The sequence below is a fragment of the Melospiza georgiana genome, chromosome 2 (genome assembly GCF_028018845.1).
Source record: "Melospiza georgiana isolate bMelGeo1 chromosome 2, bMelGeo1.pri, whole genome shotgun sequence".
In the NCBI taxonomy this organism is placed as follows: domain Eukaryota; kingdom Metazoa; phylum Chordata; class Aves; order Passeriformes; family Passerellidae; genus Melospiza; species Melospiza georgiana.
Window position 1 is genome coordinate 25,452,882 of NC_080431.1, and position 104,446 is coordinate 25,557,327.

The window sequence follows — 104,446 nt, forward strand, 5'->3', positions numbered from 1 at the left end:
CCCACTGGAAGGGCTGAGACTGTGACCTTCCCTTCCAGCCCCTTCACAGAACCACAGAATGAATTAGGTTGGAAAGACCCCTGGGAGCATCGAGTCCAACCCATGACCAAACACTGCCATGTCAACTACACCATGACACTGAGTGCCACATCCAGTCTTTTCTAAAACATCTCCAGGGACGGTGACTGCACTATCTCCCTGGGCAGCCCATTCCAATATCTAATCGCCCTTTCTGTGCAAAAATTCTTCCTCATGTCCGACCTAAAACTCCCGTCCATAGTTTTAGACTATGACCTCTTGTCCTGTCGCTGGTTGCGTGGGAGAAGATGTTGACCCCCACCTGGCTACAGCCTCCTTTCGTGGTTGTAGAAAGTGATAAGGTCACCCCTGAGCCTCCTCTTCTGCAGGCTGAACACCCCCAGCTCCCTCAGCCGCTCCTCGCAGGACATGCGCTCCACACCTTCACCAGACACGCTGCCCTTCTTCCTTCCCTGCCGTGCGCTTCCCGCTCGCTCTCCGGGCGGGGGGCGGCTCTGCCGGCGCAGCTGGCAGGAAGGCCCGGCGCGGGCAGGGAGGGAAGGGGAAGAGGCGGGGCCTGGAGCCCAGCAGTGTCAATAATACAATAGGGCTCTTGTGCGGCCGCCGCCGCCGGAGGAGGAGCGGGCCGGGCTGCGGGCGCGCCGAGCAGCCGGCACGCAGGGCGGGAGCCGCCGCCGGCCACGGGCCCGGGCGGGCGGGGGCGATGCGCGCCGGCGCGGGACGGCACCAGCAGCACCCGCAGCAGGAGCCGCCGCCGCGGCGGGAGCGCCAGCCCTGACGGCCGCGGCCGCCCTCGGCAGCGAGCAGGGCAGGAGCAGGAGGAGGAGGCGGCGGCGCGCCGGGCCGGGCCGGCGGCGGGAGGTGAGCGCGGCCCGGGCTGCCCGCATGGAGGCGGGGCGGGGGGCGGGCGCCGGGGCCGCCGCGCCGGGCCTGTGCGGGGGAGGCGCCGGGCCTGCGGCGGCGGCGTTTGGCGCCAAGGCCGGGCAGGAGGGAGGAGGAGGAGAAGCGGCGGCGAGCGCGGAGAGGCGGCGGGCGCTGCGGGTACGTGGGGCAGCGGCGGAGAGCGCGCGTTGCCGCGCCGGGGACGGCGGGCGGGCGGCATGGCGCGGCGGGCAGCCCGTCCGGTGTGGGCGCTGCGGCCCCGGCCGCGTCCGGAGGGAAAAGTTACGGCGGCTCCGGAGCGGGCGGGCGCTGCACCCGCGGGGGGCGGCAAGGGCCGGGCGACCTCCGGCCAAGCGCCCTTTTGTTCGCAGCAGCCCGGAGAGGCGGCGACCCGGCGGTGCCCGAGCCGGCGGGGCCCTGCGGAGCGCGGCTGGGCGTGGCTGGCGGGCAGACAGACAGACAGACAGCCGGGCGCTTGTCCGCCGCCGAGCACCGCTCCGCCGGTATGTCGAGGAACTTGCTAGAACTGAGTTTGACAATGAAGCGCTAGCGCAGCCCGCCCGGCCGCGCCGCCAAGGTAAGTTGTTTCCCGAGCGGCGGGGGCGGGTGCCCCCCGGTGCCCCCTGTGCCTGCAAGCAGAGGAGCGGGAAGGTCCCGGCTTCACTTCCCCAGATCAAACCTTCCTCCCTTCAGTGCTGTTCGCTTTAATGCTGTTCATGTTTCTGCAAAGGCATGGCTTCGTTCTACGGATGTACCGCGACCGGTATGGTTAGAGGCTGGGGATGTAGTAAAAGTATTTATACTTGCAAATAATAATGAGATGATTAATGGGAGAATTTGGTACAGGGCATCCTAAAATGTGTGTTACCAGGCAAATAAACACCACTTTTTTCTGTCTTTTAATTAGAGTTATTTTATAAAAAGCACTTGTAGTTACTTGAGGAGTTCAGCTATTGTTTGCAATTGTTATAATGAGCAGCTATGTATTTTTATTAAAATATCACTCATTTTGCACTGTGCTTCAAAGCCCAATGGTTTTTTTTCATGTTCAGGAGAAAAGGGATGCTGAAGACAACATCCATGTATGATTAGAAAGCCTTCAATTACTACACACTAGATACTTGAAAGCTGTTGTGCTTCTCTGTTAATATAAAAGAGCCTCTGCCCTAAAACTGAAAGATTAAGAAAAATGTATTTTGTCCTGATGCTTGCAAGATGCTTGATCAGCAGCTGACTTTTTACATCAGGTTGGTGCTTGTTATGGGCTGTTCTGTAGGGGATCTTGAGCACACCTGCTCATCTCTACACAGTGAGACTGCATCTTAGTGATGGTTAGAGAGCTGGCTTGAAAAGTGTGAGAGCCTTAGGCCGGAAAGGTCGACCTGGATGAAGGCACGTTTGCATAACATTCCAGCTTTCCACAGAGTTCCTTAAGGAGACATCAGAAAAGTCTTTACCTGCACTTACCAATGGGAGAAAATGCAATTAGAAGTCTCTGACCTTTTCAAAGTAAAAGCAAATTAGTCCTTTTAGGATCTAAAGTTTGTGTTGTTTTGTTTTTCTTTTTTAATTGAACGTCTGACCTCTTTTCAGACTAGATATGACCTGCCCTGGTTTTATTGCAGAGAGGAGGAGAACTCGAAAGGTTTATTTGCCAAAGTTGGACTTTAGATGCAGTAAAAGTTATCAAAATAGCAGAACTGTTTCTGTTACCTGTCCCTCCTTTGATGTTTCCTCTTTCTAGGTTCCTCTTACAGAGCAAGCCGCCCTCCCCCAGTGGCAAAAATTCCTCTGAATTGGGTCTGACTGTAGGTCTTTTTTTGTTATATTTGTGTTATGTACACGTAGCAGATACCCACAAAGGTTTGCTAGAGAATTGATGTAGGAACATATGCAGTGGCATTTATTGGCAAGGATGCGTGTTCATTTGGGATCTCATTAAAACCATGAAAATCCACTGTGAATGTAAGAGCCTGGGATAGATAGATCTCAGTGTAGTTTTAGAATAAACCCAGCTGTTTTCTTCTCTGTGGTTCTGTGCACTTCCTCTCAGCAGCAGAAAATCAGGAAGTTTGTGTTTAGGATTTATTGGGATACCTGGGATTGTTGTGGGCTTTAATTTTGACTTTTAAAATATGTACATACTTTTAATAGACCTGCATAATTCACTTATGGAGAAGAATTTATATGACGCCTTCTTAGGTACAATTGAGTCTTATTTTTACCTGTACATTTCTATATGTATATACCCACGGGCAGAGACGTGTGTGTGGTCAGTGTAGTAGCTCCCACATGCTGAATGCTGTAGAGCATTTTCCCCAAGAGCTTGCTGCAGCTGGCCTGGGGGATGGCTTGGCTGGTGACCTCAGCTCCTGGCTAGTGTGTTGGCAAGTGTCCAAGGCCATGGTGAAAATGGCTGGATTTGGTAGACCTGATGGGGAGAAGTGAAACTAAACCCTGCACAAGCTGACTTGAGTTTGAAACACTCCTGCAGTGTTCCTTGTGGTCTATTTAGGTAGCTTATTTTAATCTTTGTAATTAATTTCTGACTATCATGCCCCAGTGGGTGAGAAGCAGGGCATGGTGCCTGCATATTTTTGGTTAGCTTGGCAAGACATGGGATGCATCTGGAGAAGGAATGTGCACCCATTTCTGTTGTGCATCTTTTATCATCCATGGATGGAAATGTCATGTAAACACCTGTTTCTGTGGTTTGTCTTCCTTCTTTAGTCCCTAGAAGTCTCCTTCAAAAGTTAGTATGTGCTTTGGGGGGCTATTACTCAAATGGGTCTGATGGTGTAGTGTTATGACCACTCTTCAGAAAATACCAGGTAATTTGATAGCAAAGAACGTTGTATTCAACCAAAATGTAAAAGTTAATATTTGGTTAAGTATAGGTATAATTCTCTCACACAACACTAAACACAACACTACCATTGATCTAGACAAAACAGTAAATTTTTGGTTATAACACAATGGTAGTGTTGTGTTTTAGTTGGTGACTTCTTTCATTATGGACAGAAATGGGCTGAGCCAAAACTTGCTATTTGCGCATGTTGCTTAATCTCTCCACTCCCACAATTTTTGTGGGCGCTATAGCTAAGGGGGCTCGGGGGCTTTTGAATTCTACAGAGAGGGGAGCCTCTGACATTGTGTGGTGTTTTTCTTTTCTGAAGATTTGAAGTGCCTGTAATGCTCAAGGCTTCATGTAATTGGAGACATAAATACAATTTTTACATACTTTACTTAAAATGGAAACTAACAAGTTAATAATAGCTCTTATCGGGGGTATTTATGTAATGGAAGCCAACAGATGCTATTTGCATCTTGAAGAGCTGATGTACAAAATGTTATGTCAAGGCCCTGGCAGGTTTTATGCTGGTGGAGGCTGGGTCAGGTGGGAGTGGGAGATGCTGGAGATCTGGAGGGCTTGATGGCACCTCTGAAAAGTGAGATAACTGTATGAAATTTTACATTTTAACACATAGCTTATTTTAATCTAATGCTGCTAATAAAAAGGATAGTGTTTCGATTTGGGAATTGATTTCTTTTATATTTATTCATATTAAATGATCAATTACACCTGTCACTTTCAAAGTACTTTTTTAATGCTATTTTTCAGCTACAGCTGCATATCTGATAAACCCCTAAAAATTTTGTCTATAGATACTATTTTTATTGATATTTCAACTTATTTTGACTACAAGAAAGCATCTGGTAAATAAGTTTCAGAAATGTAATGTGACAAACTGGGTGTTGCTTTCTGTGGAAAGATGCTGATGTAATTAACAAGCACCTCCCTGTTTCCCTGGGCTGTTCACTCTTTCTTATTAATTTGCTTCCAAGTTACCCTTTTCTAGATGACATCTGAACTCTTCCAACATTTAATATCTTATTTCAGTGTGTAGGAGACCAAGAATTTAGGGATTAGAGCAGTCTGGGATGCGTGATCTTGGACCTAAGGAATGCTCCTGCATTTGTAGAGCAATAATGCAGGCTTTGCTTGGATTTAAAGGAATGGAAGGGACCCCGAGCTGTGAGCATGACTGCGGAGGCTCCACTGGCACTTGCTTAGTCTCCCTCTTCAGAGAAGCAGGAGAAGGTGGGAGGATAAGCTCGTGACTGCTGATGCTATTTGTTATAACTTTCTCCTGGATTAAATACTGGGATGCTTGCCTTAGCTTGTTAAACTTTGTTTGAAAACTTTGGAGTGCTTTTCTTCTTCAAAGTACACCTGTTACAGCATTAGCTTAAAGAGCTGTGCTTCCTCATCATTGAATTGAATGGTGAACATAACAAATTGTGTCGTTAATGTCTCTTTGTGTTTTAATTAGAGCTCTAGGAGATGTTAAAAAAACAAGTTTATGCCACATGCCTGACTGGTTGCTAAACTGAATATGCTTGTCACGCAGTCTTGGAGGAATTATGTATTATTTTGCTAATCTACTGTTCTGAGCTTCCTCCAGCTCAGAACTTTCCTTCCTTCTTCCTTTTTTCCTACCTCGCTCTAAAAAGTTACTCCTGAATATTTTCTGAGGGTTTGTCTTACCTGCTTAAAGCTCCTGACTGTTGATAGCCTTTGCTGGTGAAAGGCTCAGGCTCTTGCTCATGTCTTAAAGAGCAGTTTCATGCCTGCACAAGTGGTTTGGTGCACAGCAAGTCCAACAGCCTCCGAGAGTTAGCGTAGTGCAGTGGGTGAGTCAAGGCTGGGATGCCTGAGATCCTCCAAAGGGAGGGGTGATACCCCACACACCAGGAGCTGCAAAGTGGAACAACTGACCAGGAATATTTATTGTAACTAGGTAATTTTGTTTGACTGTGTTATGAAGAGTTTTCCAAGCTGATTTTTGTTTTCAGGTAGTTCTTGTTTTGGAGTGTGCTGTTGGGTTGATGACAAAATAATGAGAGGAGAACTGCATAGAAGTTCTGCCTGGGTGTTGTCTTTTAATTATGCTATATAGTTTATTATGTAATATTGAATGACTGAAATTCTTTAAATCTGTAGATAAACGATGGATTTACTACAAGTTCTAGACAAGAGCTACGGTAACGTGGCTGTTCACAAGCCCTTGAAAACCATAACTAAACTATGAGCTTTCGTTCATACTTAAAAATCTAAGTCTTGGTTTAACAGACCAGACAGTTTTTAAATAATGATTCCTCTATAGACTGTGGTGGTATTGAGAAAATTTCTTATAGTGTGCAAATGTTTAAATCCTCCCCTACATATCAAGTATAGCAGAATAAAAAGGTAGTATTTTCTATCTGCTGACAAGTCAGAAAACCTGACATCTTGAGCTGCTGGATACAAAAGTGTATAGGAGAAATGTCTACCCTGTCAAGGGAGGAAACAAATGTCCCTAGTGGGATTCCTTGTGTTTAATTCTCTTTATTTGTTCTGCTTTTAACTGCTTGTACTTATTAAATATTTTTTCAGTGTTAATTTGCAAGCTTTGATATGAAAGTGGCTGTAGAGGACTCATCATAGGAAATAGTGTCCGTGTCCTGTACAGGCTTTGGCTTTAATGAAAAGCAAGCCAACCGAGGACCTTGTGGAGCTGAAATACTCAGTGTGTGAGTGTATTGGGGACACACAGGAAAGTGTAAGGCTCAGCAATTATCTGGCCAGGAGGAGCCTCAGCAGAGAGGTAGGACTAATACCTCTCCCACTTTTATTAATACTTGGATAGAAAGAGCAGTAGTAAAGTGGTGCTCTTCTTCCTGCTTTCATACTAATCGACTCTTTTCCCAGCAGGAAAATAGTGACTGAAATAGTGATAGCGAGTGATTACTCTGCAGTGCAATGTAAACTTGTTAGATGTTGTTTGATAGGAGAGAGGATAAAAATGCTCATTTCAAGCACATAACAGCTTTTTATGGTAGCTTTTTTTTTTTCAAGAACTGCTGACCAGAGCACTGGAAAAGGAAGGGGTGCTACTTGTCAGCGTTGTTGCTATGCTTTGACATCCTTAACCTTGTTTGGGGGAGTTCCAGCATCTCCTCAGCTTGGGCCTAATTCAAGAGCAGTTGTGTTCTTTTACAAAAATCAAATTGCTTGTCATTTAAGTAACTGAAAGAGAGATACTTAAACCTGATAATGAAGTTGCAGTCTTCCTTATGTTAACAATGTAATCATTTCCATTGTAGCATGAAATGAGCAATCCTAAGAAGTAAGTGAAGCATTTTGCTTGACAAATTTGAGCTTGCAGCTCCGCAACAGAATGTGCTGGGAGTGAGGGAGGAACCAAAAAGTTGATCCTCCTAATGTAAGGTACATGTTTATGAACAACAGTATTGTAATGGCTGTTGGCATACCTAGGAAGTAAAATTCACTTCTTATGATACTGATTCTTGTAAGGAAGATATTTTTTCAAAATATTATGTCTGTATAACAGATACCAATTTTCTTCACTTTGTTTGGTTAGTGCTTCTTCACTTTTTTGGGCCAAAGAGGAAAAAGATGAAAAAGCCCATGGGAAGAAATAATTCCATATTTTTATATAAATAGAAATTATGCAAAATGGTTTTGTATGCCCTTAGCAACTGGTATCCATAAATTCAAGTGGTTTCATTTTGATTCTTGTAGTTTTGTACTTTTTAATGATTCATACTATAATTTTGAGTAATATTTTATGAAAATTGTGAAAGCTGTTCTTTATTCAGGTATTTTTCAGATGCCTAAGTTTGCTGCAGTTAGTAGTAAACATATTTTTGATCCAAATACTTACATAGATAGCTAGTGTACAAAGCGTTTACTTAAAATGAATGAGGTTTTGCAACTGAATGAGATTTTGCTGGTGACTGGCCAGGTTACATTCATGTGTGTTTCTGCAGTTTTGATGGAGATCTGACTTGCCTTCTTTGGTTGCATACCTATACAGGGACAGAATAGCTGTGGTATAATACTGTAGAAAATGGGACTCTGCTCTGAGCTCCAAGAAAGAGTACGTTAAACTTTGTTTCAGTACTTAATATTCTTAGTAGTCTTTCTTCTGTTGCTTAAAACTGAATACATATGGATCTGATGCATGATGTTTTCATTTTTCTTCCTCTGTAAATGCCATAAGACTTGAGAAGGTGGGACATAAGTTCTTAGAAAGCTTACACTCCTGCCAATCAGCTCAGTATCAGTCAGAGCCCTGTGACTCCCATTGCGTGGATTAAACTGGCTTAAGTGTTGTCTTAGATCCTTTGTTTGGCATCTTCTTGTACTTGTTCTAGATTTGCAGAAGCCTCTATATGTAACACCAAACAGGGATGTGCATGAATTTACTGAAATCTAGTAGCTTTTGCAGGTGCCATTTCATTCTCTAAGATTATTGAACTAATTTATTTTCTGTGTTCACTTCTGTGTGCTTGACTTCTACATCTGAATCAGTCATTTTTTGAAGTACAAATGGGATAAGAATTGGAAAAAAAAGTCTGAAGAAACTTAAGGGAAAAACTAAAGCCTCAATTGCAGATGAGAACTTGAATGTGATTTGTAGTTCTTATCTCTCTCAGCCATCCATGTCTTTGATGGCTTTGTAGTCTCCCTTTGGCCCTCTCCTCTTCTTTTTGACTTAACTTTCCAACTTTTTCCTTATTATTGGAGAAATCAGTGTTTCCAGTGTATGTCTCACAGTCTTCTTGAGACCCTATAAATCATCTAGGTAAAATTAAATCTGTCTCCTCTACCAGACTACAGACAGTATGGACTTGCAGATTGTTAGCAGTCAACCTGAAAGTATTTTGGCAGACTTGTTGGTTTGGGGATTTTTTTGGTGTAAGTTTGCTCAGTCTGATAAAGGGGGCATTTTCCTTCATCAGTGGTTTTTTGTAAGTTTTTTTGGTTTTTTTTTTTGTGGCTGGTACATTTGTGGGAGTTTACATATGTGTATGTATAAAAGCGTCATGCACTGCAAATTTAAGTTGTATTTTTAAAAATTCATTAATAGAAGGATTTGTGATATTAAACTTTTTTCCTGGTGAATGCTGATATTGGTGTGATGACTATTTAGCTAGTGTTTAACAAGAAACCCTTCTGTGTTATGCCTGTACATAGGTAAATTTTGCTTGGTTAAGGAAGTTAAGTCTGTATGTTGAACTTAGACACACATCAACAATTGTATTTACTTTGGTACAGATAGTGAGAGTGTTTCAAAACAAAGTTGCTTTTATATTGGGAGGAACTGCTAGAAAAAGTGAGACAGTGGCAAAGCATTGGTTTAGTGGAGTAACTTTTAAAACATTTTAATGCATCCTGGTTACTTGTATCAAGCCCTTTTTTAACCATTTGCTACTCTAAGATAATTTTTTTGTCAAAATGCTGTTTTTCTTTTCTCCCTTTAAATAATTTCAGGGAATCTATCCTAAGCTCATTCTGTCAAAGAAGTCAGCTTTCATAACAGCTTGAAGGTGTTACTCTGGTGTAACTCTGTTACAATGATCTGACTGGTCATGTACACCTCATTCTGAAGTGGCATTAGTGTCAGCCTTTGCACAAGGGCTGGACAAGTTGAGCCACCTTCACTCCTGTACCAGATTCCTTTGGCCATAACAAAGCGTCTTTAGATCTATCTTTTAGAGGATTTAATGTCACATTAGGGTGCTCTATGTCACCTCTGCCTGTTTGTGGTGCCTTATAGGTTCACAGGGATTTAATCAGTCAGAATTGTGGATTTAACTGCATGATGGCAATTCTCAAAGGAGACAAAGCTCAGCTCCTTTGTTTACTTCTGCTTTTGAGCTTTCTGGGTCTGGCAGGATTATTGACGTTTTTGTGCTTCAGGTAAGCAGAAGTAATGTCAAACTCCTAAGGGAGCAAATCTATTAAGGCCAGTTTTCTCTCTTTTTATTTTTAATGCCAGTGTATTGTGAAGGGCAGTGTTACCTGCTGTCCTTCTTGGAACTGGTGGAAGCCTATCCATAATGACGTGGCTGGGAAACTATCCAAATCTAGTTTTATCCCTTGCTAAGCAATATCAGAAGTTTTGCCTCTGTAAAGGCAACAGATTTGTGTAGTGGAAGTCCTACATTAATAAACTACAAGAAAACAGAAAGGTCTAAATATTTTAGACAATTCTGGTAAAGGTTTTTCCTTCTGACAGTAAGTTGTTCTAACAGTGGGTGCTTTTAAAAAGAATAGTTTTCGTGCTTTGCAACTTGGTCTTGCAATCCCCCACCCTTCCCCAATATATTTGCATCAGAAGATTTTAAAAAGAAATAAGCTCAGTTTTGTAATTTAGGAATTCGGATCACAAATTCATCAGATAAATGTTTTGCTAATTTCTGGCTTTGTTTTGGCAGTGGCTTTCATTCCCATTGACTCCACCAAGATCTAAGTTTCCCTGCTTGTTTCTCAGAGTTTGTCATGTGTTTTGTATAACTGAGTAGGAATGACTTTGGAAAAGGATTGACACAAGTTTCTCCTTCATAGCAGTAAAAAAAAAACCAACACAACCCTTTCCAACCATTAAATATCATCTTCAATGAAGGAGGCATATTTGGTTGCTGCCATGGGATTTGCAGCCACAGAGGATGAAGGTGATGAAGTCTTGTTTACTGTGTTTTAGTGTCTGCTGCTTCATTAATTGTCATTTGATTGTGCTCCCAGCCTTGTGTTTTTGCGGTCTAAGGGCAAAACTTGGGTGCTTTATTTATTTATGCAGTTTCTTTGCAGGGGAAGGTCACAGTTTAAGTGCTGGTTTGATGTCTGACCATGAAAGAACAGAGAGGCTTTCCTTATGAAAAATCACAAATACCAATGTGCCAGGTTTAATAAAGGATGTCAAAAGTACTTTAAATCATTGTGATAATCAAGTGAAGTTAACACTGTTACCTTTTTCTTGCCTCCTTTTTTTTTTTTTCCTCTGGGAGCTGACATTCAGTTAAATACTGACTAAATGGTTTTATGTGAGGTGAGCTGTTTATGAGGGTTATTTTTCTGTGGCCACTGAGACCCCCTTAAGGGCCAGGAATATTCAGTATCTACACTGCTCTTTACTCAATTTCTACATAGCTGGAGTATTTGAAGAAACTCAAAAGAGTGTGCTCTGTAGCATTTCTGAAGCCCTATGTTGTACACTGGTGAGCATCACAACTTAGTGTATCCAGAAAAGGAGACAGAATCTTTTCTTGCTGTCATCCAGTTGTGAGATAACTTTCCTCCTGTAATCCAGGCATAAATTATTCTCAATCTTTTTGCTTGTAGTTTCCTTTTTTTTTCTATTTGCATTGACTAAAATAGGAACAGAGGCTCAGCAGGCTCATTTGTTGTGTAAAAGTGGGTGATGGTTTGAGCTACGAGTTCCTCCTGACACTCCCCAGCAGCTGGTGGTTGGTCATCCTGCAAGTAAATGGTTGAAGCAAAATATCACAGCATTGATAAGAAATGCTTGTACAGAGAGGTCTTCTGGTGAAGTGATGGGAATGATCATAGATGCTTAAGTGCTGTAGGTAGGCAGCAGCAGAGTTGTGCAATGGAAAAGGCTTTGAGCAAAAGGCAGAAAGTGCTGGGGTAGACTCTTGGTTGACCAGAGAGGAGGATTGGGAAGATGGGGTGAAAACTAAGGACAGCCTTTGAAGATTTGGCAACTGCTGACACTTTGTGTCTTGAGGTGCATCCTGCTGCAGGGAATAGCTGCTCTTCAGAGAGAGATGCATCCTGTGCCAGGCTGAAGTAACATATCTCCTTAACATTTCATCCCACAAAAGAGGAGCAGGGGTTTGAGCTGCTGTGCACTAACTGTCCTTGCATGCCTGAAGAGTACATATGAGGAGAGGAGGAAGAAAAGTCCCAGCGTGTCTGATTCCTGAAGGTATCCTTTACAGAACTGCAAATCAGTAGTTGAATGTGTGAGAAGAGAGAGTTCTGGCATCATTCCCTATTTGGTGTGTGAACTGGCTGTCCTGAACATGCTGGGCACTTTGAATCTCACTGTAAAGACCTTTCCATTTGCTGGGTGGATAGTTAAAACCTTGTAGTGTTTGCTGTTTCTTTTTCCAGAGCTCTAGCTTGAGTACATTGAAGTGCACAGTTTGGTATTACTTTAGTCCAAAGGTTAAATATGTCCCTTCATATTTTATATTATCATTGTGTGGAGGATCCATATACTGCTTTTAGCATTTGTAACTCTCTTTTGTGTGTGGTGGGGTCATGGAACTTGCTGTGGACAGTGTGGAAGTGGCATAGCTGTGGCATTAGAAACATAACATCTGTTATCTTACCATACTTTGTAAGTTCTCGCACATAAATAGTTTTATTTTTTATTTTAAGATTTCCACTAAAGGTCTGTGTCCAAATATAGTTGCATTAAATAATAGAATTAGGCTATGGAAAAAGATGCTTCTAGGTCATCTAGATTTTTATTGCTTCTGAAATGTTTGTTTGAACCACCCTTCAGAAAATAGCATGGAACAGTACTGCCATCACTCGGCTACAGGAAATGCACATGAGCACATCTGTTCAGTACAGGAGGTAGAAGTCAAATGAGGTGGGTTGATACTTGAAATCCAACTGGCCAGCATGTGGCTGTGGCTAGCAGCAGGGCATGTAATGATCTCCTTCCTCAAGAACTGCATCCATTTTGTTTTGCTCCAGATCCTCATAAATAGCTTGTTTTTGTGGCTCACAGACCTGTTTTCAAGTTTCTGGTAGCGGGTAGTGCCAAAATACTTCTGTTGTTTCTGCCTGTACCCCATTCCAGGCTTTGTGGATCAGGAGGCCTCCTGCCAGTTTCCTATGTTTTTATCTCAGTATGGATCTTGTTCTGCAGCCTTCTGCTTCATGCATTTGTATTCTTTCTTCTACATTCCTCTGCCTTGAGGTGCATCCTGCTGCAGGGAATACCTCTTCTTCTGAGAGATGCATCCTGCACCAGGCTGAAGTAGCACATTGCCTTAACATTTCATCACAAAAAGAGGAGCAGGGATCTGAGCTGCTGTGCACTAACTGTCCTTGCATGCAGCTGTACACTGCAGCATCTGTCAGGGAGATAGATAGATAGATAGATAGATAGATAGATAGATAGATAGATAGATAGATAGATAGATAGATAGATAGATCGATCGATCCCTCAGTCTCTGGTGTAGGGAAAAGATGGAATGGTGGAATAGCTGCCTGGGATTGCTTTGCTCTCCCCAGCACGCAGCGTACACATGAGTTCTGTGGCTGCCTGATGCACAGTACTTGCTGCTCTGCATGTCTCATGGTGAGGTGCAGCCCTCAGCACAGACAGTCCCCACAAACCACTTTGTGCAGAGCTCTTTATACCCAAGTCCCATGTATTGTTGCCTTGCCCTCCGGCTGCGTTGGGAAGAGCTGAGCTCCGCGGAGCATGTTGTGTTGGCAGCACAGCAACCGGGACTCTTGTCCAATCTTTGTTTAAACGTCAAGAGCTGCAGCCTCCAATCCTCCCCCTGGGGACATGGGTCAGCAGTTCTCACTCTCAGGATGTTTCCTTAATGCTAAGCTTAAACCTTTTGGGTTTTGTCTTAAGTGTATCCCATTTCATTTCATCTCTTCATAAAATGCAGGCTTTTGTTTGACTAATTATAATTTCCAATCTGTATATGAAGAATGTAAACAACTTTGCATCTTAAAGTAGGTGTTTGTTTATGTTGCTGTTAGTAGCTTTTCCCTGTAAGGGCAGTTTTTTCAGCCTGACTCAGTTTTTTGCATGTGTATGTAACTTATGTTGTGTAACAATGGTTTTCAAGTAATCGATAAGATGTTTTGAGTGTTTTGCAGAGTGATTGGCACTGCACACAGGCTAAATAGCTGCTGTGTTGGATCACCATCTGATTGCCTGGGGCCCAGGACTTCAGAGCATTTCATAAAATGTCTTGATGTTACTTGTTAGTTGCCTTATGAAACCTATCCTTCTAGACATCCTGCTGCATTGTTTGTCTGAAGGTGGGGTAAGCTGCTGTGGGAAATTTTTTTCCCAGCAAGTTTAATTGGTTGCTGGGAATTACCAAATCACTGGCTGTTATTAAGAATAGGCTTGTTGCTGCATAAAGGTGTCACAAAATAGTTTTGTGACAGTGGGAAGAACTGAAGGTGCCAGAAAGTTGCAGGCTTTACTAAATGCTTTCAGCGTCTCTATCTACCTTAAGGTGAGATGGACTGTCTTTAGATTTTTACAATGAAATTGTGAATTTATACTGAATTACTTTGTTGGCTAAGCCAATGTGGAAGAGGGATTAAAATCAAGAGTACTTACTGTAGTCAGTACTGTTTAGAAGCTTGTGAAGAAGAGGAAGAATAAACAACAAATCAGTTTATTACAAGCAGAAATCCAGCACTGTTTGCTTCAAAGACTTTGTAGGGATTTTACAAGACTTTTCTTAAAGCTTACTGTCTTTTTCTTTGCTACCTCTAATCACTGTAGGATAAGTATTGCCTGGAAATAGCTCTTCAGTTAAATATGATGGGAACTGTTTTGGTGTTTGGATACTTGTTCTGTTATGATTTTTTCAGAACTATAAGTGAACTATAAGTACCATTACCTTAAATACTGTATTTATAATCTTAAAGACTACTGGTTTTATTTCTTTTACTGTCTTAGTAGTATTAATTTTTTGACCTGCCTTTTGTAAGAGGTCTGTGTGATATTTACTGATAGTCTGTGGGGAGCTGTCTGTATGTGCTAGATATCTGAAACAATCTGTAAAAAACCAGGAAATTACAAATTTTTCTAATACCTTTCCCACCTAAGTAGTATTATATCCCTGGGATTATTTATGGAGGAGATGTGAAGCATCACAAGACCAGCTTTCTAATTCAGTTTTGAAAGTAATTTGTGAGGTAGGAATTGCACAGTAGATGATGCAAGTTATCAGGCAATCCATATTATCAGAAGCTAGTTAAGGAAGCATGGATTAGCAGAAATGCTCACAGGAATGTTTGTAGCTGCTGAGAGAAACTGAGAGGATAATTGCTAATTAGTTTCAAACAAGACAGGTGAATTAATATTTGCAATTAATGATGTGGGTGGAGGAATAAGGCCTCTGTTCATTCAGTACCTGAATCAAGCTGGGTGGAGCTGCATGTCTACTTGAGAAGATGCTTTGAACTCCAAGTTACTTTGGCTGATTGGAGATGGGGTCTGGAAGGAGGGGTTGGATGGGGCTGAGCAGGGCATGGAGGGGCAGCTCTGTGACATAAAGGTTTGGCTGCATGCCTGCAGGCTGGGGGCAGTGGGCCCCAGCAGCAATAATTGCTCACAGCCAGGACTTGAGACAACAGCCGTGCTGCTGCAAAAGCAAATGCACTGGAGTTTATATGTAGGATTATTATCTGCAGCTCAGGTGACCGTAAAGGATATTTTTCTGTAAAAAGAGAATAGCCTTTTTTTGTGTAGGGAAGGATTTAGATGGGGAACTTTGTTGAGGATATCACAACTTCATACTGGTTTTGTGTGCCAGCCCGGGAAAGGGTGGTGGGCAGCAGCAACTAGAAAAATCAGAAATGTAGAAGACATGTGCTATAAACAGAGGGTGAGAAAACTGGGTTTCATTTAGTCTGGAGAAAAGACAAGGACCTACTGAAAAGAGAGCTAGGTTGGTGTTCAAACTGTGTCAACAAAAAAGAGGTGAGATCATCAGGGTCCACTGCTGGGAGAGACCTGGTAAAGGCTCGAGCAGCATGGGGAAAGGTGTGCCTAAAGTGCTGGGACAAACTTGCTGGCAGTAAGGGTCACACTGCGTGGAAGGAGCTCCCCTGGAGAGGCCCAGGAGCCTCTGTAATGCAGAGTCTGAGTTCTCAGTCCTACCTGGCTGTCCTTTTTCAGGACCCTGGCAGATCTTTATTCTGTGACCATATCTGTTTTTGCAAATGGCAGCACAGTGTGTGGGATGGTTGATGAGAAAAGCACGAAGCTCTATTTTCAATCAGTCCAATTCTTGTTTTGGTGGCTTGGCTGTTGGTAAGCACTGTGGTAAATTACAGAGAGAGCGATAGTATAGCAGTAGTGATAACTACAAAAATAGATCTGTGTTCCAAGTGGCCTTCTGTTGTTATAAGTTGTATTTTAAGAAATAAATCTTGCTGATGCTTTTTTCCCTGGTGATGCTTAGTTTCCAGGCAGTATTTATGAAAAGCTACTGTGCATTTCTAAGTTTGTTTTCTGTGTCTACACTGTCCTTTAGCTCCTATAATTTTTTTTTTTTGTTTCTTCATGCCACAGTTTCTGTTGCTGGCCCATTGCTTTTTCAAATGCATCTGGAGAGTAGGAGTTCAGTCTGTTGGCAGTCTGTGTGGAAGGGAGGGTGAGCATCTTCTGTGTATTCCTTACCTTGCTCCTGAACTTGCTGCTCACAGGGAGGTTGGTATTCTTCCATTTTTTATAATCTGTTGAGGAAGAACCCCCTGATCATTAATTTGAGGTTACTTAATTTAGAGTTTCTCAATCAATATGTTGAGACAGCTTTTAAAGCTTTTAAAACAAGGAAGGGGCAAATAGTATTTTGTGGGGGCAACTGTATTTTTCATCCCATTGTGTATATTTGTTCATGGTTGTGAAATAAGTAAAGCTGGGACTGAAGATTATGACTATACTGTAAGGATTAGAGAAAGAAAACAATTTTTAGTTGAACCTTCCAGTATTTCAGAGTTCGTCTTGGCATTTGACTGAGCAAATAAATGTGTTTTTAATAAAGAGTTCAAAAATATATTAGTTTTGTGGTTCAGCTGAGAGGCAAAAGCTGTGGTTTTGTTCACACTTAAAAGTTGTAGGCTGTGTTGCATTTTAATGATGCCATTTGAGCTGCCACAACCAGGGCTTTGCTTGTGTTTCTATGGAAAACTTAGATTAAATGGGTTCAATCGGGACATTAAAGAATTATCCCATAATGAAATAAGTCCTAAGAAAAATTCATTCAAAGTCATGTTTGGAAACTTAGCCGGCCATTTAATAATTATTTACATATTTTCTTCACTTGCCCTCCCTCCTCCAGTGTGTTTTGTGGGTGAGGCTCTTGGCATTCCTTAGCTGGAGGGTAGAGGCAGAGCACCAGGCAGGGCAGGACCAGCAGAGCAGCTGTTTAAGTGAGCCCCTCTGGTGACCCCCACTCCCTGTGTGCCAGGTGTTCCTGCTGCCCCTGAGCTGGGTTCCTCTGGATGGACCCTGTGGATTGCTTTGGGCCGTGTGTGTGGTGGCAGTGGTGGCCGAGTGTGTCTGCTTATCTCGAGTTAAAAACCCGACCCACATAGTGTGATTCATGTTTCAACAACCTTGGCTCTGGTACTGCTTTGATCTACGGATCTTGTGTTGCTCAAAGTTAATTGCTTAATGTGGGGTATAGCCAGAGAATGTCAGGAAGATGGGAAGAGGAACTTAGGAAGATTTAATAAAAAGAAACAAACCCCCAAACCAACTAAGCACCTCTGCTGCCCACCCCCCTCCCCTCACAAAAGAAAACCCCTAAAAAAACCCCAACAAAACACCAAACACAGAAACACAAAAAAAAAACCGCCCAAAAGTGAAACTTTAAATCAAATAGAATTAGTAGAGCCAAAACTTCAAAATCTTGCATAGCCAGCATACAGGAGCTGTAATATATTGTGTTCCTTCTCTCTTCCCCACCCCCCTACCCCCCTCACATTGTAAAGAAATGTTTTCTTTTGATGCCACAGCCTAAGTTGAGCAACAATAGTTGTAATAAGTAATGGGATCTGTGCCACTCCTTAGTGGATGGGTGGTTGTATCTTTTTCTTGTACTCCAGATGGGTGGAGGAGCGCAGATGTTAAAGCATGGTGCTGACACTTCGGCCAGAAACTGCCTTATTTCAGTTAGAAAAACCATGTCATATCCCCATTTTGAATTCTTTTTCTTCTGACAGGCTATGCAGTTATCGCTTCCTCGGTTTTTACTTGCATTTTTGCTCTGTAATACTTTCTTCCACAGCTCATAGCTGTCCTGTTTTTGTTAACTTTTTGCTCTGAGGCATGGGGCAGACTGCCTGCCAGGACAGCCCTTGGTCGGACTGCTGACATCTCTGAGGAGTGCTGCAACTCATCTGTTGGGTGTGACAGCTGTAATGCCTTTGCCATGTGCATTACAATAGAGCACAAAACATACATGTGCATGATCCTGCTGCAGGGGAATGTGGGCAGTTGGTAGAGGGAAAAATGCCTTCTATTCCCATATTTAATATTGCTCAAGGCTCAGGACTAGATTAAAAAGGGCGAGTAAGCAGAATTCCTGCCAGGGAAGCTAAGCTATTCGGGATTGTCAAGGAGAGGTCTGGAGGAATGTCGTGGGGAATTAAATCAGGAGCCACATGGAGCTTTCCCTCTATGCTTATTTTGTTTGCCCTCCTGTGAATTTCTAAGCGTGCGTGGTTCATGGAAGACCCTCTTGAATGAAGAAAGCATCGGTGTATAAGGAGAAATCAACACCTTAAGCCAGCTGAATAAGTGTGCATCTATTTGAATGTGTTTGTCGAAGTGGTTTTATTGCCAAAACAGGATAGAGAAAATACTAATCAAAATTTCATTTTGTTGGTATTAGTAAAGTTCATTCATATTAAGAGGATGGTAAAATCAACTTTGAAAATATTCTTATAAATTTGTTTTTAGCTGTTGTACTTACTGCATTTCTATCATAGTAGGTGCACATGTAGCTGATATAGATCAGTTTCCCTCATATCAAAAGAGAATTGTGGAATTTAAGGCTTTATATTCTGGGCATATCATTTGCTTGGGAAAGCTGCAATAAAAATTTAATACAACCTTCACTTACTTGCCAAAAATTAAATTGTAGCTCAAACATGAAATGCTTGATGTCATTCCTACTACCTAAAAGCACTCCTTTCGTTTTTTTAGGAGCTTGTGATGTCATCAGCTGAAGCGAAAACATCTACCTCATGACCTGGCATGTAAGTGAGGGAGGAACTGATACTTAAAAATAAATAAATAAATAAATGTGTGTTGGTGTTTACAATGTGTAAATTGAATCTATATACCTTCAACTTTCAGATATCACCTTTTGAATGAAAGCTTTCTGAATTTTAAAGGAATATAAAGTCTTTTAAAGGGGAGGAAGTCATAAAAGAAGCTGTTAACAGTAACATTTCAGCCTGCGGGACTCCGTAATAATCTCAGTTAAAATCTGTCTTATGTATCCCGTAATGTTTGAAATGCTCATAGGCATAGATGGAATAATTTTATCTTACCTCAGTATTTACATGTGCTGCTTCTACTCCTTTTTATTCTGTGATTCTTTTCTGGATGTAAATTCTGATAGTTGTGATGAATGCACACTATACATGGTGATACCCTTCCTAAAATTAAATACTCTGCTTGTGCAGAAGATTTATATTCTTGTTATACTCAAGATACTTCATAGTGAACTTTCTGCAGCTTTGTGACTCTTCTATTTTATTCCCTTAAGTAAGCAAAAATATTCCAATCCTCTGCAGAGGCATTTTTAATTTTTTTTTTTGTCTGCCCACTCTGCTTTTCTTTTATGTGGCTTAGAGGATTAAAGTGCAGTCAGTGCTTTGAGGGGCCAATGTCAGCAGTGAGCTGAGTGTTCCTAATTGGTGCCAACACCTGTCCCTCATTATGAAGCCTTGTTCAAGCTGTCCGGTGAACCGAGGTAACCGGCCTCCCTTGCATGTCTCTAATGTGATTATAAAGCCCTCTCCTCATGCAAGTTTTATTACTTATTCAACTTTTGGACTGATGTGGAAAGTAAAGCTAAGCTGAGCCATTTGGCTGGCTACCAAAGATCATAAGGAGTGGCAAAGAGAAGAGATTCACTCATCTCAATTTCAAGAATTTTAGATCAAAGCTTGCTTCTGTTATGACCATTTATTTTTTTTTTTTTTTAATGGGGGGAGGGCAGGACTGTTTTTGGGAGTTTTTTCATAGTTTTCAACGTCAAATGCTCTGAATTTAGAGACCAGTTCTACAGACTCCAGCTGAGCTGTGAACATCTGAGTGCAGCTGCTATTGTGCATAACCCATTGATTTTCTGCAAATAGAGCTTTGGCCTTGACTACTCTTGCACCATGGCTTTGTCTTCAAGGGGTCAGGGCTTAGCAATTCTTTTCTACACAAAACCAGCATCAACCTCTCCTCCCACCTGATTCTGTACTGTTAGCAGGGCTGTGATGCATTGTGCTTTGCCATTGCAGTTGGAAAAGATGACCTCAGATAGATTTCACCAGTGAAATTGATGGCTCAGATGAGATGGATCACTATCATGTTTAGGCTCTACAGGCAAAGGTTTAAGCAGATTACATTTTTCTAAGTAGTTTAGGTAGGTTTTTAAGTGTTTAGCTTGCAAAATTCAAGTGTGCAGCAATACAGTGCTGGCTGGAGGTTTTGGGTTATTTCCCTATGAGGGAGGAGAGGCAGAATAACTTCAGATGTGTATCTTGGAAAAGTTTGAGATAATAAACCTGTAAGAATCACATGAGAACACTGTTAGTTATCCAGATTTGGAAAAATGTAAGAAAATGAAAGCGTAGTGGATTCTTAAACTTGAGACATGGAATTGGAAGTGTAGCTATTAAGGGGATTGAATCTCTGCAGAACCCAAAAGAAAATCCCAAGTGGATAGGGCCGTAAGGTGGATGTAGGCTGTATTTGTACAACTGTTTATTTGATTTCTCCTTTAAAAAGAAAAACTAAAAATCAACAACTCAAGCACACTGGGAATGATCTAATCTTTTACTTAATAATTTTGATCAGAATCGTTCTGTGAACAGCAATCAACAAATTTTAAGGGCAACAGTATGTCAAGTGTCAGAATCTCTGCTGATTGTGCTCATCATAATCAAAATCTTATCTGATAAACAGAGTCATTTCAATATTTATCATGGCCTTATAGACACCCCTCTGATCTGTAGTCCACAGAGGTCAGGTTAGGAAGCAGTGAATTAAAAACCAATGAAATCCATAGTGCAAGAGGATTTAATGGATCATGAGTATGTGTAGTTTCAGATGATTTACCTTACTCAATTAGGCCAGTTGCTGTCTCTGATAATAGTCTGCAGTGGACACCTCGGGAAAGAAAACATTATAAAGTTCTATCGACTCTGTTTCTTGTAAAATTTTGATTTTGGGATTTCCAGCAGATTGACATGACATTGTGTTTAATAGTCCTTATTCTCCATCTTGCTTAATTTCCTTCAATCTGTTTGTTTCTCAACCTCTGCAATATGCCATAGCATGGAGTTTCTCAAGGTCATTTTGTACATAATGATACTTTTTTCCCTTCATTTAATTACTTTCCCTTGAAGTTTCTTCTGTAACTTTGTTTTCCTTGTCTCCTGGGCCATGAGAAGCTGTGAGTAGTCTCTTCATTCTGTTGCTTCTCTTTGCCACTTAAAATAGATCTCCCCTCTTCTGCATCCTCCTTCCACAGAGAGTCTGTTTCATCTCTTACCCTAAAGCCATGGTAAACTTTCCTCAGAGCTGTAGGTGGGGATTCACATTTTACAAATACTTCTCCAAGGGTGTTGAGGGAGCTAGAAGATACTGCCTTGCACTTAGCCTCAATGAGTGATCCACTAATGTTGCTCATCCATAAAGCTTTCTCTGTGTCACTGAGTGGGTGTAGCAAATGAAACCAGACAGGTTTGTGTTGGTGCTTGTTGCTGCTGCTCCTGGGCCTTCCCAGAAGGATGCCCCTCTTGCATCAATGTGGTGTTCTCCTCCTGCAGTAGTTTGCTACAGGTGATTTGGGACTGTCCAAGTACTGTATTTTTAAAGACATTCAATTAATGTGTGTGTTTTCATCTTCTTCAGACCTAGAAGTGTCTCACAGGTGCTGTGGTGTGGCTGTGTATTATTAACCAGAAACCATAGTCAATATTGGGATAGGCCCACAGCACTCTGCCTCGCTGGCAGGATGGCTGAGGGAGCAGCTGCATGTGCCTGATCTGTGATCTGCTGCCATATCACAGCTTCTCTGTGAACAGCCGGTCACTTGTGGTGTTGCAGAGCTGGGGAGGTGGATGGCCAGGGTCTGGCATGGTTTTATTCTTCCCCAGTCCAAGTGCAGGCTTGATTGTGCCTTCTCTCCTTTGCAGAGCCCCTGGTAACTGGTACAGCTGCAGTGTGCCCCATGTCCTGCAGCTGGGTGAGGTCAGGGCCTGCAGAGAAGGCAGCTGCTTTACAGGCCTGTGAAAACCTCTCTGACCAGGTGGAGTTGCATGTACAAAACATATCAGCTGCGGGTTTTGCCTTACATCATGGAGTCTTAGAGTGATGCTGCTGTAAGGGTGGTTTTGTTTGTTTTGTTCAGTTTCATAGTTGTACTTTCAGTTGGAACCTCCTTTCCTGTTTCTCAGCAGAGATTTTAGTACTGTTCTTCACAGCATGGGATTCAATTGCAGCAGCTGCAGCATCTTGTAGCTCTTACCATATGAGTAAACATGTAGTGAAACACCTTCCTACTTCCATGGCTTGTAGGCATTTCCATTCTTGCCAGTACAGGAGTGCAGACAAGAGACCTGCTTTGGAGGCAGACTCATTTCCTCACACCTTGGCAGCTTTGGAAGGTCAGCTGTGGATAGTTCCTTATCCTCAGGAGATGGAGAGTGTTCTCCTCTACTTTGAGTCCACCTGTTCAAGTCCCCGTGTTCTTTGTGATCCACCTTGTGGGTTGGCACCTTTTCTCCTGTGCCAGAAAAGCCACCTGCATCGGCACAGCCTGAGAAGGACATGTTTTCTGCTAGGAGCTGTAGAATTAGTTATTTAAATCTTGTTTATTTCCACAGAATAGAAGAGGAAGGAGGAATTTAGAGGACTGTTAATGGTCAGTCCTGATCAGTGTGTCCCTTCATTAAAAATATGAAAGTACTTTGGCTTCAATTTGACCATTTGATGAGAAATTGAACCTTACATGGTTTTCAGGATGCATCTCTTGACTGCTTCCCCAAACAAGATGTGTCATTTTTGAAACCTTGGGCAAATAGAATGGTCCTTTCCTCTTTTCAGGGGTAGTATCAGCCCCAGTGAACAACTCTGTTACTTATTTAGTCATTGCTGCAGCTTGTGTTATGGCAGAGAAAAATACTTGTTTCTGCCTCTACTTTGTACATAAAAATGGACAAACATCATTTGGCCACAGTACATCTTTCATTATGTTTTTTCCCCATGTCAGTTTGGTGATATAGAGAAACCTGGAATAGTATTTATTTTTATAAATCTATTTTAAATCTTTGACTAAAAGACCCTCTGTGTCCTCTGATGTGTTGTATATTACAGATAGTGCAATAACATTAATTTAATTAACCAGACATTAAAATTAATTTTAAATCATTAGTTATTAAGACAGGTTTTTTTATCTCTTCAAAAGATTTTTTAAAAAATACTAACCTAAACTAAAAAGTATTTAGAAAAAACCTTTTAGTAAATGTTTTCTCATGCTGTGATATTTTGACATGGAGAACCAAAATAATAATGCAATTGCATATATACATGTTGTGTGAAAGGAAAATGTAGAAAAATGTAAGTATTTAACCAGAGATTTGAAATACTCTAAATACTGTTTAGAGTTCTGGCTGTGACAGAACATTCCCTTTAATTGTTCCTATCCAATGATCCCCTTAATGCACTCTTTTTACTTGAGGAAAGCTTTAGCATCCAGATTTATTTCAACTTGTAAATAACAACCATTTCTTGTGAGATAAGGAAAGAAATTATCAACCTAATGTTTCCTGCAGGAAAATATTTGTGTTCTTACTTTCTTTGTGTAGGGTATAAAGATGCATATTGATGTTTTCTGCCTTTTACAATCTGTCAGGTTTTGTTGGTGATGGAAAATTTTGCAATGAAGTGGTTAGCCTCTTGGAAGCATTATAACTAAGAAAAAAATTAGTTGAAACAGATAAAATAGTTAATGCAGGCTGCTGTTGTTGATTCTTTTATTTGATATTTGAAAAGAACAAAGCAAGAACAGTGAAACCTACTTTAATATATTTATTAGCAAGTACAAAAAAATTAAATTATTATTTTAAGCAAGTGTTTTGTAGGATATAAGAACTGTTTCCTATGCTATTAATAGAAAAGTTGTTTTTCATAATCCCAAATAGCACAAACATTTCTGGATCCTTCCTTCTTTGATAGTATTTCCTGCCTGTGATCCTAGCTGCAATACTAGTACTGTATTTTGTCATGAAAGCATACATTAGTACAGCTAAATAAAAGAAAAATATACAAGTGGGCAACTGCTGGCAGCATCAGGCAGATGGGGCAAAGTGGAGCTTCACTTGAACTAGTCTAATACTGGTTATTGCTTAATTTTCAATTAAGTGGGGATACTTCTGTGGACTTTCTTTTGTCCCCATCTCCCGTGTCCCTGCAGTTTCATCATTGTGCAACAGCAGAACATTACTTAGTGTATCACAGGGATTTTTCTTCTGTTTTTTTCCACATGTGCATCAGCACAGGAAGGGCAGTGAGTGACAAGGTCACAGAATATGCACTTGGGAGACCTGGATGCAGCTGCTTGCTGATGCTGGAGGCTCCAGCGTGATGTATGGCTGCTCTGTGCTGCAGCTCTGAAATGTCAGGGCTTTTAGTGCTTGCTTAATATGAGCTTATCATGAGGGTAGATATGGTGAAGACTGAAAAACACTTAGAGCCAAGGTAACGTGAATCATACCAGTTCTTAAAATAGAAAGCCCAGCTAAGCGCTCGGAGGTTTTTCTGCTCAGTCATATTGGTGAAGCATGTGCTGCTCCTGTTTCTCACCAGTGCCTGGCGTGCCTGTGGCTGCAGTCTCCTTGCAGATAGATTCAGGAAACGTGGCTGTCTTTGGGTGCTGAGCCCCCTGGGCAGCCAGCCCCTTGTTTGCCTGGCTTAGCATAGGGCATGATGACCTCTCCTGGTCCATTTTAGTAGCAGTGCACCACATCAGTCTTTCTTCAAAGCCAATGTTGTCCTTAGCTTTGTGTAGTAAGTGGACTTTTCGTCTTTTGTCCCTTGGTTCTTGAATATTAGTGTTTAGTCAGGTATGAGGTTTCTTCTGAGGAAGCCCTGTAAAACAGATAAAACATGTTCAAAAACTGTGTCTCTCCAGATGAGGGCTCTTCCGAGCAGGTGAGCTTCCAGAGCCGGAGGAACTGGGGTAGGTGCTTTTCTGTGGCCCTTGGTGCAGGTGCAGTTTCAGGGCTGTTATGTGAGCTGGCCCTGCCTCCTGGGCATTTCCTTCAGGGCTCAGTTCGCTGCTGTGTTGTTTCCAACAGCCTGACAAGAGACAGTTTATGTGATACTGAGCAGAGGAAGTGAGAGCTGTAGTGGCATCCTTCTGTTGACAGTGTCCTGCTGGTCACCTCAGCAGGTGGTGGTGCTTGTTTGTTCAGTATCAAACAAGCACCACCACTTCCCATTGTGACTTTCCCCTTGGGAACTTGTTCCTCATTTCATCATGCTGGAGACTTCCTTGCTCCCCCAGGGAGGGACCTACAGCACTGAGATGGACCTGGCTGGGGTGGGCAGGCAGAGTACCCTGCTGAGGGCTGTGACTCCCTTTTCTGAGGGATGGACCCTCCTTTTTGCCTTTTCTCTGCCTGGGAGCAGTGCCAGGAGGAGGGTGAGAGGAGCTGGGAGGTGGGTGTGAGGGCTGCAGCCACACAGACACACTTCAGGCGTGTAAGCGTGGCGATGCCAGGCAGCACCAGACTGCTTGTGGTTCTAGGGAAGGAAGGGATTTGGGGTTGTTTTCTTTTATATTAAAAGCAGACTTGCATTCAAATGCAGTATGATGTTTTGAAGAAAATGATTTTGTGTGTCCAAATCTCTGATGCTGTTTTAGGAAAATGATAGTCCTTTTAATAAACAGCTTGTATAAAACCAGTGTTGTGTTCAGGAGTAGAAAACTGATAATGAGGTCTGAAGCAGAGAGTAGCTCAGAACCACATACAGAGTGGTGTATTTGATTGAATTAATGACAGTCTGGTGTGGTTTATTTTTGTTTTAATGGACTGCCCAGATCAGTATTGTCTTAAGGATGCTAATGCTAGAACTGCATGTTTAATTGACAGAAGTATTTCCATGTTAGCCTGGCCCACCTGGCTGTTCTGTGTACAGGCCAACACGTATTTTCAAAGATGAAAATAAGGCTGCTCAGTCAGTGCTGGGTGTCAGGAAAGCACTGGGAAGACAGTGCAGTGTAATATCTTTATAGCCTCTTGGAGAGTTTCTGCTGAGGTAATGGCGGCACTGCACGTGTTGCTGGTGATTTGTTCTTCTGAGGATTTCTGGTTTTTAACAAGCTGCTTGGTGTGAGGCAATTTAGAAGGCCTCTGGTGTAAATCTGCTCCCCTGCCCTTGCAGTGGGTCAATGCATGGATGTAGTAGCAGAAATTAAAAACTGTACTTCTGTTTTCAAGATAGGAAAGGTACTTGGGGCATGCTGTATTTTATCATGTTGTCAAAGCACGTTATTAATGTGAAGTAGCATCATTTACCCTCTTTTTATACTTGGAAGGCAAAGTGATGGTCATTAAGTTCTTTGCACTAGACTGAATGATGGATCATCGTGGTAGAAGGGCACATGAAGTGATGTCAGGGTTCCCTTTTGGCACATAATCCACAATGAATGTGTGTATGTGATTATATTTGGGGTTTCTTTATCCTAGTTTTATGGTCTCTCAGATTACTTCAGTCCAGTTCAGAATTTAACAATTTCAAAGGGTAAGTCATATTGGAATATGGTGTTTTGGACTACTTCTTTTCTTTTCCTTTTTAAACCTTCAGTACCTTTGAGGCAGCTGCCGAATTGCTTTATATAAAGATGCAACATCCAAGGAAGACAGAGTTTGAGACTGTCTTGTTGCTACTGCATTTCATATAGACCCAAGTTATTAGCCAGATTCCTGTAATGTGCACTTCCTTGCTTGCTGCAATTACTTACTGCCTAATGACAAAGGAATTGGCTGTTGCTGGTACTGCTGCTTCTAAAAACTGGCGCATTCCTCCTTTGTTGAATTACAGATTATTATGTTAATTGAGACTTAGTATGGAATAGTAGCAAGAAAAATTTTACTTTGTGGTGAGCCCAGAACAATCTTCACGAAACAATTCCTTATTTTATTTTGAGAGTTAGGGGAGACTAGAGTAGATGTGGTCACTCTATTATGGACTTCTTGAGTACAGTAGGAGTATACTACAAATTTTTAAGAATTTTCTGGTTAGAGTGAAATAAAAAAGCAATCACAGAATTGTTAAGGTTGCTACTTAGTTTGCTGATCATCCTCTTCTGTGACTTGTTTAACCTTTCAAACCTTTTCAGTGTAGCAAATATTGCTACATCAGGTTCTAAGTGAGTATTTTTTCCAGTTTATATAGCCTTTTTGTGAGATTGGATAGGATATTAAAAAATAATAATAAAAAACCCAAACACGAGTGATCTCTCTTCCTCTAGTTATTTGAAAGGTTGCATTAACTCTATTCATATTTTGTAATTTCCCTGGCAGTTGACTATGAAATCTGACCTATTTAAATGGTTTTACTGTACTACATTTCCTGGAGACCTTTCAAGATAATTTGCTTCCTAATCTAAATTTAACAGTTACATAAACCACATTTTGGAGACTTGGAAATTGCTACCTACTGCCTCTGCCTTTTTCTTTTTTTTTCCTTTTTTTTTGTAGACAAGCCATATTGTAAAAATGTAAGTACAGAATTTTAATCTGAAATTTGCATGTAGCCTGTCATTTGGTTTTCATACATAGATGCTGTTTTTCTTTTTAATAAAATGAAGTAGGTTACTTTTTGTCCCACTTGAAAATTTCCATAGTGTTGTGGCCAATTCCATTTTTGTCAGGCTATTTTAAGATGTGAAGAAGTAAAATCTCACAGGTCTAGGTTATATTTGCTTTACAGTTTCTTGAATTTTCTGGTTCTGTCTTTTCCATCTTTATAGGTCCTAACAGGTACTGAGTAGTGTATGGATGTGTTTAATCTTTGTCTGCAGCAAACTGAAGCCAGGAAGCACGGCTATTCCTTGGAGATATTGTTTTGTTCAGAAATCTTGGCTCTCTGTAAGGATTCATTTTGTGTGCTTGTCACTGATGTCTTGCCTAATATGCTGTACAAATGCAGACTGTGATATCTCATGCTTGTGTCTGCTGTTACTGATGAACTATGCAGAGGAATGCATTAGGAAAAGTAGCTAAAGGTAATAGTTTATTTGGTAAATTTAGTTGTTTACGCTGATGCAAATTGAAAAAATATTTGTTTGTCTTGTTTCTACAGATATTTGAAATGGGTTTTTGTTTTGGATAAGGCTCTGAAATTTTGTTACCTGTCTGCTACTTACATGTGCTACTTGAGTGATTTTTTTTTTTTTTTTTGAGTAATCCATGGTAACTAGCTTTTGAAAAGTGGGAAGTGCCTTAAGTCAGTGCTACATTGATTTTCCTCAGGGGCAGGAGAGAATGGTGGTGGAGGCAAGTGGCTGCTTCTTGTTCACTTTAGCAGTGCAAGTACTCGTGAATAAGCAAAAAGGAGCAAATAAAACTTAGAAATCATTAATTACAAAACATATCCCTTAGATTTTTGGAAATATCAGTGTTACTGTCTTAAGATTGTTGCATGTGCTGGCTGAGGTGTTGATTCCTCTTAGCTTGGGATTCATGTTTTAATTTCAGCCAGGCGTGTGCAGGGTGGCTTTTTCCTGGCTTTCCTTGAAAGTGCAGTGATGTGTTGGATACAAGCATCGATTCTGTCTCCAGGGCAAAATTCCCAATATGTACAGCAGCCTTGTGGAAGCCAGGAAAAGCTGGCAGCATAGTGCTGCTGTCTGTGGCTGAGGTTTTCCTGGGGTTGTTTTCTGCTTAAACACACAGAGAGGTTCAGGGCATCTTGACCTGTGTTCAGTTGTTAAGGTGACAGCAGGCAGTGATGCTGATTTCTCTTTTTTAAAGTTGCAGTTCATGTCTTAAGCTGTTTCAAACAGATTGGGCATAAATGTGCAGCCATGGCTTGGCAAGTTAGAAGTGCAACAGGTGTAAAATATGGTTCAAGTTTAGGAATAACTCTACTAATTCATGTTAAAAATTATGCCAGCAAATGTTTCATTGCAGTAATTGCCTGGAGAGTTGAACATCTTTTTCCTTGTGACATGATGATTTCTTACTGCTGCTTCTGTTTTTCAGTTTTCATTTAGAAAATCCCTGAAGGTGGACATCTTTAGAATTTGTATATGTTGTCCTACAAGTGATTAATAAGATGTTAGTCTCTCTGTGGACTAAAAATGAAAAAAAAGGGGGCAAAAGCACTTAATATATTGTGTTTGTATTTTTAATGGTCATTTTTGAGGTAGTCTGTGCTTGCCTATAATGTCTGTGTGCTCTTGAAGTCCATAGCCCAAGCACCCCTACTGACTTTGTAAGGTAGTGAGAGTCATGACCTAGTGACTGAGAAAGGAGGATTTTCTCCAGGCATTTTGGGGGGAGGGGGTACAGCTGTGTCTCATCTGCTCTGCAACAACGTTTCAGTCTTGAGGTGCTTTATACTCCCTGAGCTTGTACATTGAAACTGCAAGAAAGTGTTAATGTTAAAACTTAAGTCTGTGGAATCAAGAAGTTCATCGTGTCCATTTGCAAAATGCCTGGACAAACTGAAGGATGCCAGTCTGCTTTGGGGCTTTTGGACTGAAGCTGGGAAGGGTTGACATCAATTTTCATGGGGGAGGAAGGGGTGTCCCCTGAATTCCTGAACTGAGCAGCTTCTGATTCTTCTCCATTCTTCAGAGGCAGGTGAAGTGAGGCAGGAGCTTTCCCACGGAATGGATGTTTTGGGATCCCTCTCTAGTGTCTAGAATGGAAGCGTCATTATCAGGGAGCCTTTCTGATGAGCCCTCATGCCTTGGGTGGAAGTGAGCTGGAAGTTGTGTGGCAGTCCCAGTGTGCACAAGGGGACAGCAAAGCAGTTCTGTGTTAAACAGAAAAGTGAAATCCCCTGTAGAGGTGGTCTCTGCTGAATGCTGCTCAGGCTCTGTGTCCTCCTGCATTGTGTGGGGATATAGGGTGAACTTGTAGCCCATTAGGCACTTAAATAACCTGACTTACCAGACACTCCCCACCTGTAATTTGTTGTAACTGTGGATTTTTATACACTGTTAATATTGCTGAAAAAATGAGGAATCCAGTACTATTACTATTTTGGGCTTTTTGCCCTCAATGACTACTACTTCTGTTTCTGTCTGCTATCATGGAGGTGTAAATCTCTTCCCTGAGCTGCTACAAACCCAGTTCTCAAATAACAGCTTGTTACTTTTGTTTAGTGTGTGTTTGTTTGTTTTTCTACTCTCATGGAGTTTTTGGCAGAGGTGAGCTTTCTGTTCTAAAGGTTTTGTTACACTTGCCATTTCTATGTAAGAGGTCTTTGGAGTGTAGGCATCTCTGCTCTTCCTTCCTAGCTGCCCAGGCAGGAGTCCAGGCTTCCTGGGTGTTCTGTCCTGTAGTTGTCTCTCTCAGCCTCATGTTTGAACCTACTTTAATTGAATGCTCATGTTATACTTTGTAGATAGCTGCTCTTAGTACAGAGTGAAAAAGTTTTATTGCTGCATGTTTATATAGCCTGTAAGAGATGGGAATCACCTGCCACAGGCTTGCAACACCTTTTAACAATTGCTCAAAAATTCACCTGGACATAAAACCAAAGCAAGTAGCAAGCACTTCCATTTCTTGCTAAAATGAGAGTAAGATTTATTTGCTCTCGATTAAAATCCATGCCTTTTAATTTCACAAGTTGACAATATGAAAGTAGTCATGTACACCTGCCTTCAGTACTCTGCAGCAAACTTCAAGTCTGGTGTCCCCCAAAACATATAAAAAGACAAGTCCTTCTGACCCAAGTGCCTTCTACATGTCAAACAACTTTTGTCCAAGAGCTTCATGGAAGTTTCTTCATCTGTACAAGCTACCTTATGTTGCTTGCTGGAAGCAAAGCCCTGTGGTCTTTTCACTATTTAATATTTGATGTTGCTGTTTTCTTGGACACTGGTCTGCACATGTAGCATGGCTGCCTTGTCTCCCCTATGTTGCTTGAGCTGTGAGAAGGTGAATTAATGTGAAATTGTTTGTTATGTAATGGAATTTTATACCTTGCTTAAGTGATGATGCAAATGACATTTGTCCTGTGTCTTTTTTTCTTCCTCCCCCAGGGTAAATACCTGACTCAGAAATTCTGTATCTGCTTTCTTGATAACTGGAAGCATTGCTTCCTTTGTCAGCTTTCAGGAGTGTGGACAATGTCTTTTTGTATAACAGGTTGAAAGGATTGATTTAAACTTGGAGTGATCACTGCATTTAGATTCAGTAAACTCACTCTCTTAAACACAAAGACTGCTGAAATTTTCCACTGAATTAAACACTTGTGCTGCAAACAATTCAATTTCAATCTCTTCAAAGCCTTTGGGCAGGCTTCTCTTATCTGGAGATCTTGTTTATCCCGTGGTATTTAGATAATCTCAAGAGCCATTGTACAGTAACTAATGTGGAGTGCTTATCAAATGGGATATTCAGCTGTATTGCTTTTTTTAATGGCATGTGGTTATGTTTAAGCAATGAAGCTGTTTACACTTCAGGTGTAGCCAAGCTGGCACTTAGAGTACTGCAGACATTTCAGGTTCAGCTATCTGCAAGCTACTTGAGCATATCTTCTGCTTAAAAAGAAGCAAAAAAAAAAAAAGAGTTCTTGTATATTCCTTTAGAATTACTTTTTACTTCTTTTCTTTATTGATTTTCTCATTCAATCCATTACAAACATAGGGGTGATTTTTATTTACTGCTATTAATTGTAAACTGTTATTGAACCTTAGTTAACAAACGTAACATTGAATGTTATAGAGTGGCAGGACTAATAAGAATATAGATGGATTTTTCTTGGCACTTGTTTAGAGTATATAGCTGATAACTGTTTTGATTTTTCTTTTATTAAGTAGAAATGCAGAAAGTTCTTCCCCTCTCTCTGTAGCATTACATGTTCAAAATTGAATTTCGAAAAGTTCAAAACCTTTTTTTTTTTAATGCAACTGGTGCAGTGCCACTGAAGTATTTCTCAGTGATACTCTTGATCACTTCTCAAACTTCTGAAAACCACGTTGCTTGTGAAATAAAGGGTGGTCAGATGACTTAAATGGCATCAGTCACTGCTTTCTATGATTGTCACTATTTAAAATCTGCCTTTTGCTTTGCATCGATGCCTTAAGGTTTCCTTGTGTTTTGTTTGTTTGTTTAGGTTTTTTTAAGGTGTGTTATATTTCTAAATCCCTGCCTTGCTGTGCATCCACCTTATTTCCTGGCCTCCACTGTCTCTCAGCTAGCTCCTGCCGCCATGGCAACTCTTGCTCCAGCTGAACAGATGGGACATTGAGTGGAGCAGTGCACGCTCATGCCCTGCCGGGAATCAGCTGGCGGCTTGCACTTCTTTCTGCAAAATTAAAAGCAGGCTCTGCCCAGCAGAGGCATGCTGGTTTTGAGGGTGCTCAGTTTCACAAATAGCACTGTGATCTATTAGTTGCTTGCAGAAATAAAACATAGTGACTGGACTGGGATTGTTTCTATGCCCAAGGCCTCTTCAGAGGAGCTTTGCCTTTAGTTAGAAGAACTTGGCATCAGCCAGCAGCCAGTGATTTTCTGGTAGAACAATTGCCATCAACTTGTTTTTTTTTTTCTCTTTAGGATGCGTCAGGATGAAACGCCACAGGCATCTAAGCACCAGTGACAGTTCAGACAATGAGAGTAAGTAATACCTGCTAGTTTTTTCTTTGGTCTATCACCCCCTTGTGGTTTCCCTCTGTGGTTTGAGGGCGAACTGTTTAACCTCTTAAAATTTCAAAAAAAATGTTTCTTGGTGGATTTCTTTTTGCATTTGTGGTCTTTGGTCTTCTGAATCATGTTATAGGAGGAGAATAAGGCAAAGGATCTTATAAGGGGAGTTCTGAGTATACTTAGAATTTCAAGAGAAACTTGTATATCTTTCTCATTTATAGTTGGCAAGAAGAAATCTGTAAATCAAGAGAAATTTTACTGCCCAGGGTTCTATTCTGTGATTATTTTTCTAAAAATAACCCCATTGTCTCATGGTATGCAGAGCTTCAACATTAAAATAGTTGGGGGTGGCAAGCTTCTTGAGCATTAATGTGTTAGAATTATAATCAGTACCTTGATTGCTATGTTATCTCATACTGGTTCTTGATCTACTCCATTTCTCTCTGTTCAACAATTTAGTAAAGTTACACTTTAAGTGTTCCTTGGCAGACATCTACCTGAATATCTTCCCATTTTACCTGCCAGAAACCCAAAACATAACAACCCTGTGTGACAGGGTCTTGTTTGTAGCTTATAAATCTGTGCCTACCTAGTAGCTCTGTACATAATAATGATTCATTGTCATGTTCACTGCAAGTCATTGATGTATCCTCTGCTAAAATAACATTTTGCCAGAAACATCTCAGATATCGCACTATGGATTTTTTGCATCTCTTGTTGGCACATTTTAGTATCATTGTTTTTTTCTTCAGGGTTTTTTTTTTTGAGCATTTTCAAGCTCTGTTTTACTCTTCCTTCCACTTTGTTTGAAGGGAACTAAATGAAAGAAAGCAGTCTGTCTGCTTGTTTCTGTTTACTCATGCTTGTGTTGGGCAGAGCAGAGTGTACCCATAAACTTGGTGTGCTGTGGTTTTATAAAGAACGAGTGGAACAGGAAGAGCTGAAATTAAGCCTACAGACTGCCTAACAGGTTTTTTTTTGCCCACATCTTGTCAAAAATTATAATTCAAGAGATTGGAGTGCCTTGTGTTTCATGGGAAAATAAATGAATTGAACCGAGCTATAATGATCCTTTTTTATTTCTTCTTTTTTTTTTTAACAGGTCCTTCCACTTCCTTTTCTTCTTGTTCAAAATACAGGAGCAAGTCAAAAACACCAGCAAATGAACAAAAGAAGCCTGCTGAGGTAAGAACTGGGTTGGTCACTGGTAGTTTTCTTTCATGCAGTTTTCATGTTTCTAAGCCTTGAAGGAAGCGAGATATGGATCTATTGCTGGTGAGTCCTTTTGTCACCTGTCAAATTCTTTGTGAACCCTCGTTTTCCTCACTGTGTGATTATTATAGGAGCTCTGATGTGTGATGGTCCAAAATGACTTATGGCATTTGCAGATGGTAATATGTACTTTGTTCTTTCCCTGGAATTTTAATATCATTTTGAAATTGGGAAAAGCTGTTATGGTTTTAGGAGTAGAAAAGTGGCTAATATGTATGTGTTTGGGAAGGATAATGTCTGCTTCAGGATGAAACAGTGGGACACTTAAGTGGGTAGGATATGTATATGCAGTGTTTGCTACTTTGTTACTCTTGGCTTTTTACTGTCAATGTAGCTTTTTTGTGTACTCTGCCATCTCCACCTGTTAGAGTATCAACACTTACCACTGTCACTGGACCTGTACTGACCTATTTAATAAATTGACATTTTTGCACAATCCAGTGCCCAAAGCCTTCCTGTCGACCATTCCATTGGTAGACCCTCCTAGTGGAAGATTTGTTGGCTGCCTTCTCCAGATTTTATGCTTGCTTTCTTAAGGGCTGAAGTCAGATGCCAACTACAAATTTGAGAAATATTTCTTGTAGTTAATTCCCCTTACTTGTTATCATATTGCCTCTGAATGAGTCCTTCAGAATTTTAGTATGAGTGCTGAAAAAAGACTGACAAACCCCACTTTATTTCTATAGAATTTAAGGTAATTTACTATATCAGCAGCTTTTTACCTGAGTGGTTACTGCTGTGCAAGGTTGTGTGAAATATGTAGATCATGCTCTTATAGCTTAAGCTATTCAGCAAATATGCTTTGTGCTTCTTTTCTATATGCTGCTAACTAGGTGGTTTTGCTGTGGTAAGAACAAGGTAAATGATACAGCATGTGTCATTTCTCTGGAAGCTTAATTCTCATTGCAAGTCAATTCAAGAAAACTCAATTCTAAAAGAAAATGCAAAAATGTTAAAAAAATAAAATTGACTAGAACTAGCTAGCTACCTAGTGTTTTATTTGCAGCCACCAAGAAGGTTAAGAAACACCCTCTAAGCTTTTTGCCTTTAAGATGTTATGAGGATTATGGTTCTGTAAGAATTTAAATCTTAAAGCAGCTTGTGGCTACTGAGGTCTTGTAAGTGTTGCTCATGTGTGCCTAGGCAGTAGCTTTGTTACCAGTCAAGCTGTGCAAATGGGAGCTGAAGCACATGTTTTGCCAGGCTTGTTGCTGTTTCAGATACATGTTGGTGCTAGTCCCTTCTTTCTGTCCAGCCATCCAGTTTTATTCTTGTATCTCTTCATCATAGGGATTGCCCTGTTACAGCCTTTTCTGAGTTTGCTCTATTCTTCCTCTATGTGCACATGTACGTTAAAACAAGAATTATGAAGATGTGGTCCAGCTATGTAGCATAAAAGTTTTCTGTTTACATAACCTCTAGGAATTAAAATGAGCAGTGTTTTCAGTTCCTCCTTTTCAGATCATCTTTGCTGCCTTTTACCAGTTCCAAGGCGAAGTGTTGATTCCTTTAATGCTTAAAATATGAAACTTTGAAGAACAAAACCTGGAATATACACTTGAAATTTCAAAGTCTATTTCATAATGTAATCCTTCTAGTAATTCTGGAATTTCTTTGTCATATTTGATTTAAGGTTCTAAACCTTGGGGGGGGGTTGGAAAAGAAGAAAAAAAAAGGAAAGAAATCCCAAACTTTAGAACATATCCTCTTTGGAAAGAGTGTTCTGAGTACAACATTTAAAAGATCCCTGAAATTAGTTGAGTTCTCCTGGAAAGGGAGTGGAAGGGAAGGTGACAGTAATACTGTACCTCTTGTACATAAGACTTCTGGCTATTGTTTATGTTTTGCTTTTATTCCACTAAAAGCAAGCACTCCCTCCAACCCCTTGAAAAGCATATGCTGGGAAGTGTAGTATACAAAATGCTTTTGCCAGCAGAGCATTGAAATTGGTTATTTATGCATCAAGTGGTGACAGGGGAGCAAAGCAAATACTGAAAAGGGACCCCACTACACATCTAATATCTATTAGATAGAAATTTAAATTTTCAGGCTGACAGTATCTCTTTAGCAAGGCCTCTCTGTCACAAGTTGGCATTGCTCTCCTTTCATTCACCTCTGCTTGCCAGACAGCAGGCTGTTTCTTGTGTTAGTGATGCAGAAAATCTAGAAGGTCAAAGCTATAAATAGTTGTTTAGGAATATTTTTGTTCATGGTCTTCATACATTAAATTTTTTTTTCATGCCAGTAAGCCTTGGTTTTTCAAATAAATTGCATGTGAGTATATATGCTTTCTTCCCCTTCCTGTACCATCACCAGCCCAACCTGAGTACCTGGGTTCTCTCCAAACAAAAGCTTGGGTTTGGTGCTCCAATAAGCAAGTAGTGAGAATATGTCCAGTTCAGGACTTATCTGAATATGCTGGTGTCCTCTGAGTTTGCCTGTAAAAAGTGATGAGTGGCTGCATCTCAGGACTGCTTGAGTTGGCCGTCCAGGTGCTTTGGAATCCAGGTGGGTTTGGGAATGGCCTCAATGGAGCGAGGTTGTCTGGTGTTAATGCTGGGCCAAGAGGTGTTTGTTACAGTGCAAATGTCAAAGCCCATTTCCAGAGCCTGTATCAATCCAGAAGAGATTGATTGATTGATTGATGTTAGTGGGTTGGACCTGGTTTCAACTTACTCCAGTTTGCTCCTTGGAGAAGAAGGTGAGAACAAGGGAAGCCTGTAATGATGCTTCTTCAGACCGTGGTGCTTCTGTAGGTAGTGTCAAAAGCAGGGCTGTGTCTCTTTCTCACTGCTCACCTTCTGGATTGCAGTCTATCACAAACTACTGAAATGGTGACTTCAAAATTCTGTTACTCAATTAGTTTAGCATTTACTGTGAATAAATAAACTGTGTTGAGGTTAGAGGCACACCAGTAATTCAAAGTCATAGCTGGTTTGGAGACTTTTATGATGATGTTGGCTGCATACCATTTGTGGTGTTGCCCCTCAGTGGATTTAAACATAGACAGGAGGGACTCACAGCCTTCTGCAGTAGGCTGTGTGGGAGCAGCAGGGTAGGAGACATTTGGATGTCTGGCTCAGCATGAAGCCTGTACTTGGCAGTTTCCTGTCTCCATGAAAGCTGAGGCAGAAAATGATGGCAGAGTAGTGGGAGTAATTTTTGCAGGGAAAATGCATTAGCTGGACTGGCCTGTATGACTGACCATGTCTTTTCCCTTATGCTTGTGGGGTCAAAAAAAAGCCCAAGAGATCTTTATGACACTCAAATTTATGTATATCTTTTTTTCAATCCTGTCTCCTCCTTGAAAGTGCAAAGAGGTTAAGTTAGCATTTGTGCTTTTTTTTAAACCTTTTCCATATAACATGGTAATATTTTACTGCTCTTTGCAAATAGAGTTTCGAATCTCACAGCAGGAGTAATTTTTAATCCCTCATTGCTGATTGTGACAGCTGTATTATCATGTGAAATGCAGCTTATCTTCCAAAAGTAAATGGTCTGCATTCATTACTTGGGTACGTGAAACTCTTTTTAGTGCATTTAACTGCCACATAAATTGCAGGTCTTGATCCTGAGAAGCAGCCTGTAAGACTAGACTCTTGGCAGCAAATGGACTCTTTTTGCAGTTTGAAAGTGCTTTATTTTGTTCTGTGACTGAATGGGCAACGTGATTAAACTATATTGCTTTGCATGCACCATGTGTAATAAGAGACTGCCACTTCTATGTGCATGCTCACTTTAAAAAATTCTGAATTATCTGGGATGTGTACAGGCTTCTCAAGACCTCTGGGAAGCATGTGCTATCCATGAGCTACTTTTTAGCCTGCTTGGGTTAGTTGTTTTTTTAAAAAAAAATACGTAAGGCTGGAGGTGCAAACTCATCAGTTACTTCTATGATTTTTTTTTCCTTTGAGATACTGTCTCAGGCTATTTGAACTCTTTAGGAAGAGGTGACCCAAATGCAGAAAGGTGTGGAAGAGCTTGCTTGTGAAAAAGCTGAGCTATTTTACCTTTGAAGTGAATGAGCAGGCATAACAGTAAAGTGTGAATGGGTTGGAAACAGCAGAGCTAGAGTGCTTCAGTCCTGCCTGTCCTTGTGATGGAAGAACTGGACAGAAAAGGCAGCTATGAGCATTGAAAAATGAGGCCAAAATTTGAAAAATCTGTAGCAATTAAAAGGATATCCTTTTCATGCAATTAGGCTGGGAAGCTCATCTGCTACAGGAAGAGGTTGAGACTGAGAATTAAACAAGATTAAAAAAGGAATTGGACAGATGATAGCAAGTACAGATTTTTAAAAATATCTGTATAAATTAATACCACTTTAAAAATTGATTGTTAGGATTAACCCCAAAATCCAAAGCTTATGTCTGATTAGCAACCAGAAGGAAACTTGACATGTTCTTGCACATTCTTCTGGCTCATGAGATACTGTCAGAGACATGATGTTAGGTAGCATTGATTAAGTATCCAGTTTCCTGGCATTTCCTATACATGCTTACATGCTTGTAAAAGGAGGCTTGGAGGAATCATGGCTACTTAAATGAAAAGTACAATATTTAATTTACTTAAGCCCTGGATAATTAAGATAGTTTTAGAGAGTAAGGGGTTTTAATATTAGGATTTACTGCCTTACTTGCCCAATTGTGTGGATGTTTGGGAACTACAAATTTAATTCTACACATATTCCTGACTATCACAGCATTTTTAACATTTTAAGTTTCTCAGTCTAGTTGGTATATGTGCCTGGAACTGTAGCTTCATTTCCATTTGAAATTTATGTTGCCTTTTATTTTCTTTGCTGCCAAAAATTGCTCAACCAACCAAAACCCAAAGCAAACCTGCCTTAACTTTCTACACTTCTCTAGAAGGTAAATTTCTTAGTTGAGAAACTTCCTGCACAGGTAGCAATATATTAACAAGAAGAATTCTCCCTTTCCAGGATAAGCTCACTAAGTTCTGTTCTTGGTGCTTCATCCCCTATAAATGGGCAGTCTTTTGTGCATACTGTCAAACATCCATACAAAGATAAAGTATGCTTACATACTGTGTGACTTGTAATAAGTCATATTAGAATTTAAATTTTGTTTATTATTTTTGAGGTGATTTTAGGTGTAAATCTGCTGCTTCAGAAGTCTGTTTGCTAAGGGCCTGTATTTGAGAGCTACAATAGTAGAGTAAGCCTTAATGCTTGGGAGTGCTTATGGGAATAAAAGTTACTAGATGCTTTCCAAGGAGAATAAAGAAAGATTATTTTACTCTCAACACGATGGAAAAACTCTTGTGTAATTTACATTTCATATAAACTCAGGTGTTTGACAAAAGAATTTCAAACTTGGCCTTCAAGATGGGTTGGGAGGGACACCAAAAATCTAGGAAAATGCTAGCTGTTGTCTGGTTAGAAAGGATGCTGGCCCTCATTCCATGCTGTTTGCTGTAAAAGATCTAATATGCTTCTGCAGGGAAGACAGGACATAGTAGTTCCCTCCTGCTTTTTAAAAAAATCCTAGCTCTCTGCTTGTGAGCAGTGCATCTCCTGACTCCCCAGGTGATGAAAAGCCTGAGTTGCTGAGTTCTGCTGGGTGCAGGGGAAGCCTGAAGCAGTTCCATGCAATCCAGCATAAAGTGGGCTTTGACTGTAACAAGAGCAGTTAACCCATAATGAACTTGGGCCTTGGAGCTGTGGTTCCCAGTCATGGCCTGGATGCCTGTGACAAGTGACTTACCCGTGCTGGGAGTCTGTAAGCAGTTGATCAAAGTACCTGAAAGCGCAGAGAGCATCACAAGAAGTAGTACTGGCTTACATTTAATTTTTAAGAGATGACACAATCCATTTATTTTTCCTCACACATGCATTTGGGCAAGACATGGTGAGTGAGCAGTGGCATCAGTCAGCTTCAGTAGTAGCTTACAAGGGGTATTGGAAAAGGTATTTCACTAATTTTTTTCTTTTCTTAATGTGGTTTTAAGTTTGCAGTGGTCACGAACAGAAGGTGCCTGGCAGTCTGTGCAGATCTGATATTTGAATTGTTCATCAAAGATGGGAGTTGTAGAAGGCCATTTTATTGTTAAGACCATTCTGTATTCAGTGCTAGTATTTTACTGTAATTCTCTACAGCATTATTGTATTCTCCCTGATATCTTTAATGGATAAGGATACTTCATGCGAAATCATATTCTTTGTTTCAGAGCCTGATTTATTCAGAGTAAGCACAACAAGGTCCAGTGAGGAAGATTATATATTGCATTTCCATAGAGTGCTTCCAGAATGAGTTTGGGTTCAAATCAGAGATGGCTTTTGGCGAAGCATTTTAAAATAAATTCTGAGAAGTTAATTTTTCTCGGACGTACTCTTCTAACATAATTTCCAAATAGGACTCAGAAGTCTGAAAAACAAATACAGTGTGCAAACTATATCTTTGATATTGTTGTTTCTTCGTGCATTAGTGCTTTGGAGGAGCAGTGTGTCTATATTTCTCAAGGCTTTTTGTAGAATTTAGCTTTTAAAGGCTTTATAGATGGTAGTGTGTCTGCAGAGCTGTCTGGAAGGTTCTCATTTCCTCAGCAAAAGCAGGCAGACTTCTACTGCAGAACAAGCCACTAATGTTGACCTGTCCTGGTTTCAGTAAGGGTAAAGCTAATTTCTTCTCAGTAGCTGTTGCAGTGCTGTGTTTTGGATTGGGAATTAATATGGTGTTGATAACACAGTGATGCTTTGTTTATTTGGTAATTTATGTTTATCCCAATTCAAGGACTTCTTTTATGTGTCTCATGCTCTGTCAGGGAGGAGGTATGCAATAAAAAATAAACCATGAAACCAGAAAGACTGGGAGAGAGCATAACTGGGACAGGTGACCCAAACTGACCAAAGGGATATTCCACATCATAGAATTGTTACATAAACTGGGGGAGTTACCCAGAAGGGGAGCTGATCTGGGTTTGGGAAGCGGGGTGTGGCACTGGTCAGTGGGTAGTGAGCAACTGTATTGTGCACCACTTGTTTGAGTTTTTCCTTTTTTTTATCATTGTTGTTACTATTGTTTACCATTATTGTTGTGTTTTACTTAATTTTCAATTATTGAACTGTTCTTATCTCAACATGTAAGTTTACTTTGATTCTACTCTTCATTCCACCGGGTTTGGGCGGGAAGACCAAGTGGCTGAGTAGTTAATTTCCAGCTGGGCTTAAAACCACAACATGAGTAAAGAACAAAGTCTTTTGTTCCAGATTTAGGCCCCAGTCCTAAAGCATGAAATATGTAATAGAAGTTCTCAATGAAACGATTAGATTATGAGACAATGATGACATAAGCAGACACATTTCATTGATGTAATTTACTCAAAGTGCTGTACTGCTTGTGGTTGAAGCCAAAAATTCCTGGCAGCAAAATGAAATTTTAAGTTCCGACTAAGCAGTCTTGCATGGTAAGGCTAAAACTCGTTTGTACTTTCACGCTCTCTTTACTAAAAATTATTTTTAATAAATCCCACTGTCACACAGTAACTACTGTGGAATGCTCAGAGTGGTGGGGAGTTTCCCACTTCTGTGTGGCTCTGGGAGCTGCACTTGGTTATAGCTCAGCTCTGCAGGGCCTTGTTCTGTTGTGTGCTAAAGACACTTGGCACCAGCTGAGTCTGGTTGTGAGGAATGGTGTTTCTGAATGGGAATATTTTATAAGCCTAGCCTTGGTGTGCTCATTTCAGGTATTTTCAATATATATGATACTACAGGTGATGTTAAAATAAAGGTGAGGGGTTGTGCTTTATATAAGGTCAGAAGTAGAACTACTTTGGGGTGATTGAAAGGTGAGCTGAGCTTCATGGGCTAACTGGAAATGCAGGTGATTCTTGCCAGGAGGGGAGAGTGTATGCTGTAGAGCAGACTAGCTGTTGTTCTGTGGACACAGTTAGTAAAGGAGCAGCATTTATTTGTTTTTCAACATGAGGAGAAGCTGGCTATCTAAATCCTGGAGGCATGTGTGCTGCTCTTTGTGCGCATGGCTTAGTTCATAGCCTTGAGGCTGACTGCTGAAGTAGAATTTACTTCATTTGTCAGAAAACTCTCTTTGGGTCCCCTGAGTGTTTTGGTTTACTTCCACAATGAAAGAAATACAGATTGAGTATTCTCGTACGTTGCCCTCTGAGAGTATTTTACTGTTGGAAGATCCTGCTTTGCCACACGTGAAGAAATGTAGAATGACTAGAGCTAGATTGTAATGATTCCAAGTGTCTACAAGAAATCCTCAACTGCACTGTTCATCACAAGTATGGACAGGCAATTCTTAGGAAGTCTTAGCTGAGTTTTGGAGTCCCTTAAGGTTTCAACAGTTATCTTTTTATTGATTAAATTATTGACTTTCAGTGGTACCTGTAAACTGTAGAAATCTGAAGCAGAGAACTTAATGTTGTGGCTTGGTGACGGTGTGGTCAGTATTTACAACAGTCAAAAGAAACCCAGAAAAAGGTCATGCTCCAGGGGGTTTGTGCTCTAAAAATAGAGGTACAGTTTGCATACATAATGGATGATCAGAAGATTTGCTGCTAAGCAATGTAGTTAGAATACTGATGCCTTTAATATCATTTTTCATCTAGTTATTAAGAAATAGTGAGTTTGGTAGGAAATACTTCACTTTTATATTCTGTCACTGGCTTAAAAGGTAGTTTGTAAAGCACTTACCTCAGATAAGATTTGAGAAATATATTTTCTGGTAATTAAAGCAGTCATTGCACTTCTCCTATATCATACTTTTCCATTCCGGCGTTCTTTGGAATTGTACCCTGTTAGTGTTACTAATAATTCTGGCTCTGTACCTGTAGCACAGAAAACTAAAATGCCTTTTAAGCAACATAAATAATTTTGCATTTTATTTTGGTGTGTACATATAGTGCTTGGGGAAAAAAAAAGGATGCTTGCAGTCTCAATGTTTCACTCTTGACATTCAGATTTTAATAGGAGCCTGTTATGTACCTGAGGAGTTATGTACAGAAGGCAGCAGTGAACAGCCTGTTCTGAACCAAGGCAGGTAGCACATGATTAGCAGATACAAGACCCTTCAGTCTGTGGGTTTGAGTACCCTCGGTCAGCTTGCTCTCCTGGCCACCCGTATGAGACGCAGTTGTGGAACATAATGAAGTAACACTGATGTTCCAGGTCACCAGCAGCTATTTCAATACCTGTTTAGCACAGAGACTTTTAAAGTAATATTTACTGGATGATTTCCAAGAACAGCTGAGAATTTTTGCAGTAGGCATAACCAGTCTGGTACTGTGAAATTGAAAAGGGTACATGGAGATATTGGGCTCTGAGATTGTTTATTACTCTCTGGTTATAAAACTGAATTGGTAAGAAGAGAATTCAACCTGTCACAACTTACTGCAGGGATATTTTCCATTTCGTTTTATGGCCCTTTGAGGATTTGATTTCTTATTACAATAATACAGTTAATTAGTTGCAATGTCTCCCTAAAACCAAGTCACGGTTACTGTTTTGCTTTACTGATCATTAAGCTGGTGCAGTGTAGCAGTGGAGGAAAAAAAGAGGATAAATGTGCCCTTTCTTTAAATTGTCCACACCTGTAGTTCACAGATATTGACATTAAGTAAGCTTTGAGATGACTGATAATAATGTTTACATGCTTGAAAAAACATAACTCTCTGGAGCCAAGTGTTATGGCTAAAGATCTGCTGCTATGGTTTACTTTGAGGGTGATGTTTCATGGTATAGGTTTGCTGAAACATGCTGAGGCTGGATTTTGTCCATCACTGCTTACCCACAGAGCAACACAGGTCTTGTCTTCCAGCAAAGGCTGCTGTTCATCTTCGATCTCAGAGATCCCAACCAATAAAACTTAAAGTGGTTTTAATAAATTAGCAAGTGCCTATCCATCAGTTTTGCCATGGCAACTGTTTGTAGCCCATGATGAATATGATAGTTTAAAGTAGCTGAACTGAGTGAAAGAAAAGGATATCCTACCTTGTGTCTAGGTTGGGGTACAACCTACAGGCTGACAATAAGCTGATTGAAAATATGGTGAGGAGCCTTGAATCAGATGCGGGCTTCCTTTCTCCTCTCTCTAGTTACCTGTAAAAAACTTCTTCCTTCTGGTTAGCCTTTGGGCAACAGCATGGTTTTGAATTAGTGTAAACTTCTTATCCTACTGTACCTAATACAGTAAAAAGTAATAATCTAGGTAGTTTCAAATTGATTTGTGTTGATACTCTTAAAAAAATTATCAATGCTTATGCACTGTTTCAGTGTAACTAAGAAAAGTACCTGCCACATTGTTTAACACAATGCTCTCTCTCAAATCCATGTTTGCACTCTGTTTCCTGCAGGTGTTCCGCAAGGATCTCATTAGTGCCATGAAACTGCCAGACTCTCACCATGTCAACCCTGATGAGTATTACGTCTTTGCAGACACGTGGAAACAAGAATGGGAGAAAGGGGTTCAGGTTCCAGCCAGTCCAGAAACTATTCCGCAGCCTTCTCTCAGGTATTGCTGGTCAGCCATGGATCATGTCTACAAAATGGCAACTCAGAGAAAATGGTCTCTCAAAACTGAGTTGTCTAAGTGCAGTCAGATTTTCTCTGTTGGTATGTTTAAATCTTCAGTGTAGCAGCCTTCAGACATGTTCTTAAACCACGCAAGTGCCAATTTGGAAAGCGTTTCTGTGGTGCTTCAGTCCAGATCTCATTCTGTCTGCATGTTACAGTATCTACATTGTGAATGTAAAGAGATCTTTTTTGCTCAGTCACATGGTGCTATGGATTAAAAGCTGTTTTTTATTTCAGCATGGGGAGTTGAATAAATTAAAAATAAACCCATACTTTACTTCATGCATTTTATTTGAAGGGTTTCCCTACACTGCATGGTGATATAGAACACTAGGCATGCAGTAATCACTGATACCTGATAAAATGATTCATTTGTTTATATAATCTAATTTTGGTTATTCTCAATGTTTTAACCTTTTCTACCTTCTTTCACCACAGTTGGCTATTAACATTATAGAAGTTCAGTGATCTCAGATTCTGAAGATAGATAAAGAATCTTCTGTTCTCTCACACTGTGTTTAGGCTAGGGAAACATAGCACTGTAGTCCTGCAGCCCTTCCTGGTGGAAACAAAGCATGTTTCAACAAAGAAAGGTTAATGCCAGCATGCTCTTCAAGATGAAGATAAATTAATTGTCTGGTGAAAGTGCTGTGTCAGCATAATTTAATTTCTACTGATGCTATTGTCGCTACTAAGTTATTAAAAATAAGTATATTGCAGCTCATACCAGCAGTATTATATTAGAGAAAAATATTGGACCAGAAAAAAGAAAAGCTCACAAGGGAATTAGAGGAAAAAGTGAGCAGGGTAAAGGGGGATGAAGAATGGCAGAAGGACATTGTTTGTGCTGACATTGATAATCCACATTGTCCAGTTAGAATTATGTGGGATACAACTTGACAGCTGCCTCCTCCTTTTTTGCTGTCTTGTTTTCTAGAGTTTTTATTTTTTCCTTGTCCTGTGGAGGGTGAGCTCCAGAAAGCATGTAGAGCTGCTCATGCATGGCACTGTTCCATTCTGTATCTCTCTGGCTTCCTTCCACATGTAGGGCTTTTTGCATTGAATTCAGAGAAAGATTGAACTTTATCTAGTTCAGATTATTCTTTCCATTCCAAAATCAAACCAATTAAATACAGAGTTTTATCTCTGAAAATACTTGAAAGAAACAACAGAAGGAACACAAATCTTTTTCTCTGTTGCTTCTTGGATGACTTTTCCCCTTTACATTTTTGCTTGGCATCATAATGTTTATTGCATAACAAAAGTAATGTATTTGTAATGTGGATAAGTTGTCATTTACAAAAAAAGGGTTGACTGAGTATCCCAAATGGAGAGCAAGGATTTTTCCCACACACACATAGACACTACAGTAGAATTACTACAGTAAGCTTTCATGAAAAAGCTGGTGTTTTGAAGACATCAGTTGGCAAGATTTCTTTATATCATTTAGGAAGAATATAGGACAAAGATTGTATTGGTTTTGTGCATAATACTTTCTGTGGTTTTCAGAAACAGTTGCTTTGTCGTAGCAGTAGCATTTGTTAAATTGAAGTCATATGGACAAGCTTACATTTTAAATAGGGTTCTGTATGTGTAGTAAACCTTGGAACATTTTGGGTGAAAAAATGACATTTCGAGAATCCTGTCTCCCTAGGCTGACTATACTTACTGGCTGGTTTAAAATCTGTGAAACCCCAGCTTTCTTTGCACTTACAGCAAATATTTTATGTCTTTCAAGGATGGGTCTTAAAAAGCTGTAAGTATTTTTTTTTTTCTTTTCACTCACAGGGTTGTAGCAGAAAAGGTAAAAGAAGTACTGTATACACGACCCAGGAAATACATCCACTGTTCCAGCCAAGAGCCCACAGAGCCAGGTTACATCAACATTTTGGAGCTAGCAGAATCTATGTGTCGCTATGACTTGGATGACATGGACATCTTTTGGCTCCAGGAGCTAAATGAAGAGCTTACAGAAATGGGTAATTCCACAACATGTTCTCATTTTAAAAGCTGTGCTTAATTTTTACTGTTTAAGTTTTTTGCTGTTGACTAGTCTTTCTGTGTAAGGTCTCTGAAAGATTGCTGAATGAGAATTGAATGGAAATACTAAGAGAAACAGGAGCTAAAAAAGTAATTTCTTGATCTGTTAATGTTTTATCTTTTATCTGTTGTACCTAAAATTTTCTTGATGTCCAAAATCATCAGCAACTTCTGCGGACTGAGGCAGGGGAGAAAAAGCCTACACCAGGTGGAATTAATTCTAGGACTTCAAAAGTTAAAGATTTTATGTAGGGAAAGCAGATGTTTCCATTTATTGAACTTGGAACATATCTACAAATTCAGAGTTTTGAGAAACTTGCATGCTGGGTTCTCAACAGAGTAATTAAGTTTCATACATGTTAGCCCATTCAAAATCAGCAAAGTAAACTTTCTTCTGCCATGCAAGTTGTGGGTATAGAGGTCTATGAGCAGAAGTGAGCTATGGAAAATAATACTGGAATTATCATTGGAATAACTGAATTGTGGTGGAATAGCCTGTGTGATTGTAGGTCCTTTAGCAAGGATGGGTTAGCATCTCCTGAATTGGCTGCTAACAAAATAAGAAGTACCTATAGAGAAGTGCTAATCAATGGCAGCATTTTCTGTAACAGCAATGAAATAGTGGTGACTGAGATCCAGAGGGGACTGAGGAGGGGAAGTAGTTTTTCTGGTCCTGGGCTTCAGGACAGCATGTTTCCACTTAGGTAACTGGGTGGGATCTGGGAGGCAGCTCGGAAGGGTGGAACTACTGAAAAGAGCTAGCAGAACTTCAAGAGCACTGTCCTCTAAGCACAAGAAAGTTCCAACTATGCATTCAGGAAAATGAGTAGATGTGCTGGGAGACTGCTTTGGTGAAGTAGGGAGCTCATGACTGAGCTCCAGTGCCAAAGGATGCATATAAGTAGAAGCAAGGACAAAAACTTCCCAGGCATACAGGAATGCTGTGAGCAAAAGCTGTTAGCTTTTCAAGGGGGCAGATCTCCTCCATCCATGGAGATTTTCAAGATGTGACTACATGCGTCTCTTAAGCAGCAGCCTTTTTGGATTTCCTGTTGACTCTGCTTGAAGCCCAGGCAGAGGCTGAAGCCCTCTGTAGGACCCTTCCTACCTGAATGATTTGGTAATTCATTTAATTCAGGCAATGAGAAATTATTAGAGCATGGGAGAGAACACTTTAACTCTCCCTGTTTATTGTTTGTAACAAGAAATCACAATATTTTAACCTAAGTAACCTTAGTTAAAATATTAGCCTCTGCAATTAACGTTATGTGAGTATCCCAACATTTGAAAGACGTGAGTAAATCAAAAGGTGTGAACATTGTGATCATTTTTGAGCAAGGATTTTGATGAGATGCAATGTGGAGATGTCTTGTAGCTGTGAACATCATGGGGTTTCTAATGCAGTGCATGTCCTGAAGCTGCAAGCTGAGGGCCAATCTCATAGCAAATACTTACAAAGTGATCCCGCTTATGCTAAGTTTGATTAGTGGTGAGTACATATAGTGTGTGTAGTGTTCACATGAACAGATAGTATGGATTGCAACAGTATATTTATCTACTATTTTATTAAAAAAAAAAAAACATCAGAAACATAAAACCATTTTTCATAATCATCATATTTTGATCATGTCATCACAATGGACTTAGAGGTACTGGGTGGTGCAACTTTCATTATAAGATATGAAGTATTCTTGATAAGTTTTGTTTCCTAGAGCATTAGTCTTCAGAAGAACACAGTGTGTGATTTTTGGATTTCATTAGTGTTTAGTAAAATTACGGAGATGCAGGAAGGGTTGTGTGAGAGCAGCCAGCAGTTACAGCAACTGCCGTCTTTTATGATGCAGTGTTTTCTTCCAGGTGCAGCCTTGTGGTTTGTGTAAAATTTTTACTCAAGTAGTAGTTCTGCTTGTATTTATAAAACAATGTTATAATTAGTCTGTGAGTGAAAAATCTTGCGTTTTTTATTTTATTTTTAGATGCCGTGTCTACTGCATTAGTTGCTAGAAGTTGTGTTTTTTCTCTTCCTGCATCTCTGACTCAGAGGCATCTGACTGTCCTCTAATTGCCCTTCCCTTTGTGTGTTGCAGGCTGTGGGCTCCTGGATGAGAACACGATGGAGAAGACAATTGAAGTGCTGGAGCGGCACTGCCATGAGAACATGAATCACGCCATCGAGACCGAAGAGGGGCTGGGCATCGAGTACGACGAGGACGTCATCTGCGACGTGTGCCGCTCCCCGGACAGCGAGGATGGCAATGACATGGTGTTCTGTGACAAGTGTAACATCTGTGTCCATCAGGTTAGTGCCTGCAGAAACGGTGACACTCTCCTGTGGTTTGTTTACCCAGGCAAATGTGGAATTTGAATGGATGTTAAATGCTAAGTGGAGGGCTTGGTGGTTTTCTACATACAAAGGATGGTGCAATACTGAGGTGAAATTTTGGACTATAACAATTACAGTAGATTAAGTGGCCTAGCAAAGTTAATAAGTGGACAGCTACAGTCTAGCAGGAATGCAAAGTATGTTTTTGGGACATGCAAGTATTTCCTCTGTGACTGTAAATAATTGTTCCCCCTATTACTAAATCTGCTTTTGAAGATAAACAGGACAGGAAATACTGGCTTGCCTGTTTAGGAGAAATCTAAAGATCATTTGTTTCAGAGTTTTTTTTTTCTTTTACTGACTACTTATGTAGTCAGACATAGACTGTCCAAATTTAGCCATCTGGAACCATATGTAGGCACTTAATAGAGTGATCTTTTTCAGGAGCCATCAGCACCTGCAAAAACCATGGTCTCAGTCTGAATGGTGTTCATGTTTATAGTGTTTCAGATGTAGTCAAGACTTTACACTGCCTGAGCTCAGCATAGTCAGGTAAAGGTATCCTTATAATCAGAAAAGGGGTATGAATCCTGTGGTTCTGTGCATCCTATTCTGGAAGGGAATTTTGCTACAAATTGAAAAGAGACCAAAAAGTTCTTTTTGTTTTTTTTAAATGCATTTTTGTACTGGCTGCAAGTAATATTTGGAAAACATATCTGTCTGAAAAAAGACCTGTCACCTCCCTGCTCACAGTGGGCTGGCTTCCAGCCTGGCTGCTTTCCTGACCTGAGTCCCCCTGTGAAGCAGCCTGTGAGCCTGAGCTGGCAGTAAGGTGGCAGTGACAGGAATATGGCTGGCAGCTGGGCTGCCTGCTTCAGTCCTTGCTTGTGCCTGTTAAGAAGTAATGATGGATTTGCAGTCAAGGGCTCATGGTTGTCTCCTGACACCTGAGCTTGAGTTGATGGTCTGCTGCCTCCTTGCCCCTCACAGTTCCCTGTGCTGGATCTGCTTGAAACAAACTGGAGAGTGTGTCTGGGCTAGAGTGAATCCTAACTATAGCAACAACTTGTTTCATTTTTAATCTGGATCAACTTTGGTTCAACAAATAGCCTCAGGTCTGTTTGTCATCACAAGTTTGGAGGTGGAGGGGAGGAAGAGTGTGAGAAAATTCTTCCTTCGTGGTACCCCTGTTGTGCTGGCTCAGACATGTAGTGAAATTACTGTTTTAGTAGTCTAGGCATCCTTTGCTGATCAGTTAAAATTAGCAAATAGTTTCAGTCCATTTCCAACACCCTAGATATGATATTATATTTAATGCCACTTCTGCTATAGTAACAGAAAGAATTCAGGTGGGAATATGCCACAGAGGAGGAAAAGAACACTTGTAAAATTTGGATTGCAGCTCCCCCTGTTGGGCTTTTACAGGAGTTGTAACATCAAAAAAAAAAACATTTAGGTTAGTCAGTCTCGCTTCATTTAATTCAGGGAAGTCCCCCTCCCTACAAGCTTGACATAAATGTGCAGTGTTTTATGATATTGTTTAATATTAAATACTGAAATCTTACAAGCAAAAGTTTGGGAAGGCAAGTATGGGAATTTTATACTAGATTTAATCTGAAAGAATGGTTGCAACTACTGATCCTGTTGAGTCTTTTAATGTTATCATTACTATAGATAGTGTTAGAAATTATGAGATTTCCTGTGATATCCACCCTTTTGATAAAACTTTTATTTGGAGTGGTTGAGTGAAATTAGGCCTTGGTGGCAGCTAGTGATTTCAGATAACTCAGCTCCATGGAGGTAGGAGGGTTGTATATGTACATCAGGATCCACCATTGGCTCCATTAAGAACCACGAGGAGTTTGAATTGGAAACTAAACTATGTTCCTTTTTTATTTTAATTCTCAAACCTAGCAAAACTTGAAAAATTTTTAATTTTCCATGTGGTTAATTGCAGTACTTGGGAAATAACTCTAAAACCCAGCATCTTATACTTCCAGTGTATGCAGTAATTTTTGTTGCAATATTATATAAATATTTAAAGAAAAAAAGTTCACAGAACTGTAAACACAAACATTGCAGGAAATGCAGTGCTCATATCTCTATCCCTAAATAGAATTATGTTAGAGTATTACATTTTTAGCAGAAGGAAGTGGTAATTTTAGAAAGTATTAGATACAGAAGCTAATTTAAAGGAATATCCATGTTGTTTACTTCAGAAGTAAAGTGTTTAAAAGTAAGTAAGTGTTTAAAAAGTAAGTGTTTAAAAGTCACTAAAGTCAAAGGTAAAGGTTTGTAACACCAGTGCTGTTGTGCAGTCCCAGTGGATATGTTTTATAAACAGATGTAAAAACTTGCTTTTGAGGCTGTTTCTCTCTTGGATTAATTGACTCATTTTAAGGTAAAGAAATCACAGATTAAGTGAAGGCTGGTAGTGCCTTTACTTTTTGAAAGCTTTGCTCTGTGTGAATATGAATACTTGTGTGTGAAATAATTTCAGCACAATGATTCCAATATCTGTTTTTCTCCAAGGCTTGCTATGGAATCTTAAAAGTACCTGAAGGGAGCTGGCTGTGTCGTACCTGTGTCCTGGGAATACATCCTCAGTGCCTGCTCTGTCCTAAAAGAGGAGGTGCCATGAAAGCTACCAGGACAGGGACCAAGTGGGCACATGTGAGCTGTGCTCTTTGGATTCCAGAGGTAAAACCCTAAGTTCTCTCCTGTCTTCCTCTTCCATCCTCTGCCCTCTTGCATTCTCATGATTTAAGGTCTTTGGCATAATACTGGGCTTTATTTTGATAGGGCTGCTCAGTCTGTGAAGTGTGGGAAAGAGTCCAGATTATGTTCTACTAATGAGTCACTTTGTCACCTGCATTTACTCAGCAATCACTTCTTGGTGTCATTATGGTATCTGTGACCTGCTAGAAAGGGCAACTTATATAAGCTGTATCTTCAACTGCAGCTTCACTGTCTCATATTTTTTTGTGAATTTGTGTGCTTGGATACATGTGTAATTTGCATGAGTACCTCCACTTTTTTCAGAGTTATGTTTGTTTGCTTAAAGGTCGCCTGCACTGCATTATTTGTATAGGATGTATGCTGCAGTTTGTATTTAAAGTTTCTTTGAATTAGAATTTTTCTGAATGGTAGGGAGATGAGAATTTTTATCTCCATGTTATATACACTTTATTTATAAAGGCTTTTTTGATATATCTGTGCATAACATATATGGAGAGTTTCATAATGAAGTTTTACGCTTCCTCCTCCATTTTGAATCAACTTTAGCATCACAGTGTAGTTCTGTAAAACAGAAAGTTCACTTAGGTATAGATGGAGTTTGTGTTTAATTTTGCACTTGGGATATTTATGTTTTATTTCTGGTAAGATTCACAAATCTATTATGGTGGGTGGTTTAATGTGAGACAGTAGCCAGATCTGTCAGCACCATAAAATCAAGCATACAGTATTTTCTGTGCAGACAGGTATGATGTGTGCACAACTTTGAGGAAGATGTTAAGATTTTGGTTTGGTTTATTTTGACTTAGCAACTGGATATAGTGTGTAATTCTTAGTTGTCTCAGGCACATATATCTGCTTCTTAAGGAGATGATCTTTGCAGCTGCACTTGTCCTTTCAGGCCTATTTGTAGTTTCTGTCATTGCTTTCACTTTCAAGGAGTAAGCAGTTGAGAAAAAAACCAAAAATATTTATTTTTTTAAAAAATCAATTCTCCTCTTGTGCTTATGAAGTGTCTTGCCTGGAAGCTCTCCTGGCTCTGAGCTGACTGTTTTTTCTAAGAGGTCCATTCTGCATGTGGTTGCCTTGCTGTTCTCATCTGCAGAAAAGGAACAGTGAGGTTTGGGAAGGTGGTGATGGCTGAGCAGGAAGCACACCCTGGCTTTTTGCCTGCCCAGGCTCTGCTCCTCTGGCTGAGGAAGTGAAGCTACTGGGGGACACCCAGGGTGGGAGAGCTTGAATCCAGGTGTTTCCACAGCCCATTCAGTGATTCCAGGTTTTGGACACCTCCCCTCTGCACCAATGCCAAGTGTGTCAGGCATTGTGAAGAGGTGGTACATGTCTCTAGGCATGGGAAATGCCTCTTGGATCCATTCTCTTGGGCTTGTGTGTAGGTGAATACACATTCTCCCCTAAAGCATCCATCCCTGGGTCTTCAAACTCTTTCTTGCCCCCTGCAGCACATAAGGCCCCTCCAAACAGGAGCTGAGCTACCATTTTAGTAGAGATTTAGTAGAGATTTACAAAGAGTTTTCCTGGCTTCTGTGCTAACTGAATTGCTTTACCTGTGACTATACACAAGCCCAGTAGCTCAGTTCCTGTTTGGAACTGAGTGCCTTATGTGCTGCAGGGGGCAAGAAAGAGTTTGAAGACCCAGGGATGGATGCTTTAGGGGAGAGTGTGCATTCTCATGTATCTATTTTTTTTTTCTTCCAAGGTATTAGCATGCTGGAACTCCCTTTAAGAAACATTAATTATAAGTCACTGGTATTTCCTCTTGAGGCCCTAACAAAGTGAATCAAGGCAGAAAGCAGGGAGGAAGGGGCTATAAACATTTGTGTCTTGTGGCAAAAGGTTCAGAGAGGCTCCATGAGTCACCAAGTGTAGTCTAGCATTGTTGCAGTCAGTTGTGCCAGGTATTCTGCTGCATTAATTCATTCAGCACTGTCTTAAAATCTTTCTTCTTCCCTGCCTTCCTTGGGAGTTAATGCTGTTTAAAGGCTTTCTTTTCACTCCCTTGACTGATTGGGACAATTGAATGTTTTTACTTTCCAAAGAGTACTCATGGGTTTATATCCTCTTTTTCTTCTGCCTTTACTTTCCTTTAGTGTAAATATGTGGTCTATTTCATGTTTTTTTAAAAGGTGTTCTTCTAAATAGAAAAAAAAAATCAAAAAAGGAAACATTGATACCAGAAAACCTGTATTGAGTGTTTTGAAATGCAAGGTGTTTCTCTGCCTTAGATAACCTATTATAGATATGTCCTCTGCCAGTCAGTGTGGTGTTAGCTGAAGCAGAAAGTGATAACACCTCTCTGGCTGTAGAGCAAAGATAAAATTTACTGTCCTGAGCAGCTGTTGTGAGTGGCTGTGCTCAAGCCACTGGGCTGCCCTTCCCAACCACTGATCCTTGTGTACTGGAGCAGCTGCTGGTGGCACAGTTAGCAGGGAAGCAGAGGACAGCAGGGTGATTGATCATGTGCATAACATGATAATAGGCTTCAACAACCCACTGTCTTCACTCTCTCCCACTCCTAGAACTTCTTCAGAGTATAGCAGTCAAGATGTAACCTGATGCAAAGTGAAGAAATGGAGAAAATGACTACATGTTATGGCAGATGGATCATTTCTGCCTTGGAATGGGAGTTCTTGGGGGATGAAAAGGTTGGCTTCTGCTCTCTGGATCCCTTGTGAGCAGCAAAGTTCAAACGGACTTTGCCTTGACTCCTCTCTGCAGAAACATGCAGGTGGCACAAGGCCAGTGTAAATAAATTGCACCTGACTCTGTAAGTGCCTCTTTGTGCTTTTACAAAGTGGGGTAATATCAACAGTCAGCATTACAAGCTGAATGAACAGTATTTCCAATATAATGCTTCCTGACCTTATGAGTCTCCTCTGGGGAAGGAGCAGGGAGAATATTTAAGGGGGCAGAAAGGGGCAGGGAAAAGGTCTGTGTCAATTCCCAGCTCCTGCTGGGAAGCCCAGTGGAAAGCTGATATTACTCAGTCTCCAGAAAAAAGTCATTGTAGGTTCTGATTTCTTTTTGAAAAGAATATAGACAGCCTGGCACATTCATGAAATCCCTTGATTCTTAAGGGAAGTCTTGTCTCTCAGTGTAGTGGTAACAATCAATCTTTGTACAATATTGTTTCAGAAATACCTGTGCAACTTGTTCTAAGCATGGTCAAGTCAGGTTCATGAAACTTTCTTTCATTTTGGAAGCAAAAAGCTACATTTGGTGATACTGAAGAGCACAGACCATGATTTTGTTGAGCTACTTAGGCATTCCAGGGACAGTCTTGTCACTTTTCCACCAATTTAAGGAAGGCCACAAGACGTTAAATTGTTAGCCACGTCTGTCTCGTAAGTACATCACGTATTGCCTGACTGTTCTTCTTTAAAACCTGAACCTTCTGAAGCATCTCAGTGTCTTCCTAATGAGGACTTTGGGAAATGCCATGCACTCAATATATTCCAGAAGATGTGGGCTTGCACTTGGCAGATCAGAGAGGGAAGTACTGTAACAAACACTATCTTATTTGAGTCCATTTATGTCATTAATTCATGAACTATTGGTCATCTTTTTTTTTTTCTAATGTGGAAATGATGAACTGAGTAATCTCTTGCAAAGCTGTTCTTTCCACCTACTTAAATGATCCTTAAAGCAATGCATGATAAGGAGAGAGTAGCAAAAATATTCTGAGCATAGCAACTGTGACTTAGCACTGCTATCTTTGGCTAAGTCTACCTCACTGAGGAGGTCTGCTGAAGGAAAGCTTTTCATCCATAGGGATTAAACAGGTTTTAAAATGAATATGTGCATCAAATGATTGATGATGTACCTCCAAAGGGAAGCTAAAAAATTCAGCTTTGTCTATCAGCTCTTGTAAATTTGCCAGTTTAATTATCACATGTTAAACTAATTCATCCAACCCAGATTTTCCTGGGTGTCTCTTACTGTAGATTTAATCTATGGAAATTACTATAATGTAGTAGTTTTCTAGAAAAACAAAATAATTGTTGTTCAAATGTCACCCTTAACTGCTTTTTTTAGCCATCAGCTTTCTTCTGGCCTCACTGTGCCACAGAGCATGACCTAGGAACCTCCTTTCTTTGAATTCTTAGGCTTGACCCCTTTGAGAAGAAGCCCATATTCCCACCACAGGAAATACAGGTCTGCTCTATTCAGATGAATTGCTTTTAGAAAGTGTACTGTATCAGCATTGTGGTTTTGGTTCAGCCAGGTAGCCCTGCAAGGCACACAACTGCTGAATTCAAAAAGTGTTGGAGAAGTGTCAAAATCCAAGCTTTTGGAGACTGATGTTTTTGGGACAGTTATCCCACTGAAATATTCTGCCATGTGCCATTCTCATATTGGCCCAGTTCTGCATGTTAGTCATTCAGAGCTGGCCAAGTTTTTGTTTCTGTGCTTGGATAAATCCTGTCAGGATGGGCTTAGGGATGTCTACAGATGTAGATTTATCTGTTTTGGTTTCTAAGTCATCATGAGGAGAGTCCTCATTTCCCTGTATAGACAACAGAAAACTTAAAAACTTCTATCACAATGGATACGAGGAAGTTAATATAACAAAGAATAGGAAGAACTATTCTGTCTATATATGGGTGGGGTTTTTTCTTTTCTTTTAGTAATATCTATAATCTGGTCTATCAGAGACAAATTGATCGTTGAGACTAAGTCTGTGAAAACTAGCACAAGATGATATATCCTGCTTTGTAATAAGAGAAGTTTGTTGGGTTTTTTTCCTCAAATTATGTTTGATACAGTCCATAGTTAGGAAAATGTATTAGGATTATCTCTTGCAGTGGGAGTGCTCAGTGGAGAGGCAGAGCTGGGAAGCAAGGCTTTTCCTGGCTGCTGACTGATAGATCTGGTTCTGTCCCCAATATTGAGTTGACAGAAGTAGATACCGTAGCAGATCTAGGGATTTTATAGAAGGAACTTTTCAGGAAAGTGTTCCTGTTTTGTTCTGAGGGGCTTGTATTTTGGCAGTTTTTTAAAGTTAGACCTGTAAAAGCAGCACAGAGGGGAAAAAAACCCCAAAAACAAAACCACAAGGGAATGGAAATAAACTTAGAGTGACACTTGCTGCAGTCTCTCAACTGGTGGTGGTTTAGGAATCGTATTCCCCAATTTAGTGTTCCCACTGAAGCACTTCAAACCATGCTCCACTCCCCCCTCCCTTGCACCAGGCTGGAGAGGGGATTTGAAGGCACAAATGGTAAGGATCATGCATCAAGGAAAGAAGAACTTACTGGAAGCAGCAAGTGAAATAAGAAAAACAGAAGAATGGACTGTAAGAGCTACAATATCAGTAACAGAGCCAGCACTACCCAACCACTGGCTTCACACCACACTTACCTGACCAGAAGAGAGCCCTTCCCCCCACTTTCAGAAAATGATGTGAGCTGGTGTAGAATAACCTCTGGGTCCTAGCCATGCTTCCTCTTGGCTACTGCAAAAATTAACCCTGTCCTGGCTGGAATCAGGACATGGGTTCATAACAAGGGCATGCTGTAGATGCCTCAAATGTTTTGAATGATTGCAGCTTTGAGTCACCAGGTTAAACTGATTGTATTCCACACTGTTGTCTGCATGTGGGATCTTTTGGGGTCCCTTTCTGAGAAGTATGAGTACATGGACATCTTACTGGAAGAGAAATGAATGGATGGCTTTCTTCTTCTGATATAAATGGAGAGATTGGGTTGGAATTTTTTTCTCTTTGATAACTGGTTTCTGCGCTACTTTTTTTCTTTACAGGTTAGTATTGCTTGCCCAGAAAGGATGGAGCCAATCACAAAGGTGTCTCACATTCCACCAAGTCGATGGGCTCTAGTGTGTAGTTTATGCAAACTGAAAACTGGTGCTTGCATTCAGGTACGTCCTTGTCCCATAGTGACTCTGCAGGGATGAATTTGTCAGAAGGGCAATTTTGGTTTTGCATTTTGTTCTTCCTGTGTTCAGAGATGCTTTACAATGGAGATGACTGTTGGATAGATGTCTGCTTCTTCATAGCCATTTGCTATCAAATTAGTTGACTAGACAGAAGAATTAGTCAGGTTTGCCATCTTTTGAATAAGGCTGAGGTGTTTAAGAGCCACTATTATGTTTATCAAAGATTAACAGAACACTTCTACTGAACACTCTGTAAACAAGAAAATACTATATTGGGTAATACCAACTTCAAAGGGATCAATATTTTTAAGAACATGTAGGAAATTGGTTTTGGTAGGGATGGATTTTCATGTGGTTGAGGTAGTTATGTCCTTTTTTTCTAGTTTGCTGCTAATGTTAGTAATTGAGTAATTAGTAATTGAGGCTTTTTGTTTTGTTTTGTCTGCAGTGCTCCGTGAAAAGCTGCATCACTGCCTTTCATGTCACCTGTGCCTTTGAGCATAGCTTGGAGATGAAGACTATCCTGGATGATGGGGATGAAGTCAAGTTCAAGTCGTACTGTCTAAAGCACAGCAAGAACAAACAGAATTCGCTGCCTGATGTTGAGGAGCACCCCAAGAGTGTGCCAGAGCAGAAGCAAACAGAGAGTGAGAAAACGAGCCTGCGAGCCCAAAAGCTCCGAGAGCTGGAAGAAGAGTTTTACTCACTAGTAAAAGTGGAGGATGTTGCAGCAGAGCTGGGCCTTCCTAAACTTGCTGTAGACTTTATCTACAATTACTGGAAATTAAAGCGAAAAAGTAACTTTAACAAACCATTGTTTCCTCCCAAGGAGGATGAAGAAAATGGCTTGGTGCAGCCAAAAGAAGATAGCATTCATACTCGCATGAGGATGTTCATGCATTTAAGGCAGGACCTAGAGAGGGTAAGAATTAACTTGTAAAGTTTTGAAAAACTATTTGCAGTTGAGCAAGGTCTTTCTTTGTGGATGAAAGAAATGGGGAATTCAAAGTGAGATGATTTTGAAAATAATAATTTATAAAATAAAAACGTAGGGACTTCAACTCCATTTTTTACATGCTGCACTGCCTGCTGCAGAGACTTTCAGGAGCTGCCTCTCTCAGTCCAATTAAAGATCCAAGGTGAAAGCAGTGCTTCCTGACTTGCTTAAAGGTTATTCCTTTATGTGTTTAAAGATGCATATTTCTATGCACAATGGACATACTTGGTAATTGTCTCTATGACTTCAGCTTCAGTTGAGTAAATGTTTAAAAAAATGAAGACATTTATTTGGCCCACTGTAGTAATAGTTAGTGATACAGATAAAATTAGAAAAAAATGTTACTTTTATTAAACAGAAAAGAAGAGTAAGGCTTGTTACCACTTGGAGGCTGCCTGTTAGGTTGGCCTGTTGGGTAGGGGTTACCTGCAGTTTCCAAGTGCTTAGAAATAGGTAGTGAATGTAAAAAAGGTAATAAAATAAAATAGATGTGATGAGGAGAGGGGAAGTAAAAGCAGAAGAGAGGTAATAGTGTGGTGAGAAAAGGGGAAAAATATTGTGGAGAGAACAACATGAACATACAGGAATATTGTTGGAGCCAAGATTTGCACTTGTCAGTGTAACTGTTGTCTTTAATCTATCATAATCAATCTCAGATCTTTTCCAGGACTGCTTTAGATATGGAAGCATACTTTAAGAAAAAAATATAAACCCCATAATATGGAGGATTGGTATTTGGGGGTGGTTTTTTTTATTTTTCAAGAGACCATGTCAAGCTTTTTGTTTGATAAATGTTTGGTTTGCATCAAATATTGTTGAAATGGATGTACTTATTCTGAGTGGAGGGGATTCATAATTTGAAATGCCTGTTTCCAAGTTTCTGAACTTCTTGTGCCACAACATTTTCTATTCTATCTTGGGATAAATATAAATTTGGGAATCTTGGAATTTAGTTTCTAGGTAAAGGAATTCCAGTTCTGGACTGATGGAAGTGAGTGCTAGAGAAAGTTTATTTGGCAGATACCTTTCATCCAGCCCCTATGCTGTTTCTGTGTTTTGAAAGCACTTTTAGGTGTTTATCAAGAACTTACAGTGTCTCTTCTAACTCTTTCACCTTAGGTGGAAATGTTGCTATTAGCTCAAACAAGTAGAATTATGTGGAACTGAATCAGAATTGTTTGGGTTGGAAGGGACCTTAAAGAGCCTCTAGTTCCAACACACTTGCCATGGACAGGGACACCTTCCATGAGACCAGGTTGCTCAAAGCCCCAACCACACTTCAGGGATGGGGCCTGCACAATTTCTCTGGGCAACCTGTTGCAGTGTCTCACTGTGAACAATGTCTTCCTTACACCCAGTGTAAACTCACCCTCCTTCAGTTCAAAAACATTGCCTTCTTTTCTGTCTCTAAAGGCTCTGGTCTCTCTGTCTTTCCTTTTCATATAAGGAAAAACTGCAATGAGGTCTCTCCAGAGCCTTCTCTTTTCCAGGCTGAACATTTTTTTAATAGTTAGCTACATTCAGTAATATTCACAAGAACTTTACCAAGGGATTTATTTTGCAAGTAATGTTGTTGATACAATTTGTAAACTATGTTTGCATTTATTTTCTTTCTGCCTTTTAAGTCTCCTGTTATTCCTCCATAGGTAAGAAATCTCTGCTACATGGTAAGCAGGAGAGAGAAACTGAAGTTGTCCCACAGTAAAGTACATGAGCAGGTCTTCAACTTGCAAGTCCAACTCATTAATCAGGAAATTGCTGCAGGTAATCATATAAATGTAAAATATTTATAAATCCTGCCTGTATTTAAACTAAAGCAGTGTATTCTCTTTATGTTCCTGGTTAGTGCTTTTAACATGTAAAAATGCCTTTAAGAATTTTCTTCAAGTACATAGTCAATCAAACTAGCAACACAGAACTCCATAATTGCTTAAAGTATTTACTTGAATATGTCTTTATTTTATGGCTGTTTCTGGTACATGCCTATTGCTTATCACTGTGGCATCCAGATAGCAGAAATGAGCTGCTGGTGATCTCTAGGTTTTTGCACTGTTGGGCTGCTGGTGTGTGGCACTGGTTCCCCACAGCAAGCTCCACCCTGCTGGTTGCTTCTCCAGCTGAGAAGGCTTTTTTTGCTGGCTGTCACCAGTTGGTTCCTTCAGGCAAGAGAAAGAGTGACTGATGGGAATTGCTGCTGTTCTCATGTGCCTTGTGCACGTCATGAGCAGCGCAGATTTCTTAGCTTGCCATCTGCATTTGCTCTCCTTCCTGCCAAAAGAGTTTAAGTACTCTGGGTATTAATAGGGACTAGTAACTCTTTGGGAATGCTGAGGTGCCAAACCCCACTTTGCCCTTAGCATTTACAGCAACTTATTTTAAAATAAGGAACGCAGCATTTGGAAAGAGGAAAAGCATATGCATTCCAGTGTAGTTACTGGGATTTTTTTTTAATAGGAAAGGCAGCTTTTTTTTTGTGTGAAATTAAGATCTCTCTGGTCTTTCAAGATACAGACTTCACTGGTTTAGGGTGAAATCTTCCTGCTTTTTTTCTCTGTCTCTGAAACATGGATAGGTTTCATTAGTACTGATAAGGGGTTTTTTTTTAACTAGATCAGACTAGTACTTCATGGAAGCAGTGGCACTCTGAAGCTCCTTGCTTTTGTGTAAATGCATTTTATTAGAAATGCCTACTAAGTTTATTTAATATCTTTACAAGTACAAGTGTTTTTTTAATACTTATTATAATAGCTTAATACTTGCAGTGGATGCTGTAAGCATATATTACCACAAACAACTCGTATGTTGAGGTAAAAAGACTTTTAAAGCTTAGAGAATTTTATAATACAAAGCAGAGAGTTGAACTAAGTCCAAATTGAAACTCAGTTTGAAGCATTGTTTTTTCTTCATCCAAAACTGAATATGAACCTTTTTTACAGCTTTGTTGGAACAACTTCAGTCATATCTCAAAACTGGTTCAATTCACTGGCTTAGAGCCCCGTAAAAAGGGCACATTGTTGTTTTTAATGGAATATTTAAATGCTTACCTAAATTCCAAAGCGGTGGATAATTTGGAACAGTTTGGTTATCCCAACTTCTCCTTTGTGTCCTAAAATAATTTCACGCTAATTATTTGCAAATGCTTACTGTTGCATGAGCATATAATGGACGATAAACTTGTTACGGATGGCAAAAGAAATTACGCTTTTTAAAAAAGCCTTTTTTCTTTTTCTTCTGCTTCCTCACCTCTTTCTCCTGTAGGCCATACCCTGACAAGTGCACTAGAGAACACACTGTTCTACCCACCTCCCAGGATCACCCTGAAGTTAAAAATGCCCAAATCAGCATTGGGAGACTGCAAAAATAACTCGCTGAAGCCTGGCAACAGACCGCTTTCTCCTGACAACAACAGCACTGTTTACAGCAAACGGAGTGTGCCAATGTCAAAGGAATCGTTTGAAATTAAAGCAAAATCTTATGCCAGGTATCAGCACGACAGCAGAAGTAATGGGCTGCTGGCAGGGATCGGCAAGCCGCGGGGCGAGGCGAAGGATTGTGGCCCCACGCAGCTGATGGAGTTTCACCGGGGCCAGCCTTCCGGGAAGCCTTTAGCGTTCCAGGCTGCTCTGCATGGACAGTCTTCCATCGGGAACGGGCGGCTGCAGCAGGAGAACTCAAGGCTGGTGTCCAAATCCAATGGTCTGATGGGCAGGGCTGGAGATGTGAGCCAGAGAGACAGCTCCAGCCAGACGTCCTACGAACAGGAGTCCGTGCTCACGGCTCACTTGGCCAGCCAGAGTGGATTCCGCAAATCCACCATAGAACATTTCAGCCGGTCCTTTAAAGAGGCTACCAACAGTCTGGTGAGGACCACGGAAGATCTCCGGTGCTGTGAAAAGCCAACGAGAAGACTTGCAACAAAAGATCGCTTGTGGAGCAAGCAGACACTTGAAGGTGCTCCATACCAGGACAATGATGGGTACTGTCCTGACTTAGAGCTGAGTGACTCTGAAGCAGAAAGTGATGAAAACAAAGAACAAGTGAGGTTAAGACGAAGTAGCTCAGAGCGAGAAAGCCCAAGTAAGGACTTTGGAAGAGACTGTCACAATAGAAACAAAAAGAATATGATATCTCACAGTTCGGTACAAAGGTGATTAGAAGCCCCCACGGGGTAATTCAGCCTTTATGTATTCCGGTGTACCAGTGCAAAGCTCAGCATCAGAAGGTTCCAGAAAATAGTCTAGGACCTATTTAGGAAGAGCTGCAGTAGGGGATGGGGATGGAAGAGAAATCAGAGTAGTTTTGTTCAACTGTGAATTGGTTTGCAGTCTTTGCAGGGTTAGCTCAGTTATCCACAAAGTTGTGGAAATTGTGTGTTTGTCAGAGGGTAACATCTGGGAGAGCACAAAGCAGTTAATTGTGCAAAAATTCAGGAAACTGCTTCTCCGTTGCCAGCTTAAGTGCAAGGCACTGTGTTCGTGTGGAGGCAGTCTGGTGGTGGTGGACAGGTTTAGAAGAAGGCCTTGCATTGCTCTAAGGTGTTGCAAGAGACTGCAAACGGAGACACTGAAAGTGCGTTGTTATGGCACCTGCAGTGTGGCTTTGTTCCAGCAATGCACTTGCGGATGTGTTGGGAAGTGAAGCACGTGGATAGATAGCCCTGCTGGTTTCCCCCGGGAACGTTTGTGCTCAGCTATCCGAGCACATGCCGGTGTGCTCTGCTGGATCAGGCCCAAAGTGACTACTAAGTGCTGGTCCCCTTCTGCAGGAGGCTTGCAACTGCAGCGCCGTTTGCAGGCTCCCTGCAGAGGGCGGAAGCAGGCGTCGCTGGCCCTCGCTGCCAAACTCGCTGACCTCTAGACGTGCCCCCCATTCCCTGCTTTTGCTGAAGATTGTGTTTCTCTTCACAATAATTCGCTTATTTTGTAAATATACAACTTCTAGTACTTCAGTTTTTTTAATCTCTGTACATAGATGCTTGTTGTGGGATGCACTTGTAAATATTTTACCCAGCTAACAAGTACAGATGGCTAATTTTGTGGATAGTGTTTACAAAAGTAGATGTACTACTTCAAAGAAAAATGCTATTTGACACTTACATTTAGGCAATCACCGGTGATGCCAGGTTCCTCTTGAAACTGAGATTTCATATCTGGAGGTGTTTTTACCTGGTATTTTTAAAGTCAGCTGAATTAGAAATAATTTTAGCTGAATTTTTTTTTTCAGGTGCAAATTTTCAACCCTAGTTGCCTGAACACAGGCATAGGAGTCTTCTGGCATCTAGGTCTGTAAAATTTTAGCCAGTCATCATTTAGAGTATGATGGTTTAATTAAAGATGGTTTTTTTTTTAATTCCTGAAAATCTACTATTTTTATTGTGCTGCTTTTCAACCTCTGGATCAGTTGCTGTTTCCCAGTCTAACACGTTTTTTGTATGTCCTTTAAAATCAGTGGTTATTAAATAGTGATTAAATTTCAGCCAGTACTGACTGAGGAGTCAAGAAGGGAAGGGAATGAATCCCTTTCTGTTTGTTTCAAAGACAGGGGATTTCTGTTTGAATGCAAACTAACTTGTTTTACAGATGGTGTTGTGTTGATCAACAAAGCTACTGCACTATTTTTGTCTGAAATGCTGTACATTTCATAAACACATCCTCTGTCCCCACATCACTGGCTGAAACAACCCACAGGTTATGTAGGGCACGTTGTACAGCTCTGTTGAGGGTTCAGTTTTGTCTACAAACAAAAAGGTGTTCCCTCACAGTGTGAAAATGACTATGCAGAATCTGAACAGCAGCTCGGTTTAGCTTCATAGTTTTAATTTATTGCTTTTAGGTTGGGAAATGGCAACGACATTTTCAGATTTGTTTTAAACTAACTTTGAAATCTCCCTAGTTGCAATAGGACTAGCAGGTCAGGGGCTGGAGGACTCTTCAGAAGTGAAATAATTTTTAAAAAAGTATACTTGGCCAATCTGCTCTGTTTGCTTCATGCATCTTAATTTTTTTTAATTTTTTTTTTTTTTTACTTCTTGATTTTATGTATATTTGTGTAATTGATCTTTCTAGAGCAGTATCTTCAAAATTATTTCTTTTGGTGTAAATATGCAGTAGCAATTTAGGTTTCCACATATTTTATTTTTATGGGAAATGCTTTGTGTTCTAAGCCATGGGTCATTCAGAATAAGTAAACAAATGTCTGTTCATTTGTATTCTGGTTCTGATTCTCTTAGTTCTCCTTCAATATTTATTAGTAATCCTCTCTCACTGGCCATGAAATTTTGTGAAGCTTTTATTGGGAACACTTATCTGGGAGGTCAGCAAAGTGTTCATGTTATTTTGTGGCTGGAAGCATATGACAGAAGAGAGGGAAAATGGTGCTTCAGCAAAACTCAGCGTTTCTGCTCTTCTGGGGTTATCAATTCAGTTGTTTCCAGTCTGGGCAATGGTTTTGCTAATTTTTACATGATTTTAATAGACATATGAAGGAGCCCTTGGTTATGTAGTTCTCAAGTATTGTCCCCAAAGTGCATTTGCTAGTTTTTATTGTGCGTTCGGTGGCTAACTGTTTGAAGTATTACCTCTTAACCTTATTTGTCAATTTTTTGTTGTGTTTTTGCATTTTGTTTTATATATATAAATATATATATATTCAATTTTCCAAGATGGACTCGGTCTTTTTCAGATGTCCCCTTTTTACAAGTACTTTTTCATTAAATTATGAAACTGCTAACAATATTTTCATTTGTTGTGATTTATTCAGGGCTTTACCCTCTGTGTCTGGCAGGTTGTAAAACTCATCAGTACTGTGTCCATCAGGAGTAAATTATTTCTGCCGATTTGGCAATACTTTAACAAGTTAAGTATCCAGGAAAACCCTTCCCCTTCAGCCTCCCAAAAAAGAGTCGCTGAGCACTAATTTGCTCTGTATAGGAAATAGTGCAAGCCTGGCTTTTGTTTCTGCCTAGCTGAGCAAATGTAGCAGACCATGTGCTGCCCTGGCCTCCCTTTTCAATGTATTTGCTTATGCTGTGGTATGGCTGGTTGTCCCTGGTGGGACAGAGCGAGTGACAGAGGAAGGGCCGTAGCCAGGCCTCCCGTCTGATCCCGTTCTTGTACCAGCTGAACTCCCACCGGCCGGCGTGCAAAGCACAGAGCGGGGCCAGCGCTGCCTTCCTGGGCTCTGTCCCCTTCACGTGGGTTTTCCTGACCTTCTGCTGTAGTTCCCCCTGCTCCCACAGGCCGGTGCTGTGAGGTGCCTCGCTGGCACAGGGGAGCTGCTCCCTGGGAGGAAGGAAGAATGAGAAGGTGGAGGGAGAGGCGCTGTGCTAGCTGCACAGCTGATCCCATGGTGTCCCTCCTGCTCTGACTGGCTCTGCAGCTGGCAGCCTTCAAGAAGGATGGCATTGCAGTGTGGCTGTTGCAGGCAGCAGTGACCCTCCTGCCTGCAATGGCCCCGGCAGCAGCAGAGTCAAAGCTGAGCAGCCAACAACACCCCTGTGGGCTGGCTTAAGGGCTGCAGTGACTGAGCAGGTGGCCCCAGGCAGGCTGGAACTGTAGCTAAAGAAAGCTTGGGTGAAATGGAGCCCAAATCCCTCAGCTGAAAAGCAAGCAGGAGGTAAAACAAGGGGAAAAGGCAGTAAAGGTGAGACAGAAGGGAAGAAAAGCCAGCACTAGGAAGAAGCAGTAAGCGTTGGACTGTTTGTTGTTATTCAGGACCAGGATTTCTTCTTCCCTAAAGGCGTCTGGCAACAGATACCATCAACACACTTCCTTGTTGTGACTTTCTGACTGGTGGTTCTAATTCCCTCTCCACATATAGTCTGCTTGTGGCTGGGATGAGGGAAAGGCAGGGCCAAGGAAGGAGATTGGTGTCCCCATTAATTAGGAAACATCTACTATTTGTAGAGTCTCATCAAATAACTAAGTGTGCTTTCTTGTTGATGGTAACATGGTCCAAGGGCTAAAGGGGCTGCACAGTGGTTCTGAGCACCATCATCTCTGCATTTATGTTTCTACCCTAAAAGAAATGTTTCTCAGTTATAACTTGTGTATATCACTTGTGGAATGTTTTCTTTGCACCATGAATCCCAAACGACTGGAGGAGAAATTGACAAATGTCTTTGGCTATTCAATGTAAGCCTGGAACATTCCCACATTCCCTTGAATTTGATGTGGTTGCTCTGATGACCTGGCCTGGATGTGCAGGCTGTAGTGCAGACTTATGGTGTGGATGTGATACCTGGGAGGGAACCAAAGCCTGCCTCTGTGAGCTGCCAAGATAATCCAGCGAAACCACTCATTCTCATCTTGGGAATTTGGATGATCCCAGAACTTGTAAAGGTTTAGCACTGCAGGGAATTGACACATCTACTAAGAGAATAAGCTTTTGATGCGAATTAAGGAACAAAAGCTGCTTGCACAACCAGGGAGCTTGGCATGCAAGGGAAAAATACCGGGGAAGGGCAGAAATGGAAAACAATGGCGTGCCTCAATGTGGCTTCCTTAGGAAGAAGTGAAGGCACACAGACTTCTGGGCTCTGGTTTCATGGGAGATGCCTTGCTACTGCTGCTTCTGAACCTTCCTTTTACACCAGCTTCATGGCTGAACACTTTGCCCACTCCTGAGGTGAAACTCTGTGGTATTTACCTCTTGCAGAGATGATTCTGGGATAACTGCTGTCAGGCTCTGCTCCTAACCAAGTGAGTGCATCTAGTGGGATGTGGCAGGAGGATTAAAGTGACTGCAAACACTGACTTCTGAAAGAAAATGTTACATATTAGTTGGGTAAGTTCTTTGAAAATAGTGGATGTGCATGATTATTTCTGTTCCTCAAGCTCCCCCCTCTGCAGAGAGCTTGGATAAGTTTCTGTGACCACGTGGTTCTAGGAGAAGCAGCCTCGCATATTTGCTCATTAATTTCCCTGCCTCTGTGTATGCAGCTCCCAGATAAACTTTCCTTTTCCAGTAGGCTTCTTCTGTCTGGGGCAGTCTCCTGCATCCACTTTGCCCTGCCCTTTCTCTGGGATTCTTCTTTTGTTTTAGGTTGAGCAGACCCTCCCTGCCTTCCATTACTTTTCTCGTCAGACTTGGAGCTGGGTATCTGCCTCACCTTGGCTGCTTTATCTGATATACATTGTTTTAAATCTCTGGCTAGCTTCCATGATGACACCTTCATGGTTTCTTTTGGCTTAAACATCCTTAAGACCTTTTTTTCCAGTTTCTGTTGTTTTTCCTCAGGTGCTATCCACCCTATCCCAAGGAAAGAGCACTGGGGAGCAGGACAAAAGTTGTATTTTGACAGTTCCATAACAGTTCCAGAGTTGTTCTGCTCATAAAATTGGTGGGCCAGTGTCCTGAGGAAGGATTTAAAACTTAGCTCAACAGTAACATAAAAGGAAGGTGCCATCACCATCAAGAAATCTCCTGGTCGTCTGAGAGCTCTTGAGCTTGTGACAGACTTCAAGAGTAGTACCTATAGAAAGAAAAAGTGTTATATGCCACTTGGGAAAATGGTTCTGGTTATACCTTGGGGAATGCAGGCTCTGGTGAGGGAATGAGTCATCTGAGGGGGAAAAACACCTCTGAACTAACCCACCCATTTCACCTGAAACCACAGTGTTTGTCTGCATTCCTTTGTAGTTCCTTATCTCAGAAGGGTGGTGCTGGGTAGTTTGGGAACCCCTGTCACTGGCATTTTAGGCTCTATTTGCATCTGGTTGAATGGAACCTGACCAAAGTGCTTTCTCTCCTTAAAACTGGCTCAGCTATTGTTCTCTTGTCTCCTCTAAAATGAAGTAGGAGCATTGTTTCATCCTTTTCCTGATTAATCATTATGCAACAAGCCAGACATCTCTCCTGGTTAAAGGAAGGACAGAGGCTGAAAAGCTGGATGAGCCAGGTGATGCAGATACTAATAAGCAAGTTGTAGTTTACACTTGTTACAAATGGCTGGTACATAAACCAGACTCCTCAAATTGTCTGGTTGAACATCTTAAATTAAAGCTCTGTGAAGTCACCCTAAATCTGCAGTTAATTTGAAATTTAATTTTGATTTGGCCAGAAGAAGGATTTGAATGCCTGTAAGCTGCAAACACTGAAAGCACTGTTGCTAGATCAGTTATTTGAATGAAAGATGCTGCCTTCCCCTCAAGTCCTGGCTCTGTTGCATGACCTCTGTTGTGACTATAATTTTGCAGCTGCTGTAGCACATATCAATGCTTTTTTTTTTTTATCCTGAGGCAAGTAAAATGCAAATCCAGGTCACATGGGGTGCAAAGACCAGAAAAGTAAGGCATTAATGAAAAGTGTCTTGGCTGTGCTCCACTGAAGAATGCTTTCTGAAGCACCCTGTTGCCCAACTGCTCCCAGTACAGAGCAGAGGTCTGGAGAGGCACAGGCTGGGAACTCCAGATTTGTGAGGCAGCTTCAGGCAGCAGAAACCTGCACTGGTTGGTGCTCCCATGACAAAGAAGATGGAGGTGTAAGTGTGAGAGTGTGAGGGTGTTCATGAAGCACTGGGGAGACTGGCTGCAGTGGGAAGGGTCACACATTTGCTTAAGCATTGTAATCTTAAGTGAGAGATGCTTTTTCATGAGCCTGTGGCCTGTACAGAAGGAATTGTGCTGAAAGAAGTCTGTGTAATAAACTGTAATAAGTAAAGGGTACGATTGCCATTTTTGTGAAAACTGGTTTTTGAAGGCTAAATACTTCAATATGACTTCATGGTGATTTAGTGCAATCCTTTGTATAAAGGATTCCCTGTCTGAGCTTCTTAATCCATTCTGCATTAACTTGTGTGACAGTGGTGTTGGACACATAAATTAGTCAATGGGCACAAATCTGCTGGTGCCACCTTCTCCCAAGCAGACATTTGCAAACAGGAAAATGGAGTACTTTGGCAAATGTTTTATTATGTTTAAATACACAACTGTGATCATCCAGACTAGTAAACAATTGAAACTTCTCAGCAGTTTGATCTCTCTTGGAGTTACTTGTTGCTTGCTAACAAATAAAACTTGATCTGGACACACAAGCCAATTCCAAGAATTACACTTGGCTGCAAACAAGTGCATGTCAGTGCCAGCTCTTCCTTTCCAGTGAACTGATGGCAGTGACTGATTTCACGTTTCTGCCTCTGCTCTTGCCCAGGGTTTTTTGCTTGTCCCTCCATCTGTGCACCCCCAAACGCAGTACTATCTGCTAGTGCGGAATTCCCACATGCCCACTCTGGCTGCCCTAATGGATTTAACAGGCTTGCACTGAGGTAATGGCTCTTTGGGCTCCACAGCCCTTGGCACAGTCCCTGCTCTCAGTTGTACCTTGCCCATCTGCCGAGGTGGCCTGACAGAGGCAGCTTTTGGGATACAGACAGCTGATGCACAGCATTTGCACTTCATACCAGCCATGGATCAGGCCTAGAGCTCTCCCACCTTCAAGCAGGAAGGAGGACTCACAGTAGTAAGGAAGGAAAAAGGACAATGATTGCTCTAAAAATGAAGAAATGCCAGGATCAGGCTCATAAAAGAAGACAAGAACAACTGCAACTTTCCAGGAATGAGCAGAAGTAAAACCCAGTCTCTACAGTACCTGAAATAGTCCAGCACCTCTTCTTGCCTACAGTCATTGAGAGTGGGTTTTTTTTTTCCATCTCTGTGGGGCTCTGGGCTGTTCTCCAGAGCTGCTGAGTGTTTCCTGACTGTCAGGAATGGTAATGGCTTCTGGCAGGCTGAGGGAGAGCTGTGACTTCACCCTACAAGGCCTCCCACATCACAGATCTCCTCTTTGTGTTCCTCATGGTTGTAGATAAGTAAGAATTCCACTTGCCTGCTCCCTCCCACCATGTGGAATAAATGCTAAGCCAGCAGTGTGGAAGCCACAGAGGTGCTGATTTAGCTCCCTATCAGTCAGATTTGGCCACACAGTAGCCTGTGGCTGCAGTGCCACAGTGGGAAGTTCCCAGTGGGAAGGCACAAGGCAGTACAATCTTTGGCAGCCACCCCTTCTGTGCTCTTCTCTCCCACGGTGAGCTTGTACTGGCAGAAGACTTTATCTGATGCTCTCTGTGAAGGCACCCCAGCACGGATTCCTCCCTGCTCTACCTTTCAACAAGCTTGGATTAGCCAACGCAGAGAGGACAAAGCAGGGGTGCTGTCCCATGTAACTAGAGCTCCGAGCTCCAAGCACATGGCACAGAGTCTGTGTTGTAACCCAGTGCTTACAGAGGCTGTTCATTTTCTCCCAAGGTGTGTGCCAGCACACAGCTTGTTTTGATGCCTCCAAACCATGCTGGCAAATGCTTAAGTCAGCAAGGAACGGAGAATGCTGAGGTGGGTTGAGGGTGTATCTCCTGTTGCTGCTGGATTCAGTAAGCTCTTGCTTTGTATCCCAAATGGCCTTGCAGTGTGCAAAAACAATGGGAGAGCAGTAAATGTGGCTAAGCTTTGTAAGAAGCAATAATTGTTCTTCATTGTACTTAATGAATTCTTTGATTCTTTGCATATGGGTTTGTTTGTTTGTTTTTTAAAATTTCTGAATCTTCTTTCCATGTTGTGAAGTGTATGGAAAAAAGAAGAGAGATGTGGCACTTTTGTTCCGAATGTCTCTCTGTGTTGGTTGTTGCTAATAATTTGCTTGCCTCAGATCTGAGATGAATTCCTGCTATTTGTTGTACATGCAGCAGTAGGACAGAAAAATAAATTAATTCAGTGCTAAGCACTGAAGGAATACCATGGAAGCCTATAAAATAGAAGTCTAACTGCTCAGATGAGATGACAATAAGTTAATGAACATAAGGTAATGAATATCACATCAGTACTACATCAGAAGAAGCCTACATGAAGCACATATCAGTAAGGTCATGCAGCCCATGAACTTTCTGAAGATACCACTAATAGAAATAAATGTTAGCAAGTGAAGCCTGGGCTGTGACCACCTGCTTTAGGAATAAAGACAACCAAATAAAAATGTTAAATAGGATATAATTGCTGCAAGGAGGGTGTATGATTCTCGGGATCTTTTGCTGGTCACTATGACCCCAAGAATGTTAAAAGTCTCTTTTCCCAGCCTGAGTGCTTGAAGAAGGAGTCAGAGCTCTTCAATTCTTGGTCTCGAGGTTGTTTATTGTGTCTTATCTATAAAAAATTTTCTCCAGTCCTGCTGAGGTCCGTCCAGCAGGACAGTTCCAGGCACACTGCCTGCCCCCGGGGCAGTGTTCTGTCTTTATATTAAAAACTAATACAATATAATACTAAACTAAACTAATACTAAATACGATATTTACTTTCCAATACCTATCACCTATGTTAGACAGTGAGCTTCTACTCTAAACCAACCTAAAAGTGCCAACATCACAGCAGAAGATGGAGGCCAAGAAGAAGAAGGAGAAAGGCTGGACACGGCCAGTTCCCTCCATCTCGCCTCCTGAAACCCCATACCAGAAACCCCAAAATCTACTTTTTCACCCCGTGATAACTTCACTATTATTCTACCTAAACTGTTATAGCTTGCTGATCTTCATATAAGGTTGGTAATTTGCTCCACGGGTCATAATCAAAACCACAGGTGTTTTGGGCTCTGTGCCAGGGCTTCTGAGCCCCCTGGCAGGGGTCCTGGCTGTCCTGGACAGCCAAAGGGGTGTTCTAGGTTCCCACACATGATAAGAAGCAGATGAAATATCTAAGAGGAACTGTGTGGGGACTACCTCCTAAATGACCCAGCTGGGTGCTATGGGATCACTAGTTGCATAATGGAGCTGCTACATAAGCCAGCTGGAAACCAGAGTCTGGATGGGGAAGAGGTGAGCTTTGGAGCAGTTGAGTTAATCCTGGTTTGAGGGGACAGAGCAGCAAACCAGCCTGTGCCTGCCTTGTGCTCCTGAGTTTCCAGGTGGAGACACACAAGGCCCTGAAGCCACTTGATGTCACTGATCCCTGTGGGGGTCACCAAGTCCAAGTTAAAAGGCAATATGTCATGGGATGCTGAAGGGGAGACCTGGAATAAAAAAAGTACCCACTGCTTTGAGACTTGAGGCCTGGCAGCTGTAGTGGCCATAGCACAGAGATAAGCAGGCGCAACAGACAACTCTATCTGCAAATTTTGTTGCCAGCTGTTTGCCTCCTGCCTTTGCAAGTTTTTGAGACTAAACAGCATGGGGAATAAAAGAGGACAGGGCATGCGGAAGGCCCGAGATATCTGGATAACCGAGGCGCTGCTGCAGGAGCTGTGAAGGATCCCTGGTGCTGGAAGTCAGGGCCAAATTTCTGTGGCCACCTCCACCAGAGCAAGAAGGCAGGGAGAAGCCAGGCCTTCGGGGAACCAGCTTCTCCAAGGGCCACCGTAGTGGGGAAGAAAGCTCTTCTCCCTCTTGTCGCTCCCTGCAGCTCTTGGAAGAGGGGTGCCGAGCCGCTGCTGCTGGGCCAGCCGGCACCGCCCGCCCCGGGGAGAGGAGGATCCCGCGGGGCCCGGCCGCGCAGCCCGCCCCTGCCGGGGGACCAAGGAGCGCTATAAGAGCGGCGGGAGCGGGAGCGCTCCTGGGAGCAGGTACGGCCGGGGCGGGCTGGGAATAGCGCTTCCTTGCTACCGTGAGTTACTGATGATTGTTAGTGCTGCTCTTCTCTCCCGCGTTCGCGGGTAGGCAGGGTCCCGCACACGCCGTGTGTACATGACACGGCGGCGCACACACACAGACACGCACACAGACACACACACCGACACACGCACACCCCCACACACGCAGACACACACACAAACACACACACAGACACACACACCGACACACGCACACACAGACACGCATACAGACACACGCACACAGACACACGCACACCCACACACACAGACACGCACACACACGCTGCGCCCCAGCAGCCGAGCATGCGGGGGCGGGCCCGCGGCGGAGCGGCCTTGGCCTCCCTGTGCCCGCCCGCACCCCGATTCAATCTTCCCTCTCTCTTTTATTATTCCCTCTCCTTGTTTTTTTTTTTTTCTCTTTTTTCCTTCCCCGTTCCCGCTGGTGGCTGGCTCCCGCAGGCCGGCGGGGCCGGGCTGTAACGCGGTGTCGCTTCCCCGCAGGCCATGTCATCTGTCAGCATCGAGTGCGTGGCCGGCGAGGGCTGCAGGATCGGCGAGTCGCCCGTGTGGGACGACAGGGAGGGCGCGCTGCTCTACGTGGACATCACGGGCAGGAAGGTGTGCCGCTGGAGCCCCGTCACCCGGCAAGCACAGGCCATTGCCCTGGGTAAGGAGCCCTGGAAACCCTCCCGGTGTGCGGGAGCCTGGAAACCCTCCCGGGGTGCGGGAGCCTGGAAACCCTCCTGGGGTGCGGGAGCCTGGAAACCCTCCCGGGGTGCGGGAGCCTGGAAACCCTCCTGGGGTGCGGGAGCTGCGCGCTGGCACTTGGGCTCTGTCCCTCGGCGGCTGCACTGGCTCAGATCTGGAGACCCTTCCCTACAGCCGGGGTTTCCTCGGTCACCAGCGCACTGGGAGACACTAGATACAGACCAGACCTAGTCCTGGGGACTTTCCTTATTAATTTTTAGTACTGGCTTATGTTTGATCTATTTCCTCTCCCTGTAAGTTGTCCTCAGCTCTTTTACTCGTACTTTGTCCCAGAGGTGAAGTTCTTCTGTTGGTGCCTGTAGTAGTTCTGATGTGAATGATCAGTGCTCATAACATTTTCTGTATCATGAAACATTTTCTATATTATGAAAGATGATTTCCAATAATGCTTTAAGAAGGTGATACTTTTTTAAGGTAGCGGTGTCGCCAGCTAGAGTCTCAATGGCTCAAGTATTTTTTCCAGAAGGGAAGAGATATGCTAACTCACATTACAAAAGGATTGCAGATTTACTGCTGGATGTGATAGAGTAAATATTTGTGTTGGGAGACAGCTCCTTAAGTGGTTTCAGTGCAATTTATTATTTTCCCATGTTCAATAGCAGGTGAAAATCAATTTTGCCCACCTATAAGCTGTTCACATTATTCACTAGAAACTGATCTGGGCTTATCTGCCCTCCAAATTACTGTAGTTGCCAATTTCAAGATGAGAGAAGGCCTGATGGTGATTTTGGAAGTGTTGCTTCCCAAACTTATTTGCTCTTAGCTTAGCTGAGGGAGTGTGTGCATCTCCTTTCCCCCAGACTGATCTACTCTCAAAGGTGTAGTCTTTTGCTTGCAGCCTCTCTGGAGATGTGGAAGGGACAGCAGCTGAAGTAGCTCCTGTTTTTCTTTTATTTTTTTAAAATCGTTTCCTCTCTTTAGTAATAAACCAGTTATGATTCATAGCTGTGTCTTTGGGAATGCCACAATTAAAAGAAAAAAAACAACCCCCAAACAACTAAAGAATGCCATGTGATTATAGCAGCAGGCTTCCAAATTGGAAACTAAGAGAAATTATTAATTATTAAAGATTTTAATAAGAAAATTACAACAACCCCATGCTGGAAACAACTTAAAATGCCCTTTATAACTTTACATGGTTAGAAAGAACTTTCAAATGCCCTCAGCTGCTAGAGCTGAGCTTGCAGTCGGGTGTTCATCTCCAGTGCTGGAGATGGACAAATAGCATTTGGATTTCTGTCACGGTGGTGCTGCTGCCAGGGCTCCAGAGGGAAGGGGCATCCTGAGCCATGAGCAAACAGCTGGGAAGGAGCAGTTCCTCTGGTACCCAGTGGTGGCTAAGTGTCTGTGAAAGTATTACCTAATTATATACCCCTGCAAAGCTATAAATACAAGAAATGTTTCGGTTTTAAATTAGAAAATTAGTGATTAGTGCCATTCATAGAAAACACTATGCTAGACTTGGTTGCCCTGCCTAAAGTTATTATTCCTTAGATTGCATCTGATTGTAGGCTTTTACAGAAATGTTGTCTTTGCACTCACTGTTTTCTTTTACTAATTCCTTTATAATAACATGTAATTGAGGTTTTATGCATAATAGCTCAAGTGGAGTCATGGAAAGTGAGTGTGAACTAGTTTTCTCTTTTGTTTGAGCTCTTGGGGAGCTCTGCCACTCCTTGGTGTGTTTTTGGTGCTGCTGGAGGTTGAGTGGCACAGCAGAGTGTGGTACAGGGGTGTCTCTGCCCCGTGTGACCTGTCCCAGTGCAGAGATACTCTGCCTCCATCATTCACGGCTCATTTACACAGGAGCTGTGCTAAATAAACACCGTTGCTCTAGAGCTCTTATGACAATTGATTTTTCCCTTGGAGAGAGGACAGCCCACACAGTAAGCAATTGTGAAAAGCATATGTTCCTGTCCTCCTTTTTATACTTATTTTTTTCAGTAAAGCACCTAGCACAACTAGGTGCTGGTAATGATTATAGCTCCTGGTAGCAGTGGTAATACTCAAATTCATGTGACATAATCTGTTTCTATGTATTTAAACATCAGTTTTGTTGGTAGAAAAGTAGGTTGTTTCTCTTGCCTGTGGTTTTGCTGAGTTCAGTTGGCATGTCTAAAGAGGGCAGGAAAGAAATGTCTCTTCATGGCGCATCTCACTTTTCAATTTCACCCCGTTTCCAGATGCTCCTGTGAGCTCCATGGCTCTACGTCAGTCTGGGGGTTATGTCATCACCCTGGGAACCAGGTTTGCTGCTTTGAAATGGAAAGAGGAGCTGGTAACCACCATTGCTCAAGTGGACAAGGACAAGGCAAACACCCGGTTCAATGATGGCAAGGTGGATCCTGCAGGGAGGTATTTTGCAGGTATGCTGCAGTCTCTTTCTTCCCTCTGGTGCTTGCTGGGTTTTGGTGATAAGAGTCAGTGATCAGTTGTAGATGCAGCAAGTTTTCCTTCACAGTTAAATGGTGGGGATTTTTTTTTGTTTTCTTCAAACAGAGCTTAAATCCGCTTACAGATTTGTTTATATCACCTGGGCACTATCTAATCTGGACTGTTTTGATAAAAAGAGGCTGACTACACCGAGCCTGCCTAGTTTAAGATACTGGCCTTGCCTCCTTCCTGTCAGCTGCTTGATTTGAAGGGTGCCAATAGAAAATACATTTCCAGTGGGAAATTTATTATATTGTGTGGTTTGTTCTCCGTAACTCAGAATATTGCTTCTAAAAACTAAGGGACAATTCATCCTGGAGATGAGAAGGCTCAGGGGATCCCACCTGTATGTATAAGTGCCTGACTGAGGAGGGAGTAAAAGAGATGGAGGCCAGGCTCTGCTCAGTGGTGCCCACTGAAAGACCAGAAGGAGTGGGCACAAGCTGAAACTCAGCCAATTCTGTATGAATGTGAGGAAACTCTTTTACTGAGGGTGACCAGACAGTGGAACAGGTTGTCTAGAGAGAGTATGGAGTCTTCATCCATGGAGATCTTCAAGGCCCAACACTGGTGGGAGGAACCTGTGGTGCCTTGACCCTGCTCTGAGCAGGGGGTGATCCTGGATGATGCCCAGAGGTGCCTCCAGCCTCAGCTGTGATGCTGTCCTCCTGATTTTCAAACCACCATTCTGTGCTTTGCTGTGTCATTCAGTCCCAAGACCTGACTTAACCTGCATTTACCCAGCCTCTCAAGAGCCAGTCTCAGCTGCCAACTTCAACGTGTAAAGATGAGATTTGCTTTAAAGGAGGCTTTAGTGTGAAACTCATTCTGAGGGAGGAGGTAAATTTTTTTTCCACTCTCTCAGCTCTACAAGGCATTAAGATTAATTGTAAGTTAAATGCTGGCCACACCTGTCTTAATATATGAGTGACTGAATAAAACATTTTGCAGGAATCATGCTGCACACCATTTCTGCTGCAGAAACATTCAACAAAAGAACAAAGGCTGTGTTTTGCCATCTTCTGCTAAAAGCAAGCACTTTGGAAGTCTGCCTTTTCCTTCTGTTTTTAACTCAGTTTCTTCCTCAAATTTCAGAAGCCCCCCCTTTCTACGCTGGCAGTGTGATCACCATGGTAGTGAGAGGCTGTCCCCAAACGTGGAGAGGCGTCCCTTGGCTCTGAACCTGCCTTTTCCCCTTTGGCTGTGCACAGGTACGATGGCAGAGGAGATCCGTCCTGCCGTGCTGGAGAGGCGCCAGGGCTCTCTGTACACGCTCCTCCCCGACCTCTCCGTGGTGAAGCACTTTGGCCAGGTGGACATTTCCAATGGGCTGGACTGGTCGCTGGATCACAGAACCTTCTTCTACATTGACAGCTTGTCCTACTCCGTGGATGCCTTTGATTATGACCTCCAAACTGGAAAAATTGGTATGAATGGTTGTATTCTAAACCAGTTGTTTGTGCCTGAAGGTGGTGGTGTTTGTTTCTGCTCTGGTCATTACACAGAGATGGTCAGAGCTTTGGGGGATGACCAGAAGCCATATTAACCTCTGTCTGCGTAGGCTCCTGGCTCAAACCAGTCAGGGTCGTTTGGTAATACTATAAAGTATTTAAATTGGCACTTGGAGTAACAATCTGTACTACTGTTACTAAACACAAGGCATATCTGATCTTGCAGTGAAAAGGACAAAGTGTATCTCACCTGTCTCTTCCTGTGGCTGCGTGTTTCTTGTTACTGGCAGCACAGGCAAAGTGACAGCAAGCTTGTAGTCTTGCACAAAACCTCTGCTAGCTTCTCTAGATATTTTTTCACTCTTCACCGTGTTTGTTTATTTTTAAATACAAGCTACTAAAGGAAGATTCTGCAGAAAGAACAAGGCAACAATGGTAGCAGTAACTCAAAGCTTCCTTCATTAATTTAAAAGAAACCAAAGCCTTGAGGGCTTCTACAAGCTTGGGCAAAAGAAAAATTCTGGTGACTTGGACTAGTAATTTGCTTTTGAGTACACAGGCTGCAGTATTTTTCTTTTAGAGAGCCCAGCCAATTTGATGTTTAGTTTTACAGCTCTGAATTTAAAGCAATTTTGTGTGTAGCACCTTGTCCTAATGTCTCTCTGCTATGGCTTATATCTGATTTTTTCCCTAGGAAATAGGGTACTTCTCTCTCTCACTCATTCTTGCTCGCTCTTTCTGTGGGCAGTCTGACAATCCCCAGCAGCAAAAAGGAAACTCATTAAAAGTGTTGCTGCAGATGAGGAGCATTGAAGTTGTCAGAGCATAAAATAAACAATGTTGGAAAGTTGGGTTTAATTTTCTTTACTAATAGTGGATAAAAGTCCAGATAGAGTTGTTTGTTTTTTGGTCAATAGTATGCCTTTGAAATTGATGCTTTATCCCCAAACTCTGTGTTTATGTAATCTCTCAGTTTGTAGATCTGAAGCTCAGTTTTGTGTTGAAACAGTGACTGTTGGCACGTTCCAGCAAACTGTTTGAAAAGTCTCCAGCTGGAGCAACCCATACTTGAAATTATTCAAACTGGTTTTAAAACAAGTAATTAATTTTATGAATATATCTAACATGAATTTATTCAGTTATTTCATTTAATATTGTAAGTAGGGAACACGAGTGGTGCACTAGAAATGAATGCCAGAAAGAAGGATTACACTTTCAATGGATAGAAACTGATCCACAGGCTTTCATGCTGAGAAACAACTGTCTCAGGAAACAAACAGGGCAGCAGACACAATCTATTTCTTTCATGGGAAAAAAAAAAACTCAGGGCCTCAGCACAGCTTTTGAAAATAATAGCACAAATAACTTTGCTGGGCTGTGACTGATAAAAATTTTAACAACTGTCTCACTCAGTTCTGTGGTTTTTCTATGCTGCAGGCAACCGTAGGAGTATATACAAACTGGAAAAAGAGGAGAGCATTCCTGATGGGATGTGCATTGACACGGAAGGCAAACTCTGGGTGGCTTGTTATGATGGTGGGAGAGTGATTCGCCTTGACCCCGAGACAGGTAAGTCCTTGCAACAGATGGACTGGAATTTTGTGTTAAACAAAACAGAACAAAAAAACCCCAAAGAAGAAATAAAAACAAAGAGTGAGGGGTGGGGTTTTTTCACCTCACAGAAATAGTGTATCTGCTCCTTTTTAAAAACTGTGCTTTTTTCATTTTTTTTCCTTTTTTTTATAATTTCAAACAATTTTATGTCCCTGATCTAAAAAATTACCTTTGTAAATATGTCTCCTTTGTTCCCAGCATCTGTTTTGTTGGAAAAGATAAAGTCACTAAGGAGACCATCATTCTGCTTGTGAATTGTTTGTGTTAGCATCCTCTTGCATCCTCCAAAATTAAGACCAATGTTTATCTCATTGATAAATGGGAAAGATGACTTAAAACCATTTTTCAGTCTTATTTCTTCAGCTTAGTATATTATTTTGGGCAGCCTGCTGGATTTTATTACAAGTCTCATGGGACAATGATGCCAGCAACATCTTTTTTTATTGTTGGAAGTTACTTGCACGATCAATTTTGCAATGAAATAATTAAAAAATGTTTAATGGATTCCACAACATTTTATCATTCCCACAGTAATGTCTTGGGTGTGCCCATTGTCTGAGTCTGTTGTTCATTGCTGCTCTCATTTGGACTCTAGTGATGTGCCAGGGATGATTTACTCTGGGTAGAAAACACATGTAAAGCACTTAAGGGAAATGAACCACATTCACTGCAAAGGGCTGTTGGGTGGCAACGGGAGCATGATTTTGTCAGATCCCAGACAGCACAAGTTTGCATCATGCAGCAGAAGAGAAACTGCACTGGGATGCCTCTGGAGCCTAGCAGAAGGCTTGGGGTTTTGTGGGACTGTGGGTTCAGGGATGCCAGTGCCCTGTGTGCAGTGTGCAGCAGACCCTGGCACACGTGCACCAGCCTTGCTTCTGACTCTGCTGGAACTTCTACCATTTTTGAGTCTTGTTTCTTCAGCTTAGTGTTTTGTTTTGGGCAGCCTCCTGGCTTTTATTACAAGTCCCATGGGACACTGTTGCTTTCCCCCTCACCTTTTGATCTGTACCCATCCAAAGCCTTGCCAACCTGTAGGAACTCTCCAGTTGTGCAGAGTCTGCACCCCAGCTCAGGGAGAAGGAAGCTCCAGTTGGGAGATGCCAGCAATGCTGGGACTTGTCTCTGGACCCACATTCTCTTGCTCTGGTGGGCAGAGCATTCCTTGGTGACATCCACCAGCCCTCTGAATACCCTCCTGATGTAGTAGATTCAGTAATTTTTCCTCTCTGGTTCACTGTTTCTGCCTTTTTCCTGCCTTTTATTTTCCTTCCTTTTTTCCACTTTTCCCCTTATTTTCCTTTTCCTTCTCCCTTTTGGAGGTGTTTTCATATGGGAAAGCTAGAAGGAATAGTGTCCATAAGCAGATGTGTAGGGATAGCAGGAATATTGATGGCAGAGTACATATCCCTGATGCACTCCCAGTCTTTAACTCTGCTCACAGAGGTACTGATGTGTTGGTAGTGCATTTCTCAGTGTACTTCTCTTCAATGAACCTGTTCTGTCTCCCCCTCACCCCTGTCATAGCACCTGCAGAGAACAGTGTTGTGAAGTTTCACAGGGTAACTGTCCATGTCAAAAAGAGCCACCTTTTTTTGTGAATATCTCATGCTTACCTGCCCTCTCACACTATCATTTTGAGGTAATATCTAAAATCTGCAATTTCTTGAATTCTGAATGAATTGTAATTATTTAGGGAGATGACCTAGTGAGGTTTGAAGAGAATTCTACGAGAGCCTCTTTTAATGCACAATAGCCATTAAGTGTGGCTTGAATGGCTGTCAGCCAGTGCAGACACATCCACCAATAAAGAGCTCATCCAAAGCACGTGAGAGGTTTTCAGGTTTCAATGACAACAAAGCCTGGACTTTGTTTTTAGGGTAATGGGACCGGGAGACTTGTTTATTTGGCATCTTTCCTAAGTGAAGGTTTTGAGGATCAGGGTGAAGCAGATTTTCAGGTCTAGGCTTCCTTAGCAGAGATGGCTGCTGCCTTTAGATTGAGGATGTGCTACAGGGAAAGGCTGATGGCTGATCCCTGGGGTTTGCAGAGGACTCAGGGGGTGTCTAATGTACAGGTTACCAAGTCCTGTCACAGCTTCTGGTCACGCAGTGACCTGCTACTTTTACTCTTTAAATTGGAATCCTGCAATCATTAAAGCTGGAAAAGACCCCCAAGATCATGGAGTCAAGCCATCAACCAGCAGTGCCAAGTCCACCCCTAAACCATGTCTTTAGGTACCACATCTACATAGTTTTTAAATACTTTCAGGGATGATGATCCCACAACTTCCCTGGACAGCCTGTTCCAATGCTTGACAACATTTTCAGTGAAAAATTTTTTCCTAATGTTCAATCTAAACTGCAATTAAATATTTTATAGTTCTTCCTAATTATTGTTTTCAGCATCATTTGACATTTATAGTGTCAAAAAGATTTGTTATATTTGTCTCTTCAATAGAGAGCAAGCACAGAGTAATACTCCAGATAGATTGTAGAGCATCCAGGTGCAGATTTTCTTGAAACTCCAGGGAGACACTTCAGAGCTTTGTAAATGATAACTTCCAGGCTGTTATCCACTGAGAGCACTCTACACCTGCAACCAGGTTCTAGCTCCTTGTCTCTGGGGGTCATGCCCCTTTTCCTACAGTCCATGTTTTTTCCTTTTGAATGCCCTTCCTACTTACTTTCTCCCAGACTTGGTGTTAGTCACTTTCTAGGGTTCCCAACATCCTGCTATCTCAACACATCACTAAAGTTGGTTGCTGTAAGGGGACCAAGCCCTTTGCATGTGCAATTGGGAGGACAGAGAAATTACACATATTTTAAGGAAATTCATGTGCATATTTTTAGAAAGAGAAATTAATTCACTTGTAGGTACATAAAATAGGCATAATGGGAATAGGCTGTTATTGCCCAGAATTAGCAGAAATTTTGGAAAAATCTGCTGCAAGATGTCTCAACAACCTTCTGGTTAGGGCTGGAGGCAATGTGTTCACTACCCTCATTAAGACCGTCGTTATTTGTTGGCATAATAAATGTCTAGTATTATTTATGGTAGCACTAATTTTCTATAAACATCACACATGTCCCATGATCCCTGTTTTATGCAAGCTTGATTTGGAAGACGGTTGAAATTTCCGGAAAAACTTCTAGGAATTAATCTTCGCTAACCGCAGGCAGCAGGGGTGCAGCAGGAGGTGCGCCTCCGTAGCGCTGCGCGAGGTCTGCTCGCTCCAGGCTGCCTTTGTAGTCGAAAGTAGAAAAGTCAGCAGGTCTAGGGCGTGATTCATGTGACCTGTTTTAGAGAGGAATCCTATCCCATTTCCATTGACTCCATGGACAGCCTAGATGATGAGCTCAGATACGTGTTTGTGCTGTGGATGTTAGCATTTAATTAGAGGACAAGCTGGGATTGAAGTGGGATTTGTCGGTGATACCTGAAACTGAAACTTGTCAAATGATACATCATCAACAACAGGGTTCGAAGAAGTCTGGTTTCTCCCTGTCATGGTGCTCATCAGTCAGGGTGGGACCTCTCCCAGCCCTGGTTCCCACTTTTGCAGAACATCTGGCTCTACAAAGGTTATTTGTGATAATTTGTTTAGATTTCTTGTTCTAAGTCGACAAACAGGAAACACCAAGCATGTTTTCCTGCAGGAAAAAGACTCCAGACTGTGAAACTTCCCGTAGACAAAACAACTTCCTGCTGTTTTGGAGGAAAGGATTATTCAGAAATGTTTGTGACTTCTGCCAGTGATGGAATGGATAAAGAGTGGCTTTCACGGCAACCACAGGCTGGTGGGATTTTTAAGGTGAATGATACTTTCTCCTTTCATTTTAGAAGGCTGTTGTTTCACTCCTGATTTTTTCAGGTAGCAGAACTCCAGTTGGCAGTGCTGGGAAGCTGGAAAAAGGCAGTTGTTAGAACATTGGTCATACATGTTAAGCTGCTGTTTGTATTTTTTGTTCCTCTTGCAGAAAGTTAAACACATTTAGAGGTTTGAAGATACTTTGGGGGTTTAAACTTTGTACCAATGCTGATAGTGCAAATTTTCAATGCCATCATCCCTTTATCCTTCTCCCTCTCCCAACACTGTTTGCATTTTCTATTTATGGAAAGGATGGGTAAATACTTACATATCTTAATCAGAGGCAGATAAAAGCATCTGCTTTTATTTACTTCCTAGTTAATTATCAGTAAGTTATCTCTTTAAAAAATCGTTCCACTGGGATTTGTTTTTAAGCCCTGCTCTTTGTGTGTGCATGCCGAAGGTTACATTGTGAACTGCAGAATTAAGGCTTAGCAGTATCTAAGAGAAGAGGCTTTTGGGGAATGGACTCTGGCCTATGATTACTGAGCTTTAGAGAAAGAGCATGCATTGAAATTCCAGTCTGTGATGAGCTGATGTGTGCAAAATATAGTAGGATGTCAAGCTGGAGTACGCAGTCCTTTTCTAAATTAAAGCATGTGTAGTTTTGTAAGGAAACCAAGCACCTAATAATGGTGAATTATCACTCTAATTTTTTTTTTTCTCTGTGTTTTAACAGATAACAGGACTGGGGGTGAAAGGAGTTCCACCGTATCCATTTGCAGGTTAAATACCCTCTTCAGAATGGATTACAGAGGGCTGGCGTAAGCAAGACGAGTCTGAAGGTTTTATTCTGGTGTTCAGCATCTTTTGCTTGGAAACCATAACTCCATTGCAATCTTTCATCAGGAAAGGATTAAAAACTACTGAAATACATGGAATATTTTAAAACTGATCTTTTTTCTCCCTTGAAACTTACTTTAAATATATGATGGTACTTTTTCTGCTGTGCTAAAAAGATTGTCATCCTAATAAGCTACTGTTGTAATTCTATTTTATGATTAAATAATATTTTAATATATTTTTATTGAGTAGTCTTCTGTCTCATTTGCAACTTATGCTATATTGTTTTACTGATTATACTAGTTGTACTGTCTCTTTTGCATATTTTCAAAGTTCCTCATAAAATGACTTTTAGTGGTCCTACCACTGTTTTAACTGTAACTTCATTTGTCCTAAGATGTTCCCAACAACTGAAACATTAATACCTCTCACTGCATCTGCAGCTTCCTTCTAACAGGCCTCAGCTGTGGCTGTGCTTAAATTAACTCTGGCTGGAATTTATCACTCCTCTCCCCAGTGCCTGTTACCATGTTGCTCATTTTGTTAAATACAAACCCAAAGTTTTGTAGTCAAGAACCATATGCTTTTCTATCCTTTGAAGATCTTGGCCTGTTTTGGGGACGTCCATGATGACAGGAAAACATTGGGCATTCTTGGCTGTTTGTGCATAAAGCACAACCTGCACACACAAACCTCCTCCAGACCCAACCTCCCCCAGAGTACAGAGAGGCAAGGCAGGCCCACATGCCCAAAAAGCCACTGCTTTTACAAGTGTGAAGGAAGGGGAAGATCTGTTGCAATTTCTTCACACCACCTGTTGTGAATGAAAACTTACTCACTGGATTGCATTTTTGCCTTTAACTTCAGGCCTGTATGTGCTGCAACAGCTGTGATGTATCTCAGTTGGATTTCATTCTGCAGAATTTTGCTCTTGGAATGTTACAGGTTCCCATGCTGGTGCACCTCCATCTGCAGGTGGAATAGCTGTGTGTCTCCATCCTGCTGTGTGAGGGTCACCCACCAAGTGACTGCCAAGTGAGCCCGTGGCAGTGCATTTTCTCTCCAGGTAGCTCCAAGAATCTGCACATAATGGTTTGCCATTTCTGCAGGCTTGTTGCACTTAGTTTCTGATGGATCATCTTCTGTTGGCTGTGCCCTCGAGTGTGCAGTGGGTGACTCAGCTGCCCACCAAGGCCTCAGTGCTGCTTTGATCTAAAAGGGTTCAAAGATTATTTTGTACACATTACTGTTTCCCCCCTTTAAATCATGCAGGGATCTGTCCTGGCAGCTGAAAAAAAAAGAAGATTTAAGCAGCTGCTCTTCAGTGTGGATGAGCATGAGAGGCAGTAAAGGAAGCTGGGCCTTGTTCTTTGGAGTGTCCACATCCTTCATTTATTTTGTGCTACAAGGCAATCTAAAGGCACAATCTAAAGTCTACTCAAAGCACAGTATTGAGAAAGCGTGAGTTAAGAGAGATGGTAAATGTAGCAAATTTAGGGCTCTGATCTCACTAAAGTCACAAACCTGGTGATACCTGTAACTCTGGAACCATGCTGTTGGGCTGCTGTGGTTGATCACTATGGAGATCTAGAGATGCAGCAGAAAATAAATGGGAATAAACACAGATAAGCTTCCTCTGCCATTGCTGTTGAGGTTTTGTACCTGTGCTCACTCTCACACCATCTGGCAGTAGGGTGATTGCCAGCACAACAGAAAAAAACAAGCCAATCTTTTTTCATGTTGTTGCCGCATTAGAAAAGTAAGAGCAATAGCTTGTACAGGCATGAAAAAATGGGTCAAAGATTAGTTTATCAGAGTTGGCTAGGAGGCACCTGTGAGCCACAGGGAGGAGGACATGGCTGCTGGAGCCCCTCTTCCTCCATGCTGTGCATGGGTGGCACTGGGCAAATGTCTGAGCAACTCGTTTCTTTGTGCTTTGTGAGTGTGAGAGCACAGGCAGGTAAAATAAGCTGCTGCAGACATTTTACAAATGAATGCCACCTCCCCCTGCAGTAAAAGCACCTACTCTTCTTTGCTGCACAGGTTTTGTGGGCTTCCCATGAGCAGGAAGAGCCAACTCTGCCAGGAGAGTTGCATTTTTAATGCTGCCGAGATGCCCCGGGAGCGCGTCTCAGCGCTGGGGCTGGAGCTGCTTCCTGCACCCCAGCCCTGAGGAGCCCAAACTGGTGCTGCTGGCGTATTTTCACTCAGGTCCCATGACTGGGTGCTGGATCTGGCAAACTGGAGCTGAGCCGTTGCTGGTTCCCTCAATTAGGAAGGCTTCCTGACTTTTGTTTAATCCCTCGCTTATTAATGGCGCTCACCTCTTTGATCAAAGATCAGCACTGATTTCAATTAGGGTTGAGCAAGAACTCAGTGACAGGAAAGGCAGTATCAGGAGGAGCAGCTGCTGAGCCCTCAAGGGTTTCTTCATCCTCATGACCAAAATCTATAGTAATAGGTGAAGCGTAGTTGTTCCCAACCAAGCTGGAGAAAGCTCTTGTAATCCTTTGCTGGCAAAATAGCTCTGCTGGAATAAAAGCAGGCGGCACTGACTGCCTGGGGAGCTCCAGTTCTTCCCATCTCGAGCACAAGGGAGGGACCAGGCCCTTCCTACAAAAGGGTGAAGCCAGGAAAAGATAAGCTTTGGTTTCACTTTTGAACCACGCTGTCAAGTGGGATATCTCTGGGGTGAGTAACCATACCTGTATCTGCCCGGGGTTTTTAATGCCTGAGTCTTTGTTAACTCTGCCTGTTAGAGTTAACAACAGGCAGAGTTAACAAGGGAGGGGGCTCTTCCCCTGAGAGCTGCAAAGGTGCAGAAAAACTTTAAGAGATCAGGACAACCAAATAACAAGCAAACTTGAGTTTCTAGAGCAGTGAATGATGGGATGGATCCTCAAGGGGAATAAGTAACACAAGTATATTTTGGAGAGATATGGGGAAAAAAAGAGAAGCGATGGATTTACCAAATATTTGCAAAGCCACAAGAACAAATTCTGAGCTATTGTCTGAGCACACGCCTGTGGGGAACAGAAGACAGCTATTTAAATACCACGTTTTGTGGTGTGATAATGCCTTGATATTCTCCTGACTATGTTGATAAAAACTAGGGACTACAAAAAGCAGCGGGTAAGAGTTGCATCAGAGGACACCAAAGCAGTGGGAGAGAGGAAGCCACACCAGGAGGAGACAAGTGGTTGGGTGTCAGCCAGGGGTACAGGGGTGCATTGCTGCCTTTGGCCAACTTCACTAGAAACTTCTGCTTTGCAACCCAGCAACATCAGAAACAAACAAAGGGCATGGCAGGGCCAGGCTCTTTATGTTGTGGAAACAATTAATAGAAAAGCTGCTGGCTAGCAAATACATGCACCTGCTGCTGCAGAGCTGCATCACTCATCAGCAACACCCACAAAACCTTTGAGATGTGTCTCTTCCTAAAGGGACTGGCTTCTGGAAAGGCAGACATGTGGGATGTTGAAATGGCAGAGTGGCAGATGTGGTAACTGTGTTGGTAGCCTAGAGGTGGTCAGGGTAGGAATAAGAGATGGTGCAAAATGTGGCAGGGGCATCCCCAGAGCATTTGCAGCCACATGAATAAATTAGAGAGATGTGTTCTGGTATAATTTTCCCAGCTGCTGTCCTTCCTGTGCCACTGATGGTCCAACACTCAAGCTGCTCACCCAGCAAGCTGCACGTTTGGTGTTTTCATTGCCAGCAAGGTGAATTCTTTGTCCCTCAGCCTCACTTGGTTTTACCTAGCTGCAGCCTGTGATGGGGAAGTCAAGTCACCAGAAGTGAAAGGCTGTGTGGAAAATGTGGTTTTTGTGGTTTTCTCCTCCAAAATCCATTTAAAGAAAATGCTTTGGGAAATATTTTGTAGAAAACAAGATAACATATATTTCTCAGTTGGTTTTTTTTTTTTTCAGATGAAAATTAATTTTCAGTGAAAATTATCATAAGCCAGAATTTTCCTTTTGGATATGTCTTCCAGCTGAAAATGCTGTGGAAAACATGTATATTTTTATACTTGAACCTCCCTTTGAAAGCAGCAGAAACTGAGGGTTTGTGCAGAGATGAGTTGGAGCCTTTGGGGGCCAAGGAAAGCTCAAAAGGGTCCTCAAGGCACCCAGAATCACGTTGTGTGTAATACAGTGACTTTGGAAGGAGTTTGACTTGGAAATATACCTGGCTTTTTCCCTAGAAATATTTTAATTTGTTTATGTCTTAGGGCTGTAATTTTTTAATCTCTGAATGTGGATTGATGGTGACTATGGTAGGATAATACATCTATCTTGTCTGCTTGCTTATCAGGGAAACGTGTTCATCCTGTGAATCATTTGAACATCAAATTACAGTGTTCATTAAAGTTTTTCATGAATAAGGAAATGCATTATTCCTGCATGCTGGATTGGGGCTGATTTCTCCCAAGGGGCTTCTGCCCTTGCTGAGTGTGGCCCTGTCACCAAAACTCTGGTGGTCGCTCTGGCTCAGTGCCCAGCTTGGTCCCTGTCCCCATGGCAAGCCTGCCTTGTCCCCACCTTGCTGGCCCTGCCATCCCCTCCCTCTGCTGAGCAGGGCTGGCTGGGAGAAGGCACTTGGCATCTCCCACCTTGGCCTCCCATAGACAAAAAAAAGAAGGCAAATGCCAAAGGAGGAGGAAAATAAAAGCCAGGCAAGACATCACCATCCTGCAGCATCCATGGCAGTGGCTGAGAGTGCCTGGTAAAAGTCCTGCCCTGTGTGTGCAACAGGCAGCAGCTTGGAGCTTTGTGCCAAAGTGGGATCAGGCTTTGCGTGCTCGAGGTGAGGAGCCCTGGGACTTCACACACAGGAAGCTTGTGGCACAGCTGGGAGTAGGAGCCAAGTCTTAAAGATGATAATAGGCCTTAATCACAACAATATGTTTTTCTTTATCAGAATACTACAAAACCCTCCCTCGCATCTTTCATTAACCTTCCCTTTTCAGCACCCTAAATTTTGGAAGGCTGAGCTAGCCCTTGGGGCAACTGAATGGTGCAACGCCTCAGTTTCCCTCTCACACTCTCCCGACATGAGAAAAATACTGAGCAAGGATTTTTCTCTATCACATGTCCTGCTGCTGGCACTGCAAACCAGACCATTCAGAAAGGCTTTGCTCCCTGCCTCATCATTCATGTGACTGCTGACTGAATACAAAATGTAAAGGGTTACCTGCTCCATGCAGATAACATCAACTGGTGCACATTTTTAACCGTCGCTGAAAACAGCAGCCAGTTTCATTGGGCCAGTGCTGGAAAAGAGTCACCAAGCCAGGGCTGGCAATATTTTCCTCAGCAGGTGCGTTGGTGGGATGAGCTGCAGCGTTTCGCATAGGTGTCCTCCAGCTTGGTAACGATATTCAGCTGCTTGACTGAGGGGAAAAGGGTTCTTAAAATTCTCTGGTTTATGCAGATGGTTGCTTGAGTGTACATTAAAAGTTTTAGCTGTCTGCCTGCTTATTTGAAGGGTCAGTTTGACATTAACAATGAAATGATGTGTGTTTGCCTGGGAGGGAGAGAGGGAAGGAAACAGCAAAAAAACCCTTTTAAGGTCAGTCATTCATTTGTATTTTACCTGTATCTTTTTAGGGGTACTGAAATGACCAACTTTTGTGCAGATGATTTGAAAAGGGATGTGGACAGAGGTCTAGAAAGACTGTTTTCAAATGGCTGCCAGAGAGAGGGTTTAGTTTCTAGAGCAGAGAGGATGTTTTTACATTAATTTTTTATTCCTAACAGGAAAATTTTCTTATGGTCTCCAAATTCTGATAACTTTTACCAGTAAAACAGTTTAACAATTTAACTTGGAAAATGTTTCAGTGACACCTGTCCATCCCTTGTGCATGAGTCCAGGAGGCTGCAAAACCAACCAAATGTTGGAAAGAGGATATAGGCAGGGTGGATGTGCTGATTTTTTCTGCAGGGATTTTGCTTTGGGAGATTACAGAAATATTTGGTGATTTTTGCTTGGAATTTCTCATCTTTCCTTGCATGCTCATCTCCGATGGGTCAGTGCTGTACCAAGCAGGGTGCGAGGTGCCACAGATAAAGGTGTCCAGGTGGCAGGATGCTTGGGGACTGGTTATGCTGGGATATTTTGGACTGGGTTTTTGGGGGTCATTTCCTCATTTTTCCCTCTGAGATGCTGTATTTGGTGAAATGTTACTGCTGCATAATTCTCTGGGGAAATTTGCATTTGCAGCAGGGAGGGCATGGCAGGAAATGAGCAGACCACTGAACAGAGGGGGGACAGGGACTGGGTAGGACAGGGCTGAGTCCCTCACAGCTTGTGGGGATTCTTTTGGAGGCAATGATGCCAGTTAGGGTTGGATGGTCCTTCCTGTTAAAAGCCTCCATTTTCAGCTGCTAGTAAAAATTAGTGAAACCTCAGCTAGCAAAACACAGACCTTCCCTTCTAATTGCCCTCTTCTTAAAAGCAGGGAGGGGTGAGGATGATTTGAGCCACAATATTCACCAGTATGGGAACCTCCACAGCTGGAGTGACACACAGGAGTTATTTCTGTGGCAGAGGGGAGGCATGTTGGGGCTGAATGTGCACTCAGGGAAGCTGGGTGTGCTCTGAGGGTCCATGGGACAGGGCAGGTCTCTGCAGCATCGCTGGGGGAACAGGAGAGGGGGAAGCAGGCAGCTGGTGCAGGCAGGATGGTTTCTCGCCTGCCTATGCCTTGTGAAACAGCTGGCAGTGGTGTGATTGTGTACTCCTCATGTGGCATGTGGGATGGGTCTGTGAATCAGTATTTCACCACAGCTTATCATGCCAGGCCCCTGTTTTGGCGTTGCAGAAGTTGGACAAGGGGCGTGTAAATGAAACAGGAGCTGGTGGGAAAAGAAAGGTTTAATAAGGCTTGGTTGGGTGAATGAAACAGCTGACAAGACAAATACGCACTGGCTGCTGCAGATCTGGAGCCTTTCTGCCTCTGCAGGAACCACAGTGCTGCCGGGCTGCTGCCGAGCTCTTGTTTTCCCACAGGGGTGAGAACAGCTCTGTGCTTCCCAGGCCATGGTACAATAAAGTCAGCATTGTGTCTCCAAGCCATGGGTCCCACATATGGCAGCCACATGACACAAAGCTTTAACCCACAATGAAACTCACTCCTCCAGCTCAAGCACTGTTTAACAGGTTTCTGGAGGTTAAAACTTGGCATCTTGCTGTGTATCTTCATTTATGCTTTAGATGCTCTTTTCCTGCGTGGAACGCCTTGCTGCCCAGCCTCTTGTGGCCAGTGTATTTTGGAAGGGAAAAGGATATATTTGATAGATGGGTTGTTTGAAACTTGGTGATGTGACTCATTGCAGGAAAGATCCCACGTCCCTCAGCCCTGGCATTTCCACTCACAGTGATTGACTGGCTCTTCCCATGTATTTTGAAGTGCATTAATGCTAATTAATTATTTGTACACCTTATCACCGGCTCACCTGCTAGGAAACAATACCCACTTGAAGACAGTAATCCCTGGGACTGATGTTATGTCAGGGATTGGCTGCCTCCCAAGAATTATCTCCCAATCTGTGGAAAAAATGTGCTGAGGCCAGTGGGTGCAGCAGCGGAGGCGGCTCCATTAGGGGTGACTGAGGCACTGAGTGGGCCCCTTTCTTTTGTAAGAGCTCAATGTGGAGCTTATTGCTCACTTCCCACCCCACAGCAAGGTCAGGGAAGGGACAGGATCTGTGTTTTTGAGGACATCAGTGGGTACTGGACATAAAACTGATGGGTTGTGCACCATGTGTGGGTGTCAACCAGCTGTGGCTGATTGACTGATGTCCCTGCAAGCACCCTGCTGCAATGGGGACAGGGGAGCCAGAGCATGAACAACTTGTGGCAGAGGCAGGCATATGGAATGGGAACTTCACTGGTGGCTTTGGCCCCCCAAGCAGCAGCTGGGGTAATCACACCCCAGATCTTGGCATTGGGTAAAACTTGGAGTGTACAGCAGGGGTTGGAGATGAAGTTGGGGCACTGAGGGGGCTGATGAAGAGGAAATGCTTAGAGGGAAAACAAAGCAGTAGATTTTCAAAGGCAGGAGCCTTCCTCAGTATTTGCATTTTCTCATTGTCTGGTGTGGGAACAGGCATTTGTTGTGCAGTGGCTTCTGTGGCAAAGTGGAGTGGGTGCTGTGGGTGTGTAAATGTCTTCCTGTGGAGGAAATCAATTCACTTGTGTTAGTAGGGCAGAGCCTTGATTTTCCACAAAAAGATTGATCCACCACTCATTGGTGCTGCTGCCTTCTGATCCCTCCCTGTGGTCAAGGGAACACTCAGGATCATGGATCCCCAGACAGCAGCTTGGTTCCAGCTTAGGGCCATAGCCCGCACTCCTGTGCCTGGAGACAGGTGCCTCATCAGCAGCTGTGGCTTAGGAAAGTTTTGGTAGGGAGGAGCTTTGGCATCTCAAGGTCAGTTCCAGCTATAAGGCCATGGAAATGTCATAAGAACCTCCTAAATTACTTTGTCGTGGGATTTGGAGTGCTTTGCTATTTACAACCTCTGCTTTTCAACATTGTAGGCATGGAAATATTCACATGACAGCTTTTAATTACATCCATTATTAACTTCCCCTCAGGCCATGTCTTCCTCCATCAAAATTGAGTCTGTTGTGAAGGAGAAGAACCGGATGGGAGAGTGCCCAGTCTGGGAGGAAAGGGAGAATGCACTTGTCTACGTGGACATCAACTCACAGAAAGTTTGCCGCTGGAGCCCGGTCACCAATGAAGTGCAGAGTGTGTCTGTGGGTAAGAGTCCACACTCACTGCTTCATCCTGGGACTCTGTCTGTCCCATCCACCCTTCCTGGTAGGAGTCCTGCAGGTTGGTGGTCTCTCATGGGACCACACTCCCTGTCTTCTCACAATGTGTTGCTGAGCACAGTGTGGCCTAAGCCAGCTGAGTGGAGAGGACAATTCACATGTTGCCCCTGATAAGTCTAAGAGGGAATGCATGTTTTATTTGGGACCTGCAGAGGAAAAGGTACAGTCCTAATGGCTGTGCCCTCCTAGAAGGTGGAAAAATCCATGGAACACAGAGCCAATGAGATGTGCTCACAATCCCAGGGGAGAAGGATCTCAGCATCAGCTCAGCCTTTCCTGGCCAGGGGTGTCCCGGGTCAAGCCCAGATGCCCTCGGTGAGGGCCGAGTGATGGCCCCAGAGCTGCCCTTCATATTCTGCTCCCTCTCCCCCACAGATGCCCGTGTCAGCTCAGTGGCCCTGCGGCAGTGTGGGGGCTATGTCATCACCCTGGGGACCAGGTTTGCCTTCCTGGATTGGGACACCCAGGAGGTCACCACCATCCTCGAGCTCGAGCAGGATAAACCCAACAACAGGTTCAATGATGGGAAAGTGGATCCAAAGGGGAGGTTTTTTGCTGGTAAGTTCCTGGCAGAATTTCCCCTGGAGCAAGAGGAAACTAATTATAGTGTATTTTATATAAGGCGTTTTTATTTATTCCCTGTCTTGTGAATGCTCTGCTTGGCTACTGCCCAGTGCAGGAGGACAGGGTACCCTACACCTTCTGACCTAGATGAGGACAGATGCTGACAGGGGCCATCTGACAGAAAGCCTTCCCTACTTGGTGGAAGGTGTTTTTCAAACAACTACCTTCATGGAAAAGCCAGTGAAGGGCTTATGTAGGTGGGATTTTTTCTGGAAATGTAGAGAAGGATGCAGCTTCTAGAGCAGAAGATGAGCTGCAGCTTGCACCCATTTTGTGCAGCCTCTCTTGGTTAGCCTGTGAAAAACAAGGATATGGGGGGGAGATCCTCAGCCTCCTGATGGCAAGAAGGAGGTTTAGGTTGTACATTGTGTGAAAGGTCTTCACCCACAGGGTGATAAGGCACTGGAACAAGCTCCCCAGGGAAGCAGTGATGGCACAAAGCCCAACAGAGTTCAAGAATTGTTTGAACAACGCTCTCAGGCACATGGTGTGCACCTGTATTTTAATGGTCACAGCCCATTTAAATTATGAAAGTAGCCTACAAAGAGCAACAACAAAAACAACATATGATTGATGCCTGCCTGCATCTCAACTTCTGCTGTGAGCAAAAACTCAACCCTCTGGGCCATGTCCTGGTGGTCCGTTGGGTCTTTGATGTCTATGACTTGAACCTCATGGCAATGCAGGAACATCCTTTCATTGGCCAGGATCTGCTCTGTGGGAGGCAGCTGCCCTTGATCTGCTCCTTTTGCTCTTCCTCATCAATCTGACGTGACCTATTAGTCCCTTTCACCATAGGATTGCACAGTTGTAGAATCATAGAATGATGTGGGTTGGAAGGGACTCTTAAGACCATGTAGTTCCAACCTCCCTGTTGTGGGCAGAGACACCTTCCACTAGATCAGGTCACTCAAAGCTCCATCCAACCTGGCCTTGAACACTTCCAAGGCATGGGATATCCACAACTTCTCTTGGCAACCTGTTCCTGTACCTCACTATCCTCACAGGAAAGATTTTCTTCCTAAAAATATTTTCTTTTTAGGAAGAATTACAGGAGAATCACAATCCTGTGATTCTCCCTAGAACCTCTTGGTAACACTTAGAGGAGGTTTTTGATCAAACATGAGGAGCAAGCTTCTAGTTTCTAACCAGTGCTCCCACTTCCATTTTTCCATTTCAGGCACGATGGCTGAAGAGACGGCGCCAGGAGTCCGAGCGAGGCGGCAAGGAGCTCTCTATACCCTTTTCCCTGACCACTCAGTAATAAAACAGCTAGACCAGCTGGACATCTCCAATGGTCTGGATTGGTCCCTGGACCACAGGACCTTCTTCCACATCGACAGCCTGTCATACGCTGTCCATGCCTTCAGCTACGATGTGCACACTGGAAAGATTGGTACACATGTTTTAAATTTGGTGATGATTAGTGCCACTGCTCTGTCTGCAGAAGACCTGGGCCTGTGAGATGCAGGGCATGTTCATTTGACAGATTTCATATCTTCTGGTTACAGCTTGTCAGCTGGCTGACTGTGATATTCCCCAAATTTACTCAGCAGGCATATTTGGTGAACAAACTTTTGACCGTGCTTCAGCTTTCTTTCATCTGGAGAGATGGCTCATACTTAGACCTGTTCAAGGAATTGCAGAAAGAAGTCATTTTCACTGCAGGATGAGAAAGAGCTTTTAGGATGGTATTTATTCTTGAGTGCCATCTACTGGAATTCCTTTGATTGTACTAGCTCCATAAATACAAGTGGAGAACGTGCATGTATGTATTTCACAGAAAGGTTTTCAGAGGATCAAGCTGCCATTGTGACAGAGTTTTCCCTACAAAATTTTTGAAATTAAGATGTTTTCAAATTTAACTTAAATTCATTCTATGGATAAACATTTTTTATTGTATCTTCAAGGAACTAAATTTAAGTATAAGCAAAATGGATCTAACCTCATTTCAAAACTCTTTGAAATATTTTCATGCTGTATCAAGCTGATATACTCCACAGGAATTTAAATGTCTGTACTGCCTTTAAAGAGGGCAGACTTTGGGTAATCATAGATGAAAATCACACAAAGTAATTGCATTCACTCAGATTTCATTTTTTTGAGAACATCTCTTTCTACAGGTTTTAGGATGTAAGATTTCAAAAGAGGATATAATGCAACATTTCCCCCTGCAAATGTAAAAAAGTAACAGGTTTGAGTATCCTAGGCTTGGCTTTATGTCCACAGCTGTCTATTCTTGGGTAGTGAAATGACCAGAAGGTGCTGGGTGGGTCAGAGCAGGTGATCCATGATCCATGGGCCCTGCTCCATGAACCTGACTGCTCGCCAACATATCTGCACTGCATCCCTGACCATGAGCTGGTGTCCAGGTTTAATCAAAACTACTTGCTTGGTTTGCCATCAAAAAGTAAATTTTTTGATCTTTTGCTAGGAGAGATTGCTTATCACCAATGTTTAAATGCAGGTAATTATTTATGTGACATGACCAATAAAGGTCCAGGAAAAGTTACTGCACTTGCAGTGGCTGTGTTGTGGCAGGCAGCAGGTGGGTTAACAAGAGAGGTGGGGGCATTTTGTTCTCTTCTCTTGGTAAAATAACAGGAGCACTAATTTGGTACAATCCCAGACTGAAATGTCTGTGCTGGGGACTTGTCTCTGCCAGGCTGGATTAGGCTTTTAACACATCTGCAAATGCTGGTGTGATGTACATTTTGCAGCACGTCTTTCTCACAGAAAATGAACGCAGCTGTTTGCAAGGGCATGGAAGAGGTTAGCCTGGGATCTGATACACAATGGGTAGCAGCCCACATAACATCAGCTTTGTAACTCTCCCTGCAGCCTGCCCCAAGCTTTTGTACCATCTGGAAAAGGAGGAGCAGATGCCTGACGGGATGTGCATAGACGCAGAAGGGAAGCTCTGGGTGGCCTGTATTGATGGCGGCAGAGTCATTTGCATCGACCCAGAGACAGGTGAGGCCTCCACCAGTTTGGGCATGTACATGTGAGGGGAATGGCAGCGGGGGGAATGGTTTGAAGGGGAGATAAGGTGAAAAGAATTGCCCATTTCTGCCCCATGGATTGCCAAGAGCATGGCTGGCTCAGGCTGTGGTCATGTAAAGAGTGCAGCTCCCTGTGCTGCCTCCAGTGTCAGGTACCCCTGCCCCATCGTCGGCTGATGAAATGCAGCACACTCTTCTTAATAGTACCACTATCAAAAAATGTCCCACAAAATGCTGCATATAACATTTCTCAGTGTTGAAATGTTTAAATGGAAAATGCTTTAAGGAACTACATCCATCCCAAGCCAGGTGTCCCTGCCCTTCCTGACCTCACACACAGTACTGCTTTGTTTTGAGAAAAGGAAATGAAGCCTCGCAGATGCGGGGGAGAGCCTGAAAAATAGTTAGAGACGAGGCAGATAAAATAATTTGGTTTCCCTACAAACTGTCCTTTAGGATGTGGTCTCTGTCTGAAAGGGAGGTGCCTTCTGAGTAATGTCACATCTGTGCCATGTGTACTAATAGTATTCATAATTACATGCTTCCTAAAAAATGAAAATTAGAAAACAACTGCACATTTTTTCCCAGGAAAAAGAATCCAAACTGTGAGGCTGCCTACTCCAAGGATCACCTCTTGCTGCTTTGGTGGAAAAGACTACTCAGAAATGTATGTGACTTCTGCATATGATGGACTGGACGAGGCCACCTTAGCCAAGGAACCTCATGCAGGAGAGATTTTCAAGGTGAGCAGATTTTATTTCTTTCTTTGTGTACATCAGACCCGCCAAGCCTCATGTTCTGGGAGTGAGGTGGCCCCGGCTGCCTTTGCTCATCCCACTCACCTCATGAGCTGCTCCAGGTGCATGGCTTGTCCCCCTGCCAGGCCCAGCTGCTTTTGCAGAACTGCTCATGCAATTGGAAGGAAGACTTGGAGAAATTACAAGTTATAGTCTTGATATCTGGGTTGGCCAAAGTTGACTGGTCAAGATCTGGAGGCAGTGAGTGGGTATGGATCTGCCATATGGGTAGTGTGTTCTGTAATACACTGCAAGGAATTGCTTTTATCTCTTACTATAATTTAATCCCTTTTGCAAATTTCATTCTCTTACTTCTCAGTTTTTAATTGTGCCAGGAAATCTAAATGCTTACAGAACATATTTCTCCTTTAAAAATCAAATGTTTAAATTTACTAGGCAAAATTTTGCGTCTCAGTCTGAAAACTTTTAGGATTTCTTTTTGTCGGTTAAAAAATGTGAGGATTTGAAGGAATTTTGAATGAGTTAGAAGTGGGATTTCTGAGTTGTTTTAGATAATGTGATTTATTTTTTTAATCTTCTATATAGGTAGAAAGGGTGAGTTTGGTTCACATCTTCACCACATGGTTTAGAAGGTCATGAGACTTTTAGTTATAAGATCTTCTAAGGATTTATTAATTAATAAAACACTGTTAACAAGCATATTTATGTTTTTGATTTAATCTTTAAATATTTCTTCTTATGGATTCATGTTACAGTGTAAGCTTTCTTAGGTAATCATTTTTTAATATGCAAATCTATAATACTGTATTTTAAAATTCGAAACTTTCCTCTACTTAGTTTAATGTGTCTCTACTTTAAACTATAAATCCACATTCTCACTTCTAGCGCTAAAGTTTGGAAACCTTTTCTCAGGTCTCAAAGCAAATTCTGTGTTTAATTCTAAGCTTTGCCTTACAGGCCTAGAGTTCTGGGAATTCCCTGCATTTCAGATTCCAACAAAAAATGATTGCTACTTTTTAGAAAACATTTTTGTCTGGGGCTCTTGAGTCTGGAACTTGTTTCTCTCTTCATTTTTTTTCACTCCATTAGCAAAAAGGACATCAGGAGAATAAAATGCAGTTCTTACTCAGTAATTGCCATCAACCCAGACCAAACTCTTTTATCAGTTTGGCCACAAGATGAAGACATGTTACAGGAGGGATGGAAATCTTTTCTGGGATCTGGGACACTCCTGTTGAAAAGCAGTGCTTAGAGCAGATATCTCGTGGCTGAGAACTGATATATTCAAGCATCACAGTTTAGAAGCCCACAGGAGGATTAAATAAGCATCTTTTTGGTTTTGTTCTTGGGTTCTCCAGTTCCACAAGGGAATTGGTGTTTTCCAAACTCACATTTGTCTTGCATGGGCAAAGTATGTTAAAAATTACTATGAATTGTTTTGAAGACAAGGACTACATACAAAAGCCACAGATAACATTTCAATTAGCAAAATTATTGAGTAGTGCTTGATAATCTTAGTGATTTAAAGGAGTTTGGAAGAACTCCAAGTCGTGACTCCTTTTGGGCTCCTCTTGAAGCAGGGGACCCTCCACATAGTAGTCTGCTGCTATGGCATTTGCTCTACAATGTTTGAATGTTTTCATTATATTATCTGTTTCCTTTCTTTTATCTTTTAATTTTTAAAACAGATAACAGGCCTGGGTGTGAAAGGGATCCCACAGAATTTCTATGCTGCTTGAACCTTAACACTAAACAGCAAAGAAGAAACGCTTCCATCTAGTAGTAAATCTGACTGGAAGAAGTCAAATGAACTACAGAATTTATTTGTGTGAAGAGTTCTAAGCCCACATTTGTGAGCGTGCTTGTTTGGAGTTGAAGATATTTCTCCTTCTGTGGGCCTGTGGCTTGATGCAATAGGTTAGAGGGGTAAAGTTAATCTGTGTTACACCTTGGTAGCTTTTGTGACTTTCCATAAACCTTTAAATGCTCAAGCGTAGTTTCGCTGAACTTTCTGCCGATCAGCTCTGGATTTTCAAGTCTGTGCAGTTCCCAAAGCAGAATCTGACTCCTTCATGTTACAGTGACGCACCAGCAACGGTATGGCAGATTTTAATAAACATTTTAAAGAGTGATGTCTTGAACTGGACTGTTCCTCTGCTGCAAGATTCCCCAGGGTTTGCTTTTTTGTTTTTGGTTTTTTTTTCTCCTTTAATGATCAGACCTACTTGTAGTATCCAGGTTCCATTTTTCCATCCTCATTGGCCTTCTTCCAGGATGTCCTGTCTTTAGGACACCCCTTAGGCTGCTGAAAATAAACTACACAACTATGTGTAAAGAAATGCTTACAGATGTTTTTTCCTCTGCATGCAGATGTTACCTTGAAAGCACTGCCTGATCACACACAGTCAGTGCACGCACAGGCTGGGAGCCACCAGGACAGCCTGGAATACAAAACATGGATGCTTGGTGGAGTTGTGTTGTTATCTTGTTGTTGTATTTCATATTTCTGAAGTCCCATACTGTCACAATCATATTTCTAAAGTCTCATACCCTCTCGGAGATATTTCTTGGGGGCAGTTCTTCACAGCTCTGACTTCTTCTCCTGCTTGTTCCTGCTTCTTAGTCAGGGCTCCTTCCAGGCTCTCCCTGACTGGCCAAGCCCAGCCCCTTTTATCCCAGTTATCTTCATTAGCTACAGCTGCAGCCCAATTAAGGACATCACAGCTGCAGCTCATCAAGAACAACCGGGGCTTATCAGGGCAAGGCCTATATACAGATATTCAAATATAATACAGATATTTTACTAAGACTCCTACTACAGAGTTGTCCTTTCAGGGGTGATATTTACACACACACACACAAACACACGAACGAACTTCCCTTTGCTTTACAGCCTTAATGTATCCACGGCCTCACCATCTTGTTCCCCTTTCTTCTGGGGCTCATCCACTCCCATTTCAAGTATTTTTCCCCTTTTTCCCTTTAGATCCTCCCCTCCTTTCTCCTCCAGAAGGCACAACACCAAGGTGTATTTTTAGAGGCTGTTTAAATAACGACCGAGCTCTACCCTGGACTCACTGAACCCTGGTGATCCTTTCAGGATTTCAGAATGCTCGAGACCTGCAGACACACAGTGAAATCCAGCCTTTGCATTGAGTTTGCTGTCTTTTTGCTGTCTGGAAAGAGACACAGCATTTTAAAATAACACATTTTCAGATCTTTAGATCTTTAATGCTGACACTTTGTAATGTTGCAAAGAAGGCAATAATCCGCATCATTTACCAGACCAGATGTTTCAGTGTCTTCCTCTTCTTCAGTGTCTTCCTTTTCACCCCTGCTATTCAAAGCCCTCAGACACTATGAGTAGGGAGAAAGTACTCAGTGCCTCATGAGGATAATCTCCCCCAAAACCACAGAGGAGCAGGGGAATTGTGGTCAGCCATGCAGAAATTTTAAACACAGTGCATGGGGCTGTACACAGATTGCCTCTAAAATTAGCTGTTTTCTCCAAACCCAGCATCCCTCTCCTAGCCAGGGGTCCCTCACAACAGTTTTGAAAGAACCAAACTGAGTTGATTTTTTTCCTTTAAAAATACCCATATTGCCCAACTCTCTTATGTGGTAGCCTGCTGACAAGTAGGAGATCTGGTGCTGAGATCTGATCAGGCAGGGGATGGGTCAAGCCACATGTCCTAGGAAAATGTTGTACACATTTCAAAGGTGACAGGAGAAGGTTAGGTGGTGTCTCTGACCCCTCAGCAGAACTGGGCCACAGTCCAGAAAGAAATCTGAGATCCAGAGGACCAAGAAGGGAGCTTTATTCCCTAAGTGCTATTGAATATACTTGGCCACAAACAGGATTTTCCAAAGTGCATTATTTCAGTGCAGTTACCCCTGAAGTCTGCTAAAACCCATGTTAGATGTTTTTCAGACACTTACTTTAGATCATTAGTCAGCACTTTTCTCCTGTGCTGCTTGATCAGATCATTTGTATAACAGGATGAAGAGGCTTAGCCTATCACTCCTACCTTTTACCCTGGAAGGGAGGTGAGTCCCTGGAGCTGCACAGAGACAACTTGATTGAGAAATAAAAGATTCAGCTTATTGTAATGTTTGCTCAACAAATAGGCTGTTGTTTTTCTTCCTAAGTCATAATTCCAGCAGTAATTAAACTGCTGGGGGTTCTTAAGAGCAAAGGTGCTAAATGCCCTTTGGCACCATGTCAATGCCAAACTGGTACAAGGAACATGGAATTATGCAAGATTTCCTGTTTACCCCATCTGGAGAGGAATGTGGTGGCAGGGTGTTTGGAGGCAAGTCAAGTGTCCTAACCTTTAATTAAAAAAAATATAGGAAGTGAGTGCAGATACTTCATTTAACAAAAAATACCCAGTTACTTGCAAAATTGCCTACTTACTAGGTCCTTTGCTCTGCCAGAAAAGCAAAGCAGATAATTCTGAAACAATTTACACTTGAGAAATACTTACTACCCCTGCAATATTTTTTTTTTTGCTAGAGTTTTCCCAGACATGGGAAAGCTGGGGTTGCTGGTTTGTTATTTTCCAGCCACTCCTTCCTCCATTTCTAAAGGGAGACATGGTGTGTTCTGTTCTCACATTCCAAGGTCTCTCTGCCTTGGGAACTCTCTCTTGTAGTACAGCTTCTCAAACCAAAAAAGCCTTGAAGATTGATGAGTTTCTCTATGCTACCCAAAGGCCCACTACTTTGCTTTTCTTCACATTTCAGAAGTTGCTGTTTGGTGAATTTGCTTTTAAAAGACAGTGCTAATTGAAAACCATGTTGGGCCTGTTCTCCAGCCTCAGTTCACCAAAGAGAGGCCAAGGCCCCTTGCCTTGATGAAGGCATGAAGGAAGCTGGTACAGGAGTGGGTTTGTTCCTTTTGTGCATATATCCATAGTATATATATCCACAGCACCCATAGTCCTTGCTGAGGACACGCTCTGAGCTGGTTACTCAGTGGCTGAGTGCTTGGTTGGTGTGGGCTAGCCCTATATAGGGTCAGCCCTAACCCATATGCTCCTGCCCAGGGGAAACCTGCAGAAAATAAACCAGCTAGTCAGCAATATGGCACAGACTGATGGGAGCTGGCTTCCTTTTTAAGGGATTGCTTTGTACATCCTGCCTTTTATAAGTATTTATTATGTTTTATCTATATTTGACCTGTACCACACTGGATGACATTAAACTAATAGTATTTTAAGTTAGCCATTCCATGCTTCACCTTGTGAAGCATATAAAAAATGTGCTGGTGACTGACTAGTTTTGTAAAATTCTCTACCCAACTGCAGCAAAAGTTGGTCTGAGCTCCCTCCTAGTAACCAGCATTGGTTAATTTTGTTTTTGAAATGCAGCAAACTGGAATAAAAATATGTAAAGAATTTGGAACTTACAGTGTTTGATTGATACAGATTGTGATAGCCTGCCTTTGATGCAGCCCGGGACACCGTTGGATTTCTGGGCTGTGAGAACACATTGCCAGCTCGTGTCCAGCTCTCATCCATCAGCAGCCTCAAGCCCTTCTTGGCAGGGCTGCTCTTGGTTACTGCACTGTGACTGACCCAGGGTCTTGCAGATAATCTGTGTCAGGAGCAGGAAACCAACTCCATCTCCTCAATGCCGGTTCAGCGATTTACCCGCCACAGAATCAGTGAAAAATAAATTAAATTACAGAGTAATCTGAAATTTGGGGAAGCTTTCCAATGACTCTCTGGGGCTTTAAAGAGAGGAGTTACTTCACTTTTGGCATTACATCTGTATAGTTGTGTCCATGCCAAGCATTTATTTCCCACTACAGAAACTGCCTCAAGGCTCAGTGGTTTTTTGTCAGCTTTTCCTTTGCTGATGTACACCAGCCTGACAAAATAGTTGTCTTTCTTTTTTGTATTATAACATTAACACAAAAAACCCACACAAACATTAACAAAAAACTTTGGGAAATTATTAGGAAAAATTTAGGGTGCTTTGTTTCTTACATGGAGATGAGAGAAGAAATGAGAGATTTTTCAAGCCCTTAGATAAAGAATATGTAAATAAGAAGATGTCAAATCTTTATTAAGGACTTCAATTTTAGTCTTTAACATTGGAAAGATATTTATTTCACCTTCAGTTTATGCTTTCCTATCAATATCTGAGAAAAGAAAGCTTAGAAATAGAATAATGGAAAATTATTTTGTTCTGCAATGGTGCTGGCTTGCTGTTTTCATTTTCTCTTAAAAACCTTTCCCTAATTCTGCTTTGACAAAGGAAGGATAGTGCATGGAGACCTATTTATATACCTCCAGCGCTGGTATCTTCATCCTGGGTGCCTAGTGATTCCCCCAGTAACTCTATATACAAGTAAATAAATAAATAAATTTTAAATAATAAATAAATAAATAAATAAATAAGTTCCCTTCCTAGATGTAGGAGAAATGTTAGATGCTTTGAAAGCCTCCAGTGGGAAATACACTCCAACTGAAATAAATTTTAAAATTTTGTAATGTTAGTAACTAATTGCTTACTTTTGGTAAATTGGAGGGTTTTTGGACATTCAAAACACCTTCTTCCTTTTATTGCTGACTCATTTACTTGAGGAAGACTGGTCCAACAGGTAAATGCTTAACCATTAGACACAACCAATTCCCCAAATCCCAAATAAAACAAGGGTAGCATTCTTTGCATGTGGGCCAGCTCCTTTATTTTTACATATCTCTGTGGTATACAAACCATATTTATCACATACTTTTGACCATCTCTACAAAAATCAACTTGGCAGTGGTCAAAGATCTACTATAATTGTTTCTGCTTATGCAGAAACAATTTCATTCTTTTTAGGCTACAAGACCAGACCAGGTCAATGATTCAAGTAGCAGAAGATTCAAGTAATGCTGGAGGTGCTGGAGGGTATAAGTTCAAACCTTTCCTATGTGCCTTAGAGGCAGAACTCTGAGATCAGCATAAAATAATCAGAAAGGAATGGAGAAAATGTTTATTGATATAATTTTTATTACTAGCCAGACAAGAAGATTTTCCAGTGATACATTGCCCGAGGATAACAATCCCTGAACAGTGCTAAAATATTCCTTCATTCTGTACTGCATGTACTACCTGTGTACTGAATGTTTGTGTTATCTGCGATATAAGAACCAGGTCTGGGGAACAATAAGACTTTAGTGGACATTTTATGTCCTTTTTAAAAGAAAAGAGTACTAAACTGCCACCTCTGCTAAGTTTTGCACCTGTTGACC

At 42.0% G+C, this 104,446-nt stretch overlaps 3 protein-coding genes across 7 annotated transcripts; all 3 read left to right on the forward strand.

Annotated features, from left to right (window-relative positions):
• The first annotated feature begins 857 nt into the window (after positions 1-857).
• Positions 858-65,217, forward strand: JADE3 (jade family PHD finger 3). Of its 4 annotated transcripts, none has more exons than XM_058018693.1 (12): positions 858-900; positions 18,732-18,784; positions 32,558-32,617; positions 33,750-33,832; positions 44,255-44,412; positions 46,263-46,453; positions 48,602-48,813; positions 51,370-51,537; positions 57,352-57,468; positions 57,935-58,408; positions 60,130-60,247; positions 61,742-65,217. In XM_058018693.1, the coding sequence occupies exons 3-12, from the start codon at positions 32,569-32,571 to the stop codon at positions 62,632-62,634; spliced, it is 2,463 nt and encodes an 820-aa protein (XP_057874676.1). In that variant the 5' UTR covers positions 858-900; positions 18,732-18,784; positions 32,558-32,568; the 3' UTR covers positions 62,635-65,217. The 4 variants fall into 4 exon arrangements, with proteins under 4 accessions (XP_057874676.1, XP_057874677.1, XP_057874674.1 ...); XM_058018691.1 differs by lacking the exon at positions 858-900 and adding an exon at positions 1,468-1,498; XM_058018694.1 differs by lacking the exons at positions 858-900; positions 18,732-18,784 and adding an exon at positions 1,370-1,498.
• A 7,751-nt stretch (positions 65,218-72,968) lies between these two features.
• Positions 72,969-84,159, forward strand: LOC131097094 (regucalcin). 2 transcript variants are annotated; one of them, XM_058045809.1, is made up of 7 exons: positions 72,969-73,021; positions 73,553-73,718; positions 76,003-76,185; positions 77,464-77,679; positions 79,141-79,272; positions 82,977-83,131; positions 83,868-84,159. In XM_058045809.1, exons 2-7 carry the CDS (start codon positions 73,556-73,558, stop codon positions 83,916-83,918), a joined length of 900 nt encoding a protein of 299 aa, XP_057901792.1. In that variant the 5' UTR covers positions 72,969-73,021; positions 73,553-73,555; the 3' UTR covers positions 83,919-84,159. The 2 variants fall into 2 exon arrangements, with proteins under 2 accessions (XP_057901792.1, XP_057901791.1); XM_058045808.1 differs by lacking the exon at positions 72,969-73,021 and adding an exon at positions 73,026-73,062.
• Positions 84,160-92,575: 8,416 nt separating this feature from the next.
• On the forward strand, positions 92,576-99,224 carry LOC131080213 (regucalcin-like). The gene is made up of 6 exons (XM_058018356.1): positions 92,576-92,741; positions 93,191-93,373; positions 94,620-94,835; positions 96,281-96,412; positions 97,030-97,184; positions 98,888-99,224. The coding sequence occupies exons 1-6, from the start codon at positions 92,576-92,578 to the stop codon at positions 98,936-98,938; spliced, it is 903 nt and encodes a 300-aa protein (XP_057874339.1). The 3' UTR covers positions 98,939-99,224.
• Positions 99,225-104,446: the final 5,222 nt, after the last annotated feature.

Coding starts and splice junctions, on each gene's coding strand:
- LOC131080213 (XM_058018356.1), top strand. CDS start 92,576: ATGTCTTCCTCCATCAAAATTGAGTCTGTTGTGAAGGAGAAGAACCGG. Junction 94,836..96,280: donor TGTGCACACTGGAAAGATTG/GTACACATGTTT, acceptor CTCTCCCTGCAG/CCTGCCCCAAGCTTTTGTAC. Junction 97,185..98,887: donor ATGCAGGAGAGATTTTCAAG/GTGAGCAGATTT, acceptor TTTTTAAAACAG/ATAACAGGCCTGGGTGTGAA.
- LOC131097094 (XM_058045809.1), top strand. CDS start 73,556: ATGTCATCTGTCAGCATCGAGTGCGTGGCCGGCGAGGGCTGCAGGATC. Junction 79,273..82,976: donor TCGCCTTGACCCCGAGACAG/GTAAGTCCTTGC, acceptor GTTTTCCTGCAG/GAAAAAGACTCCAGACTGTG. Junction 83,132..83,867: donor AGGCTGGTGGGATTTTTAAG/GTGAATGATACT, acceptor GTGTTTTAACAG/ATAACAGGACTGGGGGTGAA.
- JADE3 (XM_058018693.1), top strand. CDS start 32,569: ATGAAACGCCACAGGCATCTAAGCACCAGTGACAGTTCAGACAATGAG. Junction 46,454..48,601: donor TGAAGAGCTTACAGAAATGG/GTAATTCCACAA, acceptor TGTGTGTTGCAG/GCTGTGGGCTCCTGGATGAG. Junction 60,248..61,741: donor TAATCAGGAAATTGCTGCAG/GTAATCATATAA, acceptor TTTCTCCTGTAG/GCCATACCCTGACAAGTGCA.